The 142,708-nt window shown below is 32.8% G+C and overlaps 13 protein-coding genes across 14 annotated transcripts; 7 read left to right on the top strand and 6 right to left on the bottom strand.

Moving 5' to 3' along the window:
- Positions 1-1,178: 1,178 nt before the first annotated feature.
- Positions 1,179-4,558, bottom strand: LOC133688519 (glycerophosphodiester phosphodiesterase GDPDL6-like). The gene is made up of 9 exons (XM_062108015.1): positions 4,468-4,558; positions 4,080-4,376; positions 3,725-3,834; positions 3,039-3,540; positions 2,813-2,851; positions 2,438-2,719; positions 2,201-2,343; positions 1,612-2,095; positions 1,179-1,465 (listed from the first exon to the last, which is right to left on the bottom strand). The coding sequence occupies exons 1-9, from the start codon at positions 4,556-4,558 to the stop codon at positions 1,179-1,181; spliced, it is 2,235 nt and encodes a 744-aa protein (XP_061963999.1).
- Positions 4,559-6,554: 1,996 nt separating this feature from the next.
- Positions 6,555-10,656, top strand: LOC133690224 (VAMP-like protein YKT61). Its single transcript, XM_062110450.1, has 6 exons — positions 6,555-7,106; positions 7,342-7,439; positions 7,814-7,918; positions 8,082-8,147; positions 9,130-9,216; positions 10,333-10,656. Exons 1-6 carry the CDS (start codon positions 6,914-6,916, stop codon positions 10,381-10,383), a joined length of 600 nt encoding a protein of 199 aa, XP_061966434.1. The 5' UTR covers positions 6,555-6,913; the 3' UTR covers positions 10,384-10,656.
- Positions 10,657-17,274: 6,618 nt separating this feature from the next.
- On the top strand, positions 17,275-20,236 carry LOC133690167 (uncharacterized). Its single transcript, XM_062110383.1, has 3 exons — positions 17,275-17,682; positions 18,725-18,748; positions 19,567-20,236. The coding sequence occupies exons 1-3, from the start codon at positions 17,487-17,489 to the stop codon at positions 19,866-19,868; spliced, it is 522 nt and encodes a 173-aa protein (XP_061966367.1). The 5' UTR covers positions 17,275-17,486; the 3' UTR covers positions 19,869-20,236.
- A 1,310-nt stretch (positions 20,237-21,546) lies between these two features.
- Positions 21,547-26,519, top strand: LOC133689001 (calmodulin-binding protein 60 F-like). Its single transcript, XM_062108695.1, has 7 exons — positions 21,547-22,033; positions 22,720-22,795; positions 23,182-23,240; positions 23,454-23,947; positions 24,612-24,772; positions 24,897-25,100; positions 25,610-26,519. The coding sequence occupies exons 1-7, from the start codon at positions 21,921-21,923 to the stop codon at positions 26,348-26,350; spliced, it is 1,848 nt and encodes a 615-aa protein (XP_061964679.1). The 5' UTR covers positions 21,547-21,920; the 3' UTR covers positions 26,351-26,519.
- A 963-nt stretch (positions 26,520-27,482) lies between these two features.
- Positions 27,483-32,266, bottom strand: LOC133689000 (two-component response regulator ARR12-like). The gene is made up of 6 exons (XM_062108694.1): positions 31,604-32,266; positions 30,888-31,040; positions 30,212-30,613; positions 30,028-30,104; positions 28,458-29,663; positions 27,483-27,757 (listed from the first exon to the last, which is right to left on the bottom strand). The coding sequence occupies exons 1-6, from the start codon at positions 31,743-31,745 to the stop codon at positions 27,686-27,688; spliced, it is 2,052 nt and encodes a 683-aa protein (XP_061964678.1). The 5' UTR covers positions 31,746-32,266; the 3' UTR covers positions 27,483-27,685.
- A 22,498-nt stretch (positions 32,267-54,764) lies between these two features.
- Positions 54,765-60,014, bottom strand: LOC133690071 (uncharacterized). Its single transcript, XM_062110229.1, has 6 exons — positions 59,605-60,014; positions 58,817-59,150; positions 57,722-57,758; positions 57,283-57,519; positions 57,143-57,190; positions 54,765-55,382 (listed from the first exon to the last, which is right to left on the bottom strand). The coding sequence occupies exons 2-6, from the start codon at positions 59,113-59,115 to the stop codon at positions 55,128-55,130; spliced, it is 876 nt and encodes a 291-aa protein (XP_061966213.1). The 5' UTR covers positions 59,116-59,150; positions 59,605-60,014; the 3' UTR covers positions 54,765-55,127.
- A 4,796-nt stretch (positions 60,015-64,810) lies between these two features.
- On the bottom strand, positions 64,811-68,913 carry LOC133690382 (uncharacterized). Its single transcript, XM_062110661.1, has 9 exons — positions 68,713-68,913; positions 68,520-68,570; positions 67,852-67,873; positions 67,571-67,685; positions 67,213-67,245; positions 66,185-66,310; positions 65,593-65,699; positions 65,435-65,506; positions 64,811-65,333 (listed from the first exon to the last, which is right to left on the bottom strand). The coding sequence occupies exons 1-9, from the start codon at positions 68,854-68,856 to the stop codon at positions 64,948-64,950; spliced, it is 1,056 nt and encodes a 351-aa protein (XP_061966645.1). The 5' UTR covers positions 68,857-68,913; the 3' UTR covers positions 64,811-64,947.
- Positions 68,914-74,115: 5,202 nt separating this feature from the next.
- On the top strand, positions 74,116-76,022 carry LOC133688782 (class V chitinase-like). The gene is made up of 2 exons (XM_062108395.1): positions 74,116-75,508; positions 75,703-76,022. The coding sequence occupies exons 1-2, from the start codon at positions 74,419-74,421 to the stop codon at positions 75,723-75,725; spliced, it is 1,113 nt and encodes a 370-aa protein (XP_061964379.1). The 5' UTR covers positions 74,116-74,418; the 3' UTR covers positions 75,726-76,022.
- A 719-nt stretch (positions 76,023-76,741) lies between these two features.
- On the top strand, positions 76,742-78,377 carry LOC133688783 (class V chitinase-like). The gene is made up of 2 exons (XM_062108397.1): positions 76,742-78,107; positions 78,204-78,377. The coding sequence occupies exons 1-2, from the start codon at positions 77,030-77,032 to the stop codon at positions 78,224-78,226; spliced, it is 1,101 nt and encodes a 366-aa protein (XP_061964381.1). The 5' UTR covers positions 76,742-77,029; the 3' UTR covers positions 78,227-78,377.
- A 2,401-nt stretch (positions 78,378-80,778) lies between these two features.
- On the top strand, positions 80,779-81,511 carry LOC133688484 (large ribosomal subunit protein eL39). The gene is made up of 3 exons (XM_062107972.1): positions 80,779-80,938; positions 81,047-81,150; positions 81,274-81,511. Exons 1-3 carry the CDS (start codon positions 80,936-80,938, stop codon positions 81,320-81,322), a joined length of 156 nt encoding a protein of 51 aa, XP_061963956.1. The 5' UTR covers positions 80,779-80,935; the 3' UTR covers positions 81,323-81,511.
- Positions 81,512-81,651: 140 nt separating this feature from the next.
- On the top strand, positions 81,652-88,602 carry LOC133688483 (ATPase 8, plasma membrane-type). The gene is made up of 14 exons (XM_062107971.1): positions 81,652-83,414; positions 83,929-84,091; positions 84,244-84,600; positions 84,697-85,011; positions 85,152-85,478; positions 85,582-85,701; positions 85,822-85,944; positions 86,019-86,123; positions 86,251-86,560; positions 86,677-87,191; positions 87,269-87,442; positions 87,560-87,742; positions 87,844-88,019; positions 88,241-88,602. Exons 2-14 carry the CDS (start codon positions 84,044-84,046, stop codon positions 88,335-88,337), a joined length of 2,850 nt encoding a protein of 949 aa, XP_061963955.1. The 5' UTR covers positions 81,652-83,414; positions 83,929-84,043; the 3' UTR covers positions 88,338-88,602.
- Positions 88,603-93,094: 4,492 nt separating this feature from the next.
- Positions 93,095-98,480, bottom strand: LOC133688933 (DNA replication licensing factor MCM5-like). The gene is made up of 18 exons (XM_062108587.1): positions 98,119-98,480; positions 97,873-98,016; positions 97,487-97,666; positions 97,306-97,404; positions 97,078-97,214; positions 96,872-96,977; positions 96,364-96,498; positions 96,212-96,289; positions 95,862-95,966; positions 95,618-95,709; positions 95,401-95,533; positions 95,213-95,308; positions 94,836-94,927; positions 94,649-94,739; positions 94,232-94,341; positions 93,983-94,100; positions 93,749-93,850; positions 93,095-93,456 (listed from the first exon to the last, which is right to left on the bottom strand). The coding sequence occupies exons 1-18, from the start codon at positions 98,395-98,397 to the stop codon at positions 93,373-93,375; spliced, it is 2,181 nt and encodes a 726-aa protein (XP_061964571.1). The 5' UTR covers positions 98,398-98,480; the 3' UTR covers positions 93,095-93,372.
- A 1,104-nt stretch (positions 98,481-99,584) lies between these two features.
- Positions 99,585-119,643, bottom strand: LOC133689334 (dicer-like protein 4). Of its 2 annotated transcripts, XM_062109156.1 has the most exons (25): positions 119,052-119,642; positions 118,195-118,372; positions 116,926-117,036; positions 116,396-116,536; positions 116,201-116,273; positions 114,388-114,452; positions 113,031-113,174; positions 112,810-112,947; positions 111,958-112,096; positions 110,854-110,950; positions 110,265-110,457; positions 108,790-108,950; positions 108,483-108,689; positions 108,123-108,382; positions 107,756-108,030; positions 107,240-107,673; positions 106,833-106,933; positions 105,260-105,465; positions 104,867-105,076; positions 103,945-104,406; positions 103,512-103,784; positions 102,278-102,604; positions 100,902-101,205; positions 100,715-100,829; positions 99,585-100,154 (listed from the first exon to the last, which is right to left on the bottom strand). In XM_062109156.1, exons 1-25 carry the CDS (start codon positions 119,201-119,203, stop codon positions 100,004-100,006), a joined length of 4,917 nt encoding a protein of 1,638 aa, XP_061965140.1. In that variant the 5' UTR covers positions 119,204-119,642; the 3' UTR covers positions 99,585-100,003. The 2 variants fall into 2 exon arrangements, with proteins under 2 accessions (XP_061965140.1, XP_061965141.1); XM_062109157.1 differs by lacking the exon at positions 104,867-105,076 and having other exon boundaries at positions 119,052-119,643.
- Positions 119,644-142,708: the final 23,065 nt, after the last annotated feature.

The following is a 142,708-nucleotide window of genomic DNA, read 5'->3' as shown; positions in this document are numbered from 1 at the left end:
TACAAAATATTAATAGTCTCTTCCAAAAGTTTTTTTTTTTTGCAAATCTGAATAATTTTCTCAACTCAAAAATAATTTACGACTACCGTGTTCATGTTTAATTCTTGATTTATAGTGGCTAATTAAATATTGATAATGAAGAAAATTAATTCTAATTATTACTAAAATTATTATTTTAATTTTTTAGCTTTCAAAATCCACTATAAAAAGAGATGAAGGAAGAGCATCACTCGTTTTTTTTCTTCAGATTTTTACACTCTCTTCCTCTCTTTATTTTAATGTTTTCCTTCCCTTTTTATGCTTTGTTTTCTCTCTTTTAAATTTAGAGCTTATATTTACTTTATTGAGAGATAATTGAGTCATTTTATTTTGGTTAATTTAAAAATCTTATTTAAAAGTACTTTTAAATTAAAGCGGTGTTGATGGAATCTTTGGTAACTTATAATAAACATCATAGTTTCACTAATTGAGAAGCAATAAAATTTTAAGGACAAATGATTTATTTTTTACAATAGCCAAAAAGTTTAATTGCTTTAAAATGCTTCAATAAATAAGTACTTTTTTTTATTTTAATTTAAATATTGATATTTTTATTATTAATATGCATGCTAAGACTTTAAAATGATATTGATTATAAGTTTTAATATATGTTTAGTATGCATGGTAGAATTTTATTATTATAATTATATTAAAACTATTTTTTTCTCGAACTTTTATCCCGCATGCATATAGATTTAAACTTGCATGAACTCTATGTTTTATTTAAATATTTTTTTTTAAAAAAAATGAAACATAAAGTAAACATCATTTCTTGCCTATTAATTCTATACATTTACATCAAACAAATGAGAATAAAAAAAAGAAGAAGAGGAAGTGTTTTCTCTTGAAGAAATCCAAACGATAATGAACTTGCTAAATCTCGTTTCTATATATGATCAGGTTTGAAACTTGGACATGGATGATGAGAAATGATTTACATTGCATAGTTAATGTTTCTGTTTAGCTGCCTTGCGATTTGAGAGATTGAAGGTCAAAACGTGCATGGCACCTGTAGGCCATCCAACTTGTGTTTTGCGAGTTATAATGCAAACTCGTACACAGATTTGATCAAGTTGCTAGGAGACAGGTAAAAAGAAAAGGTTGAAAATCAGTCACAATCCTTGCCATGTTAACTAATTTTACATCAAAGACAGCGAACTAAACACCACGATTGCTACTAAAGAAAGGCCCACGTTAGCAATGTTTGCTAGGGCACTTGAACGAGGAGAAGTTGCAGGAGGAGGGGAGGCAGGTTTGGTCACTGCAGGGAGTGGTGGGTCGACAATATCTGCAACATCCAAGGCTGGTGTTGGGGAACTTGCTGGGGGCTGTGTTTCTTCAGGAACTGTCTTCAGCAGACTACCAGCTTCAGCTGGAATGATGCTGTATGAGCTCTCGGGCATGGAATCAGAAGAACATGGATTTCCTGCAAGCGATCAATGTAATATGTTAGTGTACAAACTTGTGAACTGAAGACTAGGCATTATTGTTCATTAGTACGAAATAGCGTAAGAATTTATGGTTTTGGCGTACGAAATAGCGTAAGAATTTATGGTTTTGGCGATTCTATACTTAAATATCTGCTTGCAGTTGCTGGGTACTCGGTTATGATTCCATCAACGCCAATCCCAGAAGTGTAAGTTGCAATCTCTATTGTAGGATCCGCAAAGTAATCAAATGCAAGGGTAACAAATTCATTCCTTAGAACTGTGACATATACTGAGATATTCGCAGCATGCATTTCATTTACGACTTTGGTTGTTGCTGTAGTGAAGCCATCAATGGTGGGCACAATGGAGAATCTTGGCAGAGTAACCGCATCTGCATATTTTTTTATCTCACCCACTGGTGTCTTGGGTGCATCACTGATTTCATCTTTAAGATATAGTACTCTACTGTATGCTGGGACATTCTGAAACTTGGACAACACTGAAGTGTCGTCTGATTGGATCAGGACTTTTTGAGTGGATTGCTTGTCAAATGTGGCATTGCTCAAGGCAGTGTTAACAGCAGATACTATGTCAAGACCCTTCTGTGATGCTAGGTAAGCGGCATTCTGAAGACCAGTGATGTGCGTTAGAAATTTGTTTTGTGGATGATTTTGAATATGAAGCTAACACTGCTAGAACATAGTTAAAATTTATGAAAGAGGAAGGCTCACCTCTATGTTGATTAAAATCCCGGTAACTGCCTTTACTTTAGCCAATTCTAGAAATTCAGCAAGAGTTAAAAATTTACCCTTGTTCTTGTTTGCAGGGTTTCTTGGCAAGCCACCCTTATTCTCAAAAGGACTTGTCAATTGAGCTGGAATATGAGAATTTTACTGTCAGGGACTTCAGAAGATTACTTGCAGAAAACTGTTAGCAAATTTATGGAGGGTAGAAGAAGGAAAGTTTACGTTGCAAGGTTTGAATATCGCTCCATGAAAGGTCAAACGAAAAAATTCCAGAAGACTGTTGAATTTCAGGGATAGTGGTAGAAAGAGACATAAAGGTAGCTGCAGCAGTTGTATCTCTGGTAACATCCACCGAATCCAAGCAGAAAGCCACTCCATCCTTCGACATTTGAACAGAGCAATCTATTATGTCAGCTCCATCTTCTAATCCTTGCTGATAAGCAAGATCGGTGCTCCCAGCATAAACTCCACTTGCTCCATTGTGAGTTATGATCAAAGCTTGTCCTGCATATACATTTTTTGTGCATCATTAACCAGTTGCTCTGCTATCTATTTTGCTCTTGTGCAGTGTGCGTAGAATATGAAAATAGCATGTACCTTTTGTAGGTTTGATATCAGGGTACTGAGCAAAACATGCTGCATAAGAAAAATAAAATTTGGAGGGTTAGGTCAGGTTGTATTCCATGCATGTTTATCTTGACAGTAAATTAAGATGCTTCCTAAGAAACCAATGCTTAGATGGCAAAATCCTTTCTTTTAATGTTGTTTTTATCTGGGAGAAAATGAAAAGCGGAGAAGGCATGAGAATATTGTATAGACTTACCAACAGCTTCTGATGCTGTAGGAGGAAAATCTGTAATCAACCCATCAACAGAAAACTGAGAATTATCAATGAATTGCAGATACTCGGCTGATGGATCATAACTATAATTATAACTTGTAGTGAAGTCGTTCGCGAAGCCAGAAGCATATACTTCAAGACCCAGTTTATGAGCATCATTTACTAGACTAGTGGGAGCAGCGAGATAATTAGCCGTATTAACAGGCCATATGTAATCTTTTGGGACAACAATCCCGGAAGCGAATTTCTTGATCGTGGCAAGATTTCCCAATATTGAACCATAAGTTTGACTGCTTGTGGGTTCAGTTGCCTTTTTGTCCAGGAACACAAAGATGAGCTTGGTCTTAGCCTTGTTCACTAATCCATTCATTCTCTTTAAGAAACCAATCTCAGGAGAAGAAATGTAATTTACACCCTGCAGTCTCGTTGCCTTTTGAATGTAATTTGTGACACTCAGTTTGTTTTCCGTATAGAACGCATCGTGCTGCAAACCAAGAGCATATAGAAGGCAAAGGCATTAATTAGTACTGCACATTCTAAAATGTTAACTAGGAATTAATTAGATGCATGTAGATTTCTGGGCATGCACTCGGTGACACTGTAGATCTTGAAATGAGAATTCAAACAAAGTTGTTATCAGAAACATCCACAGAAAGAGAGATGGACACCTGAACATTCAACCAAAATGCTGGGGGATTGGAATTTCTGACATCGTCAACAGTAGACATGGGCAGCATCCCGTCGAATGCACTCGGCCGAGAGAATATATTCTGCACCACTGCATACGAGCCAACGCCGAAGAGGAATTTTAATCATTTCAAGGCACAGAGTAATTTGCAGAAGCTTGTTTACTCTTTAATTTCCATGCCATGAATTCTTTCTTATGCATAATCTTATTCTTTCTTATATGCCTATTTACCATTCCTAACTTTTCTTGTAAGACATGGCATCTGGATTTCAACAAGATTACGAGAACACAAGAATATCTCTCTATAAAACAAAGATTTAGTTTCTGAGACTTACAAGATACATTGGCAAGGAGCTGATCAGCTGTAAAATCTAATGCGAACCACCCAGTAAGATCCTGCCCATTTACCTTGTAGGTTTTTGATCCCTTTTCAAATAACATTGCTATATTTGTTGTGTTGTCAAGCCTGATATCTCCCTGGCAAATCCCAACCCCATCTTTTGTTAGTTGTAAATTGCAGAGCACAACCACATCATGGACGCTTGTCCCAAGCGCCATTTGATTTGCAAAGTCACTGGATTCAGGGAAAAGCCCCGAGAACCCTCCGCGGGCTATCACAGAAGGTCGCTGGCCTGCATACACGATGCACAATTGTGTTGTCTTATATCAGACAGATTCCAGTTGGTTTCTAAAATATATGCAAAAAAAAAAAAATGCAGCTACCATTTAGTGTTAGCCATTTCTTGGAAGCAGATTCCGAATTCGCCAATGTTGCATGGATAACCAAGGAAACTAAAAGCAGATACTTGATCATTGTCTTCTAATCCCGTTAGAATAAGGGTCAAACAAATTCAACGGGCCAAGGTTAATAAAACTTGAAAAGAAAAGGAACTTGATTAGAATCTTTTAGAGATTATGCATAGAACACGAGAAACGTTAACTAGTTCCCTTGCAAGTTCCAGTTAAGAATGAAGCTCTTCAAGGGAATGGAATGGAAAACTCAAAAAGAAAAGGGAAAAAGAAGAGAGGAATTAGGATGACAATTAAAGCAATGACAAGGATTCAATGTTCTTTTTTTAGTTTTGCTAAATTAACTCCAACGCGTTTTAATCGCATTAATGGCTGGTGCGAACAGTTTTGCTGTCTTGTTGTAATGGTTTTATTTATGAACTTGAGAGTTATTTACTATTTTTGATTCCTAGTTTTTAGTTTAGAACCCTTTTGCTGTTGATTTATATCTCTCTTTCGCGGCAGAGATGACAGCTAAAAACTTGAAGACTTGACTGTTTTTTGAGACCCTTTCTGATTTAATGTGTTTATCTCAAGGGCTTGTTCTGTCTTCCATTGAAATTCACGAGTTTGATAGCGACGAGGATCATATAGAACTCCCACAAAAAATGTTCTTGTCAAGGCTAGTTGATAGGTTGGAAGGTTTAGAAGGTAGCACAAAACACTCGCAAAACAAATAATCTGTTGTGTTTAAGGGACATTTCAATATTTAGTTTGCTGGCATAAAAGGAACGAAGGATTGTTTTGAATGTTTTTATTAACTATAATTAAAAGATATAACTGTGTATTTCACTGTATAAATTTACAATTAAATTAAAGGGAATGAATTTTAGTTATAGTTTTTTTTACCATGAAGTTGGTATGCGGTTTACTTCAAAAATCTGATAGCCTGTGGATTCCAGTTCTGCGAAGTAAATATGTTACCATGGGTGAAGGCATTTCTCAATTACAAGCCAGAAGAACAGTAGATATTGTGAAAGAATCATTTTAATTTAATAATTTAAAATCTAATAACTTAAGAATTTAATTATTTAAACTGTTAGGTGAGGTCTCAGAATATGATTTATATTATTCTCTAACATACCTCCTGAAACTTGCACAGATTTATTTTATCTTATGCTTAATTTTTATCAAATAAATAGGGATGCCGAGATTCGAACTCGTGACCGCTTGATCATCAAGGCTCTGATATCATGTCAAAGAAACATCTCAATGCAATAACTTAAGCTGTTAGGTAAGATCCCAGAATATGATTTATATTATTCTCTAATAAAGACATTAAAAAAAAAAAGCAACTTCAACTTACTTTAACTTTGGGTTTTCAAAGTAAATAGTAATAGATCCCACAGTAAATTACATTTAGTAATTAATGAAATGATTTATGTCTGTTTTAAAAATAAAAATAATCATGAAAACAAACACTCTCTTCATTTTTTTATTACTAATATATTATTTCAATTAATGGTTCACAAATCAAAAACCAATATACAATAATGATAATCATATATCCTTACATTATTAAAACATCAAAACTAACATATTTTTATCCAATTTAGTAAAATCCACAATCCCAACCTAATAAAAAAAATTTTGGTAAAAAAAAACAGATTAATAAGTAAAAGAGATATTGATTAAAAAGATATCTTTTCTATCATTGTTTTAATTTATTATAATTTTTTTAGATATTGATTTTAATTTCTTACCATTTATATTATATAAATGGAAAACAAAACTAATCAAATTTATATTTTTTTTGTTGAAAAAATAGTTAATAAAAAATATACTAGCAATTACATTTTTTAAAAAATTTAAAATTTTTATATTTATACGGTTAAAACTCCATTTTTATTTTTATATAATTAAATAAAAGGATTTTTAAAGAACGCCCCGTATTACAAGATAAAAAATCTTTATTTGTATTTATATTTTAATTGTTTTTTTTTTTACTTCAGCCTTTAATTATCATCAACAACACTTTTAAGACTTGTTAATTCACATCCTTTTCACTTTATTTTATTAAATATATGTAACAACTTTTCAATTCTTAATTAAAATTTCTTCTCTAAACTGCAGAAGCGGTACAGATCCATTCCTCGGCGTCAGCAGCTCAAACACTTCATCGCCAGTGAGGCAAGCTCAAATGCCTAAAAGTAAGCTCACCCACATCTAATTAAGATCCCTTTCTTCTCTTTGGCGATCCCGATAGAGAGATCAGAGAAACCTAAATTCGAAAAAAAAAAAAAAGAAGGAAAGAAAAAAAGAAGAAAAGGAGGAACAGAGCAGTCTCTTAACACGAAACCGAACAGAGTTTTAGAAAGATAGAGAGAAATTCAATTTAAAAAAACAAAAAAGAAAGAAAATCGTAGAAAGAGGGAGAGAGATGAAGATCACGGCGCTATTGGTATTGAAGTGCAACCCGGAGGGATCGGATCCGGTTATTTTAGCAAACGCGATGGATGTGAGTCATTTCGGGTATTTCCAACGTTCTAGCGTTAAGGAATTCATATTTTTCGTCGGTCGAACCGTAGCTAAGCGGACCCCACCCGGCCAACGCCAATCAGTCCAGCACGAAGGTCGGTTTCAATATATTCTCTCTCTTATTATAACCTTTTTTTTTAAGATCTCAAATGTTTGTCATCTCCTTTTCTCGTTCAGCTTTTCATCGAATAGGAGGTTTTTTTTTTTAAGAAAAAACAAAATTTAGATTGATGTATGGATCCAGTTTTGATGTCTAATTGTGTAATTTCGTTAGTATCTGTGGTGATTTTTGGGATCTTGTGATCAAGATAATTGAATTGAATTATGTAGAGTACAAAGTGCATACTTATAACCGAAATGGACTATGCGCGTTGGGATTTATGGATGATCATTATCCGGTTCGCAGTGCATTTTCCCTTCTCAATCAGGTAATAATACTTGTTTTTGTGGCTTGGATTTTTTCTTATGTTAGCTTTGAAATGCAGCTGTACTGTGTTTTGTGCCTTATCAAGACTACGAACTTTGCATGTTATCATGTAAATAGATTGATGATGTTGCTAGGTTTCTTTGTGTTTCTATAATGCAATGATTCCGAGTGACCTTCCAGCATGATACTGTAACTCGATAGGCTTTTTTTTTTAAACGCTGAAATCATTAGGTTATGTGATGGATAACATTTGTTTCTGCCTAAAGTTTATTATATAGGCTGTTTTTGTAGTGCTATTGTATTTGGTGGAATAAACTTAACTGCACTTGCTATGTTATAGGTTTCATTTTAAGATGGTATATTGTAATGTTACAGGTGATTGATGAGTATCAAAAGAATTTTGGTGAATCTTGGAGGGCTGCACAAGCGGATAGCACTCAACCTTGGCCGTATTTGAATGAAGCTTTGACCAAGTTCCAAGTAACTTGACATCTTTTTATCCTACGCTCAACACTGGCTGCAATTTATTTACATTTTCTGTTTCATTCTTAATTGAAAAGTATGATGTTGTTTATCATCAAATCTCATGAATCTCGAGGCTTCTTTGTTTTTCATTTTTCCTTCTAATTTTTAAAATTTTCAGGATCCTGCGGAGGCGGACAAATTGTTAAAAATCCAGAGGGAGTTGGATGAGACAAAAATTATCCTTGTGAGTGGCTGTTGATTACATACGTTTTAGTTTTGCAACTCGTTCTTTCCTATTCTCTTTCAGTTAAGATGCCTGGTCAAATCTGTTAACTTTTCTCTTTCCTGTTTCTATTCTTAGCTTTTGGTTGGAGGTATTTTAGTTACATGGTTCTTGCATCTTGGGATTGCTGTTTTGGAACCTTATCAATTAGAAATGAAATACTGCTACAATCAACTTACACAAAAAGCATATTCTTCTTCTCCATGATATATGCTTCTTTTTTCTTCCTTGGGCTCATATGGCAATTGGTTGATTAAATTGTAATCACATTTTCTTTGGATAGACCCAAGTGTGGGAAACTAACCCCTGGAAATCCAAATTTAACAGCTTACAAACTGAAAAGGAGGTGATTAAGTTGCAGTAAAACTAGTAGTAGCCTGAACTCCATCCCTGGAAAATGCTGGTTCTATGTTGAGTCTGTGGATTGTTATCTCACCCGTACTCAGTAGCCTGAATTTGTGATATATCTTAAATCAGTATTACCTTACCATTGAACCAAATGGCAGCTTTAATCTCATGTAGACTTGCATAGCCCTGGTCCCTTTTGCAGAATGTGTTGGTGCAATATGCATAGCATGCACGTTTTGTTTATAAGCCAGGATCTTCCTTGCAGTGTAGCAACTGACATGAGGTTTTCTTGCTGAATACGTCACATATTTAAATGATTTTGACCTCATAGGCTTGGTGATTCTCAATTTTCAGTCTCATTTAGCTTGCATTCTGATTTGCCATTGCTTCCTGACATATGGATGGTAAATGAATTCTTTTTTATTCTTTCACTAGCTGTTGAGACGAACATCATGCCAAAGGACTTAAAAGTTGAAAGTTTAGGCATAGATTACTTTTGGTGATTCATAAGTAATTTACTGAACTTTATCCTTGTAGCTCTTACCTTCCTATATTAGTCTCGCTGTGACATGTTTGTGTTTATTTTTTGGTACAGCATAAGACCATCGATAGTGTGCTTGCACGAGGTGAGAAACTTGACAGTTTAGTTGAGAAGAGTTCTGATCTGAGTGCTGCATCACAGGTACACATACAAATATGTAAATTACCGTTATGCTTTTTTCTAGTGTACAGGTATCTGAAAAATGTACTTGTGCATCTCTTGTATGTGTATTTATTGGTTTTTTCCTCCTAAATCAGGCTATGCAAGTTTAAGAGTCGTCAAATTTGTGTTTTTGTTGCTTCACTGCACCATCATTCCATGTACTAGTATGGTTCACTGTTGAGAAAGTAGTCAGGGTCTCTATAGAGTTTATTGACAAAAAGGTGTACAACTCTACTACATGATTGTTTATGCTGGGCTTTCCGATAACTAAACAGCGTGTTAACTAACATCCTAAAGATATTTGATCATTACATATTTCAAAAGGGCAAAGGACCTTTCGGAGGAAAATTGGATACAATTATTTTTTAGCCTGGGGAATTGCTAGCACTTCCATTAACCACATGCTGCTTGAACTTGCATTTGTCATACTTCTCACATTTTCATTATGGTCTGTGCAGCTGCAGTTAGTTTTGTCTCTTAAAAGAAATTTTATGGTGATTTATGAATGCACCATTTAGTTTTTCTATTGGCTTCTAAAAAATTTGACCTGGTGTTCTGTTGTTTTCACTTCTCAGCAATTTGGATGCTGCATTTTGAAAGTCTACATTATTAGCTTGTCTATTTTTTTTTAATTGGAATCCTATATTCTTCAATGTTGGAAAAATGATTCTGGGATTGAGAGCCTTTATAAAATTGCCCCTTTCCTTCACTTCCTCTGGCAATGAATAGACCTTTGGTAATTAAAAGCAGGAAAACTTAGCCGGCTGAGTCCAGATTATCAAACAGTTCGAAAGGGTGATGTTGTACTTGTTTTAGAAACCTTTGATTTGTGTTTTTCTTCTTCTTAAAAAAACAAAAAACAGGACTGTTTTTGCTTTGACCTTATTTATCTACTTATGCTCTCTATCCATAATCTCTTAATGGCTGATCTACTTCCTATAATCCCAGACTGCAAGGAAATCAAATCTACGAGTTACCGTTTCAAAATGGAACTTTAGCACTTCTGTTAATTTCCAAGTCTTGAATTCAGCAACGTTTTTTTTAATTGCATCTTCTGGAGCTTAATGCATGAACTTTGGTTGATTGTCGAAACAGATGTTCTACAAGCAGGCAAAGAAAACCAATCAATGCTGTACCATACTGTAGGCTTTCAAGGGAAGCAGCCCAACGCAACGGCTTCTCATTTCATTTGTCGTGGTGTTGAAGAAGCGGGTGGATGGCAAAATTGTGATTGTAACATGTCCATATCATTCATCAGTTGTTTGTGGCAGAGTTGTGGAATTTCTCCTTTCTGGATATTTGTCTCTGGAATCAAAAAGAAAGGAAACCAGATATTGACGAATGAGTTTCTTATTAGAGCTTTGTATCCTTCGTGTTGCCTAGCAAATATCAATAGTTCTCTTCGAGTGTTGCATGCAATTCTCTAGCGTTTCTACCATAGAAGTCAATATATAATTTGTTTCAATCGTGGAAGTTAATTTTTTGCTACCGAATGTACCACAATTTATTCGACCGAATTTGACTATGTTGTATTAGAGATGATGCACGAAACATGCGTGATATAAGTTTGCAGTCAACTATGCCACAAACGTTCATTGTCTTTTGCTCGCTATTATAGATTTTGCCTGTCAGTTTTAGAATTAAATTCAGTTTAAAATCCACTAACTAATAAAAATCCAACAAAAATCCACTAACTAATAAAAGCCCAACAAAAGAACATAAATTAAAATCTAATAATAAAACTAAATATAATTCAATAAATTAGGCTTGGTTGTGCCCAATCTCCCAACTAAAGAGTAATGCGTTAGGTTGTCCTCCACCATCTTTGTCTATGTTGCACATCTTTGTCTATGTTGAATGTGTGTAGTGTCACGACGATTATCCTTCTAGATCAAGGTTATTAGGATAGATATGGGTGGAAAGGACAATGAATTCTTGTTCTTTACCAATTAAAAAAAAAAAAGAGTTGTCACTTAGTATTATGGTTACTAGAAAACCTAGACTCCGCAAGAGTCTAGGTAAGGGGACAAGTTGTGCAAGGAAAAGATGTATCACTACTAGTGCACCCTACATATAGTAAGCTGCTTTGTTGTTTGCTCTAAGTTGTGTTTCTATTCATTAGTCTATTTGAGGTTCGAGAAAAGTCCTCCTTGATAAGGATATTCTTATCTCATCAGGTAAAAACCTAGTCATTCTAAAATCTAAAATAGTTCATTCAAGGTTTAAGAAAATTCCTCCTTGATAAAGAAATTTTTATCTTATCGGGTTAAAACCTACTATTCTAAAGGACAAGAAATAAAAAGGTTTTCATTTGAAATTTTGGTCAAATCCCAGTGGATATCGCAAACTTGTTGTGATACTAATTAACTAATTTATTGTATTTTCAAAAGTATGATGAAAACATGATGTTTACTTTTTGTATGAAATAAAAGAGATTATTGTGTTGAGAATTCTGTCCGTAAAATCTAATATAAAAGCTCCACGAGCACAACAGATGATGCTAATTCATTTTGTTCTCTCTAAAATCTCTTGACACAATTTTAAACTGTTATTCTCTTTTCTTCTCTATTATCTTCTCTTCTTTCTGTCTCTCAATCCTTATAGATATCAAGTTTCCTTTCTCTCAACACAATCAACATGTTATGTTATCTTTCTTAATTTTTCTTTTTCTTTTTCTTTGTTTTTTGGTTTTTTGACAATGTTTTTTCATTTATTTTGTTTTTTTTTATCACACCTAGTTCAACTCCGAAATTAAGCATGTCATTAAGGTAATGATTTTCATTCCTTATCCATTATTTGTTTTTGCATTATTTTTTCTTTTTGTGTTTGTTTACGTTCAATTATTTCATCTTAATAATTTTATGAATTAATAATTGTGTTGAATTTTAGTTGTTATTGAAATAATTTTTGCATTACTTTGTTGAATTAGTTTTTTTTTTCAAATTTGTTGTTCAATTTCAATTAAATGTATAGGATTAATTTTAATTATTATTTTGTATTTATTCTATTTAGAATAATATTTTGTGAATTTAGGATCACAAGTATTACCACTTAGAAATAATTGTGTTGAATTGTAGTAGTTATTGAAATAATATTTTCATTTTATTTGTTAAATTTTGTTGTTAATTTTTAATTAAATTTGTAGGATTAATTCTAATTATTATATTGTATTTATTCCATTTAAAATAAATTCTTGTAAATTTAGGATTAAAAATATTATCATGTAGAAAATGAGAATTTTCTACAAAATTGAATTATATAAAATTGTTGGTAGAAATTGAATAAAATCAACTGGTTTGTGGCATATTTGTTGTCTATTTACAAGATTAAAATTTTTGGGTAGCTTCCCATTTAGGGAAGGTGCCGCCAAAACTTTTTTGTAAATAGAAATTATTTATTTTTTTCGTGAATTTATGTAAATACCTAGGGAAAAGTCTATTATACGTCGTGAGGACAAGATAACTGCTAGTTCTTCTAGTAACAATAATGACAACCACAAGTAATTAGGTGCCAATCAAGAAAAGGCACTTGAGGCACCAACATCGACTCATGATGTGGCTTTGTTAAGTGCGATGCCTCAACATCGAGGGGGGTCCTTCATAACGGGATTCATTTACCCGCAAGTAAGAGGTCCAGTGGAAAGATGACATTTCGATATAAGTTTGTTTTGCTTTCACAACAACATGTTTAATAATTTTTTAAAAATAATATTTCATTAAATTTATTTAATTTCAGGTTTACAAGCATTGAGATTGCAAGAACAATAATATTGACATTTAAATCGCCGATGAAAATTTCATTGTTTCATTGGAGCCAGGTTTCCAAGCATTCTGAATGGAAACCGCAGGATGATGCATGGTTTCAAGGTTTAAGGTTAATATTAACTTAATTTTTTTATTATGCTAATTCATTTACTTTATTGAAATTGCTGAAAAAAAAATTTATATAAATTTTTACTACAAGAGAAAATTTGAATGGGATAGAGCTGATGATAATGTTGTAATGAGGGTTTGAGAGAATCACACTGCAACTAGGTAACATCAAAATTAGGATAATTTTTTATTTCAAATATTAAAATTTTATTTTTCATTTATTTATAGATAATTCATTTGTACTATATAGGTTGCATGATTTTTGGTATAAAGCATAAAAAATCCAAAAAATATACGAAAGAAAGCGATCTACCAGGCTGGAATGACATGACAGTTTGGAAGGATTTCAAGCCGCCATACATCTCGGAGACTATATGAGTGGAATACATTCAGCACATGATGTACTTGGGTTTCACGCGATGATCATAGTTTGGAGCGAGGAACCAGAGTCAGCAAATTCACAATTCCATTACCACGCACATTGACAGCTTCATTCCGTTTGTTTTGTATGCGAAGCAGATGGTAAGATTTTTTTTAATTACATCTATTTTTAATTTTTTTTATAAATATATTTAACTGACAATATTTTTATCTTACTAGCTACGGTTCTTGGACATGAGCCAAACCCAATATAGCTTTTTATGGAAACGCACATGCAGAGCGAGGACCGTAAAAAAGGAGTGTAGCAGTTCGTGGATAGTCGAGTTCAACAATTTATGGTATATTGGTTTTCAACCATTTTTTTTCTTAGATTATGATTTACTTGAATTTGATGAATTTATTTATTTTTTATTTTTAGGAGACATATAATAGCCAGTTAAAGAAAAGATACGGGAACAATCCTTTAACCCACACAGATATCAATCTGGATTTGTGGTTAGAGGTGTCCGATAGACCCGATAAGAATTAGGTGTACAAACTCTCTAACACTACGACTGAGAACCTGTGGACAACCCGTAGTATTTCACCCGTTGGATGCTCGCAATCAGTCCTGAGTACTCAATCTTCGAAGTTTGCGGCTTTGTTAGATCAAGGAGTACATGAATGTATGACCTATCTCCATGAAAAATATGAATGACTCTCTGCGGATTATGAAGAATTTTACTGAGTGGTAATGAAGATGAGATTATAGATGGGTGATACATCCCCTTTATTGGCCCCTCAATCCCAGCGCCACCTTTATTAAGACTGGATATTATTAGAGTTGTGGAAACTAATACATATTATGTTATTTTTTTTTTATGAAAAGAAACAATTATTTTCATAAACTGAGGTATGAGGGATACCTAGAACTAATATGTAAGTGCTTGTCAGATGATATGTACACTAAATAGACCCGTATGAGAATTTCATATGTAGAGATCATATATGTTTATGAAAAAAACTCACATGACGGTTGTGTAAGTGATCTTTAAACTTGATCAATAAGTTATCTTATATAGGGAGTGTTATATTTTGATTTTGCTACATGTTGTCCTAATTAAAGGTAACAAATAGATAGATATTGAGTATAACATAAATTATATAGAGGTATTTGAATAATCATGAGAGGATTCATCACCCTTGGTGAATTAAAAAAAATATTCTATTTATTCTCAAATAGTATTGATTATAAATCATTGCACAAGGTGAAATGAGATTTGAAAAGAGTTTCAAATCTTATTTAAAGAATCAATGAATATGGTGTTGAGAACAAACATGATTTGACATAGTAGACACACTTCATGCTATAATATCTAAATTAGAACATTGTTGATAAAGAGATAATAATTACACTGAGAAACTGATCACTGAAGGTTAATTCAAATCACTTATAACTTTCCTAATATTTTGAAGATCATAATAGGTTGCTAGATATTATACTTGATCTTCAAATATAAATCAATTAATTGTTGAATTGATAATAAATTAATTTGTTTAATTTATCTAATCATATTTTTATTTAGAATTGTGATTTATATTTGAGCTAACTTATTAGAAAACTTAATGGGTCATACACATAAGAACCATTGGTTAAAATTAAAATGAGATAATTAATCAAGTGTGACTTGATTGTAAATAAATTTTAGAAATTGAGGACAATAATGTAATTAATATAAGAGGTTACAATTCTAGACCTGAAAACAATCAAGTAAGGACTTGATTGAATAAATTTTTAAAATTAGCCTGAAATAATATAAGTGATATTATTTAAGGGACAAATTGATATTTTGTCTTTTATATGATTTTTAGATTTTTCTATAAATAGAATGTTATGCCTCGTATTTATTATGAGTAATGATATAATTGTGAGTAGAGTACAATACGTAAACACCTAAAACACAAAAGAAAAGAGCTAGTACTCTAATGTATAACAATTCATCTTTCCTAAAAGAGTTTGAAAGATTTCTCACTGGTGGTTCATGTGAATTACCGTTAGAGACCGAGTATTTACACGCCTTGTGATTTGTGACAATCCAGCCTTAAAGTAAATATTCAAATTCAAAAAGAACATTTAGTCCTCAAGTAATCTTCACATAAATTCTAAATAACTCTAGATTGTTTAACAAGATCCTTGAAACTCTTATAAAAAAAAATTAAACTTATAATTTAAGCTGCATCTATATATTTCAGAAAACCTAACACTCGAAAAGTAACCGTCTATTACTCTCAGCAAATATAACAAGTTGGCTATGACCATTATATGACAAAACTGACCGGTTTGGTTTAGTTTTGGTTTTATAAGCAAAAAACTGAAAAAACCAAACTGAACCGAACCGAAACCGAAAAAAAAGGAAAAAAAATTGAGTCAAAACCGAGTCAAACCAGAAAAACCGAGCCAAACTGAAAAAACCGAGCCAAACCAAAAAAATGAGCAAAAACCGAGAAAACCGAGTCAAACCGGTTTGAACCTGGTTTTGCCCTAAAAAACTGAACCGAACCGAAACCAGTTGGTTTGACCCGATTTCGGTTCGGTTTCGGTTTTTTTTTTCTAAATTTCAGTTTTGTTATTTTTTTTTAATAAAAATCAAACCGAATCGAAAATAATCACCCCTAAAATGTGGTACTGAAAATCTAGCAAACATATAATTTGTTTGAAAAAAATTATTTACTGGAAGGTGACTGTGTGTTAAAAAGATTCATTGAGATTTAGAAGTTAGATCTCTATCTGGAATTTTACTTTTAAATTCTCATAATTCGATCTAAATCTTACCATTCATATGGCTCCTTGCATTTCAACATGGAAAATTCAACGGTCAATATGGTCTTAAAATGATGCCAAAGTCAACCTTTTACGGACCCTTCAATGTCATTACCAGCTGGAATTTTGGCACCGACAACAATAAGAAAGCGATGTAACGTTTTATGATGTGGAATATTTCAGCTTTCCCCAGACAAAAGAGGAACTGGTGTCAAGTTTTGACTTCCTTATCTAAATAAACTATGTATTTAAGATTTCTTTTCACACGAAACACCGGTTCCTCTATTTATGATTTGATTTAGTGTTCATGCTATAAATTTAAAAATATTTAAGTTTTTACATTTTAAAAATATTTAATTTTTTTTTGTTTTTTTACTTCAAATTAATATTTATTTAGTATTTTCAAATCATTTTAATTAATTGATACTCTCAAATATCATTTTAACACATTTCAGAGTTAAAAACATTTTGAAAAGTAAACGCAATCGTACTCTCAAATAAACTCTTAATTAATATATATATTTATCATAGTTTTTTACATATATTTCATTAAAAAACTATAACTTGTAGCTAGCTTATTTAATATATATATATATATATAATGTAAAAACTACCATAATACTATAAACAAATATTTTAAAACTGAAAAAAGAAAAAGGAAAGAAGTCCAATTACCATTGACAAAGGCCCACCATGGAGCCCAAGATTTCAAAAGTAAAAAAACCCAGATAGATAAAAATCAAAGCATCAGCCATTTTTCTTTATTTTTATTATTCTTTTCACATGCAAATTTCTTTCGTTTTTTGTAATTTATTGCCACTGATGTGGTGATTTTCAGCTTGCCTCTCCCTCCCTGCCAAATGGTGAAAGTTCCTCTGGGCGCTGACTATTGACTCCCTTGAGTACACGAAATAAAATAAAATTATTTCATTGCATTTTTTATTACATTTTGCAGCTTATTATTAAAAAAAAAAAAAAGAACAGTGACGCAAACTCCCTCAAATAATAAAAAAAAAACAACCCACAGACAAAACAGTAAGGATTAGTAGATTCATTTTCCTTGATTCAGCCTCAGCTATCAATCAATGCATCCACGTTAAATATAGATAGATCATCATTAGATCTCTATCACTTTCTCTCAAGACATAGAAGCTGACAGCACCACGCATACTGTGTACTTGATACGAGAAAGAGAGATGTCAAGGAGATCAGGGACTTGCATGAGGTGTTGTTTGGTCTTTTTTGCAGTTATTTCAGCTTTAGGTGTGTGTGGTCCTGCTTTATATTGGAGATTCAAGAAGACTATTGGATTTCCTGATTCTAAAACCTCTTCTTGTCCTCCTTGCATCTGTGACTGCCCCCCTCCTTTGTCTCTTCTCAAGATTGCTCCTGGTATCAATCGAACTCTCTCTCTTCTTGTTTTTTTTTTGTGTGTGTTTCTGTATCTGGGTTGTCGTCATCCTGATTGAGTTTTATTGAATTTTAGTGGAATTAAGGTTTCATCCATTTGTGGTCTCGATCTATTTCTGTTTCTAATTTTGGATCTTGAATTCTCTTAATTGCTTTATTATTGGATTGTTTGCGTGCTTGGTGAAGTTAAATTTAGGGGATACCAAGTTCATCAACTTCTATGGTTTTGATCTGTGATAATTTCAGGTTTTAGATTTCAATTTCTACTTGCATATAGCTGTAACCTTTATTTTGAGAAGAGAAAATGATGGCAGAGTTATTAGTGATGCATATTAAATGAAGTAAAGCTTGGATGAGCTCACTTTGTTATTGAGGGAAGTTGCAAGATCTGTCTTTGAACTTGCTTTACTTACTGTATATGTACATAACAGTATTGTTTTAATTTTACTGATGCATGATTTTAAGTGCAGATCTTGCATGCTACCCCTCTTATTTTCAGGTGCTTTAATTGCAATTGAATCTGATTTTTTGAACTCTAAGTGACTATGCAGTATGCCCTCAGTTTCTGTAGCCATAAGAAGTTGTGATCTTTTTCAAGGCCCCTATCTGTTTGCAACCAACTGCTTGATTAACCTTGTGGTGAGGATTAGTCCTTGCATGCTGAAAAGATATTTGAATGAGCATCGAAATTTTCCATGAAAACATTTGAATTGCAAAGCTTGTTTGCTAGCAAATATTTGAAAAGGTTTTTACCAGCACAATGCTACCAGCTACAGCATTCATTGTACTCTCTATTAGAATTATTAGAAAAAAAATTCCATTTATTTTTTTTATTTCACATAGTTCCTTGCCTTTCTTGATGCAATCTCATTGAATAATTCTTTGCATTGTACTTGATCTCTTAGTGCTTATGAGCTTATCATTTGTCAAATAGACCATGTTTGGGAGTCAAAAGTTTATTTTTGAGGAAATTATGATCTTATCTACTAATGCTTGTGACTTCTGTTTTGTTTTATGGTTACAGGGTTGGCCAACCTTTCAGTCACAGGTTAGAGCTCATTCTAAAAACCCAATTTGTTGGATCACTTTTATTTGTTATTCTGAGAGCATCACGTATTTTTCATCCTGCACTTTCTGAAAGCCTCTTGTAAAATGAGACTAGGGTGTAGCTACTTTATCAGACTTTAATGATTTCTTGAGCTATATATTCATATATTTTAACCTTGTATATGTTATTTCCGACATCCAACCGCTAAGAACCTTGCATTTTGTTTGATAAAAATGTGGATGTGCCCCATAAATTGTGTTGTCTTTCCTCAGTCTGCAGAATGGGAATTTTGGTTTTTTAAGTTATTGGGTTTCTTCCATTTATGATTTCAGTTTATAAAATGCTTTTTAATTGATCTTAATTGCTCTTTCTTGAATAATCTTATTCATTCAAATTTAGAATATGCAATTTCAATTGACAACCCCAGTGTTGCTATTGACTTCCAAGAGTTAGGGCCTATCTGATTCACTGACAATTTGATGAGTGAAAAAAGCACAATTGCTTGTTAGTCAAATGTCCTCTTTAGTTTGACCTTTGATCCAGCTGCTCCCTTTTCTCTTTTGCTATTTCTTACTATTTCACTTTTTCTGAAAAAATTTAGGCCATGCAACAAAAGAAAAACTCAAAAGAACTGCTTTAACACTCCTGGTGCTTGAACTTATTCCAGTCATTCATTCACTCATTCACTACACATCTTGTTTTATAATGGATAGACAGAAGCTTTTGGCGACTTCTTTTTCTCATTTATGTGCTTCCTTTAATTATGACTTGTGGGATCATGGTCTCGCTGACATGACATAACTTTGGGGTCATCATAGATTGTGGAAGTAATGACCCCGATCTCAAAACGGAGATGGAGAAGCAATTTGTGGACCTTCTAACAGAGGAGTTGAAATTGCAAGAGGCTGTTGCTCAAGAGCATGCTCATCACATGAACATCACGCTTGGTGAAGCAAAAAGGGTGGCATCCCAATACCAGAGGGAGGCAGAAAAATGCAATGCTGCCACTGAAACATGTGAGGAGGCAAGAGAGCGGTCTGAAGCATTCCTGATCAGAGAGAGGAAAGTTACTTCCTTATGGGAGCAACGGGCCCGTCAACTGGGCTATGAAGGAGAGTAATTGTTATACAGTTGATATTTGAGTATTTACATGAATCCTTCTATCATTAGCGTTCTTACTAGCAGGCGCAATCAAATTGACTGGGATCTTCACTTTCTGCGCAATCAAATTGATTGGGATCTTCACTTACTCTGTCACTCGCAAATTGGTTCAGTTTTCTTGTGAAGGCATGCAAATGGTATGTATCTATCGATTTTCACCGGTAATCTTTACCTGCTCTGGATCTACCAGCTCAACCATTATTTCTAGTGCTCTCTTAATGAGTTACTTGATACTGTGCTATACTGCTATGCATGATGTAATGAACATGATTTTACAAGGCTTGTTTTGTTACCCTGATATAAACTTCCTGGACAACTTAATCTCCATCCTTAGTTTTGAGGGAGCTTTGTGGATTGTTTTCATACTGCATCTGCATCTTGGCTATAGAAAGTAACAGCTGTTCGCTTTGCCATATCTCATTTACCTCAGCCATGTCGTTTCCTTGCCTGCAATCCTCCTTCAACATGTCACTTTGGAAGTAGGTTTTGCACCTGATCACATCTTACCGTAACCTTGTCCCAGCTGCATGTATTGATACCACAGCTCGGCTCGGCTTGGCCCAGCTTGGCCAACAACTTTTTATACCAGACTGGACCCGCCACGTCTTTCTAACAATTTGGACAAACATTTGCATTTTTATGACATTGAAAAACCATGTTAATATCGTAAACGCGTCCCTGTTATGATAACTTCCAAGTTTTCATACCGAATGAATGACTTTATCATACCTAGACAACTATGAAGAGATAAAACCAATGAATGCATAGATTTTTCAGATTAAGCGATCACTAATCAAACTTACATTGTATTCCCAAACCCCAAAAGATGGCGACAGTGATCGAACTTCCAATACTCCACCAGCCATGAATATGCAGCCATGAGACTCCAACCACGATGCTTCATTGACATCTATAATCAAAACCTCAGCCTGAATCAAGATTAATATAAAACTAATTTGATATTGGAAATGGAGCAGAAACTGCTTATGGCACTTTGCTTTAAATTAAAGTTCAACTGTAGGTGCCAGGTTCGGCTGCTTCAGGATTTAGATAATGATTCACATTGTCGTCTAATTGTATTTTTTAAAAATTTTAAGGTTTTTTAATTTTAAATAATTTTATATATTTTTTTAATGTGTTTGATGTTAAAAATAAATTTTAAAAATAAAAAATATTTTAATATATTTTTAAACAAAAATAAATCGGTAAACACCTCATGTAAATCATTAAAATAAAAAAAAAAAGAGAAAAAACTGAAATTTTTTTGGAACATCTACCCTGTTGGGATATCTGGGAGGCCCAGTTAAATTTTGTAACGTCTGCAGTTAAATTTTGTAACATCTACTGACAAAATCCATTTCAAGGGACACATGGGAGGTACTGAGCAAAATCAAACAAGAATAGAAGCGACGATTTTGTATCCAAAGTTTGGATTCCAAACAGCACAGAAATGGTCAACTTGTTACGGTGCATCTACAAAAAGTAGATATATATGAGGTAGTTTGCTTCTGTCAGGCCAACTGACCAATCTAGCCATCATCACCAATTTGACTTTCCTCCAAAAATAAGAAAAGAAAATCACAAACAGTCAAAAATCACATGCTTGCCAAGGACACAGACGCGGTTTCAAGACTTTCAAAGTCCATGCACTCACTGTCATGACTGGTCTTAACCTTAATTTTTTATACGTAGAAAGAAATATTTTATTATCTTAGATCATAAATAAAGAAAAGAAATCAACTTGGATCCATCTAAAACTAAACAAAATACATCATCTTTGCAATACCAGATCCGGAAACTGTCTTAAAAAGCTGTTTCTGCTCTTTTTGGGGTCTGAAACATTTATTCCATTTCTCTTCAATTGAACATGGTGATGTGTAATATGCTGTACGATATAGGGTTTTTGTTTGTCTTTCTGTGAAGTTTCTCGGGTCTTCGGACCAATCTTGGGGACCTCTCTACATTTGGAAAGGTAACTGAGATTTTTTTGGGTTCTGTTAAGTTTCTATAAATGGAAAGTTCAAGAGGCAGGAGGGTTGAGAAAAGAGGTTATGATCAGAGTGTTGATGATGAAGCTGACAACCTGCCAGAATCAAAAAAGGCAAAATTGCCTGCTTTAGCAAGGTTGGTCTTTGTAACTACTTCATGAGATTTATTGTTTCCAATTTTGTGTTTTGGTTTTCTTTCATGGCTTTGAAAGATAAGTTAGGACAACTCGAAGAGGATTGAAAGATAATTTTGTTAATTATAGGAGGATTGGCAGATTGGATATATTCCCTATGATCCATTGGATTGAGTTTTAAAATTCAGCACTTGTATCAGTTTTATTCCTTCCAGAGCTAAATTAAGTCTTCTCATTTTAATCTGATGCCTAAACCATACATGGGTGTCACTATTTACAATGATTCTGGTTCCTTGATGATTTGTGGATCTCATGCCAAACCTAGCTATGCCTGGTGAGATCTTATCTTAATTAACAATATCATAAGGTAGGTGATTTGATAGACTTCAAGAATGATTGAAACTGCTTGGGCTGATTTCAGAATCAAAGTCTCCACTGGGTTACTTTACTAAATCGGATCAATGATTAAGAACAAGATCATAATTTTTGAAACATCAAATATGTACTTAAGCTTTTGGATTCAAGTTTCAAACAGCTTAAACTTATGTGTGGAATTGGTTGAATATTCAAGTCAATGTTTGGTGCTGTATTAATTCAGTTTGTCTAATATCTTCTTTGTGCATATGTTCTGCCTTAGCATCAGTTTTTAAGTCCACTCCAACTGATTTATGACTTAATATATCTGCAGTGTAATTGTGGAAGCTTTGAAGGTGGATAGTTTGCAAAGACTTTGCTCATCTTTGGAGCCTTTGTTTCGCAGAATTGTGAGTCATGGATTCTTTCTTTAATTCGTTTGTTCTAATAAAATTTGGGTTGAGTTGTGATATTATTCTAAACCTGTAGAAGATACAATGACACTGCTGCTGTTGTATATTTTTAGCTGATTGTATCTCATGAGAATCATGACTCGGGTCTCCATGTAGGGCTCACTTGTAGACATACTGAAATAATTGCAGAGACTTCTGTGCAGTAAATCTTACATCAATTTACAGAATGTTGATAAAAAGTCAGCAACATTCAAGCATTTTCTTGTCTACTTGTCCCCTAATTTGTCTGCTGTTGGTTTAATTTATCAAAGGCATTGCATATTATGCGATCCTAGGTATCTTCAATTCCTTCGCTGATTTTGGCATTATGAATGAATGATCAGGTCAGTGAAGAAGTGGAACGTGCTTTGACAAGGTTAGGCCCTGCTAAATTGGCTGGAAGGTAGGTTCTTAGGTATTTTTGAATTCTAAAAATTAAAAATTCCTTTCCTATCTGCCTTGGATCTTCATGATGCTGGCAAACAATGTAGAAAAAATCATTGTAAATTTCAGTTATACTCCATGTTCTCCTGGTGGAAATTGGGATGTCATTTGTATAAAAAAAACTGCAATGTATAGGTATTGATACGATGAATTATGATTCTTCCTATGGCAGGTCATCACCACCAAAACTTCCAGGCCCAGAAGGAAACAATCTACAACTTCATTTCAGAACAAGAATGCCTCCTCACCTGTTCACAGGAGGGAAAGTTGAGGGGGAGCAAGGGGCAGCTATCCATGTTGTCCTGTTAGATGCAAGTACTGGAACTGTTGTGCAAACTGGACCAGAATCAGCTGCTAAACTGAATGTTGTGGTTCTTGAAGGTGACTTCAATGAGGAAGCTGATGAAGATTGGGCAATGGAGCATTTTGAAAGCCATGAAGTAAAGGAGCGTGAAGGTAAAAGACCACTGCTGACTGGGGATCTACAGGTCACTCTCAAGGAAGGGGTAGGAACTCTCGGAGAAATTACTTTTACTGACAATTCTAGCTGGATAAGGAGCAGAAAGTTCAGGCTTGGTGTTAAGGTTGCTCCTGGATATTGTGAGGGGTTTCGTGTTCGTGAGGCTAAGACAGAGGCATTTGCTGTTAAAGATCACCGAGGAGAATGTGAGTTTTCAAATGGTTATAACGCATGGTTGCTAGTTTAGAGACCGTGCAGCACACATCTGTTTTGGAGAGTAGAACATTAGAGTATAAACATTAAAATTAGTGCTCAACAATATTAGAATCTAGATGCTCTTACTTGGCTAGATAGATGACTGCCCACTAAGCCTCTCAAACAACACCATCTTCCTGGGTTTCTCTTTTATTTAATTGAGAAACAATGATATCACGCAAATATAGTACAATTATCGGTAAAGCTAGTAGCCTTCCACTGCATAATGTGGTGCATATTGGATGGTGACAGGTTGCCGGAATAGCAGGAGAATAGTAGTTCCTTCTGCATTCTTCCAAGCTGTGAGTCTTAGCATGGGTTAAAGATAACTCGCTATCAGGTTATAAATACTAGTACAGAATGTTTTGACTAGGGACGTCATAGTTCGGTTATTTTCTTGGAACTGAAATGCAAAAACCTTAGAAATCTAATGGTATAAATAGATGCAACAGCCAGTTCTGCAGCTTCGTACAAAGAAACCTCCAATTTTTGGGCTATCTTATAGTTTGGGTAACTGTATTCAGTTGGAATTTGCAGCCTCTTACATTTTATCAAATTTCAGATGAATTATTTCCAACAAGTTGTGGTAACCAAGATTGTTTATATAAATTTCAGTATACAAGAAACACTACCCACCAGCTTTACATGATGAAGTTTGGAGATTGGACAGAATAGCGAAGGATGGAGCATTGCACAAAAAGTTGGTAAAGGCTTATATTACAACAGTTGAAGATTTTCTCCGTGTTCTCATTAGAGATCCACAGAAATTAAGACATGTAAGAATCCTTTTCTTTTTCCCTACATATGTTTGAGAAATCTATTATTCTTTTCAGTTCATATCCCTTGTTTCCATATTGATTGTTCTTCAATTCCCTGTTTTCCACTTTGATGTTCACATAGATCCTTGGAAGTGGAATGTCAAATAAGATGTGGGAGAATACAGTTGAGCATGCAAAGACTTGTGTCTTAGGAGGAAAGCTTTATGTTTATTATGCTGATGGTAATCATAGCACTGGTGTTGTTTTCAATAATATATATGAGCTCAGGGGCCTTATTTCAGATGGGCAGTTCCTCTCATTGGAATCGCTTAACGACAATCAAAAGGTTTGATATTCTCTGCCATTCAGAATCTACTAAAACATTTGCCCGTCATTTTACACTTCAGTTTTGCCCTGATATTCAGCTGAATCCGTCTATACAAAGTGCCATACAAAAATAGTGCAGTAAAACGTGTTGCAATATTACTTAATGATCTAAAGAAAGATGTTTACCAAAATTTGTTGCAAATAATCTTGAAATCAAACATTCAAGAACATTCAAGATGTGATAATTTTCACTGTATGTGGTGTAGAGTCAATACAAATTGTCCTACTGATGTGTTTGACCGATAGACATCAGGATCTTTTACAATGGATTGTTATTCGCTACTCTAGGCATAAGAAATGGTCTTATTCTGACACATTAAATGTGGCAACTTTAGCTGCCCCAACACCATGTTCAGAGTCTTAGATGGCATGCGTCCAAAACCTCTTTTAGAGATTGAAGAATCTGTGTAACTTGACGGTTGTCACTACAAGTAAAGTTTGCTCATTCATGCTAGTGTTTGCTCACAGGTTTCAGTGGATTCCCTGGTGAGACAAGCATATGAGAATTGGCATCAAGTTGTAGAATATGATGGCAAAGTCCTGAACTCCCTAGATAGCAATAACAGAGGCAAAGGAGCCTCCACTGCGCCCCTTGTTGAAAACAGCTACGAGAGAAATGACTACATAACATCTGCTCAAAACAAGCAGCAGTTTGATCCTTCTGAACCAAGTCCACAACACCAAGCCATAAATAACCACCCATCAGTCCCTCAGTTGATTGAATTTCCATTTGTTAGGTCTGATCAGAATGCTGTAATGACCCTAAATAACATAAATAATCCACAAGCAGCATTATCTGGCAGCGTGGATTATATGTCAGTTGGAACTCCTTCTGTTGGGGGTGTTTACTTTCCAGGAGATTGGTCTCGGACAAGGAATGAGAATGGATTGGAAGACTTTTTTGCAGAAGAAATACGGCTAAGGAGTTCAGAGATGTTGGAGAGTGATGACATGCAGAGACTGCTAAAAACATTTGGTGTGGGTGGAGTTGGGATGGGACCTGGTTTTGGCCATTCTGACGAGGCTTGTTACTCTTACAGCATTCAAGCATATGAGCCTCGGATGAATCAAGCATATGCGCAGGAGCGTGGAAAGGGCTCAGGGAAGGCTGTCGTTGGATGGCTTAAGCTGAAAGCAGCTCTACGTTGGGGGATATTTGTAAGGAAGAAAGCTGCAGAGAGAAGAGCTCAGCTTGTTGAGCTTGATTAAGTTGAATATTTAAATCTAATTTAACTCGAGTTCTATCGACATTATATCTGTTTATGTGCCTGTGAATCTTTTAATGGTTTTTTCGATTGTTGAGAGACATAGTGAATACTTGCAAAGTTTAACATATTGGAATTGAAAGGCACGCTGGATTATTCCAGGTTCTGCTCTATTTGCCTATATTCTCATAGGCCAGACAAGGCAAAATTTAAGGTGAGAGGGGGAGAGGGGGAGAGAGAACCGTTTCTAACCCCCATTATCCTTGTTTAAAATTTAGGGCTCTTTTCCTCGTTTTAGCCTGTAAAAACAAGGTATTCATTATCATGTTTAAATGTTACACTACTGTTCTCCTTTCATATGCGCATCACTTTTCCATAACTTTTCTTCACAGTGAATTTGTTAAGTTTCATGCTGTTCTGTAATAATTATCCGCTAGATAGCATCAGACTGGAGAATTCAATCATTGATATTTCCGAAAGCTTTGTCGGATTTGGGTTCATGGAACTAAACTCTTTCGATAAATGCTGGCGTTTTATTATGACAACGTCAAGAAAGCGACACTGTTACTCTCCTCTAGCTTTCTATTCCTTGCATTTGCATATAAATAGGCATCATTCCACCTTTTATAAGTGCAATAAACTAAAACAGAGATTTTCAGAAATTGCTCAAACAGAGATTGAAGATAACAAAAAAAACCAACACAAACCTCTCTTGCTTTCCAGAGTAACAAAAACACTCCTGCTAAGCCCAACTCCACACACAAAACGACAGATATGAGAAAAGTGCTCGTGTGCCCGTGTCTGTCACTACACGAGCACAGATAATTCTTAGTACATCCAAGGATAATGAATCTCTTAAAATCAGCATAAGAAGGGACAATTAATCCCATCTAATGGAGGCTGTTTAAAGCAACCGCGTATCTGTTTTTCTTTTTCTGTAAAAGGTTAGAGCATTTTAAGCAAAAGGTCTACTTCTGATAGCAGATTCACACTCCAAGGCCCAAAAAAAGCATTCTGGAAAACGTTTATTAACTTCCAAGGTAAATTTACAATTAGTAAAAATTAATATTTTAGAAAAGGGTGATGAATTTAACATGTACGATTAATTTATCAATAAGAATTGAGAAGAGGAGAGAGATCAAAAAACAAGGATCAGGCTATAAATGTTAACCGGTAATTAACTCTGGTAACGGAGAATAAGAATAGAAAGAGGAAGATGAGATTACATTGGGAAAACCGAGAAGGGAAAAAACTAAAAAGAAAAGGAGTAATCAATTACAAGATACAATTTTTTCCATGAGAGGAGTGAGAACTCAGATATTCTTCTCCTTTCGAAGACTCACATGCATGATCCAGGTGAGAAAGATCCAAACCTGAATTCTCCATCCATTAAGGAACCATCATTTTGATCCTGCATCAAGTACATTATGAAGTGTCAAAGAATGCAACTTAAATTTTAACTCTCTCAAGAAAAGATTGGAATTTTTCGGAAGAAACAAGCACAAAGAAAATGAAACAAGCAACTACTAATTCAAAACTTTCATAGGAACAGTAATAATAGGGAGTTTGGCTACAGAAATGATTCACCATTCCTTTTATCATTACGCATACAAGTTGGCTTTGAGTTCTATCGATCGAATAGGATATAATGATTGTCGATTATACAAACTTGCATTCTCTCCTCTCTTTCATTCGCCTTTCAGTCACTACAAATGTTTGCAAGGTAGCATGAATTTTTTAAATTTTTTTTTTTTTTTTATAAATGGAGACTAAGAAAAAGCCTACCCATCACATAATTATTATTTATGAAATGGAAGTAGCTAATTGATATGAATAACATAGTCTGTCTATCACAACAAAGAATCCAAACAAGAATGTAAATAGGTGCAACCACAACCAACTCCCATTTTATCAACTAGATAATAAAGGTTATCTATGTTGTCAGTCTTGAGCTTTTATAGTTTTTACCAAAAAGAAGAAAAGGAGTCATTTAAAAAAAGTTTCCTAAACTTCTTTAGAGCACGAAAACTTGAAATGGTGACTGGAAAAGCTGAAAAGAACGCATCTGAAGTGTGTAATTGAGATGGATAAAGCAAAAAATATTCTCGTACCTGTTTGATCATTGCATTCATTATATCATCCATAGACTCATAATTATTTTGAACGAAACCATTCTGGGACTTTGCTTGCTCCAAGATAACATCCTCGTTAGACCTCATTTTTGGGTCCAAAGCAAAATTCTCAACATCAGGATGCTGAAACATGGATAGAGTCCCACTGTTTGATTGACCAATCATAGATGCGCCAAACCTTTTCCTTTGGTCCATACTCTGGTTCAATGCACCAATGGAACCATTGCCAGAAACCAGGGAATTCATGGCACCGAATGAAGCATTTAGACCAGGATTATAGTTTTGGCTATTTTCTTCCCATCTGTTCTTTGAAATGTAATTTGTTGTATTCTGAAAAATATTACCAATAAAGTCTGTTTGTCCTTGCATGTCTACTCTGGAATCTTCTAAAGGTGCTGTGAGAGAACCCGTAGAGGAAAAATCAATGGGGCTATTAACAATGTGAGAGGTAGTGGAAGATATATTGCCTCTCAAGGTACTGGAAGGTGATCGATCATGCCGGAAAGGTTCACCAATTGGCAAAGACGGAAAAGTGGACAACTGAACTGCACCCTGCCAGTTATCATCACATCTACTATGATCCATAAAATTTGAAGAGCCCTGGACACCAACATCAAAAGACTCCTGATTCAACGAAGGCATGCTTAGAGAAGATTGAGTCACCAATGATCCTCTACTCTGATTTTGTTGTGGGTTCACTTGTAATATCGGAGGGCTGCTGGTGGCACTAGATATGGTGTTGCTCAAGCTACCAATAGACACTTTGACATCCGGGAAGCAACTTGCAAGTGTAAAACCTGCTGTATCACCTTTGTGATTAAACTCTCCAATATGGTTAATGGACTTCATTTGTAGTTGCTTGGGCTCCAGTGCTGATGAAATCCCTTGAAATAAATTTGTACCCTGGTTTGTTGGTAAGAGACCTGGCTGGAGCAGCCCAGAAGAAGCTATTCCCTGTAAGGTTAAACCCCCAGGAGAGTTCAATCTACCAAGAAAAGTCCCAGATGGATATGATGAAAGAGAAGTGGTTGAAAGCCTTCCTGGTCCATGCATAGAGCGAAAATCTCCAAATCCATCAACTGAACTCATTCGCAAGTAAGATGAGTCTTTAGCACCGAATGCAGAAACCATGTTGCCTTGCTGGTTTCCTCCACCACTTAGTCTTTTCAGGTAAAGCCTAAATTTCTGTAAGAAAATATAAACAGGAAGCTTCAAAATGACTACAGCAATAAAACTCTTCGAAATTTTAACACGAGTTCAGAATTTCATTAAACACGTCTAACTACTTGTTGCATAAAAAACCAAACCTGGTCACACTCTAACTACCATGTGAAACAATAGTTGAATTAACATTTCTAATTTACAAAGATGGGCCTCGTTATTGTTAAGGATTTGCCGAGTTTTCCACATTAGTGTTGAGTGCACAGTTGCAGAATTCACACCCAATATACATCCCATTATGATGTCACCCCAAGCACAGGTGCAGAATTCACAATCATAGGCATCATTTCTCATGGAAGGTAGGGAAGCAAAAAGGAAATATCACTACCTGCAAGTGACTTGCCACGTTTTCCCTTGTAAGCCCGTCAACATTCATCAGGTCAAGTATTTTCTTTGGAACAGCCTCTGCAAAAGATTTAACAAAAAGAAAATGGTAAATCAAACGGTTTTAGGATTGGTAAGTATGATAACAGAAAAACAAAAAATATTGCTTCTGAGTTGAGGAAACTCACTGTCAAGACCCATTTGATTAACAGCAGAGACAAACTTCTGATGCAAATCAACAGACCAGACAACTCGAGGCTTCTTCTGATTCCCAGATACCTCATTATCATTTCCATCTTCACCCTCTTCTTCATCCTCTTCGTCTTGGTCCTTACGTTTCCTATTTAGTTTTTCATTTTGATCTTCACTACCAGTTGATGTCACTCCTTTTTCCCCTTCTCCAGCTCCGTCATCACCCTTGTCTTGATTTGGGGACCTGTTTTGGTCCTCGGGATACCATTTCTTTCTCCTGATTACATGTTGCCATATGTTTTTGAGCTCCTCCATTCGAACAGGTTTTAGCAAATAGTCAACAGCACCATGTGTAACGCCCTTGTATACGAACTCTTTATCACCATAAGATGATAACACTGCAACAAAGTTCTTGTGAGAAAGAATTATATTCAAATCCAAATTATACAAGGATTTAAGCCAATTTTCATCTATTCCCTATGTGAAGACTACACAGTAATTATAACATACAAATTTCTCAAGACCAACAACATAGCCATTATAAGAAACACAAACAACAACGAAGCCCAATCTAAGTTAACATGCTTAATCAGAGTTCAAGAGATCACGGTAAATTGTGAAAAAAAGAAAGTGAAGATCATTTACCACCTTACAAAAATAGTATTTGCTTACTTATGACAGGTAGGTCCATTTCGAGCCCCACGAGTTCAAGGAGCTTAAAGCCATCCATGTCTGGCATGTTAACGTCACTGATAACCAAGTCATACTTGTTTCTGTTTTCTCTCAACATTTCCAGAGCAGTGACTGCTTGATTGGTAGTTGTAACTGCAAACACCATACGTAAAATGTAAGAAAAGAAATCTGAATTTGAACGAGATTTGACAGTAAAAATTCAAAGTCCCATATACTATAATTTAGATTCAAATTACATGCACTCCAAAATTCAGGAGTATAATTGAGTAAGAGAACCCGATTACTAGCAACAGTCCTATAAATCTGCCAATCACAATTAAACAGAAAATAAAAAATATTTTAGTTCTAATAGAGGGAGTTAATGAACAAACAATTAGAATTAGTCCGAACCCTCTAAAAGGCAAAAAACTGAAACTCGAATGGACAGAAGTAATGAATTACAAATTCAAACTATGCATACAGAGACAATTCAAACATATAATTCCGCAAACTCCAATCAACAGCAAATTAATAAAGCAGAACAACAAAACTTAAGAATACAACATATCAATAGTTAATACCACACTTTCACAAACACATGTAGAATTTGTTAAAAATCAAAACTGTTTACTAACAAAAAAAATATTGATAAATCATGTTCCAAGATCCACACAAGAAGAACGAAAGAGAAGAAAAAATAACAGGTTGAAACATACCCTCATACTGGCATTTACGAAGCAAATTCTCCAAAACTTTGAGGCAAATTGGGTCATCATCAACAGCTAGAATACGCATTCCAACAGGAAACTTTTTTTCATTAACTGAATTACCACCCCTTTGGTCGTCTACAGCCATCATGTACCAAACAAAAAGCACCCAACACAGAGATCACACACAAAAAAGAAGAGAAAGAGCTAAGATTTTATGAGTACTTCAATTAAAAGATGTGTTCTTTAAGCCTTTCAGACAAAACCCAGATGGCTAAACAAAAGAAAGAGAGAGATTCCATGGCGCTGGATCAGAACAAGAATCGGAGAAACGGATAAAGAATGGAAGATAGTAATACCAAAAAGCTGTACAAAATAGGACAATGATGGTGATGGGCCAAAAGAAAGAGAGGGAAGGGTGTTCCTACCCAAAACAAAACAGAAATCTATAACTAGTTTTTCCTCTCTTTTTCCCCCTTTAAGTACACACAAACTCCCCGTCCCTCCCTGCCCTATGTATTTGTCTTTAGCTTTTTCTTCTTCAGTTCTCAACAGAACACAAAAACCTTTTACTTTTTCTTGCATTAAATATTTTTGTCAATATATATGATAATGGGGTTTTGTTTATATGAGCCCCCCTCTCTCTCTCTCAAGCTTTTTTATTTTCTTGATTATTTTATGGTAAACTTCTTTCTTCCTTTGTCAGAGCTGTCACCATATATGGAAGAGGTGCAAGACTTTTGAGGCTTTGATAATGTGAACGTAAATGTCAAAAACATTTGCAAATGGTAACCATGTTTGTTGCTATGTGTGATGTAAGCGTTGATGAATCAAGACCATCCATCGATGATTGTGGGCCATTTGGAGGATCAAAGGATGGGAATTTGGTGGCATTGGTTAAGGTGAGGGGGGAGGGGTCCTACAGAAGGATGAATGGATTAATGATTATTCCTATCATTTAAGATGGTGACTCTTTTGGTAATTAAAATTGTACGGTGATAAAGGGTGCTTTAGGTTCGTTAAGCTTTGATGGACACTAATGGCGATCAATCAATGACTAGATTTTCTTCCTGTAAAATTTAAAATTTGAATGTTTAATTTAGGGAAAGTAGACATAAATGGAAATTAAACAATAACGCCGGATGGAGAATGTGTTTCTTGCACTCTTTTGGTAATGAAAGTTGTTAAGGTGCGGTATTTGGAAGAAGAGAAGTAAAAATATTTTGTGTAAAATTTTAAAAAAATATTTTGTGTAAAATTTTAAAAAAATATTTTGTGTAAAATTTTAAAAAAATATTTATTTAAAATTAATATTTTTAATGTTTTGAAATCTATTTAATGTATTTATATCAAAAATAAATTTAAAAATATATATTATTTTAATGTATTTTCTAATAAAAATCACTTTGAAACGCAATATCTACCTCATTTTTAAATAAATCATAATAACAATCAATGACTTCTTTTTTTTAAGACATTCCATTAATAAATGTTTTCTTAAAAAAAATCAAAATGATATTTTTTTATTTTGTAATCACAAACAAGTAGTATTATTTGTCCGGTTTTCATATATCTAAAAAAAATCATCCTCTTGGCCAAAAGAAAATATCTAATTTAACTCTCGAAGACAAATTATTTACAACAAGGGCTAGGAAAAAAAATTAAACTCTGAATACATAATTAAGTTTTTTTTGTCTTAAATATAAATGTAAAGGGTATTCTCCTCCTAATTTTCACATATAAGAACTAAATTCATTTCCAATTAGGTCTTGATCATGCCATTTATACACAAACTAATACATTCATATAAAAATAATTTTATGGATATTTAGCATTTATTAACATAAAAAAATTCAACACATGAGTAACATCTTTGTATAGTTTTAGTAGAGTTAATGGAAAACATGAGTAGTAACTGAATATGTCACAATCAATAGCGACATGGTCATATCCGAACGGAATCCGGTGATCGGTTGGCCTTTAATTAATTGCTTGAATGATACTGCCTTTTCAAGTCTTCCTGAATTGGAATGTATATATATATATATATATACAGCCTCCGTCAAGAAAATTACTTTTATTGATTTTGAAAGGCATACGATTGGAGAGGCTTATTAGGGGAAATACCCGTATTGGGTAATGATCTTTATAAAGATGATTTAGCCTTTAATTTGTATCCATGTAGGAATAGAATAGCATTATTACCAGCTCTTTGTCGCGGAGCTGGATTATTATTATTTTTATAAAAAATAATATTTAGATGTCAAAATTGAATTAAAAAATATAAAAAAATCAATATTTATCAATCCGAGTTAGCATAACAAACTTGTAACCATGATAATCAAGGTTGAGCCAACCTGGAATATCTCACCAAACTTGCAACCCAAATCATGAGATTGGAATAACCCAATAAAAAAATAAGAAGGATTATAAAGCCCTTAAGAAAAAACAATTTGTGTTAACATTTTAAACCCATAACCTGAGTTATTAGACATGAAGCACTCAATCTAAAAAAACAATGAAATTTAATTTCCAATCAATCAAATATTAAAATATTAAATGATGAAATTAAAAAAAATATTATACAAAAGAATTTAAAAAAAAAACATAGCAATTAAAAGAATGAGGATCAAAATTTAAAAAAAAATAAATTTTATATTTTATTGAAGGGTGAAATTGAAAAGAAAACAAATTTAGTTAAAGAATCAAATAAATTTAGAAAGAATGAGGATCAAAATTGACATAAAAACAATATTTTGATTGAAAGGTGAAATTGAAAGGAATAATAACAACAAAAAGGCCAAGAAAAAAATAAATAATCAAAACAATGAGAATCAAATTGAAAAACATAATATCATCAATATAAATTAAATGATGAAATTGAAAACCAATAAAAGTTTTACAAAAGGACCAAGAAAAAAATTAGAAATTCAAAGAATAGGGATGAAATTGAAGAATCTAATATTTGATAAATTGAGATTGAATGATAAAATTAAAAATAAATAAAATTTATTCAAGGGGCTCAGACTAAAAATTAGAAATCAAAAGAATAAGAATTGAAATTGAAATTAAAAAAAAAAACAAGAGGGCAAAACTATAATTTCAAAGGGTGAGAGAAAAGAAGAAAAAAAAAAGAAAGGTCTACCAGCAATAAACTAGACCACCACCAAAGATACGCACCACACCAATACAAAGAGGACACGATGGTGCTTCCAACGACACATCATAATGGATTTTTTCGGGTGTCAGGAGACATCGAGGCATGGGCGCCTTTCATTCACCCCTAGGTCTGTCATAGGCTCCTATTCTTTTTTCTTATTTAGTTAAATACCAAATTATCCCTCATCTGACAAGTTAATATCGAAAAAATCTTTGGGAAAAGATGAAAAAACCTCTTTAGGTCAGTTTGATTTTTTTTACTTCCAATGACATTATGGTTATTTCATTATGCCTTTTATTAAAAAAAATATTTGTCCAAATACAAAATCTCCTCTCACCTTAAATGATAATCATGGAAAGATCTATTTTGAAAGTACTAAAATTCCACTTGATGCTAGTATTGAAATTTTTGCTTTTAAGGGCTTTCTGGTTTTTCATTGTGCATTGAAATGGAAAGAGACATAATTACCCCTGATCAATTTAGAAATGACTAATGCGCTTCATGAAAAGATCTTAATGTCCACAATAGCTAGTTTTATATATATATATATATATATATATATATATATATATATATTTTTGTGAAGTGTAAAAACATTATTACACTGTTCCAGTGAACATTGCCAACGAGTTTACATCAACAGTAATTTTCCAACCAGTTTTAGCTTTTATGAATAATGACATTTTGAAATATCTATACTTTTTTATGTTTTTTATTTAAGTATTTATATTGATTCTTTTGTTTAAGTATTTGCACACATAAAATTTGATTAATACATGCTTTCATAAAATTTAATTAAGCAAGTACTTTCATGAGCTTTTGTTATAAATAACTTTACACACTACTATAATTTTTAGATTTATCGACGGAATTTCTTGTCGATATTTATACTAACAATTCATCAGCACAAAATTTATCGACGAGCTCACATACAAAAATAATCCATCAGAAAAACTCTCATCTATGATTTATGGTATACTAGTGAGTCCATCGATAATAATTTTACATATGGATTTACTGATGGAGAAAGCGCGCCAAAAAACTTTTACCTGCTTCATTCCATCGATATTTCCATTACTTAATATAACATATCACCAACAGAAAAACTGTATGTCATTTTATCATTGATTTGTTTTTGTCTGTCGATATTTTCATCGGTGAAGTTGACATATAACCATTAAATAAATCGATTGTTATTCCGTCAATAAGTAAACAGTAGCGGTGGCATTTATAGTAATTCTTTTTCAACTCTCAATAATATACCAACAGGCTTAGGCCGTTAGTAACCCTATCAGTAATAATTAAAAAATATCTTTTAATATATATATATATATATATATATATATATATATATATTAAATAGAAATAGAAATAATTAAAAAAAATTAAATTAATATAAAATTCAAATATTTATTACAAATTTAAACATTTATAAGTTCAAATATAATTAATCTAGAATAGAGGCGCTAGAGAAGGAGGAGGTGGGTCTTCGCCTAAATTGTGGGGCGAATAAGAGGGAGCACATGTACCACCCATTTATGATCTCATCTACATTACCGATTGACGAAGTTCAGCCGTCTCAGCACTAAGTCATTCATAAATGTTGAGATCTCTTCAACAATATAAGTCTCGTTTATCGAAGCCACAACATGTGCTTTTTTACTTTTCTTTTAAGGTTGAACAAGTACTTGCATGGAATTAAATGAATGTTTTGAAAAAAATTTAAAAAAAGGACAATATAATTTTAATTACGATGCATGTGTAATATCTTGAATGGATATATTCATCTATATTAGATCGGACCTCCATCTTTTTTCTCAAACGGTAGATGTTGGTAAATTCTCCATTAAGTCGAAGAACGATGGAGAAAATATCATCTCAATTTTCAAGTTCTCATATTGTCTAAACATTATTCGTTCCAAGCCTCTCCATATGTTGTGTCTATAACTTATAGGAGCATATATCTTTTAAAAAGTATCTGATCTTCGTGAATGCATCTCATATCTTTTTTTACAATAAATCTCGATAAACTAGTGGAATGAGTGTTTTCATAAACACGTGGCAGTCATGACTCTTCATTCCATACAATCTGCAATTCTCATAAACCAACATTGATATGTTCGAAGTATATCCATCAGGAAAACACGAACTCTTAAGTCATTGGTAGACAAGATATTTTGCATTCTTGTCAAAGGCAAAGCTGGCTTTGGGCTTTGCGATTTATAACCCATCATAAACCAACTCTATATTTTTACGATGATAATATATATATATATATATATATATATATATATATATATATATATATATATATTAGCTTTGATTTTCCAATAAGAAAGCTCTTAGAAAATACTTTGCTTTACCTAATTGTGAGTCAAACCAAAACCAGAAAACTTCTGCTTACTGGAATGAAAATCAAACACAATGTCACTATACTCTAATACCATATCATACAATTCTTCACCCAACGATAGTGGCGGTATAACATCCCCTTCAACTCTGTCAACAAAGAAGTCTTTTATGTTCTATTTGTACTTGTGATTCATTAGCAAGAACCGTCCATGATAATAAAAGAAAGACACTTTACTATCATTTATTAACATGATGGCCTTGTTATTTTTTATACAGTATGAACATGCTAGTTTTTTATGTGTGCTCCAACCAGAAACCATTCCATACACATGAAAATCATTGATAGTCCTTATCAAAGTTGCCTTTATATGAAAATTTTGTCTCATTACTACATCATATGTCAAAGCCCCGGAAGACCATAACTGCTTCAACTCATCAATCAACGGACAAAGACAAACATCTATATTCCAACCTTGACTATTATGATCGGAAATGACTGTATATAAAAACATGAACTCTAGCCTCTTACACATCCCTGGTGGCAAGTTGTAAATCATGAGTATCATCGGCCAACAAGAATAAGAAGCAGTAAATAACCCGAATAGATTGAATCTGTATGAACATAACTCAAGATGAATGTTCCTTGATTCCACTGAAAATTAAGAATGCACCATATTAAAAATTTTCTAGGCTTTACCATCAAAAGTGTGTATCATCACTTTATCTACAACATCATGTGAATGATGTCATGTGATGTGCTCAGTAGTTTTTTGTGACATGAATAATCTATGAAGCCTAGGTGTGATTGTGAAGTATCTAAGTTTTCTATGTGTAACAAGAGTCATTCCCTTACGGATTTTGGGTTTATAACGAGCATGCTCATATGTTCTGCACTCAATCAACTCTGTATTTTCAAGGTACTATAACATGCAAAAGTTTGGACACATATTAATTTTCTAGTATCCTATACTGAGGGGTTTCATCATGGATTTAGCAGCTTAAAAGTTCTCTTTCAGCTATTCTCTTGGGTAAAATGCTCTTTGCTCATTTAATAATTTTGTTGTAATTGACCTCACTCAACCTATGATCTAACTTGATGGTGAACACTTGTACAACAACCGATAATTTATTGTGACTTGCGCACCCATCTCATAATGGTTCGTTGGAGTCTTCTAAAAAATCAAAAAACCTGGTCGCGACTGCATTAGGTTCTTCATCTATTATTGAGCATTGACCGGTATAACCCTGATTCATTCTCATCGCTTCTATGACCATATTTCTAAAAGGATTATTATTGTCATCTGCAACTTTATGCACGTTGTTAGAACTAGAAATTCACCCAGCCATTTTTTTTTACCATGGTCTCATGAAGAATATATGGTTCTTCATGTGCAAACCAACACAGTTATCTCTCCATGAGTTCTTTTTTGTAGAAGATGCATCGTTATAACATTTAGATCGAGAAACTTTTTATTTTTACACCTCTTATATGAACATCTAATACCGCCTCTACTAATATTTCTCGGATTAGATGGTGCGTAATTAATAAAATCCTAAACCTCATTATAATTATTCATCATACGTAACCCTTCGAGTAAATCTCGATACATCGATGAATGATCATCCATTACTTATATTAATATATAGAATATTGATGACAACATGTGTTAATTAATTACATAAACTAAATAAATAACAGAACATGTATTTGACTCAAACTTATTCAAACTATTTTAATAGCACAACTAATTCATTATCAATTATTTATATAAATTCAATTTTCTATACATTTACCAAATTCCAACTCAACAATAAAATTAACAAAATATAAAACGGACATGTTAAATAAGCCATTATTTATTTCATAAAAAAAACCTAAATCACAAATTCAATTTCAATTTCATCAATTTAAAAACAAATATAATTTTACAAAATCTCAAACAAACCCTAACATGTACACATCATACAACAAATTTTTATGGGAAAAGACTATAAAATAAGTAAACACCCAAACGAAATGCATATACTACAAAAATATACAATAAAAATTAACATTTTAAAATTAAGTTCAAATAAAAAATGAATAGTTTATATTTTTCTTACTAATTAATTAAGTTTATATTTTTCTTACTCATCGGTTAGAGTTTAATTTAGGTAAAGATAAAAAAATTCAGAACTCTAAGTAATGAGTAAATTAAATAAATATTCTAATATAATAAAATATATTAATGATATTGCAATACAAACGGACACCTCAACAAAATATATTCTAATATTTTTAAACTTGACGAGCTATATATGTATACTATATGCTAATATAATGGATACAAGACTAATAATGAAATAGATAGGTAGGCATGGGCCTAGAATTATGTTTGATAATATTGCTTCAATACTCCTCCACAAGTTTAATGGGAAAACACCACATTCAACTTGAATTGTAGAGAAGTGTAAACTAAGATGATGAGAGAGATGTAGTGAGTATATCCCCAATATGATCACAACAAGCAATAAATTGAACTTCATGGGCAAAGTAAAAATTAAAACAATTCTCAACATGTTTCATACTCGCATGAAAATTTGGATTAACGTACAAAAGAGTGGCTCTCAAGTCATTACAATATCATAGAAAAGGGGGAGTTGTTTTGTAGAAATCTAACTCATTTGAGTTCGGCAATGGCGGCATTAGCAACATCTTTATTTTCAGCTTTTGTAAAAGAGAAAGAAATGACATAATATTGTTTACTAAATTTTCAATATATAGATCAAGTTGCAACTGATTAAGGAGGATAGCATATTCTATCCTCAACACTACTAACTCAGTCAGAATCACTAAATTACTCCGACGAGTCAAGTGCGACTCAAAAGATGAATTTAGCAGTATAAAAGTTCTCTTTCGGCTATTCTCTTGTGTAAAATGTTTTTTGCTTATTTAATAATTTTGTTGTATTATTATTATTATTATTTTATAATAACTTTTATACCATTAACATCACCATCGGTACTATTATTTAATTACTATCACATTCTATTTAAAAAAAATGGTTGCTTGAGGCAGGTGATAACTAATGAGTTTATAATATGGTAGTGCATTTCAATTTATCATTATTTTTTCCCCTTCAACCAAGAAAGTAATTGTGCGCATAAAATAAGAAATCATATGTTTTTTTTGCAGCAAATAGAGTACATACCTTGTATCCCTTCACCCTCACAAGTGATATTATTTTGTAGAGCTTAATTCAAATGTATTGATTAATTAAATATTTTTAAAATTATAGCCGAAACAAAATACAGTCTCAACCATATTAACAAATTAATTTTGAAGGTTTATTTGAGAGAGTAGTAAACAATGTTTTTTAAAATATTTTTCGCTCGGAAATGCATTATAATAATATTTTTATTTTTGAAAATTTATTTTTTATATTAACACATTAAAAGCGATCTAAAAATATTAAAATAAATAAAATAAATAAAATAAAATTTTTTAAAATATAGATAAACTTGAATTCATATAGTATTTAAAAGCTTGCGTACATGTCCCTCGTGTATCAAGACTAATTGCGTTTGAGAGGCTAGACGATACAAGGGAGTCTCGCAGCAATACACATCTTCTTTTTCAACGGTAAGGTATTCTCTCAAGTTAACTTTTATATATTATTATCATATTCTAAAAGAATTCACTAAAAATTATTTTATTGTAATATACTTTAGGGCTCGAATCATGAAAGATAACATTAGGAACATATCTAATTACTACTTTCCATTTATATTAAACCTTCAAGAATACCAACTTACCTATCTAATTATGATAATATTATTATTACCAGCATTTTTCTTTTTTGACAGTCAAAATGTTCTCAAGCTAGCTTGTACAGGGATAGTATTTGGGAACGCAATTCAAATGTAATTTAGTAAAAGTTTGTTTTTTCTTGGTTAAAATTAATTTTTTATATATTTTTAGATTATTTTAGTGTGCTGATATTAAAAATAAATTTAAAAAAATATATTAAAAATAATTATTATCACAATACTTAAATTACTCATGTTATTTTTTTTATATGCACCTCAATATATAGTCGGAAAATAACTTCTGTCTTTGTTTCTTATTTTGTTTTTAATTAACATTTTTAATATAAGTTTTACTAAACACTTGCTTTTAAACACATCATCACATAAACAATAATTCAATAATTGTAACCAAACATCCATTAACTTTTATTAATGAAACAGCCTCTTCTCAATCATGTTTGAGAAAGACCATTAACATTTAAATTAATACTAGTGCTAAATATTGTAGAAGAAAATTATAAAAATACTTGAAAAAATTATGAGTCATTAGATCAGTGGTGGAAATAAGGGGGCTGGCAACGATCCCAACCCCTGCAAGGAATTTTTCCCGGCTCTTTCCTTGTATAAAATAATTAAAATTTTAATTTTTTTACAATAATTCTTTTAATTTGCCCTCCTTAAATTTTTTTTTTACATACTCTGCCCCTGCATTAAATCATGATCTTATTATCGGTTCCAATCCCACTAACCAATGACTCATATGTATTCTTAAAGTTTTTTTTTTTTTTTTAAGATTTAAGATTGGCTCACCCGTTGGCAGGGGGTGATTTATTATCATCTCCTTTTTTATTTTAGAATTTTAACTTAATTTATTTGTAGATTCTCAATATATAAGTTCGTCATCTACTTTTAATTTCATAATCAGTTCTACTTATCATTGAAGTTAAAGTCATTGCAAGCACAAAAAGTTATATATCAGTTTTTTTTTTCTAACATTCTTTGAGCTATGTTATTTATCAATATATATTTTTTTTAACGTGGATGTTCGGGTTAACTTACGCGCACTTCGATTAATTCCACGGCACCTGAAGTTAACAACCATGTAAGTTTTCAGTGGTCATCATATTAACAACCACAGGGTTTGAACCTGAAATTACAGGGGAAGCAAACTTCTTGAACCTAAACTCTTATTACTGGCCATCTATTACATGGATTCCTATTACATGGATTATTTAACAATATTCTTGCAATGCTAAGATGTTTCAATTTTGGTAATCTGATTATTTGCAAATCGACTAAAATTTTACCATATTAATATCTTGTACGGTGACCTTGTTGAAACATCATGTTAATCATATAATTATTTTTATTCGTACTACTCTAATGGTATTTAAATAGAAAAGGATGTTTATTGACCCAAATTCTAAAATTTTATATACAGACGTATTAAAAATATAAATTATTTTTTACTATCGCAAACATATTTTATATATATTACACTTATTCAATCCAAACACTTTTATTCATCAATTAGTATTGGTTGAAATGAAATATTCATACAAAAAAACAAGTCATTATAATGGGAAGAAACAAAAAAATCATTTTAGGATGTGTGTATATTAAATATTCTATATTAATTCTAATCTTCATACAATTTTAAGAAACATTACAGAGTTGTATTACATGCACTACCAAGAAATTAACAAATAGCAATGAAAAATATTATATCCGTAATAGAATTACTGACAAAAAAAAAATTAATAAATATTATGTTGGTAATTTCATCGACAATATAACATGTCATTATATTTCGATAAAAGTATTGTAGCATCATTTTCAATCGAGAATTTATTCGGCACTTTAAAAGTGTTATAACCGACAATAGCCTCTCCCCTTTTCCTTTCTTTATTTTCTTCTTCTAATGGAATCCACGATAGTGATAAAAGAATTTATCGATGAATCTATCAAATATATCCAAACCAATTTCATGAAAGAGTTATAGAATGTTTTTTAGTTTCTAGATTGTTCGACGGAATCCGTGATGAAACCTTTTATATGTAATTCCATCAACAATATTTGATTCATGATTTAAAATATCACCGCGACAACATATTCTGTTAATAATTATTATAACAACATATTTTTTGATAAACATCAAAACACGTTGCCATTTTTTTAGCACGAAAAGTCTATTGGTATAATAAATTATTGAGAGTCACCGATAAAAATAAAATCCCAATGAAAAAATAGTCAATGAAATTACTCCATCCAAAATACCGTAGATAACTACAACTAGTAGATGTCAAATAAAAACAATAAAAAATAAACATATTGTAAGAAATTTTAATCTAAAGTTTTAGGTTTAAAAAATCTCTTACTTGCTCTCTTCTCGGAGCTTTATTAATGTTTTATTTTTTAACATGAAAAAATGACAAAAGGAACCATCTTATTTTAAAACTTTCACTCATCACATAATATGATTAACCAATAAATGGGTCCCTGCATACATGGCCATGTACACGTGTTGAAAATCAGTCACTCATCCTATAATTCTTTGTGAATTGCTACATAGATTAATTAATGCATTCATTATAAATTCATTTATTATACTTTCTTCTTATATAAGTATAATAATATAAAAGGCAAACTCAATGCCATCCATGTCAAACCTAAATGTTTGCATTCGCAGTATTCTTCAAAGGAAAATGCCATCTATTTTTTTTTAAATTTATTTTTTTTAATTTGTTGATATTAAAAACTAATATTAAAATAAAAAGTATTATTTTAATATATATTTTTGAAAAAAAACTTTAACGAAATCTTTAGTAAGAGAGAGGAATGGGTACAGAAAACTTGAATATTGAATAAGGTCAGCGTGTCCGATGACCAGAAAAGGTACCGAAAAGGACACCTTTCTATCTCTCTCTCACTTTTGATAAAGATGACAGGCACATGGCCCACATAACCACGTTTCAAATTCTTATGGGTTTTTAACTTGTGAGCCCCCCAAGAACCTCGGGAAAAAGAAGAAATGCAGCAGCTCCCTTTTTGCCTTTTCCGTGTCGGTCGCAGCTATGGTGTCTACGTGCTGCGGGGACCACATGAAATGTTCCGGTGCTCCGCTTCGAGGCTGACGCTACGGCGTGCCCCTGGGTGCCAACCCAGTTTGTGTTTTTGAATCGTTCGTTTGCACAGGGGAGGAGAAAAAATCCCTAATTTGTAAAGATTTCTAGGGTTATAAAGAAATTTGGGGGGAAAGTTGATTGGTGGATGGGTGATTAAATGGACGCGGACAGGGGTATAATGATGATAATTCCAAGAGAAAAATTGAAATAAATCAATGAGTAATTGAGTTATATGCTTGATGAGTGAAATCTAACTGTTTGGAAACGCAGTGCAAACTGATTTTATAAAAGTTAAATTTTATTTTTTTGTTAAAAAATAATTTTTTTATATTTAGGATCATTTTGATGCGCTAATTTTAAAAATAATTTTTTAAAAAAAAATATTATTTTGATGCATTTCAGTAACAAAAACACTTTAAAAAGCAACCGCAACTATACTCCCAAACAGGTATAACAATTTTAAGGAGTTGCCAAATTGACAGAATTATTAATTTAGGGAATTTTAGAAATTTGGGAATTCAATCTTGATTTTTTATTATTCTATGTTTTTCTGATGTTTATGCATGCTGGATAATAATAGTAAATGGACCTACATTAAATTAGTGTGAGAAATGTGAAATTAAAGTATACAAGTTTAGAAAGAATTGGCCAAGTCATTAGTTTTTTTGAGTTCAAATTGGGCCATCAATACTTGTGAATTTTGGTATGAAAGAAAATACAAATGTGTTGTATACTGTGGAAGATATGAAATTAAATGTTAAATACAAATTTGTAAGGGTAAATAAGTAAATAGCAAACTATGGAAATTTAATGTGTTGGAATTAGATGTAGATAATTATGAGTGTGAAAGGCTTAGGTACGGACAAAAGTTTGTTGGCATGAATATGAACTCATGAGTTTTAGTGGTATGCTAGTAAAGATACCTCTTTTAAAATTTGGAGGGGTATACAGAGCAAGATTTTCAATGGAGGGAGCTCGATTGACAGGAGGATCAGTAAGGTACCTGACACTTCATCTTTATAAAATTTTGCAGTGTCGTTTTAGTACTTTTGTTTATTTGAGAAATAAATATTGGAAAGAAATGTAGTAATTAATATTAGAAAGAATTTAGTCATCCCCACGAGTGAGGGATATTGATTTAAAATAGTTTAGCTAGCTGCATAGACGAAGGCTAATAATTAATTATAGGTTAAAGTTTGCTATTTGGACGGGGACCTAATTGACAAATTGAAATGGAAATAAAAACATGACAATTATTTGGATGGGATCTTAATTAAATGAAAACTAAATCAGCCATTTGGGCGCGGACTTGATCGATTAATTAAAAAATAAGTCAGTTGTATTGACGGTGCTTGATTAAATGAAAAATTAGTCAGTTGTTTAGTCATGAATTTGATTTAAATGAAAACTAAGTCAAAAATTTAAACAGGGACTTGACTGACTAATTAAATAATAAGTCAACCATATGGATGAGGACTTGCTTAGATAAAAAATAAGTCAGTTGTTGGATGTGGACTTTATTAAATGAAAACTAAGTCAGTCGTTTGGACGAAGACTTGATTTACTGATTGAATAATAAGTTAGTTGTATGGATAGGGATTTAGTTAAATGAAAAATAAATCAGTTGTTTGGATGAAGACTTGATTTAAATGAAAAATAAATCAACAATTTAGACGGGAACTTTATTGACTAATTGAATAATAAGTCAATGTGGACGATGACTTGGTTAAATGAAAAATAAGTTAATCGTTGGACAGGGATTTAATTTAAATGAAAACTAAGTAAGCCATTTAGACAAGGACTTAATTGATTAATTGAATAACAAGTCAACGGTTAAGATGAGAGCTCCATTAAATAAAAAATAAGTTAGTCATTTGAACAAGCACTTGATTTAAATAAATATTTAAGTTGATTGTTTAGACAGGGACAAGTATAAGGGTTAGAAGCATGTGATAATCAGGTTATAATATAAGACTTCAATGTTGGAATTAATAGATATGATTATCTAATTGGATAAATGAGCACTTAATTACAATTATTAGAAGCAAATAATAAATACATAATAAAAAAATAAGGTATGAGAGGTGATTTAAAAAATGAATAAAAAAAATGTGTTTGATGTAACTCTTAAGTTATGGTCAAGAATGATAAATGTAAATTCAAAGTAATGATTTGATTGGTAAAATGCATTGTTGGCATAAAAGTGTACAATATGGGCACTAAAATAAATTGATGATATTGTGTTGTTATCTAGGGTAATTCTATACAAGTACAACTAATGAGTAAATTGATGTGGTTTTCTTTGTTTACGAGATGTGTGGATGTTTACTTGGTATTTATTGATTACTAACATGTTTATCTTGACAATTGGACAACACTATTTTCATTGTTTTATTAGTCAATTTTGTTGAGAAATAGAAAATTTGACCGTTTGACACAAATATCAATTGTTTTAGTGGCTTAAATCGGTGTTAATGACTCTCTCTACTGCCGGAATCTGATGACCTCTCTCTCTCCTCTTTCAACTAGGGACTAAAAAATAATAAAAATAAACTTTTATACCAAAATTAAATTGGAAAAAAACTGAGGTACAAAAATTATATAATTTACACAATATTTAAAGTTAGAAGACCAAAGTGTAGCTTTTCAAAAACTTTTAACACGCCACCCATGTTTGGCGCCTTTTTCATTTTAGTACCTCGTCTTTCAATTCCACCATTAACTAAGAAATCAAAAGCAAATGGCATTCAATTAAAAGCAAATCACACAAAATAAAACTTTGAGGATCAAAATAAAATATAAAAAATATACAGTGTCATCCACAATGTTTGTGTTTGAGTGAACAATAGTGACGCCTATAGTAAACATCCAACGTGTTTTAGATTTTAGGTAGCTACTCATGCTATGTCGTGGATGTGAGTAAAAATCATTTTAAGTACAAAACAATACCTAGGCATTGGAACGTGTCTTCTAAAAAAAAATAGATTATAACAAAAAAATTAAATGATATTTTTATTTAATATTGAGATGGAAAAACATTTTATCTACTTTAGTTAACTTGGGCTGACTTGCGAAATTAGAGGGGATAATCTTTAAAAAATAAATTTGAAAGTTGTATCCTGAATTAACTCAATGTTAAATGATAAAATTCATAAAAAAATAGCATTTAATTAAAAAAAGAAGTAAAATCGAGTCAATCATACAAACTCGTAACAAAAAGCATACACGTAATTAGATTCAATAGATTATTTATTCTAGAGATTTTTTTTTTGTTTAATCATTTGATAATAAAGCACATGATAATTTTTTTGTATGAAACATACTTTTTAAAATTAAGAAAACAATGATAGGCTCGTGGAGTAGAGATAACAAAAGTAGATCATGACAAAAAAAAATGGTGTACTTGCATTCTTTTAGGTTTGAGTTAAATAAAAAAAATAGATCACCGATAACAAAGGAAACAATTGTATTTTTTTTTTAACTGAGGGAGAGAAAAGGCATTAAAGAAAACAAATAATAGCTCGGATGTTGTAGATTAACCCATTAAACCTGCAACTTGGCTAATAGACTTAATTTGGTTCAATAATTTGTTTTATCATTCTTTTTTAAACCAAATATAAATTAGCAATTAAAAAAAACAAAAAGAGTCATACATGCCATCATTCTAGTGATTCCTTAAGCAATAAAGATATCGAATTTATTGATCAAACAATTTGGATAATCGCAACTTAAACTTAGTAATGTAAATAGGGGCATTATATATAAGTTTCTAAAAACAAATTTTAGCATAAACAATTGGGATATAAAGATTAAAATAAACTTATTTGTATGATACTATTCAACATTGGTGATGAAGAAAGGAATCCAAGGTGAGAAATTTTGATTATTTTAGGGAATTTATTTTATCTAAATTTTCCTATAAAAATGTGTTTTGTGCACATAATAGAAATTAAACCGTATGTTATTACTAAAACATACATATTTTTTTCAGTAATGGTATCTTCATATAAGCTTCCGTGTAATCGAGAATAGTTTTTTTATCAAATCATTTTAAAATGCATCTTTTATAACATACGTTTGATCATAATTCTTAAAAATATATTATGTGTTTGATCAAGCTGCTTAAATGCTTAATAGTTAATTATTGCTCTAGGTTTAATACATGGGCACTTCTTCGACAACTAATTGCCAACCAAATTAACACCTACATTAGCAAATTGTAGAGATTTTAAGCTCATATGATATAGCAAGCATTTTCTTACAGTAGTTACAAAACCGATCATCTTTAGATAATTTTTTCCCTTCAGTCTTCACCATTTATGCATTATTCATGGCCTTATTTAGGTTCTTGCTATTAGTTATCATCATAACAGACCCTTTGGTATTAAAGACATCAAGCATCGTAGTTCTCCTTCCTTCTTCGGCCCTTATCAATGAGAATACCTCATTGAGTGAGGGTAGGGATTCATTTCCAAGTATTTGGATTCATATTTGATCAAACTCTATGTTAAGTCTTGCAAGAAATTCAAAGATACTCTCCATTTCCACATATTTTTTTTTAAACTACAGCATCATGATTACACTGCATCTTAAAATCTTGATAATAATCTAATTCCAACGAGAAATTTTTCATAGTATTGTAATACTCAATAACCATCATAGTACCTTGTTTGGTCATTAAAAGCTTCATTTTAATCTCATAGATTAACACAACATCTTTAACTTTGGAATAGGTTTGTCTCATTGCATCCTAATGTCCTTTGCTGTGATTAGAAACATGTAAGATCTACAAACTTCTGGCATTATAGAGTTCCATAGCTATGATATAATCATGAAGTCTTCTTCATCCCAGAGTATAAACTTTAGGTCTTCTAGACTAAGAGGATTGTCCATCAAATGGTTGGTCTTTCCTTTTTCTTTCAAAAAGGTTTTCACTATCCATGACCACTTCAAATAGTTTCTTTCATTTGGCCAATATGACATCTATAAATTCTGGAGTTCCTTTGTTGATGGATTGATTTGGGTTTCTTTTGTAGTGTTTTCAGGATTGGGCAAGTTTACTAGATTAGGTAACTAGAAAAGTCAAGACAGAGGATGAGAGAAAGTAGGGTTTTTTTCTTTAGATCTTTGAACTTGGCTCTAATACCACGTGGAGAATTATCTATGTATTTCTCACTTTATTTCAGAACAAATTTTTGAATATATACAACATCTATGATTCTATATTAGGACAACTATTAACTACATATAAATATGTATTATTACTTGATTCTGATTTATAGAAAAGAATATCTAACTTTTTGTTATTATTTCCTACAAATTAAGTTCAAATCAGCTTTAATTATTTCAGAATCTTCAACATTTTTCAACCCATTTTGACCCAAAACACTTAGAAAACATCTTAAAAACCTTGATAAATTTATTCATAGCCTAAAAAAGCCCAAAAAAAAAAACAGTTCAAAGAACCTAAAATCAACCCAAACCCAAAAAAAAATGCTTTTTTTTTCATTTGTTGTTGTTACCTTATTTTTTATCTTATTATGAAATTAATTAAGATTTAACTCAGTTATCAAGTTTCTTTTATTTCTTTAAAAACATAATCGTCTACTAAGTTTTTTATTTTTATTTAATTTTTTTTATCCGACCCATAGTATCACGCAGGCTACCATTCTAGTGACTGCTAATCGTTGTTCTTAAACAATAAAGATAATGAATTTATTGATCAAATGATTTGGATAATCACAACTCAAACTTAGTAATCTAAGTAGGGGCATCATAAGTAAGTTCCCAAAAACAAATTTCAACACGAACAATTGAGATTTAAAGATTAAAATAAACTTATTTGTGTGATGCTATTCAACATTGGTTATGAAAAAAGGAATCCAATGTGAGATATTTTGATTATTTTAGGGAATTTATTTAATATAAATCGTCCATATAAAAGTTTGTTTTGTGCACACACTAGAAATTAAACCGTATGTTATTATCAAAACATACATATTTTTTTTAGTAATGGTATCTTTATATAAACTTTTCTATCAAACAAGAATAGTTTTTTATCAAATCATTTTAAAAAGCATCTTTTATACCATGCTAGTAAATTCAAAAATATCATATGTTCTTAAACAAGCATTAAACATGTACCATGTGTTTGATCAAACTGCTTAAATGCTCACTAATTAGTTATTGCTTTAAGTTTAATGCATTGGCCCTTCTTGGACAACTAATTGTCATCCAAATTAACACCTACATTAGCATTTTCTTGTCTTGAAAATCATATGGTCATTGATCAATATTCATCATCATCCACACTAATTTTCTTGTCTTGAAAATCATATGGTCATTGATCAATATTCATCATCATCCACACACCATGAGGAACAACATTAGAAAATGAATTGGTTGGATCATTATGGCAAAAGGTGAAAATATATAGGGATGATGCCATGTAATAATACTTAGTTGAAGGTAATGAGGTCAATGAAGGGACAAGAATGGTTAGTAAGTTTGTAGTTGAACATGACTTGTTGAAAAAATAAAGATGCTTGATTTTTAATAAATTTAATGTTAAATAATGAAATTAAAAAAAAATTCATATCGACTCAGGTTAAAATCTCATACTCATGACCTGAGTCATGAGACCGAGATCATCACACTGAAAAAATTAATGAATCTCAATTCTAAATAAATCAAATATTGAAGGACTAAATTGAAAAAAGAAAATCAATTTCAAAAAAGGAACCAAGGCAAAAAAAAATTAAAAGAATAAGGATCAAATCTATATAAAAATCAAATTAAGCAAATGATAAGGGATGTAATTGAATTTTTTTAAAAAAATAACATTCAAAAGAATGAAGACTAAATTCGATATAAATATCAAATAGGACAAAATGTTAAGGGATGAAATTGAAAAAAAATAATTAAAAAAAAATAAAAATAAAAATAAAGGCCACAAAGACAACTTTTAATTTTGGCTAGTCTAGCATGTTTTATGAGAGTAAGAAAGAGAAAAGAAGGAGACCTCCACCTAATCACGGGAGAAGCCTTACATGCGCCTCCACGTGAACCTTTGGTAAGAGGTGTCGTATGTGCTTTTTAAAGGGTGTAGACGTCTCCCACATATTGGTGTGTACATCGTACTTACTAATAATTTTTGTTTTATTTAATTTATTAAAAGATCTAGATGTTTTTGACTTCACATGGTTTTAACGAAAAAAACATAACAAAAGGGCCGAAAAGGTCCTTGACTGGTCCTTAACTTAAGTTATTGGTTTTTTATTCCTAAAATACCTTAGTAATTACACTATGCTAGGAAAGATTAAAAACGAAAATGCCCTTGTTCAACGAGTTAAAGAAAATTTAACTTTTAAGAGTATTCTAGATATTAGACTGTGTAAATAAAAATTAAAAAACTATTTTATCCCATTAAATTTTGAAATTACAAATGTACCCTATAAAAAAATAATAATTTTAGACATGAAAGCAAGATATATGATTTTCCTTATGTTTCATAGCTTTTGTTGTAATTTTAATTGCAGATGTCTTGAGCAGCCACAGAGAATAATGGAGGAAAGGTAACAATTGGAATCTTTAGCCTTTCTTGCACTTTCTAGCCAATAGGAGCTTGACAACATAAACCTTGAAAACGACATAGAACAGGTTGAAGAGGGACCCATTTACTTGAGCGGTGGGAAGAAAGCTGCTCTTCAGGTGGAGGCCAATCACTGAAATCAAATCGATGGAAAAGCAGCAAGAAAATCATCTTGAGTTTTAATGCCGATTGAAACTTTTAGTAGGATGAACCTTTGCCATGCGCCTTAGAGACTCAATTATTAAAAGGGCTTCATAAAGTTGAGAATTTGGCATCTGAAAAGAGTTTTCGGCAGACTTTCAAGCCCCACTTAGGGTTGGTAATTAATGAAGCTTTAATCAAACTTTATCAACTCATGACATTGAGAGTTCGAATTTTACGAGACAAATTGCCTACCTTTCCATTTTTTTAATTAAAGAATCGGGATAATAATCCTGCAACTGATTAATTTGACAAATGACTTCTGTTCTTTAACGTATACATTTATGGTAAAAAGGCAAAAGAGATGCCAATCCTTGATTTTAATCAAGGTCTTTTTCTTATGTAGGATGATGCTACAGTCCAAAGGGCCTTTCAAACTCTTCTTGTTTATGTTGGGAATCTTGCAAAGAATCCTGAGAGGGAGAAATTCAGGAGAATTCGCATTGGTAATCCATTGTTCCAGATCAGACACTTACCTGATTGATGATGTTGAGACCATTTAAATCCTCCAGAAGAATTTAATTTTTCCATTAATTTGGGCTGAGTCATTGCCCATTGGGGTGGATTGTCACCACAGCTCCCGGCATACTGCATAATCCATCGGCTAACAGCATCAAACACAGTTCGAGCACATCCTCTTGCTCATGACCAAGAACTTTGCCTCTCATGTCATATTCACATTGAGCACTGACTGTGAAGGCATTTAACTGTGTGAAAGAAAGCTCTAATACATCCAAATTTTCTTTCCAGAGTAGATGATTGAACTTGCATGCTGTTCTATAAACACTGCTGTGTGATGAAATGCTCTATTTTTCTATCAGTAACTATGATGTTTTTGGTAAAAACAGATCATGTTCGAAATAAAATCCAGCCTGAGAAAAGTTCTGGGTTGACAGGTTATCGGGTTAACATGCTGCGCTGAATCGAGTTTTAGTGGCAATCAGGATAGTATTTACAGACATGTTTAATGATTCTCAAGATCTTTGAAGGGAACATTGCATGTTAAATATATGCGCACGCATGTCATGGAAAAAACAAATTTATTCGGAGTTAATTTATAGTGTTTTATATAAGCAGTTAAGCCCTCAGTTCGTTTACATTTTTGATCTCTCGTCTAATATTTTCAGTCGACAAAAAAGAGTATAATTAACTCGACGTGCCCTTCATATTATAGCAATATTAAATAAAAAAAAGGTTATTCAATTTAAGAAAAAATATTACTTGTGATACCGTGTATTCTTGTGCATGTTTTTTAAATTAAATGGATGTTTGGTTGGCCGGTGCAACCATTGTTTTATTAATTTTTAATTTTTAATTTTTAAATTATTTATTTTATATTTTATATATATTAATATTAAAAATAATTTTTTAAAAAACAAAAAAATATTTTTTTAATATATTTTTAATAAAAATATATCGTAAAAAACAATCACCTAATATAATTCGTCTGCCATAAAAGCAGGGTACTTCCTTAATTTGTGGAAGTCAGCACCCAAAAATTCTCTCTTTTCCCCCTGAATTGTGAAGGTCAACAATAAACTATTTTGAACCTGCGAAGCAATATACTTAGCAAGCAATGTTTGTTAGGAATTGGTTGTATGGATATGCTTTCTCATACAGCTATTAAGTCAAATACCATAGTTTATAAGTACGGTAAATATTATTTTTAAATTTTTTTTATTTATAAATATATTAAAATATTTTTTATCTTTAAAATTTATTTTTAATATTAGTGTATTAAAATAATTTAAAAATAAAAAAATTAATTTAAAATAAAAAAAAAATCAAAGATTTTCAGTTGAATAATTCATCCCCACTTCTAAACACACCCTAGAAATTAAGCAATGGAAACCTTAATTATGACAAGAAGCAAGTGGGAGTCCCTTAACCATGTGCCTATTGTGATTACTTTTCCAACATTTCACTAGAGATTTTTGTAAGTTGTTGGGAATTGTCTGAGAAATTGCAGCATCATCATACAGCACTCGGATCTATTTACTATTACTATTTGTGATGTAAATATGGGGGCCAATATCCATTTAAAAAAAAAAAAAAAACATTGCAAAATAATTAAAAGCTTCACTACTCTAAGACAAGAGAGGGAAGGGAGCACAATGAAATTTATCACAGTAAGTTTTTGTTTGTTTTTTTCCAGGTTTGTTGAGCTTGAGGCTATTTATTAAAGTTTCCACTTTCCATTTTCTGCATCCTCCACCGTTTCCACTTGCCTGAGGTTTGACAGAGGAGTAGAAGAAAGTCTATTGAGCACTTGGGCTGACAAATTGTTCCCCTGTTTGAGGATGCTCCCTGGAATTTGCTTGTAATTCAGGCAAGAGCCAAAAACGCAAATTGCCTTGTCTGGGTTTCAAAGTAGTTGGTCTAATGAGTTACGGAGGACACTGTTTGTGAGGGCTTGAGCCCTCCTGGAGATTGAGCTTGGGCCATGGATGCTTGTTCCTAGACCAAATATAAAAGGCACAGACAGGACTATTTGTCCCTTGATTTTGATAAGGTTTGTTCCTTGTACCAAAGACCACTCGACTAGATTTTTATTTTATTTTTTTGTAGCAGTCAAGGGTTAGATTTGCTTGTAATGATAAAAATGATATTACGTGGTCCTCTAGTGTTAAATATTAAATGTATCAGCTGTTCTGTTCTTGAGAGCCAGCCACCTAGAGCGCCATGCATTTCAGGTCCTTCCAACTTGTGCCGTCGTGTTCCATGGAACCAGTTAGAGCCCCGACTTTGCTAGATTTCATGACTTCAGCGATGTATGTCAAAGCTTTTACTTCTCCATGTTCCTAACCTGTGCCATAATCACCAGCACTAGCGATGGCAAAATACTACAAACTCAAGGATATCGAGGCTTAGTTCATTGCCTTTGCACTTGACTGCAAGAATGTTTGTCCAAGACATTTTGCAGGGACAGTTATCAGTTGTACACAAGGAAGATGCTACAAAATCACCGCCGACAGGTGCAAGTGCTTGCAATTGAAGACAGATAGATGGGATAGTTTTTACAAAGAGCCACTCAGTTCTATTTTACAAGAAAACCCAGATCGGGCATATTTTCTGACAGGACACTTTGACATCACTAACGAATAGTTACATGAACTTGATTCCTGAAAATGCCTACCTGAACAGGATCTGGAACAAACAAGTATACTTCCTATAAATCCCTGATCCTTAGAAACATACTGAGCAATAACATGCTTGGCCACCAACTGCAAGTCCTTCAAGCAAGCATATTCAATCTTGGTACGGGTTCATCTTTCAAAACAAACTACCTCTTTTGACGAACTAAAATTCAACTGGCTAAGTTTTACCAAATCTTAAGCATTTGTTGTGTTTGACTTCAATACTCTGGTTCTGAGTGAGTTTCTTTGATGGTTTCACCATGGAGATTTTCTCCATGGAATTTATGAACTTTCGCAAGTGCTTGATGTACTCTGGATAAGTTTCCAGGTTGCAATGACCACCACCTTTGACCCACAAGGGATCATATTTTTCCTTGGCAAGTTCCCACAGGCGCTTTCCATGGGACAGATCAACAATATCATCATTTGTTCCCTGTAGAGTTTCAACAACAAGTGTCATCCATGACCACAGCAAAAAATGTACTAATTTAAGCTGAAACCAATAATAAAAATCAACAGTATATAGAAATAATCACAGATGATTCAATCATATCTTCAGCAAGAAGGGGTATCTGATATAACCACAATAAAGAACGTGGCTTCGCAGCAATTCTTCTAAACTTAGCAGATGAAGTTGTTATGGTACTAGCTAATGAAAGAAAATGAGAGATGGCATTCTTGTTCTTCCAATTTCGATTGATTTGAACCAAGTGCAAGCAGGGTTTCACTCATCACTATTTCCTTCTGAGCAGTATCATTCCAAAGAAAGTCATCGATTGTTTATAAGATTAAGCTCCATGGTTGCCTTGCTTCGTTTACAAGCCAACTCAACCAGCTTCATCATCTAACAAGTCCATTGCATCTGACTGAGGCACCTAGGAAGTAAGAGAGATCTTAGGAAAAAGTCATAGGAACCCTCATGTATCTTGGGTTGGGTTCATCTGATGTCCCTGGATAGGAATATTCAGGTGTCTTCCACAAAAATGTTTTCACATCAAATGTAGATTTAGGCCCCTTTTGTTTCATAGAAAGTGGTTTTCTAGAAACCACTTTCTAAACTTTCTTGTGTTTGTTCGTCATTAGAAAAATTAATCAACGGAAAATTTGGCTTAGTTTCCAGGAAAGTGTTTTCTTTTTGTTTTGGACAGAAAACACTTTTCAGAAGTTGTGAAAAATTTAGAAATATCATATTATTTTCTGGTTACATCAAATTTGATCCTCAAACTTTTGATTGTTATATATTTTGTTTTGAATCTTTTTTTTTCAAATTCATCCTTTAAAATTTGATTTAATTTGATTTTTATATTAATTTTGATCCTCATTTTTATGATTGTTATTTGCTTTTCTCTTATCATTTTTTTAATTGAAATTTTTTATCTATCAAATTTGATCCTCATTCTTTTTATTGTTATTTATTTTTTATATTTTAGATTTGATCTCCATTATTTTGATTATTATTTATTTTATTTGAAATAATTTATGAAATTAGATTTTTTGTAATTTCATTTTCATTCAATTTTTTAATTTGTAAGATTTGTTCCTCACTATTTAATAAACTTGAAATAAAAAATAAAACATTAATATGTTATTTTTCAACTCATTTTTCATGACATAACCAAACACTGGAAAGTATTTTCCAACTTATTTTACATGATACTATCAAACATCGGAAAATAATTCACTTTCCAGAAATCCACTTTCAGAGGAAACCACTTTCCAACAAACAAACAGGGTGCTAATTTACCCAATCATTAGCAATAATATATAGTCATCCATTAAAAATATGCAAGTTACTAGTTGCTTTGACAAACCTAGGTGTGACACTCAATTCCATTAAACAATTTGCAAAACCTTTCTCTGCTACTGGAAGGAAACTAGAAAGATGGACAACACTTCTCAACAATTCTAAAGGAAAATGAAACGAAGTCCAAAAAATTCCCAGTTTTTCTCTACAATTTTCAACCGAACACATCTCTAAATGGTCAAACTTGCAAAATAAGATGCACTTAAGTAAATACAATAAATATCTTTAGCAATGGCATGCAGTCACATCATGAGAAGCAAAGAAATGGAGAACCCAACGTCTAAGTGTTTGCATGATTGGAATTACATGCAAATAGAAAAAGAAAATTCGATGGAAACAAAATGAAGAAGCTGGACAGGGTGGCCAATTAATAAAAGAGAGGGACTTACATGGATAACCAGAACAGGGCAGCTGACAAGTCGTATTTTGTCTATATTCTGTCATGTTAGATACAGCACGTTCAGTGCAAAACTAACTTAATTTATATCCAAAGAACAGGAGATGTAATGATATCAGCTGCTAAACTTACCTTGAAAATGTCAAACCAAAATGTCATCTTGACAGGATACAAGACCCTTATGCCTGAAAGAATTGCACTGTGAAGAACAACACCTCTCAACCTCTGTAAGCGAGAAGCCAAGTGCAGGGTAGGACCACTTCCAACTGATTGACCATACACGATCAAGTCTTCCTGCTTTATCCCATAATCCTTCTTCAAACAATTGTATGTAGCCTCAATGTCGTGGTATGTGTTGAACTCAGATGGCTGTTACAGATACAGATGAAACAATTAATTAGGTATAGCATTGCATTAGCCAGGTAGCAGAATAGACAGATCGAAAAGGGCTGGACAATTAAGATTAGATACTGTTTTCTTGTTACTACGAGCCTTTTCAGTAAAATTTTGGGCAATTCGACATTTAATTCAAAGAAAAAAAATGCATATTGATCTTATAGATTTTCTTTACCTTGCCAGAAGATGCTCCATATCCAGAATAATCATAGCTGCAAAACAGCAAAACACAAACTAAGTAACAAAGTTATAACCACGATTATTGTAAGCATACAATTGGCATAGCTGCTTCATAGAAAAGCATTTGTATCCTGAACAAATTTTTCAGCTGAATCTTAACATTAGCATACCAATTGATACTGCGAGTAAAAATTATTTTCCTATCAAAAACATCCCTCACGAAACGCACCCAAAAGTAAATACAAAAAACAAAATCAAGAAAATTTCAAGTAAAATTTTAATAAGTTAATGCAAGAAAAGTCCATGTTAATGTGAATTGAGGCCGACAGTGACAAATCAAGCCCTGCAAAATCCAGCAGGATCATGACAAAAATATGAAATATCTTTTTGGGCATCATGTATTTAAATCAGAACACTAGGGATATATTTTCTTATTTCTCTATGTCAAGTCCATTTAGACTTATTGTAAGGTCACAATAGAGAAAATGAATATACATTCGATGATTACAAAGCCAGCACAGATTGACAGATGAGTTTATCCTTAATAAAATTCACAGATGATATAGCTCCAAACATGCAAAGACAAGAAACACCTCAGAAGAAGATGAGAGAAATGGTCCATCCGGCAAATCCACAATTCAGTGACTTGCTTCTTTTTCAACACCAAAGGAAAATAAATAAAAAATGGAAAGAAATCACAATTAAGAAACAGGAGTTAAAGTAATTGTACAAGCAGAACAAAAAGGGAAACTAGAGTCAGAAGGCAGCAAGATAAAGAAAAAACATAAGCAAACCCCTTAAACCACAAAATGCTCTTAATCAATCACCAATGAGAGAAACCATAAAGTTAGAACATTCATAAATAACCAATCACCAAAAAGGAACATGTATAGATACAGAAAGAAACATTAGCACCAAATTCCACCATGAACAAATAAGAGCTAATTTCATGAAATTCAAAAGCAAAATCATGGAACCCAGAAAAAAAAAGATATTGAATTAATTTCCAAAAGAGCCAAAAAATAGAAGAAATTAGACAAGCCTAACAAAATATCCAAAAAGGAAAAAAAGCCATACCCAGCAAAAATACCTCATAATATTGACTCTCAAATGAGCTCTAAGTTCAATGAAAAGCTCATGCATTTGTCCAAGGTCTGCAGCATTTCCATGAGAGTACAAAACTGTGAATCTTGCAAAAGGGTGTTTCCAAAACGTAGCCACAATCTTGTTTCCAACTTTAGTTTCCAACAAGTGAACATCCATGTTCTTGTCTGCAGTTACACCTGGTAACGCCAGCCTCCCATCTCGCTCTCTAAACACATCATACGTTGGGGGGTCTGGCGGGAAGAACGCAAATTTTGCTGCCACACTTGACGTTACATTTCCCATTTATGTCAACGCAAACGTTGTATCCTCTTTGTACTCTAATATTTAAGACAAGAAAGTATAAAAACAAATTAAGCAGAGGAGAAGAAAACAAAAAAAAACCCAGTTGAGATTTTATGATGACAAAAAATGGGCGTGAGTTAACATCGTCATTTGGTGATAGAAAGAGGTTAAAGTTCGAAATTTTTTTGTTATTTGGTTATGGTGTTTATAGGTTAATGTGAAGGGATCCGATCTAAGAGGATGGGCTGGAATTGGTGGTGGTGGAGGAGGAGGAGGAGCGAACAGAAACCCAGAGAATGAATAATAAGGATTTTTAGGGAACAAAACATGAGAGAGGGAGAGAGAGAGAGAGCTATTTGCTTGTTTAATGTAGTTTAGCCATTGATGATGAAGCGATGATCTGTTTAAGACCTTTCTTCTCTTTCTATTTTTGACTGGATGACACCCCTTGTTTTGAGATGGATGATTATATAGATGGACATTTCTGACCTTCCGTTATCTTCAGGTGAATATTTATTTATGATTGCCGTCTTGATCAATGGATAATGGGAGCCTGGTTGCTGTTCATGGAAGGCTCAGATGATCTTGACTGTGTTCACTCGAACTACGTCTGAAAGGAGGAATACTCTCAAGAATCTGAAATGGTCTTAGGATTTCATGTAGGGGCATAGAAGCTCTCTTGATTTCGGCAGAGGCAGGCTGTCATCACTCCTTGCATACCACTCGTGAATTCAATTTTCAACTCTGGGTTTTGAAAGGTGATCTTGCTGAGAATAGCAGTAATAATTTGGTCCCTTTTAGAAGGACAGTTTGGTCTTTTAAAGCAGATCCCTGTATAAGCCCACCTGATCTACAGAAAGGTCACCTAAAACAGGTGCCCTCGCAAAGATCAGGAGCTCAAAATGAGAGTGGAAGCTGTATAAAAAATAAAAAATAAAAAGGTTGAAATGAGAGGGTAAAAAAGAAAATCTAAAGCGGAGCTGATGGACGGCTAAGATTTGGTCAAAGGCTGCTGGGGATCTTAGAAGAAAGAGAGAGATCGAGCGTCATAAATTGTCAGAGACGGACATTCCCTCATTTGATTTGCTCACCCTCTGTATGTGTATCTTATATGTGCTTACCACATTCTGACATTTACTTTCTCTCTCTTGGGTCTTTTATGATTTAACCGTTGTCCGAATTGGAAAAAATATTAAATTAATAATTTTTTAAATAATTTTTATTAAATAATAATAAAAATAAAATATTATTTTAATATATTTTCAAATAAACATATTTTAAAAAAATAACTGCATCACCACAAAAACTTGCTTAGTATTGTTTTTTATTTTTTTTATTTTTCACTTTGAATTATTTTTATATTTTTAGATTATTCTAATGAGTTGATATAAAAATAAATTTAAAAAATATTATTTTAATATACCTCCAAGAAAAAGTATTTTGAAATGTAACATCTACCGCACTAGTGTTTATGAGTGTGGTTCAAAGTGTTTTCTATTTAAAAATAAATTAAAAAAAATATATTTTATTTAAAAAATATTTTTGATATCAACGAATTAAAATAATCTAAAAATATATATAAAAAAATAATATTAAATAAAAAAATTTAATTTTTTTTAAAACACACTACGAGCACTAAACACACCCTACACTTACCATCCATACTTTATCCTCTCTAACGCCTCCTTTAAGCTGGAATGAAGCTTTCAATATCGAAAAGCTTCTTTTTGCAAGGGGAAATTAGAAGGAGTAGGAAATGGTGAAAATGCCCCCTTTTGTGAGGACAATTGGGTAGCAGGTGGTATATCTACCTCATACCTTCTTCTTTATCAGTAATTACATTTATTTTTTAAAATAATTTTTATTTAAAAATATATTAAAATAATATTTTTTTATTTTTTTAAATTTTTTTTAATAACAACATATCAAAATAATCTAAAAATATAAAATTTAAAGTTCGAAACCATTTTCAATAGCTTAAATCTTTATTGGCGAACAACACATGATATACTTTTTTATCCTTTAAAAAAAAAAGATTATGTCGTAGGCATTGTCTGTGGGTATTAATTGTAAAAGAACTTAATAAAAATAAATTACTAATTGTATTCTTAATGTTCTTTTCTAGATTTAATCCAAATATGATAATATGAAATGATATGGAGAGCAAATCTAATTGCCATTTGACCAATTTTTAAAACTATTTCTATCTAATTTGTGGAGAAATTACTTGTTTGTTGTCATCTAAATTAACAAAAAAAAGGAAAAATGGTAATTCACGAATCAGAAAAAAAAAACAATTTTTCTTAAAAAAAATTGAATTTTTGTTTACCCTTTAATTGTTACCAAATAAAAACTCTAATTTTATTTTTTAGCATAGTTGTTAGAATATTAAAATAAGTGTTTTATTATTATACAAACTCTACAAGTAAAAAGAGAGTTATGATTGAATTAAAATTATTTTGAAGAAAAAAAACAAAACTTGAGATAAAATCACACGATTCCATCTGTTTCAAAAAAAAAAACATTTTACTAATAATAAATAAAATATTATTAAATTTTCTCTCCATGTACATTTTTTCTTTTAAAACATATTTTATTTGTTATTAATAGATATTTTATGATTAAACAGATATATTTACATGAATTTATCTCAATTAAATATTCTTACATAAACTCCATATTACAAGAATCAATATTGTATTCTATGCAAGCTCTATAAGTAAAAAGCGTTATGTTTGACATAAAATAGAATTAAAATTGTTTTGAAAGAAAAAGATTATAACAATTTAATTAAGATAAATTCATGTGAATCTACCTGTTCAATAAAAAAATTGATTAATAATAAATAAAATATTTTCTTCAAAGAAAAATGAGTATGATTGAAATGAAAAAAAATCAGTATGAAGAGAAATAAAAAAAGGTATACTCGATAATAAAGATAAAAATAAAAAAATTAAATTCAGTATCCTATAATTAGGTTATTTTTTCAATTACCTATTATAGTTTAAAAAATTACAATTTATATCTTAGGTTAACATAAATTCTCAAATCTAAAGAAATGATCAAATAACTATTTTACATGGGTTATAATGACAATCTTGGAAATGAATAGATTTTTTTATTAATTTCTTTTTAAAAAAATTGTTAAGTGTTATCTTGCTTATAAAGTTTAGAAAATAAAATGTGATTTTTCAAACTATAACAAATAATAGTAATTTCAACCAAATAATATGATACTAAGGGTAATTAAAAGAAAAACTAAAAGAGATGGTGAATTCACTATTAATCTAGACACAATTTATTATGAACAAGAATAATTAATTTATAATCTTACCCTTATAAAAAAAAAAGAGTGTAAGCTAATGATTGGAGGTATGATTGTCTTTGTAATATAATTATTTTGGCATTTTAAAATTGATCAAGGACAAGATAAAATTTTTTATTTTTTTTCATAATTAAATTACAATGATGTCTTTGGAAGAGAGAGTTTGTTTGCTTGCTATAGAGGAGTATTTATGTTTTTTTCTTTGTTGTGTATATTTAAATTATCATATTACCCTTGAATTTTAAAAAAACAATTAACCAATAATGAAAGCTTTTTTTGTCTTTTTATTTCTAGAAGTACAATTAAGAGACCAACTTACCCTTTGAGCTTATTTTCTTAAGCTTAGGGTCAAATAGTGCTTTAGTTATTTCATAACTAGTTTTTTTGTTGTTTTTTTGGGGGTGGGGTAGGGGCAGGGGCAAGGGCAAGGGCATTCTAGTCTTTTAAAAATTTAAAAATAAAATAAAAATATTGACATGTGCTGAGAATGCGTCAGCATGGCAGTTGTTTTTGAATGACGCATGTTGTTGATTCTAGCGATCAAAAAGGCTATTCTGAGGTTGCTTTAGCTTTGTCTCGGTGTTTTTTCCATGGATATGTGGATCATGCACTGATAAGAACTATGGTTTGTTACCAGAGACCATTTTTTTCTTCTTCTTCTTTCTTTCCTCGTATTTCCTCAATCTTTCATGCCTTGCCACCTGATTTTTCAAGTTAGCCCCTAAACTTCTATTTCTTTTTTATTTAGTCCCTGTTCTTTTGGTTATGATTTTTTTCTTAGAAATAATTCATTGACATGGATTTTTTTTATATCATCTTGATTCAATTTTTTGCTTTGTCAAATTTGATCCTTATTCTTTTAATTGCTATTTTTTATAATCCGAGATAATTTTTAGAGTCGTATTTTTTTGGCGATTCCACCCTCCATAAAAATTGTTTTCCTAATAGATTTCATTCTCATTCTTTTAATTATTGTTTTTTTTTTGCTTTGTAAAATTTTCAAAATTTGTATTTTTTTAGCTGATTTAATTCTTCAATATTTAATTGGTTTGGATTTGAACTTCTTGGTTAAACTCGTGTCTGAGATCTCATGGGTTACAAGCTTTGGAAATTAACCCAGCTTCATGAGATTTGCTTAAGATTGCTTTGGTTTTTTTTTTATATGATTTTTTTATTTCATCTTTCAATATTTATTTAATTGGAGATTGAGCTCTATTTTTTTTTATTTAATTAGGTTACCTTAGGTCTTTTTATTTGTTATTTTTTAAAATTTATTTCTTAAAATAAATTTTATTCTTGGATTAAATAGAATTGATTTATTGAATATAGATAGATTTTCACTTCATTTTGATTTGTTCGATTTGCTTTTTCAAGACGTTTCTCTAACGATCCATGCAGTTTCTTCTTATGTTGTTGTCTAGAATGTTGTAGATAGGTTTGAATTGTCTTAATAAGTTTGTTTGTTTTTTTTATGATGGACGATATTTATAATGGAATGACAGTGAGTTTTTAACAATATTTTCTTTTCTTTTCCTTTCAGGTATAATATCAGTGGCTCATTTATTTAGATTGATTATTGTCAAATGTTTTTTTTACAGTTTATTTGTTATCATTGTTTATAATTTAAATCAGATTATTAAATTATCCAATGTTACTGGATCTAGTAGAGTTAAAAATTCAAGTATGAAGTTTTTCTTGCTTCATTGAAAACATTGTTGTCTAAATACCCTTTTTGTATACACAAAAAAATTTTAATTGAGCAAATTTTAATTGGCTCAACATCATAGCACAGCGTGGGTCACTGATATAGTTTTTTGTCTAAAAATAATTGGAGTATCTCCCTGAAGAAAGAAAGGTTGGTGGCATCCAGACTGAAGACATTAAAAAGACTGGGCGACCTCATGGACCACAGACAAGGAAAACTCTGGCTATGTGTATCATTTTAGGACCAGATGCTATGTAAGGCATTTCGGCCCCGACAAGATCCGACCCATCAGGATCCATGCAAGGAAGTTCAATATCAATACAGCTGGAGGAATGATAGGGTCAGAAATATTAGCGAGAGAAGGGGGACATTTTTTGAAAGGTGTACTGGACGCCAAGCCCAGTTGATAGCTGGATAGTAATGGGCCCATTTAGCTGCCAAAATGTCCACAGAGAGAGAGCGAGAGAGATGATTAAAGACAGCCATTCTTTGCATTTTTCGTTTCTTTTCGTTAAATTGAGATGCCACAGAGAATAAAAAGTAAAAGGAAATTGTGAAATTGTCGAAGGCAATACATCCAAGTTATAGCATTTAAAGTTGAGCCATACTGTCTGGTTGCTGCTTCAAGCTGTGGGAGAGGAACAAGTCAGTGTCAAAGCCAGTACTGCAGAAATACATTTACTCCATCAGATTATTCAGAGTGTCAGTGACAAAAGGCATTATCTATCTTGCCAGGGAGCAACAGACAACAATTCACAAGCGCTAAGTGGAACTATTTTGTAACATTCAATTACGGACAAAGCTAATTGCCACGTTGAAATAATACATGCTCCTCTCCGATAGCAGTCTCATCTTCAATAACAGAAACCCAGGTCTCTGCAATTTTATCCACTCTCCCTTCCAGAATCTCCACTAAAGTGAATGCTCGCATTGTGCCTCTAGACCCTGGGGAAAACACTGAAGTTTCGTTATTCATAAAGTTTGTGTTGTCAGTTCCTCGTTCAGCAACTAATCTTCGAACTCGAGGAACGATGGCCCCATTCAGGTATATAGTCTTGTCAGCACCAACCACAATCATTTTCCGAAGACCATTTCCATATGCTAGCTCTTTATGCATGTGACCAAACACAACCAGGGGAATACTGATCTTGGTAGTCTCTTTTAGATGGGATATGGCTTGTGCTAGATCTGTACATGGTGGAGTGAAATAGTTTTCCATAATACAGGACAAATAAATAGCATGTTGTGTCTGTAACAGAAGATACTCATGACCACAAGCAGCTCAGTACCTGGATCACCATGGTCACCACCTCCAAATACCCAATCTTTCCCGCATATGTCATTCAAGTTAGAACCAAGGCCTGAAAAGAAAGACCAAAATGTGTCATTAAAAATAACCATTTCTTTCTAAATAACTAGTCTGGAAGTAACTTTGCCGGTTATACACCTGTTGGTCCATTATGTGCAAGAAATATAACCATATGGTCTTCTGGAGTGCCCAAAGCAGCATTGTAGATTCTATCAGCACTTCCATCCATGTCTTGGACTCCATATCTGAAAGAAAATCTTTTGAACTTAATTTTTTGCTATATGGGCCACAATAAGGTCAAGGGAGAGACTCAGGTTTTTCTGAATCCAAGACAGGAAGAAAAGAAAATTAAAAAAAGAAGAAGAGAAGAAGAAGAAGAATGAGGCTCCACACCACAATCTCATCCACACGGTACAGAAAGTTGACTCTTTTGGTTATATGCTTGTACAGTTTTTCATGATTACATCAGCAAAGCAGAGACAACAAAGGAAGAGGATTAGGGGTTATAGAAGAGTGAGGCACAGTTGAATATATTCGTGTGAAAAAATCAACACTGTACCTTACAAGAAACAGTTGAGAATGTAATGAGCTCGATACATTTATGTCCCCAAACCTTATAAGTGTTATTTTGGATTTCATTTTTTAATAATTAGAGATGCATGTAACAAAATGAAGAATATAAAAAGGTTACAAGAATGCATATTCCTGTCACAGAGATAGCAATACAAACCTTGCAGAGAGAAGACTTCTCCGGAATATCTGCTCACCACCGCAAGAAAATGGCCGTCCACCAACTACACTGAGTTTTAGTGTAGGGAAATCTAATCTCTTGTAAGCTACATGCTCTTCGCCAAGACTGCTTGTTGCAGACAGAACATTTCACAACTGAATTTCATTTCAGTTTTGCGTGCATGATGTGTAATGTGCTAAAGGAGAAACATTTTCTATATTTTGTTGTCCCCATTACATGCTAGTTACCATAATGTGAGATTATATAAGTGACGGGACATAAATAAGTTAGCTGCCAGCAGGAAAAATGTGTATATTCTCATATTTACAGGCTAAAAAATTCCAACATTCCTATGAAAGTGATAATGATAGATCCAAGATAATTAAAACATTTCCAAGTATATTGTAGAACATCCTGGATCACATAGTAGATTCAATAGCCTGAGATGCATTGATTGCATGGTTATCCAAGCATAATGTCATTTTGATTAAATATTTAATGCTGCTGTCCTGTCCCTCAATTTCCCCACCACACCAGTATAGTTAATGACTGATGAACTTTTTACCAAGAACCAAAAACCTGAAAGTTATCTTGAAAATGGTGGCTCATACAGCCACATTTATATCTATTTCATTTTCCTTTTGTTGTAAAAGATCGACCAAGTAACTAATCCAATCTCTTATTTCAAAGAAAATTGCAGCCATTACATAAGACCATTTATTCTCTTTTACTCTGTCAACATAAACAGAGTTTACTATTGACCTTTATCATCAAAGGCTTCCTGTATTAGCCAGTCTAACTTTCAAGATTCAATCTCTCGTATTATGTCTACCAGTCAAATAGGATACATTGAATCAAATACAGAAATAATTGAAATGGATACAGCCACATGCGTTCTAACCATGAAATATTTTAGAGAACAGTGCGACAAAATAATTAAAAACCAAATATAAGCAATTAGAAGGAACAACAAGATAAAAAACATGACATCCTGTAATTTAGCATGCTTGCAGATAAGTTATGCTCACCATTCCAGCTGACGTTGAACACCATCCTTCCTCCTAATATTCAAATCAAGGAAACCAATTACAAATTTATGAAGGATTAGAAACTGCACTTGTATTATTATTTACACAACACAGTTGGTGATGACAAATCCTATGGCTTGCCTAAACAACAGGACTGCTAGTCCCAACAAATCACATAGCGTAAAATCACCAGCATGAATGCATGTGGATGTAAACAAGCACACACACCAATGCAAATAAATCTTTTACAGATGAATATTCTGCAAAGTATATGACAATTCTTGAAACATTACTAATGTATAGAATCCACCCAACATGGATACTGTTTAAGCATAAGGCAACAGCAGAGTTAACTCACTTTCCCGAAAAATGTTGAGTCTTCCATGAATCGTGGTTTCCTAAGATAACTACTTTAGGTAAATTAAGATCTGCAATGCTTTGGACGAGTTCCACATTCTCATTACCAAAGTCACCTGAAAATAATCAAAGAAACATGTTCAAACAAAGTGAAAAAGATGACCGAAGGACAATCACTAAGAATAGAGTTTCCAGTTATGTTGCATATGTGCAGTCAGAATGGCAAGACCACACTGAATGAGTGAAACAGATAATGAAACAACGAGGGAGAAGAAAACCTGCCTGTGAAGAGCACCAGATCTGGCTGTATTGGACATGCAAACACATGTTAGATTGACTGAGAAAATCCATGAGCGAAACGATGAGTTCAGAAAGCTTAAACAATTAAAGCAACCACCCCCCCCCCCCCCAAAATAAATAAATAAATAAATAAATAAATCAGGACACAACTAAAAGTAAAGTGCACATACATATATAGATACATACATATCAGCGACCTACTGTTCTCTCTCACAACCGAAAGCTCCTTTTATCCATTGAGGGTCGGTCCTTTACCAAATATGATAAAATTCACAAATACTAGCATCAACTGTCCGCTTTAGAAACTCCAAATTTCACTCTGAATAATTACACTGAAAACCATTTTTAAGCAAAACACATCGCCGCGACAAAACCCACTTTTTCAGTTTTAATTACCCCTAATTTCCAAAACCGCTGGCATAATATTATGTTAACCAGAAGCAGATTGAGCTTCAATCATATCAGAAAAACCCATTTAAGCACTTCCATTTTCTTATAAACAAGATTAAGAAAACAACATTAATTTGTTTGATATTTTACACTTAATTAAGCACCATGAGCAACTCGATTTTTCTTTTCCAAATCAGTAAGCGATGAAGTAAAAAAAATGCTTTAATGAAGACAAAAAAAAAGGAGGAAAAAGAAAGTACCTGCAAAAGTTGAAGTGCTTTTGAATCTTCTTCAAGATTCCAATCATCATGCTTCGATTACCCAACAACAACAACAAAAAAATTTAACACTGCATTAATTTGGCATGTAAATAAGTGAAACTAATTAAAAAGTTAGGGTTCCTAAGGCTAAAATCCAAATAAAAAATGCAAGCTTTAAGGAACCGAAACCCACGACGTCTCCAACGACTGCTATTCGGGCGGAGGCTGCCATCGAGGAGGAGCGTACGGTGGTCGGGTCGGGGGACGAAGTGGAGCGTTGAGTAGTGGAGATAAAACAGGGAGCTGGCGCGTGTATTAACGCGCTTAAGCTTATCATAACCTTTGCTCTGTTTTCGCGCGCTAATATACCGGTAAAAAGAGCTGACTAAATTTTTCTTAACTGCTGTTATTGGATTATTGAATAGCGAGCGAGTAATTAACGAACTCGATGGTCTCCACGTCATGAGGAGATGCTTTATGCCTTTTTGAACCGTTAGATTAGATAAAAAGGATTAGTTTTATATATTTGGAATTAAGTTCCCCGTTACGATTATGAAGACTTTATACAATTAGTTTGACTTTTGCTTAAATTTTCTTCTCCTCTCTTACATCAAAATTAGTGTAAGACTTTGAAATACATTTAGTTTTATATATTTGGTATCAAGTTCCCCGTTACAATTACCGAATGCTCCCAGCTGATAGCAACCATATTAAAATAATATTTAAAAGTGTAATAATAATTATTTTTTTATTTAAAAATATATTAAAATAATATTTTTTTATTTTTTAAAAATTATTTTTTACATCAATACATCAAAACGATATAAAAATATTAAAAATATTAAACAAAAAACATTTAAATTTTTATGAAACACGGTTTGCATCGCATTCCCAAATGATCTCCTCTATTTCTACACAAATAAACATATGTTTTTCAAAGATTTAATAATAATAGACTAGTGGGTAATGACAAATAATTTATCGTAATAATAACATTCAAAATGTAATAGATATTAAAGGAAAATCTAGAGTTTATATAAGTTTAAATCTACAAGTATATAAAAATAAAAATTTATAGCAAACATGTTTTCAACACAAATATATTAATAGAATTCTAGCATACATACTAAGAATATATTCAAACTTGCAATTGTTATTAATTCAAAGTTATAGTATGCATATTAATAATAATAAAAATATATGTTTAAATTAAAAAAATAAGAGTACTTACTTGTTAATGCACTTTAAAATAATGCAACTTTTGTTGTTGTGAAGGATAAATCATTTCTCCCTAAGATTTTATTACTCTTCACTTTGTGCAACTATGATGTTTAAAATATTTCTTTCAGGATTTCAACACCACCATCTTAGTTTAGATGCATTTTTTTTTAACAAGATCTTTGAACCAATATAAAATGACTCAATTATCTATCAACAAAGTGAACCTGAGCTTAAGATTTGGGAGGAAACACAATGCATAAAAAGTTGAGAAAAACATTAAAAATGAGGTAAGGAAGAGTGTGTAAAAGTTTGAAAAAAAAATTTGTAGGAAACTCTTCATTCACCTCTTTTTTATAGTTAATTTTGAAAGTTAAAATGTTAGAGAATTAATTATGGTAATAATCAATATTGATTCACAATATTATCAACTTTTAACTAGCCATCATTAATCAAGGATTAAATCTGAACATAGTGGCCACAAATATGAATTTTTAAGCTGAAGAAACTGTTTAAATTTGCAGAAAATACTTCTGGAAGAGGCTAATAACATTCATGGGCTCAAGTCCAAGTTTCAGGTGGTAAAAAATAATCTTTTATGGCTTCAAATATTATTTTACAATAAACTCAAAACTAGGTCTCGGTTTGGCTCGAAGCATGAGTATGAGTAGGGACGGTATGCACGCGTGTAGGTTTAAGCCCAAACTCCACTTTGTTTAGGATATTTCCCTTCTAAAAGTTTGCGTGCTTTTTGGGTCCAATTTCAACTATCCAATTTCTTACTTTATAAATATCAAGAAAGTTTTGTTTCTTTCTTATATGAGATATAGTTTTTTTAGAGGATTTTGAGTTTCACTAAAATAAGTCAACCAAGGGTTCCTTGAGACTAATTACTCATTCATCTATAATTTATTTAAATCATGTTAATGTTCCGTGTTAAAAAACCTATGTTGGATATTAAATTTCAATAAATTTTTAACCTAGAAATTAAATGGATCCTATTTTTAATTTAGCTTCAAATATGCTCATTGATCATATTTTAACAAATTTTCCAACAATCCCACGCATTAATGGAAATTTTCTAACCAATTTGAAAATAACTTAAAGATTTATTGGGATATACTGATTTTGTAGATTACTATATAAGGATAAGTAACTTTTGATTTTGAACTTTCCTTAGTGAAATATTATTAAATTTACTCGGCTAAATAGTAAACACGATGTCTTGAACTATTCAGCCTTTTATGTAAATCAAGACAATAGTACTTACATAATTCTTTGCCTAGATGTTCCTTGTAGTTCTCATTATTGTGTTCATTTTAACTTTGAACAACTTCTAGATTCATGAGTGCTTTAGAGAATTCAACTTTTATCAAACTTCTTAAATAAATGACCATGTTTCTCACTTACAAATGTGATCTTTTATTAAAAGTATTACGTTATACTTCATTTGGTGTACTAAGATATAGAAATTATTAAGAGCACAATTCACTTTTCATCACACTACAACTAACCTTATTTCATTTTAGGAGTAAATAAGAAATAATATGTTTCTACTGCTATTGAGAATGTTACATGATTTAATTTTCTATTTGAATATAGATTTTGGAATCTCCAATCAATAGGTATGATTACCATCATTATACTCTTTCATCTTTAAAGGCTTTAATCACATTCCCCTCAATGAATTATACATAAGCTCTCTCGACAAAACTTTAGTTAAAAAATCCATAATATTTTCCTTTGATTACATAGTCAATAGAAATAATTTCAATCAAGAGCAAGTATTTAACAATATTATATCTACGATGTATATGTCTATACTTGTCATTATACATGCTAATTTATGCCTTTTCAATTATTGACCGACTATCATAATAGACATAAATAGTTGCATTGGTTTTGGCCGGCATAAAATATCCTGTAAGAAATTCTAAATCAATTTGGTTTCCTTTCCAACTTTATCAAAAGTAATAAACTTAGATACCATTATGGATCTTACAATACATGTTTATTTAGAGAATTTACATGACATAGCTACTCCAAAAAGTATGAAGATATATCCACTTGTGGATTTTAAATCTTTAGTGTCAGATATCAAATTAGCATCATTATACTTTTTTAATATCATTAGGTAACTAATATATTATAACCTATAGTCAAAGGTGTATCTCAAATATTTGAATGCCCTTTTTATTATCTTTTAATGACCCTTACTTAGATTACTTGTAAATTTACTTAGATTCTAACAAAGTAAGCAATATCAGAGATTATGCAATTCATGATGTGCATTAGGCTTCTAATTATTCAAGAACATTCCAGCTGATTTATTTTCTTACCTTTATTCTTGGACATATGTATACTTATATCAATTGGTGTTTTGATAGTACTATTATTACCTCTAAAAAATTTATCAAAAATTTTCTCAATGTAATGAGATTAAGACAATATCAATCCATCAGATATACTAGAAATTTTTATTCCTCATATGACATTTATAACACCTAAGTCTTTCATGTCAAACTTGTTAATTAACATTTTCTTAGTAGACTTGATCACGTGATCATTATTTTCTAAAATTAATATATCATCCATATAAAGACATAAAATGACATAACCTTTATATGTATTTTTTACATAAATACATTTATTAACTTTGTTTATTTTGAACTTATTTGACAACATAACCCTGTCAATTTTTTTTTCATGTTATTGCTTAAGTGCTTATTTTAAATCGTATAATGATTTGTCAAGTTTATAGACTTTTTTTTTCTTGTCCATTGATAACAAACCCCTTAGGTTGTTCTATGTAAACCTCCTTATCAAGGTCACCATTTAAAGAATTTATTTTTACATCTATTTGATGTATTTCAAGTTTGTTAATAGTTATAATAACTATTAATGTTTGTATAGAAATTATTCTTGATATATGTTAATATGTGTCAAAATGCTCCACCTATCTTGTTGTCTAAATTCTTTGATAACAAGTCTTACTTTATATTTATCAATAATACCATAAACTTTCATCTTTTTTTTGAAGATACACTTATAGCCTAATAATTTACTTATGAGAGGAATATCTACTAGTTCTTATATATAATTATTCACAAAACATTCAGTTTTATTATTGTCTGTTTCCTTCCAATAAAAAGTTTTCGAATAGGATATTCCTTCATAGTAGATTTAAGGTTTATTTTCTAACAAGTATATTAAAAAATTAGGATCAGATGAAGGGGGAGAATTGTTAATGTGGGATTTTGTTTGGAATGTGTTAGGTTGACCATTTGATAAATGGGAAAAGGATTAATGAGAAAAAATCCGAAAGAAAACATATCCTTTTTTTTTTTGATATTTTTGTCTAAAAGATAAAGGAATTATATTGTAATAATAATTATTTATGTATTAACTTGATTGCGTAAAATGAAGTTAATGCAAGGGTAAGAAATGTTTAATATTGAGTTGTTAAAATTACACAAAAAATTATTTCAGGGTATCGGGATAAGATAATAATATTAACATTTAACTTGTTGTATGAATAATTCAATTAAACTATAATATTATAAAACTTGAAGGGCTGCAAAAAGAAAAAAAAGGTATTTACTAAAAAAAAAAAAAACTGCCATGAACTAGTCATAAGTGTGTCGGTACAAAATAGAAATTTAAAGTTGGAACTGGTTCATTTTTGTTTTAGGGTTTTAGCTATATGTTGCTGCTGCTGATGTGGTTCGGATTTAGATGGTTACAAGCTAGTAGTTTTTATTGTAAATCAATCTTTCCAGTTATTTAGTTAACAAAAATGGGTCCATCTCTGCTGCCTCGTCTGTCTTTCTTTCTTCCTTTCTGTCTGTAATATCTTAATCTATGCAAATTCTTCTTCTATTTTCTCATTCAAATCATGCGGTTAAGAAGACATGGGTCACTCTGTCTTTTGTATTTTCTCTTTCAAATTACTTCCGGAAAGAATCTGAATATACTTGGAATTGTATTTTCCCTCTGTCAAGTTTTGTAGCATGAAAAGGAGAATAGCGTAGCAAGCATGACCCGCCTCTCTGTGTTTCCAGTATTAACATTACATGTATAGAAAACAGAAGGTGTGGAGTCCTAAATGCAGAGCAATGATAGAAGCCTAGAAAGAAAGAAAGATGAAATAGTGTAAAAACAAAGTCAACGAAAATACAAGTAAAGACCTCAAACCTTCTGCAGAAAGAAAAACAAAGAGACCTAAAGATCAGTTCAGTAAAGGCTGCGTTTGAATAAAACGAAATTAAAGGCTGCATTTGACTTTGAAATTCTGCCATTTGCAAGTCTCTCTCTCTCCCACACACACACTGACACACATTTATATATTTTCAATGCACTAGAATAGGAAAGCACCCCTAAACCGTCTCTGAGAGGTAGAATAGTACTGGATCCACTAACATCAACTTGCTATGCCACTATCGTGTGCCAGCTACTGTCCACATGCCTTTGATCCTGCCTATTGTATTGTGGAAGCATTATGGGAGTAGCACCGCCCCTTTGAATTGTAGCCATAGGCTGGCTAACTGCATTCAACAAAATCATGGCGGATGTGTTTTTTTTTAACTGTCTACAAGTTGATCATCCATATGAAATACTCTATAAATTGTTAGTTTCCTAGCAACTTCTCATCAGCTATCAAGGGATATTCCTCATCTTCAATATGGCAATCAACATCATTCCTCTTTTCTTCTCCATCTTCCTTGTTTCATTTCAGCCCTACTTCTCCGTCGGCCAAACTGTCGTCAAAGGTGGTTACTGGTTTCCTGGTAGCGGCTTTGCAGTTTCTGACATAAATTCTACTCTTTTCACTCACCTTTTCTGTGCATTTGCCGATGTCAATAACCAAACATATCAAGTTACAATCTCATCTTCAAACCAAGCTCAATTCCAAACCTTCACCAAGACGGTCCAACAAAAAAACCCTTCAGTGAAAACCCTTTTATCAATTGGTGGAGGTGGCTCCGATGTAAACACATTTGCTTCAATGGCTAGCCAGTCAAGTTCTCGTAAATCATTTATTGATTCCTCCATCAAGTTAGCAAGGTCTAACAATTTTCTTGGCCTCGACCTTGACTGGGAGTACCCTTCTGATTCTACACAAATGAACAATTTTGGCACCCTTCTTACTGAGTGGAGGGCTGCTGTGGTCACTGAGGCCAAAAGTTCTGGCAAGACACCATTGATGTTATCTGCAGCAGTTCTTTACTTATCATATTACTACTCATCCTCGGTGACGTACCCTATCCAGGCTATATCAAACAGCCTGGATTGGATTAATCTAATGGCATATGATTTTTATGGCCCAGGATGGTCTCCATCAAGCACGGGACCTCCTGCTGCTTTATACAATTCTGGGAATCTAGAAAGCGGAGACAATGGGGTCAGGTCCTGGATTCAGGCTGGCATGTCTGCAAAGAAACTAGTACTTGGCCTTCCCTTTTATGGCTGGTCATGGCGTCTGACAAATTCGAATAACAATGGCCTTTTTGCACCGGCCAATGGACAAGGCCTAGCAGGAGATGGATCAATAGGTTACAATCAGATCAAGCAGTACATAACCCAAAATAGAGCTACTAAAGTGTTCAATGTCACTGTTGTTACAGACTATTGTTACAGTGGAACTACATGGATTGGCTACGATGATACTCAGAGTATCTCCACCAAGGTTGCATATGCTAAAGGGAAAGGCTTGTTAGGTTACTTTGCCTGGCATGTAGGTGCCGATGACAATTGGGCCCTTTCTTCTAAAGGTTAGTGTGGATTAGACTTGTGTACGTTGAAAGGGTAGTAGCTCTACCAAAAAACTTCATTGTTACAACAACACTAAGAAACAGCTATAGATGTAACTGCTGAAATTAAAGACTTTACACAGCACCATAATTTGTCCTTTGATTATCTGTCTAGTTCATGTCTTTCTGATATGAGATTCTTACTGTTTTGGCAGCATTGCAGACATGGGGAACATAGACAAGAGCTTGTTCCTGATCAAATAATAACCAAGAGACAGAAACACAGAATGTTTCTTCGATCAAATATATATCCTCCGGCTTGTCCTTTACGGCAAAGTTAAAGAATTAAACATATGTACTCCTATCATGCTTAAATTGTCTTATAAGCCTAAGTTAATAAATGAAACGGTAGGGAAACTTTTCTCTATTAATTAAAAAAAATTGCATATATTTTTCTAACATTTAAATTTATTATATACCCTTGTATATTATATTATTACCCCACTATACTAAATGACTTGAAAAACTTAAAAGAGCTGCTGCTGGTATTGCTGTTCTTCATTTTCTTCTTCTACGGTCTCATCAGATAGTGAACTGAGAATTGATGATTTTATTTGGCTCAAATTGTTAACATATGTAACTAATTTTGAGAAAAAGAAAACTAAATTTTTATACCTATCATTTTTGAAAAGGAAGAGATAATTAATTTCTGTGACTTTATTGGTTATGGATTTTTCTAAAGAGCGTGAGAAAAGATTAGGTGGCTGAGAAGCACACAGAAAACAAGATAGTTAAGAAAATTACAAAGAAACCACAGCATAGTGAATCCACAATAACTAGACAGTAGGTAAACAAGACTTCTACAATACCATGTTGTTTAGTGTGTTTTGTTTTTAAGGCTAAGCCAAATGAGCATGTATTTATACATGTCGTGTTGAATTTTGCCTAAAATTTGAAAAGTCTTCAAAAGTTCGTCACAGGGAAGATCAGCAGAATTATCCAGTTGTTCCTGATTCATGCGGTTACCTGAATTAACTTTGACCAAGACGTTATCTAGATTTTTCAAGAATCACTCTTCTAGATTTGTTTCAGACTTTCAGCTGATTCATTTGACCATGGCATCAATCACTGTTGTATCTTATTTAGATGTTTCGTGTGAAACTTCAACTTGTATGACTCAGCCACGTTATTTAATGGAAATCAGGAAAAGCTTCTCCAATCTCCAGATTTCCATTATTTAAGGTTATCCTGCTTCAAAACAATGATAGATTGATCTATCATTCGTCAATCACGGAATTGACTACTGGATCCATGAGAGCATAAGCTAGCTAGTTACGCAGTTGAAAGTTCACACAGCTTGTAATATCAAGCAAGATACGACAAAGAGTTTTTCTCTATTTTAGTTAATAAGATCATGGACGCAACTGGATCATGGAATGCTTTTACAGAAAATGTCAAAGTTGGCTATATAAGAGGACATTATGTAATTTGTAGAACCAGCTTTACATATCAAGCAAGACAGCTTAGCACCTCTGATCAAATATGGCTGCCAGAACACTTCCATTCTTCTTAACTCTCCTATTTCTGCTTCAACTCCACTCCTCAGCTGGACAAAATGCAGTTAGAGCTGGATACTGGTTTCCTGGTAGTGGATTTCCAGTTTCCAGCATCGATTCCACCCTTTTCACTCACCTTTTTTGTGCATTTGCTGATCTTGATCCCCAAACTAATCGGGTTATCATCTCGTCTGCAAACCAGGCTCAATTCTCTACCTTCACGCGAACTGTCCAACAAAAGAATCCTTCTGTCAAGACCCTCCTATCTATCGGTGGAGGAGCTGCAGATGAGACGGCCTTCGCTGGAATGGCAAGCCAAGCCGGTTCACGCAAATCATTTATTGACTCTTCAATCAATTTAGCAAGGTCTAATAACTTCCACGGCTTGGATCTTGATTGGGAGTATCCATCCACCACTACTCAGATGACCAGCTTGGGTCTACTTCTTGCTGAATGGAGAGTCGCCGTGGCCAATGAGTCTAGAAGTACAGGCAACACTCCATTGCTTCTATCGGCAGCAGTTTTCCGCTCATCAGATTATTACACCATCAACTATCCAATCAGAGCCATATCAAACAGCTTGGACTGGATCAATGTAATGGCCTATGACTTCTACGGTCCTGGTTGGTCAAATGTGACAGGACCACCTGCTGCATTATACAACCCTGGGACTACAATGAGCGGGGATTATGGAATCACAACTTGGATCCAGGCTGGTGTGGCAGCTAATAAAATAGTTCTTGGATTTCCCTTCTATGGCTGGGCTTGGACGCTTGCAAATGCTAATAACAATGGCTTTTTCGCACCAACTGTTGGACCCGCTATATCGAACGATGGCGACATAGGCTATGCACAGATCAACAATTTCATCGCTCAAAATGGTGCAAGCGCACTTTACAATTCAACTTTCGTTTCCAATTTTTGCTACTCTGGCACAACCTGGATTGGATACGATGATAAGGAGAGTATTTCGACTAAAGTCACCTATGCCAAGAACAGAGGATTGCTCGGTTATTTTGCCTGGCATGTTGGTGCTGATGACAACTGGGCTCTTTCTCAACAAGGTTAGTATGGATTTATCGGTAATTCAATTTTGTCCCATCCCTTTAATTTACCTGTAGGGTTCTTCTAACAATGCATTAACACCATTGTTGTGGCAGCGGCATCTACATGGGGAGCATAGACACAAAATGCTGACAGGATAAGCATATAGGTATCAGTATCTGTATACACCATCTTAATAAGACGAATAAGCCATATTAAATAATCAATATGTTTCCTCGATATCCTAATATTTACCTATGGAATTATAAATTACATATTTTTCCCAATTAGATTATCAGTTTCTACTTACTGAGGCAGAGTCGGCTGCCCGCAGCTCCCAAGACTTCCATGCTTTGAACTGGATTTCTGTGATGATTTATAGCTTACCTCCAAAAATCTAGAGGTGTGCTTTTTTGTGGTTGAAAAGAACTATTAATTAAAAACAAATTAATAAAATTACATAATGGGGTCCAAAGCCTGAAAGGAAAGAACCTACACATGTGATTGATACGAGGAGTCACATCCCCCATCATGTCACCATACGATAATCAGATAAACCCTACATGTGATTTTTTTTTATCGAGTTCTTTTATAGTTAAATTGATGGCCAATCGCATGTTGTTTGTTAAGAATACTCTCATGGACTTAAAGAGACGGGAGATCAAAGATGAAAAGGCTGAGAAATTAGGTGATGATTTAGAAGTTTTTGCAAAATGTTTAGGTTGGTCCTTATATTTTTCACTTTCTAATTTTTCAGTCCCTTTGGTTTTGAAAAATTTAATTTTGATGCAAAACTTTATATATTTTTTAATTTTTAGTCATGGTTTGAGAAAGGAGAGAGAGAGAGAATCGTCATGTTTTAATGAAAAAAAGAGAAAAAAATTGATTGGTGTTGATTTCAACCACGTTAAAAGCCATTCATAGTATCAACGATATATTCAATGAGAAAAGTTCTCCTAAGGTCTTACTTACCCTTCGTCTTGCTTGAGATGGTAGATCTGGGCTCGATAAAGTTTTTAGTTTTCGGGTTAAGTTTTGTTTTTTGAATAGACGATTTGCTAATTTGAACTCATATATGGATTTATTTAGATCTTTATGGTGACTTTTTGGCTATCTAAAGTGGTCTGCGACCGAATAAGAAGTGATGCGTTATCTTTTTGTTTGTAAAAAAACCTAGGTTGGACAAACAATATGTCATATACCCAAACAAGAAAAAAGTTTAATGAGCAAGCATGTGAGCTTGCTCTTTATTTTAGGTCTAAGAGCTGGTCAATTAGGCATAAAATCCTTTTAAAAAGAACTTTACTCGGATAAAATCAATGAAATTGTTTTATTTTTAGTCATGAACTAAAAAATTATTTTTTATTTTGAACCCAAGAGCTGGTCCATCAGGATATTAGTTTTATTGATTGATTTAAAAAAATATATATCATCCAATTCTAATATGTCACGGCCTTATTAATTTAAAAGTGTGTTGTCAAGTATGAATCAAATTTTAGATATATGATTTATTTTTTTAAAAAATATGTTAATAATACTCTTATATATTTTTATAGCTAGAGAAAATGATCTGACTTGCGACATGGCTGAGACAGTAAATTAAGTTCATGATTGAGATTAGCCAACCAATTATAAATAATAGATTGCTTGTTAATTTTTAAAGTATTACTACTTATATTGTTCATTTTTTGTACTAGAAGACTTATAAATTTGAAAGTATATATTCCAAAAAAAAGAGAAGGGTAGTTAACAATTTAAGCATAAGATCTCTAAATGAAATACAAAATTTAATTCTTTGGGTCGCGTTTAGAGACAATATTAGATCATTAACCCATTTTGTGCTCCAGGTCAGATTAATTTTTTAATATAAAAATATATTTAGACATTATTAATGTTTTTTTCTAATGGAAAAAAATTAAATTATAAAGGGATTGATCAGATATAACCCAGTTCACTTGACGAATCTAAAGATAACATAGAAGATCGATAAAAATCTAGTTTGACTGAGCAAAATTTCAAGATGACATAGTTTTTTAATATTAAAATAAAAACATATTGGATTGACTTGATTCAACCCAAATTAACATGTCAAATCTACATCCTTTATTATGAGATTATAATAACTCCATAAAAAGCAAATCAAAACAAATTATGAAATCAATTCTTAATAAACTCAATGTTGAAAGATGAAATTGAAAAAAAAATCAATTATAAAAAAGATATAAAAAATGAGTTGGGTTAACCTACTAAATCCACAACTTAGATCATAAGATCGAAATAACCATATAGAAAGCAAATGAAAATAAATTACAAACTTTAATTCCCAATCAGATCAATGTTAAAGGATGAGATTAAAAAAGTAAATCAATTAAAAAAATATAAAAGAACAACCTAAGTCAATCTATCAAATTCATAACCCAGATCATGAGACCGAGATAACCTTATAGAAAAAAAATAAAAAAAAGAGCTAGTTTATCCTGAGTTAACTTGTCAAACCAGTGATCTTGGTTATGAAACCGAAATAACTCTATGAAAAACAAATCAAAAACTTATGTTTATTTTAATCATAGAGCTTATGTTTATTTTTTTATTTAAATTTGTTTTAACTAATTGCTTTTTTTTTTTTATATAACTAATACCCATAGAACATTTCCGCGGGCCCCTCTTTCCTCCCCTTAGCCCAACACTAACTCAAACACCACCCGACCCAATATGTAAATCATATAAACGACGACGTTAACTCCTCTCTACTATAAAACATCCAAGCACTGCAATTTAGGGTTTCTATCAGCGAGGGTTTCATATCGGCTGCTTCAGTCTCTTGCCTCCAAGCCCCCAACTCGGGAAAATGGTTCTTTCCTTCTCTCCCCTCTCTCTGTTTCTCGATGTTTCCGTGTCTGTGTTTATGATAACGGGCCTTACGTAAGTACTGATGTTTGATTCCATGTTTGTTTTGTAGCCGTCACACAAGACCTTCAGGATCAAGAAGAAGCTGGCGAAGAAGATGAGGCAGAACAGGCCTATCCCTCACTGGATCCGTATGAGAACTGATAACACCATCAGGTACTAAATCCTTCAATACTTTTTTTTTCTTCTTTTATTTATTTACTCATGTTATCCCTTTTTTATCGTTCAAGAGATAAAGATTTTTGTGTTTTCGTTGTTGTTGTTGTTGTTGTTGTGAAGGTACAATGCGAAGCGCAGGCACTGGCGACGTACCAAACTAGGGTTTTGAGCTGGAATAAATGATTTGAAGTTCGAACAATTTAAGTGCTATGTAGTTTTTAATTTTGTCAGACTTGAATATCCAGAGGAATTGTTTTGTTGTGATTTTGAAGGGATTGCTGTTTATTTTTGAGCTTGATTTTATATTTGAAGAAATGTTTTAGACCAGTTCAAGCTTAATGTGATGACCAGTTATTTATTTTGTGTTGTTTGCTTGTTGAGTTTGTTCATGTCGTAATTGCCCTGATCTCCATTATATTATCGTCTCAAGCAGGTTTTGATATCAATTAGTTTTCGGGTTTGTGATGTTTTCTAGTATTTATTTGATGGTCAATTCTACCAGTGGAGGCTAGAATAAGCTGTTAATATGCTGGTGAAGTCTTTTATAGAAGGAAGCAATGGGTTAGATAGTGGTTTAACAGAGGGTCCCAGATGATGAAGAAAGTTGTTAGATTATTTGTCAATAGGAAAATACAGAAGTTTGAATAGCCTTAAAAGCTGAATAAGGGGTATTTGGAAATGAGGTCATTGTGCCTGTCAAAAGAATTCCGTTGTTGTTGAAGTAGGAACTGTTGAAATAGATGTGATGCTCATTGTTACTGCTTTGAATTCATCTTGAGGTTGCAGGACTTGGAGCAAGAGTTTAACGTTGTAATTATGCTATATTGTGGCTAGCCTCAATGGTTTTATTTGCAACTCCTGTCATATGTTTTATTTCATCCTTTAAGTTTTGGGTGAAGTACATATAGAATGGATTAAGTTATCCCAAGATTGTTCCTTTTTTGGTGTTATAGTATAAAGAATTAGAAAGTAGTTAAGTCAACTGGTAGAAAGTTGAAGGAGTTTGTGCTTTGGATTGATGAATTTCAGTTGGACTGTTGGATCAGAATTTTTTCTGAATCAGCTGTCAAGAGTTATTCATTTGGGTGAGGCATAACATTTTTGTGCTTGGCTTAGTTAGAAGCAAGATTAAACTTGCTCATGTAATTAGGAATCTAGTCTCAAGGTTGAGAAATAGGCGAAGGATGGTATGAAATGCTACTGCATAAAACCAGAAATTAGTGCTAAGTCCTTTTTGTGAAATGTAATTGTACAATCATATGATATCAGGTTGATTGGTTGTAATAGCGTCAGAGTACTTATGGTAGTTGTACACTGTCTACATGGTGTTAGAAAATATGGAGGAAAGATTAATGGCTTAGTGAGGGCACTGCAAGAGCAATAAACTTGTATTCTGTTGTGGAATAATAAGATTTTGTCTGTAAAAGAGGAATAAAAGAGTCCTCATCTTCTTTAAGTTGGAGATATGATTTTTGGGATTGGAAGTTTAATGACCGAATGCTTGTTAATTGTTTTGATATTGTAGTCTCTATCAAGGAGCAGTTATCTGTCAAGACTGTTGCCTGCCGTATGCGTGTTTTCTTATTGAAAATTTTCGCCTTTAGGGTTGATTGTTCCTGGAAATGGTGGAAGTCCACTTCCTTGGATTTGGGACCCGTGCTCAGCAATGACCTCTTTAACTTGCAAGGGGATAGAGTTTGTGTACTTGTGAATTGTTCTAATCCTTGATCTGCGTCTTACAGGGTATGGGAATTAAAATACAGAGAGTGAGTTCTTCTCTCATGCAAGTTTTGCCTAAATGCGAGTGCTAAACCTGTGCTCGTTGTCTACAAAGAACAGCCTTTTTTAATTTCATTTTCTGTTCTGAATTCTCATTTTCTGTCGTTATGGCATTCTTATCTTAGCAAGAGCACAAGCCCTGTTCGATTGATGCAAGCCTGTATCGGTGGAAAGGAAACATTATTCTGGCGATTTAGATTCTGCCCAGTTCATAATGCTTCATTCTGATTGCGTAATTATGGATCATTGGGAAATTTGCGTACAATTGGGAAATTGCATAATTATGTTGGCTGCTGGGTGGAAGCTTAACAGCCAAAACAGTATATTCACAAAATTTCTTCCAGAGGCCGAGTATTGATGCATGCATGTGTCCAAAAACCCGCATGGATGTTGCCAAAATAGCAATGATAACAGAAATCTGGTGCCGAACCATTAGATTGGATAACAAATGTTATTGAAGGGATAGGACGATGCAAACCCCTGTAAGTTTGAATACAACTGTAGTTTTCCATAATTTGAATGGCTGTCATTTGTATTTTATTTGCAGCCAAATAATCCATTTTTTGATGACTTCTAATCAATAATTTGCTTATGTATGCATGCATTTCCCCCTTTTATTGGGTTTAAAATCCACGAGGATGGTTTATGGCCCTGAATAATGACAGTTCCTTACTATTCATCCCGTGAAACTCTGAACCTCGTTCTGTCAAATCTTGACATGACAGTAGAGTGATAATATTGACAACACTGTTTTTAAGAATTCTAATTTGTGGTATTATTGTTACCACCAAAAAAAGTGGAAACTTTGGCATGCAAAAACCACAAAGGCAAAACAAAGAAAGCCGAATTACTCGAGCTTTCACTCCTTCCATGCAACAAGTTGGTTATAAAACTTAACTACCTTCAACAAAACAAAAAACCAAATGCTTGCTGTCTTCTTAAGGATAACAAACACATCTGATTTCTCTCCTTCTCTGTCATTTGTCTCCTTGATAGGCCAATGAAGGGTATATTTTCAGGCCTATTGAAGGAGACTCTCTGACCCCAAGAAATTGAAGTGGAGGTTGACATTTTCTTGTTTTGATCTTCTTGTTCGGTTTCATCTTTCATCATGGGCGACGTTTCTTTGGAACAGATAAAGAATGAGAATATTGATCTTGTAAGCATTTCTCTTCTGCACACACACATACACATACATGACACATGTTTTTTATGTTGTTGTTGCTTCTCATTTCGATTTGACATGTCAATGTTTCTAAAATCACGGAAAACAAAAATGTTTATCATAATGCTGTGTTTATGTTTGTGTAGGAGAGAATTCCTGTTGAAGAGGTATTTCAGCAGCTAAGATGTACAAAAGAAGGATTGAGCACCGCACAAGGTGAGGAGAGGCTTAAGATCTTTGGCCCAAACAAGCTTGAGGAGAAAAGAGAGAGCAAATTCCTCAAGTTTTTGGGTTTCATGTGGAACCCTTTATCATGGGTCATGGAAGCAGCTGCCATAATGGCCATTGCTTTGGCTAATGGAGGAGGCAAGCCTCCGGATTGGCAGGATTTTGTTGGTATCGTTGTATTGCTTATCATCAACTCCACCATCAGCTTCATCGAGGAAAACAATGCAGGCAACGCAGCTGCCGCTTTGATGGCTGGTCTTGCCCCCAAAACCAAGGTACTTTTAGTCTAATCCTTGTTCATGCCTCCCGCTTTCATCAGCAGCTCATGTAGCATAGAAGATAACTCATTGTTTCTAAAATTAAATTTGCAGGTTTTGAGGGATGGAAAATGGATGGAGGAAGATGCATCAATTCTGGTACCAGGAGATATGATCAGCATCAAGTTGGGAGATATCGTCCCAGCTGATGCTCGTCTCATGAAAGGAGATCCGCTCAAGATTGATCAGTCTGCACTGACTGGTGAATCCCTTCCAGTTACAAAGCATCCCGGCGAAGGGGTTTTCTCTGGCTCAACCTGCAAGCAAGGTGAGATTGAGGCTGTTGTTATTGCTACTGGTGTTCACACCTTCTTCGGCAAGGCAGCTCACCTTGTTGACAGCACCAATAACGTTGGCCATTTCCAAAAGGTATTGTTTGCTTTCATTTTGTTACATAGGATAATACAAGTTGATCGTTACTTCTAATTTATCACACAAGATATAAATTGGTCTTGGTCATATAGATCTCTTATATAATTCTTGCGTTTTACTGGCACTCTTTTTATCAGGTGTTGACAGCTATTGGTAACTTCTGTATCTGCTCAATCGCTATCGGTATGCTGGTTGAGATTATAGTGATGTACCCAATCCAGCACAGGAGGTACAGAGAGGGTATTGATAACCTCTTGGTGCTTCTCATTGGAGGTATCCCAATTGCTATGCCTACAGTCTTGTCAGTGACAATGGCTATTGGGTCTCACCGTCTATCACAGCAAGGTGCCATCACCAAGAGAATGACCGCTATTGAAGAAATGGCTGGAATGGATGTCTTGTGTAGTGACAAGACCGGAACTCTAACCCTCAACAAGCTTACCGTGGACAAGAGCCTTATTGAGGTTAGTGAGCTAAGCCAAATCATATAATTCTCAAGGAGATCTGGGTCACATGATTCTGGAAGTCTTAAGGTTCTGCACTCACTATCTATATTGGTAATTATAGGTGTTTATAAAGGATATGGACAAGGATACCCTTGTATTACTTGCTGCTAGGGCTTCCAGAATTGAGAATCAGGATGCCATTGATGCTTCAATTGTTGGGATGTTGGGCGACCCCAAGGAGGTAAACAATTCAATCCCCTTTCTTGTGAACACTTGCGGTTCCTGTCATTCCACTTTAGATATAAATTTCATGGATTCAATGAAATGGGAACTTTATTTTGCTTTCTTGTGATCTTTGCAGGCAAGAGCAGAAATCACCGAGGTGCATTTCTTACCCTTCAACCCTGTGGAAAAGCGCACTGCAATCACTTACTATGACAACAACGGTGATTGGTACAGAAGCAGCAAGGGAGCTCCTGAGCAGGTATGCATTGATTGGATGTTTTATCTGAAACTAGCCCTTATGTTGCGAGTTCTAACTTCCTATTTATATGCCAGATTATCGAACTCTGCAACCTAAAAGGGGAGACGAAGAAAAAGGCCCATGAAATCATTGACAACTTTGCCGAGCGTGGCCTTCGTTCCCTAGGAGTTGCTCGCCAGGTAGATTAATCCACTAATTTTCTTGCTACTCATCTCATATGATTCCTCAGAATATAGAAAGCTAGATGGACTTTCTATCTGAAACATTATTTATTCGATGGCATGTGTATTTTCTCCCTGTTTATAGAGAATTCCAGAGAAGACCAAGGAAAGTGAAGGAGCACCGTGGGAGTTTGTGGGTCTCTTGCCTCTTTTCGACCCTCCAAGGCATGATAGTGCTGAGACTATCCGTCGAGCCCTTGACCTTGGTGTCAATGTTAAGATGATCACTGGTGACCAACTTGCTATTGGCAAAGAGACTGGCCGCAGGCTTGGGATGGGCACGAACATGTATCCTTCATCATCTCTCCTTGGTAATAGCAAGGATGAGAGCATTTCTGGCATTCCAGTTGATGAGCTCATCGAGAAAGCTGATGGATTTGCTGGAGTCTTCCCTGGTAATGGAAATTCTCATTTTAGCTTAATATATATATGTATGTGTGTATGTCTGAGTAGTCTCTAGAAGAACTGCTGCTAATTTAAATATTTAACTTATGTGAAACATTGAATGCAGAACACAAGTATGAGATTGTGAAGAAGCTACAAGAGAGGAAGCATATCTGTGGTATGACAGGAGATGGTGTTAATGATGCCCCGGCATTGAAGAAGGCAGACATTGGAATTGCTGTGGCAGACGCAACTGATGCTGCCAGGAGTGCTTCAGATATTGTCTTGACAGAACCAGGATTGAGTGTTATTATTAGCGCTGTATTGACAAGCAGAGCCATCTTTCAGAGGATGAAGAACTACACAATCTATGCTGTTTCCATCACAATTCGTATTGTGCTGGGATTCTTGCTTGTTGCACTTATTTGGAAGTTCGACTTCTCGCCATTCATGGTTCTGATCATTGCTATTCTCAATGACGGAACCATCATGACCATCTCCAAAGATAGAGTCAAGCCATCTCCTGTGCCCGACTCATGGAAGCTCAAGGAAATTTTCGCCACAGGCGTTGTCCTTGGAACTTACATGGCAATCATGACTGTGCTGTTCTTCTGGCTTGCTCATGACACTGATTTTTTCCCCGTAAGTCAATCACTCTAAATGTCTCGTATCAATGATGTTTAGTTGAATTTTTTTTTAAAACGTTTTAATGTCTGCAGGAGAAGTTTGGCGTGAGGACAATCAGAGGTAAACCAGATGAGCTTACAGCAGCTCTTTACCTTCAAGTGAGCATCATCAGTCAAGCACTCATCTTTGTAACCAGGTCAAGGAGCTGGTCCTTTGTTGAATGCCCTGGTCTCTTGCTTGTCAGTGCTTTCATTGCAGCACAGTTGGTCAGTATTTGTTCTATTCTCTTCTTATCTCAACTTCTATTTATCTACAGTAAAATCTTTTTTATGAGTTGAATGATGATGGTATGTTGCATTAACTTCCAATACTTTTCAATGAAGGTGGCGACTCTCATTGCTGTGTATGCAAGCTGGTCCTTTGCAAGAATCGAAGGCATTGGTTGGGGATGGGCAGGAATCATCTGGCTTTTTAGCATTATCACCTACATCCCTCTTGATATCATAAAGTTCATTATCCGCTATGCATTGACTGGGAAGGCCTGGGATAATATGCTACAAAACAAGGTTTCTAAACAATGAAAACATCAACTCTTTGTTGAATTCTTCTCATTTCTTTCTTTTGAGTGATTGCATCACCTTTCTGCTCCTTTTATAAATCAATTCAGACTGCTTTCACAAACAAGAAGGACTATGGAAAGGGTGAGAGGGAGGCTCAATGGGCTACTGCTCAACGTACTCTTCACGGTCTTCAACCTCCAGAAACCATGTTCAATGACAAGACCACCTACAGAGACTTGAGTGAGCTTGCAGAGCAGGCTAAGAAGCGTGCCGAAGTAGCAAGGTAAAGTATTTAGCTTACACATACAACGACAGAGGTCCCTTTCATAGACACATGCAAATACTAGAAATTAACCTTCTAAAAGGGCAGGCTACCTTGAACTTGCTATAACAACATGACATCCACTAAGATTTAAGCTAGCTGATGACATTCCATTTCTTCACTTGTCTCCAATTTCTTTCCTTGAAGGATACAGTGCTTATGAATCGGGGTTCATTTTGCAGGCTCAGAGAGCTTCACACGTTGAAGGGACATGTTGACTCAGTGGTTAAGATGAAGGGACTTGACATTGAGACCATCCAACAACACTACACAGTCTAAGGAAATAAAAGAGATGTAGAAAGAAGCACATGCAAGTAAGATAGAGACAGAGTTCATAGAGAACAAACAAGAAAACTAATGTCAGAGCTGTTTTTTCCTGTTCAACATTTCATTTATTATTTATTTAAATTATAGGAGGGGATCTTCATAAGGGAGATTTGCTGTAGCTCCTTTGGAGAATGGAAGAATTCTAGTGGGAAATTTGAAAGCAGTGAAGAACTCAAGGGGCTACATATATAATATATACAATATCTGTTTGTTCTTAGTTTCCTTCCCTTCACAAGTTTTGGTTAGCCACTTTGAATAAAAGATTGATGGGCTTCAAACCCTAACAACCATCTTAGTTTCCTTTAGCCACGCCTGATCTATCACTCCTTTTGGTCTTATAGACTGTTTTTGCTTTCGGTGTCCTTTCTTTTCTTTGCTGTTGTCAAACACACTGCGCGGGGGTGTTCTAATTAACAAAATAATATATATATATATATATATATATATATATATATATATATATATATATATATATATTTTTCCCACCTCTTGCATGTTTAATTCGCACATGCAGCAAACAAGCAAATTTTCCCACCACTAGTATGCCATAAATTCAACACATTTTTGTTCCTTTTTTTTTTTTAAAAAAAAAAAAACAGTCAGGGTATTTCAAACCAACTTTTATACTAGATTATTTTCCCCTGAAATAGTTCATCAAATAGTTACATACTAGCCAACTTATATGCTGAGGATAGGATAGAAGTGTAAAAAACAATATATAGATTTTGCTAACAAAAAAAAGTATACACGACAATAAATATTAAAAAAATTGTTAATACTAACTAAAAATTAAATTGAAAAGATGAGAAATAGATATAAATTAAAATATATAATATAAAAGATAGATATAAATTAATTAAGATATATGATCTAGTAGTGCATGAGGAGCAATTCAAATTTTTTTTATTTAATTACATGACAATATTATTTTTGGATAAAAACTAAAAGCAATTAGAATAAATGTATATATATATATAAAAACTTGAATGATTTGAAATAAATATGGGTGTTTAGAAAATCGGCTCATCTATAGTATTTACATTATCTGACCCGACCTAATCCGTTAAAGTTGGATAATGTGAATATTACAGGTAATAGTGGGTCAAAAAAAATATAATAAATGGATATTACAGGTCAGGTGTAGGTTAAGATTTTTAAAACTCAATCAACCCAACCTAACTCGTATAACTCAATATAAATGACCTTATTCCTTGATATAAATAATATTTCTTTCTCTCTCGCCTTCAAGCTCACAATCGCCTCTATTCGCTTTATCTCTTTCTCTTCAATTCTCTCCTTCAAACTTCATCTTCTTAATTATTTATCAATTATTTATCTCTTCCTGTATAATTAATTCTCTTTTGTAACCCAATATTTTTTTAGATCATCAAAGAATAATAAAATTAATATGCTCAACCCATAAATATCTTTAATATCCATAAAATTTTTAATCAACTTGGTATATCCAACTCGCTCGGGTAAAAAAAACAGGGTCAGGTTTATATTATATATAATATCAAAAGTTGAGTTAAATACAATTATGGATCAAAACCTGACCTAGTATATCCATGAACAACCTTAGAAAAAGGATAAAAAAATATCTCTTTAATTAAAACCACTTTATCTTATTACTACTTTTTTTTTACATTTTTTACCCAAATATTTTTTTTTAAATAACAACTTACTAGAACTATAAAAGCAAGTTTAAGAAATTTTTTTTTTTCATAACTTTGATGTTCATCCCATCCTTGAAAAATTGTGTAATCACACTAGAAAGATCATGTTAATCCCTTTCAAGGTAAACTGTGCAATCACATTAAGGAGACTAGTTTGATCTTTTCCAAGTAAGGGCAAGCAAAAAACTTGAAAAACCGATTAAATCAAAAAAAATAATCGAAAAAGCTAAACTATGAAAAAAAACTGATTAAAATATTTAAAAAAATATTCGTTTTGGTTCTGTTTCGGTTTCATAAGTCTGAAACTGAAAAATAAAAAACCGAACTGAAAAATACTGAATCAAACTAAAACCAAGCCCATTAAAAAAGTAAAAAAAAACCCCAAAAAACAATATAGTTTCTGGTTTTTATTATAAAATAATCGGACCAAACCGCACCAAAACTGAATCAAACCGAAATCGGTCGGTTTGAACTGATTTCGATTTTTTTTTTGTATTTTACAAAATTTTAGTTTGATTGTTTTTATAGGTAAAAACCAAACCGAACCGAAAATTATCACCCCTACTTCCAAGATAAATTGTGCAATTGCAATAGAAAGAATGAGTTCATCCCATCCTTAGAAGACTATGGGCTGTTTCCCTGGAGCATCACTTGAAGAAAAATAAAAACATCATTATTTTGAATAAGTTAATTAATACACAAGAAACTTATATTCTTAATCATTAACTATAGTGTATTTTATTGCCTTTTAAGATCATAATCAACTCGATGAATTGGACATCTTCTTTCTACTAAGATCATGGTCTTAGTTCTAAAGGTGAGGAGAGAATAAAGTTTCTCTAGTAGATTCTTTTAGGTAGTTGACTCACTTTATCTTAGATAGTTGTCTAAAAGACTTCACATGTTTTATGGTTGAACCAACTCTCTATTTTCACTTGTGGAAAGGTTTTAAGCTCTCAAGGTTCCGATAACATTTATGAAGTAGATAAAAATATATAACTTGAATTTACTTTTCTCACCAAAGTTCCTAGGTGAAATAGGAGAGATTATGTTCTGACTTAAGAAACAAAAATGCTACATAACCTTCCGATTCTCTTGCAAACAATACACATCCAATATTCATTGTAGATCATGTCTCTCAAACTGATTTGGAACATTCTTGATCATTAAAGTAGTCTCTTCTACTAATAAACTTTATTGATACCATCAACAAGATCATAAGAATGAACATCATCATTTAGATGAGTGATGTTGTAGCTTTGTGCAGCTTCTCTTAACTAGTATGCCAGTGCTTAAAAATGATACAAATTTAACATAAAGGGCACTAAAATCCATATTAGAGGCCAGTTCTCGGTTATTGTATTGGGCTCATCGAGCCTGACGATTTCCTTAACTGACTAGCACCTCAATAAAGAATCAGACTTGATTGATAAGTTGTTGATGCTCTGATAAAGTAGTTGTGCCAACAATCGCAGGGAGGTCCATGACACATTTTATTCAAAGTGTGTCTTGATTATCTGCTATTAATATCGATAAAGGATGTCAAAAACTAATTGTTGGCTTTTTTATCAGTTTCCCACAAACATTGCCATTGATGACGTCTTAAAAAATCTAAGTAGCTTAAGAACAAGACTTAAGTGTTGGATAATTAGATAATCTCTTGGTTTTAGCAATTTGATCTATTCTTCCTAACTACGATGGTTAGTGCCTGATGCTTGGTATCTGATAAGACAAGATGACTGATGGCCGATAACTACAAAAGATCTTTTTTGGTAGATTTGAAGACTCTCCAATATTTAAGTGTTGTTTTGACAGAAAAGACAATGATAATTTAAAGAGAGATTACAAAAATAAATATGTAATAAAAAGTTGAGATTGTGAACCTTATTTCCTTGAAGGATTCATAAGGTCTTCAAAGCCCATAAATTTTGTTCTTTTATGGAGAAGATGGTTAGAGTGTTATTTTACCCTGATATCATTACTAAGGGAGAATATCTCTGACACATGCATTAAAAAGAGATAAATATCTTTTACATATTATTAATAAGAAATAAATGACATGTCTTTTTGAAAACTTTTATATACTTAAGGGTGTAGATAGATGAATACCCTTGACCTTAACATTTTATATTAAGGGTCATGAAAAAAAAAAAAAACAAATGGAGTCTTATGGCCGATAGAGAGCCTAAAAAGATAATTGGTTTTATATTTTTCTAGGCTTAGTGAGATGTTAAACCTAGGGATATTAGTCTGGTAGGCTGCCAGACCCATAGATTCTCAAGCTCAGTACATAGTTTGATTTCAAGGATATTAAGTCTAGTAATTTCCTAGATCCATATGTACAAGGCCTCAATATATAATCTGAGTTCAAGAAAGTTAGGTATACCAGCTTGTCAGACTCACATATACATGAACTCAGTGCGTCGCTAAGTTAGAGATGTTGAGTTTAACGGCTCTCTACGTCCATTTTTCCTTTGATTTTTTTTAACATGTATAAAACACGCTAATCTATCATAATAATAATAATAATAATAATAATTAAAAAAAATATAAAAGCGAGAGAAGCGAAGCGTTTACCTTCAAAAAAAAAAGAAAAAGAAAGAGAATAGAGGTGAAGAAGACCGTCTCATCATAGGTGTCCTTCTCTTATGTCCTTAACATCGTTTGGTAAAAACTTAAATTTATTTTGCTTGAAATTAATTTGTTTTAAAATTAGCTTTTCTATCGAGCTTTGTAAAAAAACTTGTTTTGCTTCCCTCCCTTGTCTACATCGAACGAAGTTTGCAATTTGTTGTCATTTATATCTGGAATTGCAACATAGAAGATTCATTATCACCCTCAACTAGAATGATTAGGAGAAGTTATTCCCATTAATCTTTTAGTACACTTGTTGATTCGGTCTCTTCTGTACAATTTATTGCCTTGTACTTGATCTGTTCAAGCTCATTAGCTTATTAGTATTCTGTTAAATATAGTGGAAGGGTTGGCTACTGGGCAAAATATAATTTAACTCTAGTGTCAGAAAATTCTAGATGGAAAAGGAAAGTCCCTAATTCAATTTAATGCGCACTATTGTTAGAAAGGAAGAAGCATTGTTCCCGGACCTTCAAAAAATAATTTACAGAAATACACACAGCCTCCTATCACTTCTGCAGCCCTGCCAATTCTACATTTGCATATGCATATCTTGAGGAGTACACCTTTTAACCATACTGTTGCCATCAAAATGCATGAATCATGCTTTAGCTGTTAACTTCCCATCACTGAACAGCGGCTTCTCATAATTTGCTTCCAATCATGAACAGCACAGATTATACTTTCCGGACAATAACACGCCTTTCATGCTTATATTCTATTTCATCCCTTTGGTGCATTACTATTAGGGCTCGTCTCACCTGCCAAATGCAATCATAATAACAATGAAAACACTAATATGTATAGTATCTATGATCTCAGATCTCAGAGAGAGAAAGCTGCTACTTGCTAGGCTTAACCAGTAGAGGCCTAATCCATGGAGATCATAACAATGTGAGTCTATTATAAAAAAGGACAGCAGTCAGGCTAATAGGTGTTTTCAGGCATCAGGCTTTGAGAACTTCAATGGGTTACAGTATGATTTTCAGTAAATCACATTAACAGATATGTAAAGTAAGAAGCAACTAAATGGTATTGAAATTAAATGCTTACAATTGATTCATTCATTCCCATTCTGGCAAGTTCATCAATCAGCTTTCTTTCTGATATGCGCATACCAATTCCCAGTCTTCTCTTTATCTGAGTTTCTGCTTGCTGTTTGTTAAGAAAAAGAAATCATTAAGCAGGTGAGTGACAGACAACAAACCAAGGAATATCAGAACAGGTTGTTGAGAAACTCATGACTGACAGAAAACAGAACAAAGGGTAGCAATGTCATTGACAAACCTTTATCTCAGGAGTAAGAGTTACTTGTTGATTTATTCCCGACTGTGCTGCTTCGACAGTAGACACCTTAAAAAGATTTACTGCTTCAATAACATCCGCCTCAGTGGCAACATGGGACCTAATTAAAAGTTCATGAATGAGTGGCAAATCAATATACCAAAATAGAGACAAAGGGAAAATAGTAAAAGAAGCACGCAAATCTGTTTCAGCATGCTCTCAAACTTGTCAACTTTAATAAACTATACTTACAATTTCATTTTTGCAAGAGCCTCACTCAATCTTATGATAGCTTCCAGCTGCCTTACAGTAATGGGTACAGCAGATGCCTCCCCAGTTTCATTTGCCTGCTTTCTCATATCCTAATCAAATTTCCAGATTGATAACTATCAGACTAGCAGCCTACAGCGTTCTTACCAAATACACATGGTGATAATGCATAAATAATTTAAAACAAATTTTCAAAAGAATTGCTTTGCAGTGTTGGGCTGGCCAATAATCAAGTCAATTTGAGTAATTAGATCTGGGCAGTCAAAACTAAATCTTGGAAGAGCACGTGGACTGGAACAAGTGTGAACACCGAGTTTCACAGAAAATGCATCCAATTTTATCCTAAGACAATCAAATAAATGGCAGCCTTTTCTAGAAAAGAATTAAAAAAACAAATACCTGTCTGAATCTGACGTACTCATTTTGCAATCTACTGGATGCGGACTCTGACAGCCGGGGATGGCATTCAGTTCGACAGTATTGTATGTACCTGTGAGAGCCAAAACCTACATCGTTTAGCTTCTCATGGTTTCCTCACCAAAGAAGGATTGTGAAGAGCATATTCTTGAGTTTGACAAAAACATACCTTTTCAGCCAATTCTCTTCTTTAGCAGTTCTGCTATCACCCGAGGTTTTATTAGCAGAAGCATGAACCTTAATGATATGGCTAGCTATAATCTGTAACAGAAGATTTTTGGTTCAACCATTACATGGACTCACAGGAGTTTGGAATCGACAATAATGCATGTGATACGTTAGCTGTTCTTTTTCAAATCCATCAAAATGAGCCTTCTTGATTGGTGAGAAACAATCATATTTAGTTTTCAACATATAAACACGTAATTTTATGATTATATGGTCTCGTCTTTAAATCCATCAAGAAACATAATGGAATCAATACATTTCCTTGAAAAGCAAAATATCAACTCACGTGAAAATGCTTCAGATGAGTATGCAAATTACCTTATCTCGACCATAGTCTCTTTTATCCTTCACAATGAAGATTAAGTCAAATCTAGAAAGAATTGTTGTCTGTAAATCGATATTCTCTTGTGCAGTCTGGAAGGAGAGCAATAGTAATATTATCTTATGCCATCAAAATTTTGCTGTGAGAAATTGGCAAAAATGAACGAGAAACCATAGCTACTAACCTTGAGATCATCATAACGACCTGATGGAGGGTTGGCAGCTGCAAGCACTGATGTCCTAGAATTGAGTACGGTTGTTATTCCTGCTTTTGCAATGGATATTGTTTGCTGCTCCATGGCTTCGTGAATAGCCACTCTGATCCACACAGACAAAATCTTAAGCATCCCCCAGGAAACACAATTGGCAAGGTGCGGCATTATCTACTTTGAGTTCAATTACCTATCCTCTGGCCTCATTTTGTCAAACTCATCAATACAGACAACACCTCCATCGGCCAAAACCATGGCTCCTCCTTCAAGATAAAATTCACGCTGAAATCCACATATTTATGATTTAAGTTAGAAGACTTTCATAGTGATATGAAGGAACAATATTGACTATCTAAAAAAATACACTACATCTAAAGCAATGGGTGAAAAACAAATCCCACTTCTATACGTGCCAAAGAAGATTGAGAACTTACTGAGCTGCTATCTCGTATAACAGAAGCTGTAAGACCAGCAGCTGATGAGCCTTTTCCAGAAGTATATACTGCTACAGGAGCGGTCTTCTCAACAAACTTAAGAAACTTTACAAGCAAAGAAATTCTAAATCAGAACCTCACTTCATACACACACAAAAACAAACACGCAACACACAAAGCTGAACTTTTAATATAATTAAGATTTTCCATGCTAGACAAAATAAAACAGTGGAGATTGGAGAAATCCTTTCAGTAGAAACATGTAGAGATGCATAAATGAGATCACAACGCCACATCCCACAACTTCTAAAGAGCTCTTAACTCAAAACTCAACCACATATAGAACTAACCTGTGATTTTGCAGTAGATGGGTCACCCAAAAGTAACACATTAATATCACCTCTCAACTTCACCCCATCTGGCAAATTCTGCACTTACAACGCAATTGTTCAAACATCAATAAGCAACATACAATCAACTGATTGAGTTTCAAGATATGTACCTTTCTCGATCCTCCAAATAAAAGACAAGCCACAGCTTTCTTCACATTCTCTTCTCCAAATATAGAGGGAGCAATCTTGGAGCATATGACTTCATATGCATCTGTTCTCGAGGCAAATTTTTTGAATTCTTCTACCTGCTCATGGTACATAGAGTCACTTGTCCACCAGAATCAGCGCCCAAAACACAAGCAAGAGGTTTCCTAGCAGCAAGGAAATTGGTTGCCGCAAGGCAGCATAGAGTTTAAGCCAGAAAAAAGCAATAAGAAGGGCATGCCCTAGTGATAGAAATTTTGCTAGGTAAATTTAACTTCCTATCTATTCTCAAAATAAGCAGCAGCAGATAAAAACTTCTGCCACGCATGTCATACTCTAACCAAGTTAAATAACATGTCTCTAGAAACCAGTCATGCATGAAAAAAAAGTAGTGCTGTAATCTATCAAGAAAGACAAAAAAAGTGGGCGCTGAAAGTTGTTCAAGCAGTTTTAAACGGTGATTTCTAATTCTACCTCTTCTTTTGTGAAAGCTGCATGACCTCGAGAACTGGCCTCGTTTACTTCTTCTATTCCAACTACCCTGATATAAGGTTGTCTCACTGCAACTGCTCCTCTATGGCTGCACGGAGTTGAACCATTAACAACAATTCAATTACCATCAACCAATACGCATAAACATGGAGCTTCAAAACGTTCATATGAAGTATAATCATTCTTACGAGGCTGATGAATTGGCTGCTTGAAAGATACTATAAATCCCTATGATGGTCAATCGCGTGCCAGGTACAATTCTTTGAACAAGATGCCGATCCACGGAGAGAAGCATGTTTCTTGGAAGCTCTCCAGTAGGGACATCCTTTAACATCAACATAAACACAAACCAGTCAAAAAAAAGAAGTTGTTTAACTCAACACCACCATTCAGTTTACTCAAATCAAGATTATTACCTCTGGATTTTCCTGCAATTTCAAGGTTTGCTGATCAACATACTTGCTCTTGTCAGGAACCACAATCCAAGGATCAATGGGGCATGGTTCTTCACCAGCCTGCACAAAATCCCTTTAAAAATGAACTTTGAATCATAAACCCAAGAAATGCAAGGAGTCTAAGCAAAGGGTTGAGATAAACCTGAGGAACATGGTCGCACGAACGAGGCACCATTGCCCCACCAAGGCCTGGACGACATGGAACTTCCCTTGTACTTTGACAATTCTTACACACTAGACTCACATAAGTTGCCTTTGCCTTAACCCTTGAAGCAGCTATGGTAATCCCAGCTATCTTGATCAGCTTAGAAATATATTGAGCCTATACACAGAAGACGGGAATTAAAACAAGGAGTATAATACACATGTTTCCAAATCCATAAATATTTTAATCTAAAAATTAATAGTGATAAAAAATAAGAACCATACAAGCTAAACTGTTCAACGTATTGGAAATGAAAAACAATTTCTTTCCTAAAAAATCAAACACAATATATTTATTTATACATCAAGATTTTAACTGCTAACCCCAAGCATTCGCATTGAAACAGGATCCTCCTTAGAACTCAACAAAATCTGCACTTCTTTTGTCTCCGGTTCCTTCATTTCCCCACTCTCTCCTTGTTCCTTCAACCTCAAACTCTGCAACACCTCCGCTGCCGCCGTCTCAAACTACAAAGATACCCAGAAAAAAAATTAGACAGAAAATAACACTTCATAGATCTCACAGATGCAACAGCGCGTGTTTTCCACGTAATTCATAAACGCGCCTACCAAGGGCAAGTAATCGGAGGGAGAGGAGCGGAGGAGGGAAGGAAGCTCAGCATCGAAAGCGAGGAGATCTTCAAGGTGGACAAGGAGAGATTTAGGATTGTTAATGAGACTTTCACGGTATGGGAAAACATTTTTATCAGTCTCCAAGTTTCGTATGAATTCCTTGAATTTGCGGAGGATGGTGTGGCGGCTTGGAGTTGCAGCCGCCGCATCGGTTCCGGATTCAGGGAACTGCGCCTGGTCGCTGTAGTACACCGCTCCTTCGTCCCACCCTGACATCTTCTTGATTTTTCTCTAACTCAAACAGTCTCCCTCTTTCTCTTCTTTACTCTGCATGTGTGTGTGAATGCAAAGAGGAGGGTAGGGGTTAATTCGGGGAATTTAAGAAGGGATGTTTTGGCGCGAGTATTTGGCGGGAAATTGGCGTGTGACACGTGCCTGCAGCGCACGACTAATCTCTGACTTAGGAGGGTTTTGAGACGTGTCGTTCTGTTGTTAGACGACTTATTGGCTTTCAACAGCACTCAGAACACATGCCGTTCGTTAGTGTTTGATTCATAGTTTTGAAATGGGGCTCGGCAGGTCGACCCGAGATCCAGTCGATCCGAATCTAAAATTAAACCGAGTCTAAGTAAAAACCAACGGGAAATTTGATTCAGCAAAACCTGATCGACTTGGTAAACCCTACTAAGACCCGATCTAAGAAGTGTGCTAGCACCATCAGTAGTCAAGACGAAGAAGTCGAGCTAAGGACTCTTTTCCCTCGATTCTTAGCATCTCAAGGAGACATCCTCTAGAGAAGAACATCTGAAACTCTATCTCTTGAAATGAATGTCTCTTCCTTGGCTTATGCCATTAACATGAACAAGCAAAGAAAAACTTCAAAAAAGGTAGGAACTTACTCCTTTTCTCCTATGATATGTGCCTGCTACTGCAGCAGCTAGAGAGGTACGGATTCGGACATAGGAGCATTAAGAAGATTCTTTCTAACTTATGTGATTTACTCCTTAAATTAAATAAGATAGTTGGCTTACTTGCTTTTGAGTGGACATGTTGTTTACGAAGAGAAAAGAAAAAAAAACAGACACAAGACTCATCCCGATAGATGCGAGATAATAGAGGATGTCGGAGCTACGAGTGCTGTGGTTGGGCACAAAAAACTAGAAAAGAGAGAGAGAGAGAGAGAGAGAGAGAGAGAGAAGTCGTGCAATTTTAGAATGAGAGTGATTTTTTTTTGGGTTGACTCGGATCTATTTATTTGACCCGTGACCCGATTATTATACCAGATCAATTACCGGATCGGATTTAAAAACTATGATTTAATTTGTTTATCATGGCAAGAAAATAGCATAAATTCGTAAAATTAATGCAGGCTTATAGAGAAAATTGCTAAAAGAAAAGGAGAATAAAAAATTTTATTTTCTAGCTTTAAATAAAGAATGAAGCGCATTTTAAGCTTCAACACATTCAGCACAAGATTACTTAACAATAATATTCAATCCAAAAATACATAAAATGTATTTTACATTGAGGATCATGCATGGATGTTTTCTGTTGCATGGAATTATAAATCTCTGGAGGGGGAGGACATGGCATCCCTTTTCTGTGGTTTGGTTGAGGCGTGAATACACAACACATCGCCTAGTAGAAACCCTACTGGTTTTTACATTATACACTAGGAATGGCTGACCAACCTCCACTGGATCAGTCAAGGTAGCAGCATTATTCTACCCTCTACACTTAGAATATCCAGATTCTATGTACATCATATATTGCATCTCTGTCAGTTTCCTGCATTGATCTCCTCGGCAAACATGGAAATGGTCTCTTCGGGAAAGATTACTCTTAACCTTCAGGTTAAATTCAATCCTTAAGTCATTTCATTTCAAGACAAGTAGCGTTGATGTTTCAAGTACCAGAGTGCCCCTTCTGCTGCATCCTCTGCTGCAGCTTTCTTTTTCATCTGAGGAGACCCAACACATTCAAAATTCATTTCTGGTGCTTCTTCTATTTCCACAACCACCTTGTAAGTGAAGCTGCAAGTGCATGAATTCAGCATGTTAAGACAAGGTCCACTTAATTCAGGAAAAAAGAGGTCGTGCCTCTACAAAGAATAGCAAGCTACGGGACATGACACACAGGACTGATGAATTTCCATGATAGATATTTCGCTGCCAACAAACAGTGAAACAGCAGGAGAAGGAAGGGGAGAGAAGAAGAGACTGTGGTTGGGGGTCATGTAATTTGAATGAGATTCCAAGGCGGGGAGCATTCCATGAGATGCTTCGAACTTAAAAACAGCCCACGAGAATTTCCCAATGTTGGGTACCACTTGTTCGTGAAGGGCAATTTAAACTGACCTCGATCATCTCATGTCATGCACAAACTGTCTGATTCAGCAGAAAGGGAACAAACTCCTCCAATGAATTCTCATTTATGACATACATGTAGCCTAATAGTAACTAAGTTGCAGAAAAAAACTCGGACTTTAAAGTCTAAACCTATAACACTAATTATTCAATGACATAAAAGTTCTCAGTGCAAACAGTTTTCAAGATATAAAGGTCAACATTCACCAAAAAAAGATCAGACTTACGACTTTAAGTGACTTGGTCCTTCTTCAGTGCAGCATTCAAACGAAGGAGGTTTCCAACTGTTAGCCGCACAGATTTCACGCAAACGAGATCTGGCTGTTCCAAGGTCTACTTTACCTGAAAAACAATTGCAAATGTCAGAATCTCTGTACTTATTGGCATCCTGCAAGTATTATAAGCATGACAAACCTGTGATATGCACATCTCTGTCACATCTAAGATCTCCAGTAGCCTCACTGGGCTGCCCTTCAGTGAAATCTAATGGAGATAGAGACCAAGCATCAACAGCTTCAAAGCGGGGTGGACAAGAATCTCTCACTTCATAGCTGCAATTGATGCCAAAAGGTTCCTGTATCTTCGAGTTTTCAAACCCATGGGCATCAAGAGCTACATCTATAGGGGTCTCATCATATCCTATCAATTTGGCTTCCATCTTCTGGCTATTCCTTAAAACCTCCTCCAAAGAATTAGTCATTGGTATGAGGCCTTGATCCTGCATATATCAGAGGTAATGACCTTCAGAAAATGAAGTTGGATACAGGACACATTAAGAATATCAAATAACCCCTTCGTGCATAGTGGCGTAGGTATCAGGTGAAGCATAGTAATGGTTCAATTAAAAGCAGCAATAGATTCATGTGTGCGCGTGTCCATGTATTTAGCACCAACTTGTTTCTTATTTTAAGAAATCACATATCAAATTTTCTTAGATCTACACCATTATATTACAATTTCGAGGTGCAATTCCTCGATCTCTGGTGATTTCAAAAGCAAAGCAAGCATGTGTTAGGTGACACTCCGGAATATGGTTTTATATTACTCTCTAACAGTTTTCCTAGAAGCCTCTCATCTTTACATGAGTCATAAATTTATGTGCTACTGTGCTAAATGCTCATAAGCAATATTTAGAAAACAAATGCAAAACAAAAGCTCATTTATACAGCAAACGTGCATATTCCAATGCTAAGTACTGCTTCTTAAATTGGATTTGCAGACAAGTGAGTGATTCTGGAAGTGGACTCTGTTGTTGAAAACGTGGATCACACAGAGCATGCAACAACAATTAGCAATCTGCTACATATTTTTTTCACAGCTAAACTCCAACAGCGTGCAACATAATGTTGACTTAAAGAGTAACGGGTTTCTTAATTTGGGGTTCCATAATTAAATAGCCTAAAAGCTTCCAAACATTCAATCAGTTGAACAAAAGAATACTCAGGACTTAAAATTAAAAAAAAAAAGAGAGAGTTTTCCTATTGTCCATCGTATCTCCCACTCCCAACACCTCAGTTTCCAAATATTCGTTAGTTTAAACATTTTTGGCAGCTTTAAAAAAAATAGTCAGAAGAACTGACATTACTTGTTAGCATTTTGATGGAAAAACATGATTTTACATTAATGATTTAACTTTACTATAAATGGAGTCCAGGTGCCAGGAAATTGTTCTTCAAGAAAAATTTATAACTAAAAGTATCTGATTCAGTTGATAATCTCATAGTAAGAATCAGTAATTTCACAAGGTGATGAGCAGGTAAAAAAGATCCACACAAGTATACAGGTTTTACCTTCAGCCTAGCATATATTTTTTCTGAAGCCATTCTAATAGCCTCTTTTTTATTTGAGTTGCTCGCAGAAGCAGATATGTTCATATCTTTACCATTCAGTGTCACATCAACTGAAAAAGTCCTGCCCTTCTTCGATGCAGGAACCTCAAATTCCCAATTATGAGACTGGCAAAGTTCTTTTAATTCCCTCACAGGATTTATCTGCAAATTGGAAAAGCTTGTGATTGGATCCAAGAAGGATAGCATTATCTTCCAGATGTGGTTCAAATCAAATCCTGTGTCAAGAAGAATGGCACCCACAGAAGACTCTACCAAATCACCAAGAACCTGTATTGGTAGCAAGATTATACAAAATTCAGAACTCCACTAGAATTGTAAAATGAAAATCCATATCAATAAAACATGCAGTATTAACAGAGCTCTAGTTGCTCTCACTAGGCACCACTAATATTCCTAACTTCAGAAATCTTCCATCAAATAATATTGAACCTCAATATTCAAATGTTTTTGCCAAAATTACCATTTCATAATAAGCATATTACATGATAACTTAAATAACAACAAAAATCTTGTCATCAGATCCCAGTCCCACAAAGTGGAGTAGATGATAAGCATGGAAGAGCAAAGCACTACCCTCTAAGAAAATGTGACACATTTTCCAATTATAACAACCACCACCAAACACATTTGAAAGCAGCAAAGCCAAAGAACCAAAAGCATAGCAGTTCCATAGAAACTCCTTTTCCATCACTGGGACCTTACTCTAAAAATTTTCAGTCCCTTTTATCTAGACACCTTAATTCATGCTTGACAATTCTCTTAGAAGAGTTGATTTCCAAACCCAACCAAGGATTTGAAGAAGGAAATTAGTCAGACGGCAAGCAAAGGTTTTTTCCTATCCAACCTAACCTGAACTCAGGTAAAAAACACTTGTTCCTCTGTCTTCTTACATTGCTGTTTTTCAATCATGATTCGGAGATTTGAATGTTTTCTGCAGTGAAAACTGGGAAAATATTCAAAGGGAAGAAGTTCCATCAGGTTGCCAGCATATGATGTGTTACTGAGGCCTCTTATCTTGTTGATGATGCATGACACAAAGTCTTTAAAAGGCACATCTTGCCTCTTGTAACAGACATCCCAATTTCACTTATTTGATTAAAAAAAAATGATAATTTAACTGGCAAACCCCAGAAAGTGGAGTGGGCACTAGCCCCGTAAAGTTAATGATGTTTACCTTTGGGCATTTTGGTCCTTCCAGCAGACGCCTTTCTGATTTAGGTGTTCTAACAAAGTCCACAAATTTTTTTATGGCCGCAGAAAGGGCATCGGAATCACAGATAAGATATTCATGGAAAGATCGATCAACAGCTACACTGGCAAAGGCCATGTTGTTCACCAACACTGATCTCAGATCTGTCAAGTGACCTGGTTTCATTTTTGGATAAACTGAAAATAGATATGAAGTGATCAAGTAATCCAAGACAGCATCTCCAAGGAACTCCAATCTCTGGCGGAAACATCAAAGTCATAGCAAATTGCAGTATCATAACACCAAATTCTCCAAATTAGTTAGTTTGGAAAAAATTGTGAAGGACAGAAGACCATTTCTAGCCAGTTTCTCAATTGAAATAAGACCTAGTTACTCAATTGAAAATAAGATTTCATACCTGATAGCAACCCCCCCCATTCTTGTGGGAAGGATGTACAAATGCCTGTAGAAGAAGACCTTTATACAGGAACTGATGCCCCAGCAAATTTTCAAGGGTAGCAAGGTCCATGGAAGGATTAAGCATTGCATAGGTCCTGCTTGCTTGGCAAATATTGATAACTTGTGAATCATCAAAATCCACTTTAATACCTATCCATCTAAGAAATGCAATTGCGGCTTTAAAGCCACTGTCAACTAGAAATGCTCCTATGAGAGCTTCAACCACATCAGAAACTGTTTTCTTATGTAGCCAATGGTGACCTTTGCTGCATCTGACTTCACTACCCTTTGCTTGGCCAGTCACATGGCTTCCACATTGAGAATGAATAGTTCCTTCTGATTCCTTGGTGCAAATTCTAGGGCAAGGACGACCCAAAGCAAAAAATTGGCAGGGATCAAATGGTTGATCACGAATAAATACCTAAAAAGGGCTGAAACATATCACTTAGATGTTGAAACAAAAGAAAAACTATTCAATATCAGAGCATGAATTTTCTTTGCAGAAATTGTTCTGTGTGACAGTAATGAATATGTACTGTTGGTCTATGGAAACATATTTTCCTAACGTTTCAACATAAAGAGCAGGTGGCCGATGCATTAAACACGTGGAAGAGAGAGGAAAAAAAAGCAAACAAGACTCCTTTCCAGTATGACTGTCTAGGATAGTCACTTGCCTGCAGTTTTCATTAGTTAACATCAAATTTTACCCTTTCAGCCTTTTTGGAGGTCAATCCAACAACTTATAAATGCTAGATATGAGAACTCATTTTTTGCAATTTTTTAGGTAATGTCAAGTATCAAAAACACAAAGATAACTATTTGATAGATGAAAGACTATAGATGACTAATTATACAGATCATTTTCAAAAATATTATCATACCTGTAAATTGTTCCTACTTGCTAGCTTGAATAAATTGGAATTGTTAACAGCATTTGATCGTTTCCTAGTTAGCTCCCCTTCATCAAGGGTATCATGCAAAAGAAAAAAATGCCGACCGACAGCAAATTTGAGGAAAGCATCACCAAGAGTTTCAAGTCTTTCAAGAGAAAGACGCTCCTGACACTTCTCTGTGGTGAGAGCTTCTAAAACCTATAAATTAAGGAGCAGGTGTTAGCGGCAAAGGCAGTTCACCTATATGTGGATAACTTAGCAAATTGCCAGCAGAATTCTACTGGCACAACTACCCGATGCATTGCTTATCTTGTTTTACATAAGATAAGCAACTGCTTCTCAAGACCAGTACTCAAATTATTTTATACAGGGAGAGCTTACTCTATGGGCGGTAACTTTATCTCCTTCAGAGAATGAAGCAGATAATATGCATTTCAATTCAATGGCGACAAGCAAGTTTTCCAATCGGTGCATAACTGATGGAAGTAGAGAAATAGAACTCCCAATGTCTTTAGAGAATCCTATTATCTTCAACTCACAAAGCTCAGGAGCCAAATCAACGAAGTGCTCATCCAGTTCTTGCAATTCTGTTTTAGACAAAAACTAATTACAAGAAAAAACAAACAATCACAGAGAGAGAGAGAGAGAGAGAGAGAGAGAGAGAGAGAGAGAGAGAGAAGTAAATATCAGTAAATAAATTTGACAGAGTATCCAGAGGAGGAGAGATCAATGAAAGACAGGAAACAAAAACAGTGCAAGGCAGATGACTATAGGCATTTGCTCCAATGGTTAGGGAGGTGGGCTTGGCTTGATAGATCCTAGGTATGTTTCTTGAAAAAAGAAAAGCTGATAGGGCAACAACAAGAACACACACCAAAGAAAAGTTCCTTGGACATAATATAGTTACTCAGCCAACTACTAATAAGACATCATTCTTCAACCCATGCATGGTCTTAGTTGCACTCTTAATTTAATGGAGCAATTGTGAAAAAGTTTATAGCTCATCCATACCAGTTCAGCATGCAGCCTATATTTTACCACTGCTTATATTTCAAGTTATTTTTGTAGTTCAAGTGCTGAAACAGTATAATGCCATGAACAGGGATGATTTCAAGTTATTAACGCTATATTAATAAGACAGTTATTGATTCAGTCACTGACACGTCAAATTCACAACTACTGATTAGACCAACAGCATTCAGTACTTTTCTTTCATATGAAACCAAATTTCAGTTCATTATCCACCTATGCATTGCATGAATGATCCCATCCTACCATTACAGATGCTTTTGACTGTCTTCATGATGCTCAAAATTCTGCCTTCAGAAGAACACTAAAATTAACTGCACAAATAAATAAGCAAATGAACACTCCCAATCCCTAATGAAACTAAGTTTGTTGATGCCCAAGTTCTTCATGTTGTCCACAGCAACTTATTTTTTCATACCTTTTCTTTGTTTATCATACTTTAATTGCATCTGAAAAGGTAAGCCACATTTGCAGACCAAATTTAGTTACTAAAATCACTAGTTGATGCTAGTTCCCTTCTCAATTCGGATGCATCATACTTTAACTTCATTCCACTAATTTCAGAAGCCCTAACCAAAGCAGTAAGATGGCCACCTGTCATTTAGACTGCACTAGACAGGCAGATAACCCCTATCTCAACTATAATGTTCAAGCTAGATATGAAAGAGGCCAATATTACAACTTCAAATTTAGTGCACAGTCAAACTTATTGTGTTTTCTCATGAAAGAGATATGTTTTTGGTCCCTTTTCCATTAACCGGGTCAATGAAATTAGAAGTTGGAACCAAAAAAGAAAAAAAATTTGAAGTTTCTTCTCTGCATAATTGCTCCAAGTGAATAGATAATTGCAGATTCCATACAACTTCAGGCAACATGCATAACAAAAATGAAAAGCAAAAGGAGAAAAATAGGAGTGAAAGTTTACCTGAATCCTCTTTCTTTCGGTTGCATAGCAAGTTGCGCAAACAAAAGAGTTGTTTTGCACGCAAAAGAGGTTGTTCTGGATATCTAAGATGAATGCCAAACCTAATAACAGGGAGTTTTTAGTTTAAATTTTCATCAAATTTCCCTGACATTAATGCTGAAACTATCCTTGGCATAAGAAGAAATAAGGACAATATAACACATAATGTTTCAGGAGGAAACTATAATGAAAGAGGTTGTGCTGCATATCTAAGAATGAATGCAAAACCTAATACCAGGGAATTTTTAGTTTAAAGGTTCATCAATAGCATAATAAGAAAGTAAAGACAATATAAAACATAATATTTCAGGAGGAAACTATAATGGTTTAAACATCTGAGGTGATATTTAGGAAACCAAGCCACATACGTTGTTGTTAAGTGATCCTTATGACTCCGAGTTTTTGAACCTTTGCATGGACTATCACCATTCTTTTCAGGAACAATGTTAGCAATGAAGTAAAATTTTTTCTGGTGTGGAGTGTACACCAAACTATTCTCAACATCACGGATACTACTGCAGCCATTAGCAAGTTGCAAGCAATCATTTGAAGGAAGAATTCCCTTGTCCACAGCATTGGCTGGATTCTTGAAAACAGGAGATGATAAACATCGTCTGATAATCTCCCAATCTACAGTCACTCTCCTTTCAGAGACATGAAAAATAACAGGAAGCAATAGGTAGAAGGTTGGGCATGATTTAGATAATGCATCCTTTCCCAAGGGAACATATTCATGAACAAATTCTGATCGATCGAGAATGGCCTTTAGAAACAACTCTTGAAAGTTTGTTGCATATGTGATCTGTACATATACAACCAGTAAATAGTTGGAACTATGTTAAGCATGACATTTAGTGACATTTAGTGGCAAAACTGTGGTTTACCTCATCTGTACTGAATTTTGAGAGTCCTGATGGGACAAGCTTTGTCATCACAGATCTACCACGAGCCAGGTGAAGTTCAAGACTCATTTTATCAGCCTCGAGTGGGAGTGGTGCCTTCAGAAAAAGACCAAACTGCTTATAGATCCTGTCTTCAGGAACAGGACAAAATTCAATATAGTAAGAGTTAAGGTGGATAGGCTTCTCCAATTCAGTCCACGATTCCTTCAGAACAGCAGGAACTAGCATCTCACGTAGTTCTCCTCGTGAATCCTTGTCTGCCAACAAACAAAAACATTATTGATCCAACAAACTGAGAATAAATCACAAATGAAGAAAAAGAATTTTTAAGTGAGTTGTTAGATTCAACCTTCACAGTTATCTGAATCAGATGACACCAACTCCAACTCATTTGTGTCTTCTTGTTGTGGCAAAAGAAACTCACTCAATGCACCCAGTTTATGCAATTGTTCAATGGCTTTCAGACAAGCATCTTTTTTAGCAACTTCTATTGATGATTGAGGTGTACCGACTATTTTGTGTGTGGGAGCATTGGAGGGTAATATTATGTGGCAAACAGTTCCTTCAGAATCATCAAAATAAAAGAATTTTGGCTTGGGGTCGAAATACCTGCAAAAGAAGTATCAATGATCTCAATAAATATTTGTTAGAACAGCTGGAAATATTTCAACAAAATATAGTCAAATCACAATTTCGAACAAGAGCATACTCGTCATGTGGGAGTTTTGAACAATACTGCTGCAGTAATGAGATGCTTAATCCAGAAGTTATGGAAGCGCCAGTTGCGTGAACTTTATATATTTTTTCCTCAATACTATCAAATGTCTCCCTCGATGTACGGTCACATATTTCAATATTCATCCGAGCTTCATCTATTTTAAATTTCTCTATCAAATCTCTCTCCTTTTGGTTTCCACTGCATTACTAAGAAAATTATTCTACAAAAAAATAAAGTAAAACTAAAACAGCACATGGAAGGGCTTATATTATATACATGATATGCTTTAGAAGAGCACCTGTCCACCAAAAAAACATATTCAGATTGAGGCATTCGTGCACGACCCCTTGATTGTATAAAGCTGGCAACAGTTTCTGGAAGATCAAATCGAATCACAAGACAGCATGTCTGAATATCAAGTCCTTCTTCACCAACTTTAGTTGCAAGCAGTAAGTTCAACTGCCAAACCAACAAAGCCATGAGAATTAATAACCAGTCTAAGAGTATTTTGGGGGGGGGGGGGGGGGGGACAGCATTAACGCATACCACAAACTCTAATCAGATAGATATATATTGCACTCCAAATCTATTCAAAATGTGAACAGATATGATACATGGCTATCCAGTATACTATTCCTAGCAGGAACCCCTAATCAACTGGACCCTGGAGTGCATCATAAAAGAATTGCTTCCTAGATGTTTTTCCTTTTTTCTTTCATGATTTCTCGAGTCAGCTTTCTGTGTAGGCATTATTACCACAATATGGCATAATGACAAAGCACGTTCTCAAGAGATTCAAATCCGAGTAGTGGGCAGACGACAGTAAAACTCAACTGACCACAGCATATCCAACACTTTGCTACTTGCTCTCGTACTCGATAGGTTAGCATACTCTGTTCTGTTTCCCTCTTATTCCTGTTTCTTTAGTGCAAGACTAAAGAGATCAATAGCTCTACTACTCTCATTGTGATCCTATTTCCTACTAACAATCAAAAACCCAAAATCTAGGAGTTTCAATGCCACAAAAGCTTAAATCAAAATATTTAAGTGGCCAGGAGATTTTTTTTTTCAATTCCCAATGAGTTAATTAGTACTTCAAGAAGGATCCTAATCCTTTCATAACAAAAATGTATAGTGATCAACTCAGTTAAGCCTCAATACCAAACTAGTTGAGATTGCTTACATGGCTCCTTTTCTTTTGATCACTTTAATTTGGAGCCAAACTTTCTTACCTTGTGATGCTAAATTAATTTCTAACAGTTCAGTCCACATTACTTTTACTCAACTCAGCTAAGCCTCAATACCAAACTAGTAGAGATTGCTTACATGGATCCTTTTCTTTTGATCAGTTTAATTTGGAGCCAAACTTTCTTACCTTGTGATGCTAAATTAATTTCTACCAGTTCAGTCCACATTACTTTTAATCCAACACTCCCCTTCCTCAATCCCACATTTCCATCATGGCACTCTTCCTTGCTGATGCATCCATAAAAGTTTGCACAAGACATGGTCAAACCATCCCAGTTGACCATAAAGTCTGCACACAATTCAACTACTGACACTCCTTGAATAAGTTCACAATGTAACTTTTCACCCATCAAGAAGTAGCCTCGTAGGATGATGTGCAACCAAAGACTCATATTGCATATCGTATGGTTTCCCACAAAACAGAAGTAATTTTCTTTTTAAGTGCCCAGTCAACCCCATCAGCTAATATGTAAGATGACAACAGAAATGACCAAGGCTGAAACATTACAGGCAATAAAGCAGTACCTTTCCAGTCCGGAACCTCTCAAGAATGACATTCATTGTCTTTCGTGACATACTCTTCAGTCCAGAGTGAACCCCAACAAGAAAATCACACTTCCAAGATGTTAAAAACTTCAGATTTTGTAGGATGTGTGATAGTGATCTTGCAGTAACAATCCTATTGACAAAAACTATACATTTCATATCTGGTTGTAACCTGAAAAGGGAAATGAATATCTTTCAAAAACCTGGTCATTTGTATTGATTGTTGATCGACTTAATGTACAAAAGGTCAATAACTTCCATGAAACACCAAGAGGAAAGCTTAGTTGAGTTCCATTAAAACACAGACAAATAACAAATGAAACTAAATCAGATAAGAGTCTTGCCATCATCAAAACCTTTTGGTTTGATTATGGTCCATAATCATTTTAGTTACTGCTGCTGGAATCATAGTAACAATAAAAAGAGAGAGAACCTGGGGAAATTGTTATTGCAAATTACCCTTCAAATTAATCAAAGGATATATGTAGGTCAAAAGCTGTTATCCGCATATTATTCAAGTATAACACATACATGTCATTTTGAAAAAGACCAACATATAATTACCAACCTGAAGTTGGAAAGAATTTCAATTAGGCATAAAAGCTTTCTTGAGAAAAATGGCTCCTTTAAAACCTCCACCTGTGATACATTGGATGTGACACCATCTACAAGAACAGAAGAAACAAGATGCTGATAAAAAGCAACAAAAGTAGCAGTTGAATTTCATACTTAATTCATTTGAACACCAATCATAACAGATTTTCAATTCAAAATTTCAAATAAGTGGGAATGACCATGCATGATTAGAAGCACAAAATAGGGTTATATATTTCCAATACTGCACAACTAGGATGGAGTGCATAGCCAAGTTGGAAAGCTGGGACCAGAAAGTGTTTCTAGTTCGGCTCAGTTTGAACTGCCTGATCCAAGTTCCAACTGGAACTGCTAATCTTACCACCTGGGACCAATCACGGAGGTGCTAACTATATGCATTTAAGACTAATACACAGTAAAGAAATTCATCATTGCTCAAGTTGTTATGCCTACAAACCAGGACCATACTAAATTAGAGAGCATCTTTATGGAAAAAGCAATTGATTATCAATTGATATATTGAAAACATGAAACTTCTACCTAGTTAACAAATTGTTTTATTTCTGACTACGTATTTGTTTCCATAAACAATAGTTCTCAGCCCCAATGTGCTTGTCCATTTTGAGGAAACCCACACTTCAACTAAACAATAATTAGGGCCAGATATAATAAAGCAACAAATTCATGGGAAATAACAGAACATTGATTTTTCAAATAAACAATAATTATATGCCATATCAAAACAGAAAGGAAAACATGCATAGTACTCCAATAAAAACTGGCCCATACTCTCATTTTCATTTTTATTTATTTGAGCAAAATCTCAAATTTGACTATTATTATCTAGAAATATGTTACAGATAACAATGGAAGAAAACAAAATATGAAATACTTATGATGTCACTTCAAGGCCTCAAACTCTATGGTAGGACCATTAATGATTGGCCATCCACTGTAAGTTAGAAGCCAACTGAAGGTCAGTAAGACATCAACTTGAAGCAGTTAGACTCCTATGTATGATCATGATGGGTAGAAGATATTAATGGCAGCAGTTAAAAATAATCGAACATCAAAATACCTCTTGTACAATCAGCGGCAAAGACATTTGCAGCTTGATTTAGGTATCTATCACACACGGAGACATCACTAGTATTCCCTTCTGCTTCTATCAATGCATTCCACTCAGAGTGATCACCACTCAAAAGAATACGACAAGCCTTCAGAAAAATTGCAGGGGGGAAGAAAGGAGATATATTAAAACTTATCAAATACTTCCCATAGAAGATCAGACAAGCGACAGATATTGAAATCTACTTAACACAAACAAGTTTCAGCAGATTGATGAAATAATTATCCCAACCAAGATAGTTCTCCTACGCCCCCAAATCACCAATCAGTTGCTACGTCTTGGTAAGTAAACACCTCACTTTTCAAGGATTATAAATGTTTCATTTGAAAAATATGTCCAGACAGATAAGATTTTAGTTCTACATCCTTTGCTTGTCCCACCTCAAATACCAATAGCAACAATCTCCCAAAAATTACATTCTCCAACTCCCTTCACAAAACTGATCATCAAATCAACCCCTCTTTCATAACCAGATTAATCACTGTGTTCACATGCAAATGTATAAGGATTATGCTTCATTGCAATTTGTTGCTATTATCTGTATTTCAAAAAATTTGCATTCCTATACGTAAGCAACTATTTCAAATAGGAAATTACGTATCAAATGTGCAAAAGATCATTGCTGCATAACTATGCTGAGCTCTATGTTACAGAATTGAATAACAAATTCATGCAGAAACCAAACTACAGCACATCTCAGACAAAACAAATATAGATTAGCATGCAGGGAAAAGAAGTAAAGGACTAGAGCAAGCTAAACTTTGAAAGGAAACTTATTGGTTGAATGTTACGTGAACTTACCTGCAATGCTCCCCAAAGGCCAAGATTTTCCAAACAAAATATGATATTTTCATGCATTCTGATGAGCATTCTTTTTGTGCTTCGAAGACTTTCAAGACTTTGGTTTCCATCTGTTTTCTTGCCAATTTCCACTATGCACTGTTCTTATCACAAAGAAACAGCAAGCAATTCAGGGTGAAACAAATTTATAATTGACAAAAACACAGTTACCTATAACACACCTGGCGCTTGACCCCCTCAAGTATATTATAGTAAGCCTCATAGGAGCTAGAAGTGCCATTTGTAACAGGACCATACAGATATACTCTAATTACAGGAGATGCTACAAAGCATTCCAACTCTTCCTTGTCTTCAACTGAATACACCTGCAAAATGGAAGTGAAACACAGGACATCAACTATAGATAATGTGGAACACCATGGTCAGCACCACAAAACAACCAGCCACCATCGAAACAAACTTTGGCGCAGACTTGTACACAAAATTTGGATCAAATATTTCCAACTCAATCCTTTATCCATTTTATATAGTTTGTGGACTCAACACATCTGATAACCGAGGGTGTCATATATGAAGAGCTTTAGGATTTAGGACCAAGCTTTACTTTCAAAAGGTATTTTCTTTTATTAATAGTTAAAAGGTTAACAAGCCATATGCTCTGCAACTTTAAGAACTTTCAATGAGGTCATCACACTTCAACAAATTCAAAATGCACTTTTGAAAGTTGCAAAACAACCTATTTTAAGCTCAGATATCAGAAAAAAGTTTTGACCTATGCAAGCTTAACTAGGGAAGTGTCTATGCATACATACCCTGAATCACTGGTATTTTCTTTTATTAATAGTTAAAAGGTTAACAAGCCATATGCTCTGCAACTTTAAGAACTTTCAATGAGGTCATCACACTTCAACAAATTCAAAATGCACTTTTGAAAGTTGCAAAACAACCTATTTTAAGCTCAGATATCAGAAAAAAGTTTTGACCTATGCAAGCTTAACTAGGGAAGTGTCTATGCATACATACCCTGAATCACTCTCTAAGCAGCACAGGATCAAAACAAGGAAGAAAAAAGTTTAAACATGCACTTTATTTTTCTCTTAATGAGGAGACTGCAACTTCCAACAGAATTTACAACAGATTGATGAGCCACAAATGCTTTCCATCTTTCATTTTCTGAATTACCTTGTAATGTTACAGTAGGAAAGAATCAGAAGCAGAATAAAACTCTCTAATAACAACTGAATATGACTAAAAACAGAACTGCTCATGCGTTTAATACAGTGGCAAAACACTCGTGAAATAACAGAATATCTTGCAGTATAATATTTTATAACTAAATGCAATCTCTGATAACATATCTCCCAGCAGAAGCCCAGACCAAAAACCAGCATGCAGTTTAAAGCACACACATCTACCACATACAAGGCATGGATATTCCACACAAGGCCAGAGCTCATCTTTAAATGAGCATATATAGTTAACAGGCCTTTGAAAATGACTACTTTGAAGAAAAGGAAAAGCAAACATTCCACATATCTTATCCAAATAATTTTAAAGTTGCCAGTTTTCATCGCCTACCTTAGCGTCAAGTAAATTTTCAAGACTATTGATGCTTCTTGGTAAATTTTCTCGACTAGAAGCACCTGGAAGATAACACATACACAAGAATTTAGAAACCAACAAGTTGAAGGAGGCTAACATCAAATGCCTGAACCACACAGCAAAAAGCAAATTGTTAAACAATAGAATACGAGTATTTTTGCAAGCAAAGAAAGGATCCGAACATAAAAGTGCTAAGAAGAGTAGAAAGAAACTTTGAGATTGTAAAGTAGTTTGCTAGTCAAACACTTTGCACTAGAATTTTGGAATTCCTGAAAAGTCCTTTTCAGCCGTGTTTTTTTCTTCTATCCTTGACATCAAGCCACACAGTGGGGCATACCCTCCTATGAAACTCAAATTCTAATGAAGACTATAACTGACCCAACTCTCAGGTCCAGCCCTGGAAATTTTAGAGCAAGTATTTGAAACCATGGCACAGGTAACATCCCACTTCATAAATATGTTTCCCACATGAGAAACTAAAGGTACACTCCAACTAGGAAAATTCTAACAAAAAAAAAAGGTGCTAAAATTCACACCACTGAAATTTATACGTGTATTTACATTTATTGCATGCTCACGTGCACATAGATGTAATTACATTTTCTTTAAAATGGATATAACTCTTGCTTTAGTAACTATGATGATAGAGTAAAGCTAATTTTACCAAATACTCTTCCTAGTGTCTCATCTGAATGATCTTGCACATTGAATGAGTGGATCTCATAAATCCAGTGGTTGAAAGTTTTTCCAGAAGTGATATCAGTAAATATCTTTCAGTAGGATTAGCATTACGCATTCTGAAATATTTGATCTGCCACGTATATAATTAATGCACATTGTATTTGGACTTGATTTGGCAGATTACATTAATTGGATTGAACCACAGCCATCAGAGAAAGTAAGACAGAAACTGAAAAATCATTCCAGGCTACCAAGTACATTTAAGTCCCAATGCATAGTTATCACATGGATGGTCAAGACAAAAGCGAACACAATAGCTGCAAAAGCAATATCAGAATAAATTCTCTGCTAGAAAAATATGTCGGATAAAAATGAAAAAATGGATAAAAAAATACTAAATGATACATTGAGTGCACATTAGGAGTGGTAATTCAAATGCATCAACCTTCTATATGTCCAATCACTCTCCTTTTCTTCATCTGCAGAATCTTACTAAGAACATGAGGTGATGGAGTAAGATTTCAAGGGAAGTTTATCTAGGCTATTTGAGAAGAAAATATTTAATGACTAATATCTGCAAAAGGATGTGGGAACCACCATTTGCATATGGTTGCATCCATAACCCATGTTTGTCTCAATATTTATTGGTAAAGATTTACTCTGATATCGAAGGGATATTTGGCATGTGTGTGCTACGCACTTCTCAATTGCCAAGGAGTCTAATCCTTTCTGTTTTTCCTTCTATCTTTCTATCTTTCTATCTTTGCATTTTAAACTGTTCCAACAAATAACTATGCAAAAACAGTTGTCTTTTTACTTTAGTGTTAAATTGAAATAGAAGAAAAAAATATTTGTATGTCACTCAATCTTTTTACAAGGGAGACCTGCACAAAGAACCCCTATATTCAATTAAGAAAAATAAAATGTTGCGACCAAACAAAGTAAAATCAGCATTTTCCTTTTACTTTTCTGTGCCGAAAATTTACATCAGTGATACAGTAACCAGGATAAGATTCATATCCCCACGATATAAGCATTTAAATATTCTCAACACTTTGATGTGAAGAAGAAACCAGACACCTTGATACAAAATGCAGGAATGCAGTACCTTTCCCCACAACTGGAGATGCGGTCATGCCAAAGATACGGGGAAGTTTTCCATCATTATTTTTGTAGAAGACCTATACAATCATTAAGATACCAAGTTAAACAAACTAATAACATAAGGACATATATTTACATGCACATGCCTCTGTGTCTATGTGTGTTCGCACGTATAAACACAAATTCATGTAGCCCTTACTTTCATGATTTGTGCATAAGGATGACCGCTTTTGACTTGAGCATGATGACACTCGTCAAATATCAAAAGGGCAATTAAGTCCATCTTGATGAAGCTGTGACTTAAGTTATACAGTAGTATCTGAGGTGTCATGACAAGAACCTGCATAGATCAGTCAGAAAAAAAATAAACTATTATCCCTGGATGATACTGAGCTATGAGAAACTGCTACTTCAATTCAAAGAAAAGAGTGACATCTTTTCAAAGTGGCTGAAAAGGTAGAACAACAGATATAAATGGTCTGCATCTTTTCTTACTTGAGATAAGAAAAATCAAAATTTAGCAAATGCCAATGAAGCGCATTAAATTTATCTAGGACAAATCAGAGTTGTCTCCGTCAGAGTACTCTAGTTGTTTATAAAAATCTGATCTCATAGAAAGCAACATGCTTGTCGAAGGTAAATTGAAGATTAAATATAAGGAGCAAGAAATTTTGGGTCTGAAATAAATGAACAAACTTAGTAATGAAATTAATTAACTAGTAAAACTACCTCATATTGTTCAATCTCTCTTTCCCAGCTAGAGTGGGTCTTCAATCGATTGGATTTTCCGCAATAGATCCCAACCTTGAAATCAGTAGAGTCCTCTATAACCTTGGCTTGCTGCAGAAACAATATCCATTCAATTCAAAACCAGTCTGTAGGGTGAGAATATTTAGCCTTGGCATTGATATATCAAACAGAGTTGCAAAATTCAGCATAAAAAAAGAGAACAAAAAATTTGCATGAATATGCTCACATAGCTATTCCTTTCACATAAATTGAATTGTATCTACAGAACTGGCACTCTCAGCATTAAGAGGTTTTTTACCTGAGAACTGAAAGACTAGGGTGGTATAGATTCATATGAAAACAGATGGTTTACACATTACTATAGAAAGTCTTAACAAATGCTGGGACATGGAATAATCATTTTGAAGGCATTATAACCATAGTGAATGACGCACAGTTAGAAAATGCATTTTTAAGTGTCACATGGAAGGAAAGAAACCAGGCTAACAGTATAGATCATCTGGTTATCAAGGATCATCTAGCTAATTTATTATATGGCTCAATACAGCTTCAGAGCATCAATGAGGCAATTATAGAAGTTTTCTTTTTCACTGATGTTCTTGATGAGCCCTGCCTTGGAGCTGCTTCTGAAAAGGTAAAATCCAGTAAACAAGGCTTTGTGCTTCATTGTAAGTGATAACAAGCAACCCACAATGTATTTTTCATTGACACATGTACTTTATGAAGGCAGCAGCTCTTGAGTTAGTCTAGTATTAAGAGCTAGTCTAGTATTGAATCGGTACAATATAAAATAGTGACTGCCTAGTTCGGATTCAATTCATCTACTTGTAAGCCCGCTTGAACCAGAGCTAGATCCATTGAAGAACTGGACTACAGGATGAAAGACTACGGTAGTGACACAAATAAAAGACCATGAGACACAAGCACTAAGCCTGCACTTCATTTTTCATTTATCACTCTCCTAAAACAAGATTCAAACCATAGAACCACTCAGTCCCAACCCTGCCTCTTTACCACTATAAGTGCCTGTTTGGGAAAGCGGGTGTGGTGCGGCTGCGGTTGCAGTTGCACCAACGCCAGCGCTCCCAAAAGGAGCCTAAATCCCAGTTCCAAGACACATTGCCACTGAATACTGCATAGCATACCAGTCGATAACATTTAAGCTGCAACATTTATCTTGAAAGTATACATCATCCAAAAATCAAAGAGTAAATCAAGAAAAAAGATCTTTAGACAAGATAACCTCACCTGATGAACAAGGGCAACAGTGGGTGCAAGGAAGACACAAGCACTCTTCTGAGGTTGCCTTATCAAGTGACCCATTTCGTATATAAGGAGGACAGCAATGTGAGTCTTGCCACAACCTGTCCCCAAATACACAATTATATTCTCTTCCAGAGCTTTCTTGCATAATTCCAACTGATACCTGAAAGTTCCAAAAACCAAAATACAAGAAGAAAAAAAAAAAGGAAAATTAGCCGCATTTGCAACTGAAAATGCAAAACCCCCCTTTTAGAGATTCAAAAGGATTAGCAAACAAGGTCTACATAAGATCATCAAACCACAGAATGGGCTTCTCTCAATTAACTTTTCAGTTTCTACTTTCTAGCCTTTTATTTTATTTTTTAAAAGAAAAAAAAAAAAAGCACCCTCTCGGTCGTTACTTCACTCACGCACACAATTAACATAATATTGATCCAACGTAACCATTTGGTATCCAACAAAAGCCAAATACGTTAAAAGAAGAAGAAGAACCCATCCTTTTTTTTTCCTCCATTTTCTCACCAGCCAAACAGAAAGTAACGAGCTTTGATCACTTCAAACACAAAAATTTAACCAAAAAACCATGACCCGAATAATTCAATGAAATAGCAACAAAGAACCAGTTCTCTTAAAGAAAAAGAAGTCATCTTTCGTTGTCGTCCGTTTTCTCAACAACCAAACAAGAGAATAACCAACTTTGATCACTTGAAACACAAGAACTTACAAAACCCAACAAGAAACACGCCAAGAAACCGGAAGAAAAAGAAAAGAAACAACAGGACAACCAAAACCCACCAACAAAAACAAATAAAGAAAAGAAAAACAAAATTAAATGACATTACTTTCTTGCCATTTTTCTTGGGTCTTTCTCAGTCTTTTGAAGTCCAGAACCGGATTCCTCTCCATCACCAACAATCGAAGACGACACAACACGAGCATTTGTACCACCAACGGAGAGAGAACTATGTTCACCAGTAACATGACCGCCAGACATGGCTGGATGAGTGTACTCGGTGGCACCGTGTGAATTCTGAGTTTCTGTCTCCTTCTCTATCTCTCTCTTGTTTTCTATAACCAGACTAATGTGTCTGTGCCAGCGTTATATCCACGGGGACAGAGAAAGAGAGAGGGGGAGAGATTCTCTGCTTTTGTAAGAGGTAGTGGGAGAAGGAAAGAATTTATGATGTAATTGCCGGGCGTTCAAGGCAAGCAAGAGGTCAGAAAGCACTTGGGGAAATATTTTTAAAAACAATTGACTTTATGCGAAAGAAGGGAGAAAATGTGTAGTGGGTGGAGAAGAAATTGTTGGAAAGAAATCTGTATACAATAAGGTATGGAATTATTTGGTGAATTTCCCAAAGTTTTGTCCTTTGGTAGATTGATTGAGGGGTGCATTTCGTATGTCAAAGTGTTGAAAAACTGGACTGTGATTAGTCCAACAAATACATCATGGGAGGGTTCTCGGAAATCCATTGTTGGTCTTCAAGTGTGATAACATGACATGCATGTCGATGTTAGTTAACAAAACAACTGAAGATCGGAGGCAGTTTGTCCGTAGTAGAAGACATGTTTTTCCATTCGTGTAATGACGTTTTGATTCGCGCTCAAAATCCAGAAGTCTTGGTTTTGGTTACGGTTTCTTTACACGATAAATTAATTATTAAAGTATTGATAGAGGATATAAATGTTTTCGTTGCTTAATTTGTCTGTGGAGTGTTTTTTTTCTTTTGTATTTTTTATAATTATCATATTTATTGTGCACTTTAATCTTTTAAAACCGATTGATTATTATTTTAACTAAAAAAAATAGATGGTGTGGGCAACAAACGTACCCGCGTACTTCATGTAGTTCCTCCTGGTGGTGAAAAAAGTCTTTTTATTGTGTTGTTAAATGTGTCATTATATTTTTTTTTTTTGTTGATGCCACTAGTGTTAATAAAATTATTTTTTTTTAATTTTATTTTTCAATTAAAAATTTAAAATTACCCTCTAATTTATTTAATTTTTATTTTTATTATTATTTTTTTAATTGTTATTTTTTATTTTGGATCATTTTGTGTAATTGTTTGTTTCTCCGATTTTATCCTTCAACATTTTATTTATTAGGCGTTGGGCTTTGTAGTTTTTCCACGTATAGTGCTTTCGGTCTAATGAAAATCATGTGTTTTAAAAAATTAGGGGTTAACATCTTCTTCTTTTTTTTGCTTTTTTTTATTTCATTGTTTGACATTAATTTTTTTAAAAAAATAGCTTTGTGGTTTTATTTGATTTTTTTTCTGTCGGGTTATCCCGAAATCATGAACTATGATGCGAGTTTGGTAGATTAACCTGAGCTGGGTTGCCTCTAATTTCTCAAGTTACTTATCTATCATGCTAGCTCAGGTTAACTTGCACCGATTTTTTATACTTTTTTTTACCAAATTTTGCCCTTCCATATTTAATTGGATAAAAAATAAATAACATTATTTTCCTGCTCTTGGAAAAAGGTTTTTTTCCTAAGTTATTGTAGGTTTTTTTTTATTTGTTTACTATTAATGTCTTTTTTATCTGGTTAAAATAAAATCAACTTATTTAACTAGGTAAAGCTATAACCATAGTTATTGATTTTTATTTTCTTAAAAACGCACTTGCAACATCTAAACCATGGAAAGAAAACTAACACGGACATGCAGCATAGCATGAGCCCACTTCTAGTATATAAATATTTCGTATGAAGTATTTAGTCAATTCACATTTATTTTATTTATAATACATATAGATGGGTGTATAAATTATGTCTTTTATAATTTCTACATGCATTTAAATTTAAAAGAGATCTCAACAAATTCATAGTAAGATAAGATTTAATTTATGATACATGTATGAATTAGACATGGTCCATATTTATTATCATTTTGCCAAAATTAGGAATGCAGTAATGGTTGTTCTTTGTAGGGCATCCATGCATTGTCTTTTAGCTAGAGAATATTAAAAAAAGATAGAAATTAATGGGTGCAGAGTATATGGTTCAAAATAGTAGCACATGATTTTATTCAAGGGTTGATGATTGCTAGTAAGCACAAAGTTTTTTTTGTTGTTGTATGGATACATACATATTGATCCATGACGTCAGTAAATGCATGATTATATCACAAATTGTATAATTAATGTGTTAAAATAAAACACAATAAAATTTAGTATAGTAACCATTTATTTAAATATAGTTTTTACATATTGGAATATTGAGTTCTTACCTACTAGAGGGACACAAACCATTGTACAACAAATAAAAAGTGAGCATAACAAATAAAAAGTGAACATGAAGCATGGTTGTAATTGGAATTTTTTTCAAAACTATTATGGATTGCGTTTAATCATATGTTTATAAGTGTTTTAAGACTTTAATAAATTTGAGAATTGAGCTAAAAGTAAATTTAGATCAGGAAATCATCAAGTCAATCATAGATTATTAGGTTTACACAAATCAACTAATTTTATTAAAACAATAGCGTTTCATTTTTTTTATGTTAGCCCAATTAGGTTTAGATTAGGTTTTGCTAAGTCAATGTTTTATTTGATTCAACTAAAAACTCCACTTAGATTAAGTTTTAGATTTTAAGTCTTGAATTTCTCGATTCTCAAATCAACTTGTCGAGTAAAAAATATTTAAAAACTATTATTTAAACCATCAAGCTCCTGACTCATTCATGTCATGCTACTCTTTTGAAAAGATTTTTATATATATATATATATAAGAGGATAATTTATTGAAGAATAGAGCTAAAACTTACAGCACTCCAAATATAACATATTACATAGCTAACAAGGAAGGTGGGAAAGGGGAACCCATAAAGTATTAACATGCTTAATGACGAGCCTGGGACTTACACTCACGAGCCCAGGCTTGAGACACAGAACATGAGGTAAGGATCAAACCCAAAAATAATAGGATATAGGGTGAACTCGGGGGCTCGAAATCTGAGCGCGAACCATATTTCTTTATGCTCGTCCATGGTGTGTGCTCCAATTATTATTATTATAAATAACTAAAAAACATCAGTGTTCTACTGTGGGTTGTACTGTACAGTCCATAGTAAAACACTGATTTATTGTCCCTGCTGCTTTACGGTTTTTTTTAGTTGTTTTTTTGCTGTTTTTTTATGCCTTTTGAAAAATTATTTTTTGCTTTTTTTTTTTGTTTTTTTAGCAAATTTTTTTTCTTTAATTTAGTTTATTAATGTTTTAACCTAGTTAATTCTGGGTTGACCCGTCAATTTTTTTATTTATTTTTATTTTTATAATTTTTTTTGTTTAATTTAGTTTGTTAATGTCAAATTTTTTTTATTTAGTTATCAGACTTTCATGATACAAATCCTGCATTTAACAGGTTAACATGATTTGACAAGTTAACCCGGATTTGTTTTTTGATTTTTTCTTTTTAATTAATTTTTTTCGTTTAGTTCAGTTTGTTAATGTTCACTTTTTTTTATTTAGTTGCCAGACATTCATAACACGGATCCGAGGTTTAACGGGTTAACTTGGTTTGACGAGTTAACCTGAATTTTTTTTTTGCTTTTTTTTCTTTTAAATTAATTTTTTTTGTTTAATTTAAATTGTTGATGTTAAATTTTTTTTCTGTTTAGTTATCAAACTTTTATGATACGGGTTCCGGGTTTGATAGGTTAACCTGGTTTAACGAGTTAGCTCAGTTAATTCTGGGTTAACCCATTAATTTGTTTTTTCATTTTTTAATTATCAAACTTTCACGATGCGAATTCAAGGTATGACAGGTTAACCCAATTAATTCATATTTTTTTTTCTTTTTCTTCATTAGTTTTTTTCTTCCTGTTGGTTTTTTTTCTTTGTTTTTTTCTTTTTAACTAATCTATTTAATTATCACACTTTTATAACACGATCTTGCAGTCAAACCCACGTCCAATGCTATTGGGTCTGGTATTGCAGTCCAGACACTTTTATGCTAAGGGTTAACCCAAGTTTAATGTTATTATTAATATTATAAATATTACTCTTGGATCAGGCGTTGCAACCAAACCTAAGATTTTTAGGTATAACTTTGCAAAAAAACCTAATATTTTTAGATCTTAGCTTTTTTTTAAATATAAAAAATAATTGACCTGTGGCATCGCGCGGGGCATTTAACTAGTGCTCATCTAAACCTAGGATGGACAACATGATTTTTAACAAGCCTAATTGATCTAAAAATAGATAGAAAAAGCTCGGCCTTAATTATCTCTACCTACTCTCTGTATAATTAATACTTAGCATCAAATGCTTCCTCGTCCTTCTATCATAATTAGGCCAATAAAACAGCATTAGGAATGTTCATGTCTAGCGCACCACTAGCCATTATGGGTTGTTATCCTAAATGATTTGTATTAAATTAAGTATTATAGTATTCCCCCGCTCTACCTTTATCTCCATGCAAGTTAACATACTTCATAGCTATATAAATATTTATAAACCACGAGATAAGGTAAATTCTAACTTTATAATTTTTAGCATTCTATTTTCATCTTTTTCATTGTATTTTTATAATATAGAAATATTAAATAACCGCGTTTGGTATTGTATTTTTGAAAAAAATTGAATTTTTTTTGTTTTAAATTAATATATTTTTGATGTTTTCAAATTATTTTGATGTGCTGATCTCAAAAATAATTTTTAAAAAATAAAAAAATATTATTGATATATTTTTCTGAATAAAAAATATTTTGAAAAACAACCGGAACCACACTCCCTTATTTTTAAATGCTTTCACATATGAAGATATGGAACCGCCCAAGGCTGATGATCAGCTGCACACCATTTTTCTCCCCACATAACCAGACAACCCAGTAGCGGAACTAGGTATAAAGTTAAGGGTGCGATATATGGAAACCCTAGATTTTGAGAAAGTTTACAGTTTAGTCCTAAACAACGAGAATTTAAATTTAAAATCATTATTAAGAAATATGTATTTTGCATAGCTCAAAAACTATGTACTACCACTACAGCTTATCCTATGAAACCAGTGGCTGGCTCGTTGCAAGAATTGGTTGATGAAAAGGAAGGGCATTGAGAGGGGGCATAGAATCTGATGCCTGGGAATTGATTAGTGGTTGCACGGATCACCTCTACTTAGAATTCTCTTCTCCAACATATTCGTTGTCTTCATAATTAACAAGATGATTCCAGGCCAAAAAACTAACAAACTACGTTTTGGGTCGTCATCACAGTTAAGTCTATGTCGAACACCAACGATACCAGTCAAGGCAGGCAGTGGTTTTTTAGCAGGAGGAATCTTACTAGGGAACAGAAATAAAGTTCTGGAAATGTCGTGTGTAATGAACCTCAATTTTAATATCTTATTTCTGAATGTATTGGAAAATTTGATGTGAATTTTTTATTTATATTTTATTTAAATTTTTACGGAGTCTTCTTTGTTTAAAATCTATACCAAGTTATCGAATACACTATTATAATACCATTCGGTTATCAATACATCTTAATATATCATTTTAATCCTTAGTGTTTTTATACTGTTTTGTGGCTGAATATTTAACATTTCTGAGCTAACTTTAAGAGCAAATATTATATTATTTATTTTTATTTATTCAATAACCACAAGTATTTTTTCACTTTAATTTGTATAACGAAATCTCTATACATCAAAATTTTCATCATGTTTTTTAATATCCACGTTATAATAATTATAATAGGTCAGGTTTATCATCATCTATCTATATATATATATATACTAAGTAATAAGCTAAATGATGTGAGAAATTTACTGTTTACCCACACCCAATGCATTGTGGATTACAATAGTAATCCATAGTTCATTTCTTTTTTTTTTTACTTTTTTATTTTTTTCACCTTTTTTTCATTTTTTCATTTTTTTTTCTAACTTTCCTCTTTTTTTCTTTTTTTGTTCATTTTTTTTTTCCAAAATTACTTTCCTTTTTTTTCCAACTTTCCCTTTTTTTTTCTAAAATTATCTGTCAATTTTACTTTTTTAATATTGAGCTGGTTAATAATTTTGCTTTGTAATTTTTTTAAAAAAAATACTGTGGATTACTACGGTGTTTTCTCACATGGTTTTTCTATTTTATTTTTTAAAATTATATTTGTTGATTTTATTTTTTTAATATTGACCTAATTGAGAATTAAGTAATAAGCTAAAGGATGTGGGGAATTCACTATTCACCCACACCCAATGCACTGTGGATTTCTTTCTTTTTTTCACTTTTTTTTCCAACTTTCCCCTTTTTTTCTGTTTATTTTTTCTTTTTTTTTACCAAAATTACTTTCTTTTTTTTTCAACTTTCCTTCTTTTTTTTGTTTGTTTTTTTTCCAAAATTATTTTTGTCGATTTTGTTTTTAATATTGAGCTGGTTAAATATTTCACTTTGTAATGTTTTTTCTTTTAAAATACTGTGGATTGCTACTGTGTTTTCCTACATGATTTTTCTATTTTATTTTTTTATTTTTTAAAATTATAGTTGTTGATTTTATTTTTTTAATATTGAGCTGATTGAGAATTAAGTAATAAGCTAAAGGATGTGGGGAATTCAATGTTTACCCATATCCAATGCACTGTGGATTATAATAGTAATCCATAGTGCATTCCTTTTTTTTTGTTTATTTATTTATTTTTTTAAAATTACTTTTCTTTTTTTCCAACTTTCCCCCTTTTTTTGTTTATTTTTTTTCTAAAATTATCTTTATCGATTTTACTTTTTTAATATTGAGCTAGTTAAAAATTTCGCTATGTAATGTTTTTCATTTAAAATACTATGGATTGCTACGGTGTTTTCCCATATGGTTTTTCTATTTTATTTTTTTATTTTTTAAAATTATATTTGTTGATTTTATTTTTTTAATATTAAGCTGATTGAGAATTTCGTTTTGTAATTTTTTTTATTTAAAACATTGTTGATTGCTACAGTGTTTTTCCACATGTTTTGTTGTTTTTGTTTTTTGATGATTTTCTCCGAAATTATCTTTCTAATTTCAAACTTTGCTTAATTCTTTCTACTGCAACCACCACATCTATGAAATAGGTTGAGGAATTACCAATCAAATATTCAAATTATAGAGATTTAACGGTGTTAATGAAAATGGATATGGGTTCTTTTCTCAAATATAGGAGGGAGAATTTACGCCGTCATTTCATGCCATCTTAAAGCATATTCTTTAACTGACTCATCATTTTCTTTCTCCATACTTTGAATGTCAAACTTGTTTTGGGACATTTCCTTATTAAAATTATACTAGCACATGAATGTTTCAGCTAGAATTCTCTATTTTGTTTTATCTTATTGCTATCTAAGCTCATATGCCAAGCTAAGACATTACCACTTAGACTTTCTTAGAAGAAATGGATAATAAACTTGTCATCCCTTATCACTTTTTTCATTTTATTACAGTAAATCTTCAAGTGTATCTTAGGGCATTTAACTCTTGTATACTTAACAAACTCAAGCACCTTGAATTCTCATGGTATAACTACATCCAATACTAGGCACATTTCAAATGCCTTCATAACATCATATAAATTCATACCCTCAATTACCTTTAAACAATATTTAATTTCAAAGAGCTTATCAATCTTTGATTCTTCTTTATATTTCTTATTCAAGATTTTATTTATAGTAGGTTTTAGAGTATAGACAAACCTTGCTTGTAGGTGGGGCGATAACACTATAAGAGGATAAAGAGCCTTTAAAAACTGAGAATTAGATGCCACCGTTGGGAATCTTATAACTTCCAGTTGAGTAAGTCTTGTTAGATATGAATGAAAATCATATGGTATGTCTAAAGTTTCAGGAGATATAAAGATTTGTTATGGGGTGTGTATTTTTAAAGCATTCTCTTTATTAAAGAACCTTTCACCAGATGGTCAAGTATGGAGGATTTGTTCAAGCAAACCAGTGAGCATAACTATCTCACTTCTCATTAATGCCATATCTTTCTATTGGTATATCCAAGAAGTACCTTTTATTTTATTTTTCTGTGACTTTAGAAAGATTAAGCTTTCAAAACCTTATTTGTGTTTGTTTCCTTTTTCATTACAAAAATATTAAAAGACATAAGTGATTTACTATGCTCCTAGACACATGTTTCTATTAATTGGAGCAGTGTTTTTATGGTTTTACTTTTATGGAAAAAAATAGTTATGCTTGCAATTGAGGATACAATTATCTTTTCTAAATGGTGCATTAGTTATTGCAAAGTTGATTAAGGGCAATTTGGTCTAGACACCTTCTTTTTTATAACAGTTAAATTATTGTTTTACCCGTAAGAGCAAAAAATATAAAGCTTTTGTAGGGGGACTTTTCAGTCTCTTTCAAGACTTTTACACAGTCAAGTTACAGTCATACCTCTTGAGAGAAAAATAAAATGAACATGTAAGGGGGGCTTCTAAGTCTTTTTCTTTTTGAAAAAATGAAATTTCAAAACTATCCTTAGAATCAAAGAAAAATAAAGTTAGTTTCAAGGGTATCTTGATCTTTTTCTTCTAGCTTTGTTGTTATTTTTTAGTCCAGATAGGGATTGTTTGGTAATTTTACACTATTAAATATTATTTAAAAAAATTTACCGCACGCGTCAATGTGTGATGGCCTTTGTGCAATTCAGGTGGTACATATGGTCCCTTCTGGTTATCGAAAACCTACTTTCATGTCGGTGTTGGCAATAGTGAGTTGTCCTCTATCCCATGATGTGGTGCATGTTAATTGAGGAGTTAGGTTGTGGTGGATGTTTTTTCTCTCTCTCTTCTTTTCTCTTTCTCATTATATAGAAATTCGTGCCTGACCTTCAAAAAAACAATTGTGTCCTTTGGTTTGTGATTTGATCGATTTTGTTCGTTCTTCTTTTGATCAATGTTTTTTGATTTTTTTTAATTTTGTCCTTGGGCATTTTATTCAATTTGATTTTATAATTCGATTTAGTCCTTCTATTTTTTATTACTCTATTTTCTATATTTTATACTTTTCTTTATTAATTTTGTCTTTTACAATGTCCCTTCCAATTTTATTGCATTTGTTTTCTTAATCTGTTTTTGGTCCTCATTCTTTTGATTGATATATTCTTATTCTTTTCTTGATTTATTTTTTTCTCAATTTTGCCCCTAAATATTTAATTTCATTTGCTTTTTTATATCCAATTTTAATCATCATTCATTTGATTATTTTTTTTAATCCTTTTCAAAGTTTTTTTTTGTTTTTCAATTTAGCCCTTGATTATATACTTTCATTTTATTTATATATCATATTTGATCTCTGATGTTTGGGTTTTTAATTGTTTTATGGTTAAATGTTTTACTTTGTTATTTTTGTTGTGGTTGTTTTCCAACATGGCAATCCTTTATTGAAATTTGAATTTATTTTTTGAATTCATAATTTGATATTTTATTATTAAGCCTTTAGCTTCATTGTTTGTTGTACTTTTCTTTTTTGTTGCATTATTCCAATATCATATCTCGGGTAATAGGTTAGTTAAGTTAATCATGGTTTACCCAAAGTTTTTTCATCAACTTTTTAACAATTTGTTTTTCATAATTTCATCTTTGATGTTAAATTATTGGTCCTTGAGCTATGTAATTTTTTCACTCTTTTTTTTTCCTGTTGGGTTATCTGAGTGCTGGTTAGTCAAGTTAACCCGGGTTAACTTGCATTTCCTTCCTTAATTTTTTATATTTAACTTTGGTAATTTTTGTAGGTGATTCTTTTGGAAGTCTAATTTTCTTTTTAATCCTGGTCTCATGCTGCAAGTTGTGGGTTGGTCGAGTTAACCCGGGTGGACTTGGTTTTTTTTCCTTAATTTTTTAATGAATTTTTTTTCAATTTCATCATTTTGCATTAAGTTATTTGAACTTGAGCTTTGTCATTTTTTTGCATCTCTTATTGTTTGGTTATTTTGAAAGAGAGTTGGTCAAGTTAACCCGAGTCAATTTGTATTTTATTTCTCAATGTTTTTTCTTTATTTAACTTTGGTCTTTTATGTTACGTCCTTTTTTTGTAATTCTATTTTTTTATCATGATTTCATGTCGCGAATGGTGGGTTCATCGAGTTAACTTGGGTTGGCTCAAATTTGTTTTTCCTTGATTTTTTTATGAGTTTTTTTATTTCAATTTTATCATTTTGCATTAAATAATGTTCCCTTTAACTTTGTTATTTTTTTCACTTTTCTTTTTGTTTGGTTATTCCGGGAGCGGGTTGGTAAAATTAACTTGGGTTAGCTTGGTTTTTTTTTACGTTTTTTTATTGAACTTTGGTTTTTTTATTAGATCTTTTTCAAATTCTTTTTTTTTAATCCCGATTTCATATTGTGGGTTATGAGTTCGTAAGGTTAGCCCGAGTTGACTCGAGTTTTCTTCTTCGGCGTTATATTTTTTTTGTTTTCATTTGACATTAGGTTATTAGGTCTTAAACTTTATGATTTCTTTTTGCTTTCATTTCTACGGTTTGTTTTTGTCTCATATCTCAGGTTGTGTTTTAGTAGATTTAACTTGATTTGTCTCAGATTATCATCGCCTTAATATCATTTTTAATGTAAAAAAAATTGGTTTGGTCTATGGCATAGCGCGGGCCATCTATCTAGTATGAAAACTAAAATATAACCTATATAAAGATAAACATTTACATAAAAATAAAACATCGATTGGATATGATAATCTATAAAGAAACTCTAAGAGAAGGTTATAGCCATTATATATGGATAGATTTACTAACTAAACTTGTCTCAAAAGATTTCCTCAATGCTCGGTTAACATGCCTTAATAAGCTGAACCAAAGCCTATAAGGTGTAAGAGTATTGACCAGAGTAAAGCCCTATCAATTTACTAATCACGACCAAGTAAACTATCTATGAGAGCTTAGTGATTTCACTAGTAATACATGAGTTAATGACTTATAGAGACACTGTTTGTTCCCTAGCCCAACCTAATACAATATATGTGCAAACGAAAAATGTTGTGGGTACGTAAGCATAAACCCATATGTAATCCAGGAAAAAATGATAAAAAGGTATGACACATGATATGTAGGTACACATAAACAATTATATAAAATCAAACAATAAGCATATATTGATTAGTTCAGACAAATAACCATAAAAAAGACATTCAGAGTATGTATCAAAGCACAACATTATATATTATTATAAAATGAAACAAATAAAGCTTAGCCCTAAAAAGAATCCCTAGTGGATTCATTATTTTATCGCAAGGGACGTCTCAACGAACTATACATAAAAGGGTAAAAATAGAAAAAGGATTCGCCACCTGGTTTTATGGTAACTAGAAACCCTAATTAGTCTTCAAAGCGAGGTAATGAACTAGTTATGTTAAAATAAAGATTAAAATCACCATTACCTAAGGTAAATTTCTTTGTGTTTGTTTTTAATAATAAAAAAGTATCTATTGTGCATGGATGCTTAGATTTTGCCTAAACTACTATATGTACACACACACACACACCCCCTCCCCCTTAGTTATTGAAGGTTTGAGACTACTAAGACTTAAGGTAGTGATTTGGAACCTAAAACTAGAAAAAAATGAAACGATCCATGCAAAGATAAAATAAATAAACTTAGATTTTTATGTAATTGTACCTTCTATCTAATTTTATGCTAATAAACATAACTCTCAATTAGACGATTGGATTAATCTGTAGTTTTATAAGGAGTCTTCTAACTTAATATTCTTTATGGGGTTAAAACTTTAGGTTAATTAGAGATCAAAAAAATCATGTGATACAGGTCAACAAATGCAATACAAGTTTTTGTTATTTGTTGCATTTTGATTTGTGGACTTTCTATTTGTGGACTTTCTATTTGGAAAGAATTATTTTTCTAAAGGATTAAGGATATTTTTGTAGCAAAAGTGAAAGTATCCTAGTCTTATAAGAAGAATATATGGACAAATACTCCATTTTCTTTCTTGAAGAGGATTATCTAAGTCTACAATTAATTATCCTACCATAACAAGGAAATAAGTGATGAAAGCACAATCGGATCAAAATCTTCTAATTTATATGGGGTTTTTAAGGGCGCTAACTACTATCCTAGTCTCTCTAGGATATTATTTTCAGCCATAACATATTTAAGTTAGAAGATTTAGTCTATCTTAGGTTAATTTATTTACTTTATATGTAGCAATAATTTTCATATCAAACTTTAATTTTAATTAGTTATTTTTGGATTTTTGGGTTTAACTAATATATTCGAGTTATTTTTATAAGTGAGTCCAATTCAACCTACATGTTTTGGGTCTACTAGGGTTTAGTCTTTAGTTCTTAGTATAAATATTCTATATGTAAGAACGTGTAAGAGTTCTTGAATAATACATTGATTTTGCTACATATTATTTAGAGTGTGTGAGGTGTTCTTGCATTCCTTGGTTATTTAGATAATTGAATCCAGCTTATCAAAGAACAACTATCTCCGTGACATATTTCTTATACTTTCCATTCGAGAATTGGTATTTGTTGGGTGAGATTCATTCTAATAGTGTCGGTGCTTTAGTTCAAGTTATCTTTGCATCACACTCCTATCAAATTAGCTTATTTGACTTTCCAGGATTTGTCTTTCTTGCAAGTGGGTTACGTGACCATAGGGTTCGCATAAGTTGGTATTAGAGGTAGGCTCTAAAAATCAGGTTATACCTTTCTAAAAATTCATTTTTTATGTCCTTTGCATATATCTCTCGTGTCTTTATTTTGTTCTTTTCGAGTCAACTTGCTTAAGTTTCAGTTTTGGAGTTTTTTGTTTTGCTTCTTACACACTTGTTGTCACTAGTGTTATTTAGGGTCTTTAATAAAAAAAGTGTCAAAACATTTTATGATGCCTAAATTATCTATTTAGAGTAAAAAAAAAAAAGAAGAAAAAATGTCGTAAAATATAAGCTTCAGAACTACAGTGAAAACACTATTATATAACGAATTGAATGAATCCATATTGGAATCGCTTTAAAATTGATATTCTAGGTTTTTAGGGGTACCATAATATCAAATATCATATTTGAGGACATTTGAATATTGTTTGGTTTAGGTTTTAAATTCAGTTTAATTCTTTGTTTTCCATATCACAAACTCAGTTTTTATAACATCTCTATCCCGTTGTTTATGTATCTCAATTTTTATAAGGAAACACCATCATTAAAAACCTACAACATCTAAATATAATTTTTACTTGAAGGTTTTGAGTGAAAACTAGAAAGGAGTGTAAACATGTGAGGGAACGAGTGAGGAAACATAATCTTCTTTATTACTAACTAGTTGTGCATATTAAAAAAATGTCGAACAATACAACAAAATGATTAATGGAGAGGCTGAATGTGATGTTTGGGAATTTAGAGGAGAGGAGGAAGAGGATGGTAAGATGTTATGCTAAAATTAATGGTTTGCGTATAGAGCTAATAAGAGGGAAAACATTATTAAAAGGGCAAGAAAGGAGAAACAACACCTAAAAGATAAAAAATGAAAAAATAGGAATGCTACTTTTATAGAATGTTGCTAGAGACGAGTTTAGTAAGAAAAGAACTTCAAAAGCTTTTAAAAAAAGAGCAACAATGCCTAAAGGATGAAAGACAAAAGAATAGGGCTGCTATTGCCATTCAATCTTGTTAGAGGCAAGTTTTAGCTAAAAAAGAATTCTAAAAGCTTAAAAAAAAAGGCCTATGAAATAACAATTATACCTATGAAAGATTTGAGGATGAATATTTTTGAATAAAAAGGGAATGATATGATCGATGCAAGGATTAAACAAACAAATTCAAATTTTAGCGTAATTATATCTACTATTCAATTTTATGCTAATGAATATAACTTTCAATCTTACCATTGGATTAAGCTAAAATTTTATGAGGAGTCTCCTAACATAATATTCTATCTTAAGTTAAAAGTTTAAGCCAATTTAAGTTCAGAAGGGTCATTCGATAAAGGTCAGTAGATATAATATATATATTTTTTATTTATTGTCATTTGACTTCTAGACTTTCTATTGGAAAGAATTCTTTTCTTAAAGGATTAAGGATATTTTGACAATAAAAGTGTAAGTTTTCTAGTCCTATAAGAAGAATATATGGACAACTACACCTTTTTCTTTCTTGAAGAGGATTATCTAAATCTATAATTAATTATCCAGGTATAACAAGGAAATAAGTGATGAAGCACAATCAAATCAGAATCTCTTAATTTATATGGGGTTTCTAATAGGGGTGATAATTTTTTGTTAGATTTTTATTAAAAAAAAAAAGTAACCAAATTGAATTTTTTTAAAAAAAACTGAAATTGGTTCAAACCGATCGGTTTTGGTTCGGTTCAGTTCGGTTTTTTATGATAAAAACCGGTTCAAATTGGTTTAGCTCGGTTTTTTTGGTTTTGGCTCGGCTTTTCGGTTTTGGCTTGGTTTTTTTGCTCGGTTTGGGTTCGGTTTGGTTTTTTTGGTTTTAGGCTTATAAAATTAAAACCGAACCGGCCAGTTTTTTCAAAATTTTAATCAGTTTAATTGGTTTTTTTTTCACGGTTCAATTTTTTTGGTTATTTTGTTTTCCGGTTTTCTCGATTTTTCAGGTTTTTTGCTCACCCCTAGTTTCTAAGGGTGGCAACTATTATCCTAGTCTCTCTAGAATATTATTTCCAATCATAACATATTTAAGTTAGAAGATTTAGTCTATCTTAGGTTAATTTACGAACTCTCCATGTAGCAATAATTTTCATATCAGATTTTATTTTTAATTAGTTATTTTTATATTTTTAAGTTTAACTAATATATTTGAGTTATTTTTATAAGTGAGTCTAATTTAGCCCACATGTTTTGGGTTTACTAGGGTTTACTCTTTAGCTCTTAGTATAAATATTCTATATGTAAGAACGTTTAAGGGTTCTTGAATAATACATTGATTTTGCTACATATTGCTTAGTGTGTGTTAGGTGTTCTTGTATTTTTTGGTTCTCTAAAAAAATAATTTTGACTTATCAAAGGACAACTATCTTCATGTCGTCTTCTTTACACTTTCCATTCGCAAATTATTATTGTTGGGTGGGGGTTCATTCCAGTAGTGTTGGTGCTTTGGTTTTGATAATCTCTTGTGAATATTTATTTTTAGTTTCAGATAATTAAATGAAAGATTACAAAAAATTCATGACTTGAGTCATAGATTTCGTGTGTTCACTAGGTTGAACCATTTCAATAAAAAAACATGATTGTCTTGATATTTTTTAAAAGTAATGTGAAACAATGTTGTAAACCCCCAATAAAAAAAAATTAAGGATTTGGTATTTTAATTTAGTTTACTATGGTATGGACTGTAAATCTCGGGTAGAGTTTTATTATGTTAGTAATGATATCATAAATTAAACTTAATGAAAAAATGAGTCAATTAAATACTTAAAATTAAAGGAATAACAAATCATTGAAAAGAAATTTTCCAATGAATGGAAATTTAGGTATGCTATTTTAAAATGGGGCGAGACAAGATTCCAATTAAATAGAAACCATATGAAATAGGCATAAGGGAACTGTGGTCTTTGACACACACACACACATACACATAGAAAGCTTTTTAAAGAAGCTTCCGGCGGATAACACTTTAGAGAGAAAAAAGAGAGGATTTTTTTATTTCTCTACTAAATTATTAAAGGGGAAACAAAAAAAAAAGTAGATTTAAAGGGTTGAAAGAGATTTTGGGTGGATTAAAAGAGAAAAACCTAAGAATTATAGGGTTTTAAAGGGTATAAAGTAAGGGTTTTGAAATGTAAAAAGGGGGAGTGAAGAGCGAAGAGTGAAGAAGAAACTTGAGTTTTCTTTGTAATTTCCCCATTGATTTTTTATCATTGAGAGGTAAAGAACCTTATTTATGAACTAATTGAAGTTTTGATGTGTTTATGAGCATATTAAGTTATGTATATATCATGGAAAGTTGAGTTTAATATGATGAGTTGTTTGGAATGATATTTTTAAATTAGAATTATATTTTTGGACAAGAATAAAGGTTTGGTCAAGTGAGAATTATGAAAAAATAGAAAGAAAACATGTCTCTTTTTTATGGGTGAATTTTAGCCTAGACAAATAGGGAAATGAATTTAATTATTTTAATTTTTATGTAAGTTGGATTGAGTTGTGTTAGTATGTGTATAAAAAATGAAAAGATAAGAAGTAAATGGTATAAAAGCTTGAAGAAAGACTTGTGTATTCCTTGGTAGCATAGGTTTAACCATGGAATCCTTAAAAGGAAGGATGGAGTTGATTTAAATGTTGCATGGAATTGTGTATTGGATGAGGTAAATTGATTTATATGTAAAAAAGAAGTTGAAAAAAACTAAAAGGAACATATGGTTTCTTAAAAATAGGAGAGGTGCATTTGGTCAAGGACTTCCATGATGAATTCATTTTGTGATGGTCAAAAGCTCCCATTTAATTATGAATGTGTCGTGCGATGTGTTAAATTAGTTGGAAATTTAAATGGAATTGGCAAAGGGATATTTATTCCATGTATTATTAAAAAAATAATGAGGATTATTATTTTGGAACCTAGATATGGTTCCTAGTTTTAAGGAAAAATAGTATTAGAATTAGTCTTGTGTTGACAAAAGGTATTCCAGCATCTATACTGTAGGACAAAGGAGGTGCAAGATCATCAAATACGATAGATAAGTGTCTAACACCTATCTTTAATTAATTATTATGTCAATAGAATTGTTAATTTTACTTATTTATGATTTTAAAATTGATATTGAAAAATAAAGAAAAAAAATAAAAGAAGAATTGAGATTTGATTAGTCAACCACAAGGTGGAGACTAATGATATCAGTTGGTTTGATATTGGCATTGACTTTAAAAAAGAAATAAATAGATGGAAAACTTGATAATCCGTACAAAAAATGAAGGCTAATGATGTCAATAGGTTTTTTGACATCAACATTATCCAATAAAAAATTAAAAGTATTGTAAAGAACTTGATTAGTCATTCCTAGTACGAGAGACTAATGATACCAATAGATTATTTTAATATCAACATTTACCTAAATTTGATTAGTAGTTTCCAGTATAGGAGACTAATGATATTGGTATTGGCATTTACCTGAACTTGATTCGTCGTTTCCAGTATGGAAGATTAATGATACTATTAAATTATATTGGTATCAATATTTACCTAAACTTAATTAGTCGTTCCTAGTATGGAAGACTAATGATACCAACGAGGTTCTTTGGTATCAGCATGAACATGAAGGGAATATATGAAAATAAACTTGATTGGCCTATCCTAAAAAATAAGAAAGGCTAATGATATCAATGTGTATTGGCATCGACATGTATTTGAAAATTTGATTAGTTATCCAATAGAATAGAAGATAATGATACCAAGTGAATTGATATTGATATACCATTGATTAACCATGCTCGAGGTGATGGTTAATGATATATAATTGGAATTGATATTGATATTGATTAATTGACCTAGGTTATGGGTGGCTAATGGAAATATGATGTTAATATTGGTAAATAGAGTAAGAAAGAAAATGAAACGTTAAGGAAAGCATGATAAAACACCTTACTTTTTAGTTAGAAATGAAAATAAAATAGGAATTTAGTTATATTTTCTAATATAATAATTGTTTATTAACTTTTTTCACTAGTTTATGTTTTGTTTGGTGTACATTTTAGAGCCATTGGAGTAGATTTATCTTATCTTTTTTTGTTAACATAGACTAGATATATTATGTTTATTTAGGTTGTAATATATTTTGCTTTAGGTATGTAAATATGAATTCTTAACTTTTGTTTATAGACATATGAAATCATATGTCCCTTTATACTTATCCATTTTTATTATGCATGATAGATTCCATATAAATTCTCCAACCATATAATTAAAATTTTATATAATTAATTGGATGTGTATATTGGATGAATTGAAATTAACAGTAATTGATTGATGTGGATTATGATCTAAAATGATTGGATCAAGGAATTGAAAACATGTATAGAAGTGAAATAAGTTTAAGTCGATAATTTGAGATATTTTATTATAGGGGAAACCCTGTTAGAATTTCGGTAAAAACTGTGGTGGGAACATATAAAAAAGGAAATTCTAGCATTTTCAAAATTAAGAATGTGTTTGTCCCGAGTATTGAGGCTGTTACAATGTCGTTTTTAAATATTTTTTCTCTCTCTCTATTTTAATTCAAACCGGGTCTTGGAAATTTTCAATTGAAATTAATAAATTAAAAATATATTTGGGATGTTATTTAATAGAGTATAATTCAATTTTAATTTCTTCTAAACATGATTATAACATATGTTTTTAAATATTAACAAGTGCTCTTATTGTACAGCCTTTCATGACATTTCTTTTATTTTTTTCTTAAATTTTATTTAATTGCTTTGTTTGATGTATTTATTTTTTTATTGCATAATAAAATAAAAAACTTAATTTTAAAAAACAAAGTTATTTAACTTAACTAGATCCATGACTTGTGTGGAAGATTTGATAGGTTAATCTAAATTGATTAAAAACATTGTTGTTCAAAATGTTTTTCTTTTTTAAATTGAAATGATAGAGGCTTAAAAATTTGTTTGAGTTAAATTAGATTTTGAACATCATCACTCGATCATGTTTGGACATGATAGGTTCAATGATTCACTTTAAACAACATTGTTTAATTTGAAACACAGGTCATGCACGAGGCTTTGTCATCGGAACAAGTCAAGTTAATGAGAATAAAAAGAACTATATTAGCAAACTATTTTGTTTTAGTTAAATTTTAATCTTATTTTTTTAAATATTAACATATAATTAAATAAAAAAACTAAATAGCTTGACTCATAATGAGATTATACTAGTTATTTGACCTGCGCGATGTCACGGGTCAATTTGTTTTCATAAAAAAATATCAAAAAAAATTAAAATTTAAAAATGTTAGGTCTTTCTGTAAAATTATACCTAATAGTCTTTGCTTTGGCTGCAACGCTTGATCTAAAAGTAATATTTATAATATTAATAACAACATTAGACTTGCATGACCTAAGTTTAAGCGGGTTTGACTGCAATAGCCTTGGATATAGGTCTGACTGCAAGGTTTTGTCATAAAAGTGTGATAATTAAATAGATTAATTAAAAAGAAAAAAAATAACAGAAAGAAAAAAACTAATGAAGAAAAAGAAAAAAAATAAGAATTAAGTGGGTTAACTCTTCAAAACAGATTAACATGTCAAACCTTGGATTCGTGTCATGAAAGTTTGATAACTAAATAGAAAAAAAAATTGACGGGTTTACCCAGAATTAACTGGGTTTACCCGTCAAGCCCGGGATACATGTCATAGAAGTCTGATAACTAAATAGAAAAAAATTGAACATTAACAAACTAAACTAAACAAAAAAAATTAATTAAATAGAAAAAAAATCCGGGTTTACTCGTCAAACTAGGTTAACTTATCAAACCCAGGATCCGTGTCATGAAAGTATAATAACTAAATAAAAAAATTTGAAATTAACAAACTAAATTAAACAAAAAAAATTCATTAAAAAAATTCATTAAAAACAAAATAAAAAAGTTCAGCGTTTCATTTACTTTTTAGTATATGTTATAATATAATAATAATAATTATAATAATATAATATATTAATAATGGGGAAAGTGTAAAAGGCGTGGAGAAAGCTTACATGACCCGCGCGATGCCGCGAGTCAATTTTTTCCATAAAAAATATTAAAAAAAGTTAAGATTTAAAAGTGTTAGGTTTTTCTGTAAAATTATACCTAAGAGTTTTTGGTTTGGCTGCAACACTTGACCTAAAAGTAATATTTATAATATTAATAATAACATTAAACTTGCATGACCTAAGTTTAAGTGGGTTTGACAGCAATACCAAACCTAATAGCATTGGATATGGATTTGGCTGCAAGATTGTGTCATAAAAGTGTGATAATTAAATAGATTAATTAAAAAGAAAAAAATTAACAGAAAGAGAAAAACTAATGAAGAAAAAGAAAAAAAATAAGAATTAATTGAGTTAACCCTTCAAAGCAGGTTAACTTGTCAAACCTTGAATTCGTGTCGTGAAAGTTTGATAACTAAATAGAAAAACAAATTGACGGGTTACCCAGAATTAATTGGGCTAACCCATCAGACCCGGAATCCGTATCATAGAAGTTTGATAATTAAATAGAAAAAATTAAACATTAACAAACGAAATTAAACAAAAAAATTAATTAAAATGAAAAAAAACCAAGATAAATAAAAGGTATCAGCCTTTTCACTGTGGATTGCATTGTGCAATCCATAGTCAAAAACATAAAAACAACAAAGAAACAAAAAGAAAATTTTTCTTTTCTAATTAGCCAAACCTAAGATAACTAAATAGAAAAAAGGCATCAACCAAAAACTAAAAAGAAAAAAATTTCATATTAATGAACTACATTAATAAAAAAATATTAATTCAAAAGAAAAAAATAACAGAAAAAAAACTTATAAGAAGAAAAAAACTAATGAAGAAAAAGAAAAAAAAATCTAAATTAACTGAGTTAACCCGTCAAACCTAAGATCCGTGTCATGAAAGTTTCAAAACTAAATAGAAAAACATTTAATATCAACAAACTAAATAAAAAAAATTAATTAAAATGAAAAAAAGAAGACATCAGCCTTTTCACCGTGGATTACATCGTGCAGTCTATAGTGAAAGGCATAGAAAGAAAAAAAAGCAAAAAAAAAAAAAACTAAAGGCATCAGCCTTTTTACTTTGGACTGTATACAATATTAAAAGATAAAATCGGAAGAAAAAAACTAATGAGAAAAAAGAAAAAAAAATTGAATCAACTGGGTAAACCCGCCAAAACAGGTTAACTCGTCAAACCTGGGATCCGTGTTATGAAAGTGTGATAACTAAATAGAAAAAAGATTTAATATTAATGAACTAAATTAAAAAAAGATTAATTAAAAAGAAAAAAAGTAAAGAGAAAAAAACCTACAGGAAAAAAAAACTAATGAAGAAAGAGAAAAAAATCTGAATCAACAGGGTTAAACCATCAAACCTGAGATCCGTGTCATGAAAGCCTGATAATTAAACAGAAAAAATTTAATATTAAGAAACTATAGACCAAAAAAAAAACTAAAAACATAAGCTTTTTCACTGTGAACTGCACCGTGCAGTCCACAATAAAAAGCTTAAAAAGGAAAAGAAAAATGAAAAAAAAAGGCATACAACACGGGTTAATTTTTTTTTTCTTGTATAAAAAATATCAAAAAATACTAAGATCGAAGAGTGTTAAGTCTTTCTGCAAAGATATACATATACCCAAAAGCCTTGGGTTTAGCTGCAATGCTTGACCCAAGAATAATATTTATAATATTATTAATAATATTAAACTTACATGACTTAAGTTTAGGTGAGTATGGCTGCAATACCAGACCTAATAGCCTTGGATATGGGTCTTGGCTGCAAGGTTGTGTCATAAAAGTGTAATAATTAAATATATTAATTAAAAAAAACAAAGAAAAAAAATTAACAAAAAGAAAAAAACTAATGAAGAAAAAGAAAAAAAAAAGAATTAAGTGGGTTAACCCTTCAAAACAGGTTAACCCGTCAAATCTTAAATTCGTGTCGTGAAAGTTTGATAACTAAATAAAAAACAAAATTGACGGGTTTACCCATAATTAACTGAATTTACCCGTCAAGCCCGGGATACAAGTCATGAAAGTCTGATAATTAAATAGAAAGAAATTTAACATTAATAAACTAAATTAAACAAAAAAAATTAATTACATAGAAAAAAAATCCAGGTTAACTTGTCAAATCAGGTTAACTCATCAAACCTGGAGATCTGTATCATGAAAGTCTGAATCAGGTTAACTCATCAAACCCGGGATCTGTATCATGAAAATCTGATAAATAAATAAAAAAATTTAACATTAACAAACTAAATTAAACAAAAAAAATTCATTAAAAAAAAATAAAAAAAAATCAGCATTTCATTTACTTTTTAGTAAATGTTACAATATAATAATAATAATAATAATAATTAATATATTAATAATGGGGAAAGTGTAAAAGGCGTGGGGAAAGCTAGAATGCTTTCTCCATTTCTTTTAGAGTATTACGTAATTTTTTGGGATCATTTGGAAATATGATTGAAATTATGTTTTTTAAATATTTGAATTTGTTTCCTTAAAATTAATAAATTTTTTTAATATTTTTAAATTATTTAATGTAATAATATCAAAATTAATTTTTAAAAAATAAAAAATATTATTTTAATATATTTCTAAATAAAAATAAGAATTATTATATTCTCATCCATTATAATTATTATCAGTCGTAAACATTGTAATCTTTTCCTCAAAATTTATTCGAAGAAAGAGACAACTTTACTTGGCAACGGGAGCAAGAGTAGCGGTGCCATGCTGCTACCAAACTATTCGATAGGCCCATGAAATAAGGCTTGGCCCAATACTTTAAGCTATCATATTGGACCACAGAGTTGCATATAAAGCCCACCAGCCCTTCCTGTAAAAGTCTGATTTACACACACATATTTTTGTATATTTTTTTGGGTTCTCCCGAAAGTGGCGGCCCAATCTCCTTTTATTATTAGTTTATTTTTTTAATCCTTTTAAATGAAATGAAGTGCCTGTTTGAGCAGTAGTGTTACCCAAGTTCTATGAAGTTTTAATTTTTTTAAAAAATTATATTTTTATGTGATTTTTGAATTTTTTTAATGTGTTAATTTTAATAATAAATTTTAAAAAATAAAAAATATATTATTTTAATATATTTTCAAGAAAAAAAAACATTTTTAAAAAAACTTCTACTATATTCCCAAACAAGCTAAAATCATCTTGTTCATTTATTTATTTAAATAAAAAATTTATTTGTTCAAATCATTCTGCACTTACTTATTTGAAAAGTATTTTAAAAAATAAATTATAATACAAAAACAAACACTAACTAATACACATCCATTTATTTTTTTCATTTTTAGTACTATATTATTAATTATGGCATCAATTTATATTATTTTTTATATTTATATTTTTAAAAACTAGATTTGAAAATAGTTAGTTTTTTTTTCTAAAAATAAAAATTTAAAAAACAATCAAGTTTTATTTTTCAACCTTCAAAAACTTGAAAATAAAAACAAAAACCACAAGCAATGCAAAAACACTCCTATTAGATGATAAACTCCGTCACTAAACCAACGACCACGTTAAAAAAAGAAAAAGAAAAAGAAAAAGAAAAAGAAAAAAAGGGTTTGTTTTTTCATGCTTGAGTGAGAGTGGAGGAAATGACCATCATCTTCTCCCCACAAGTCCAAACTACAAACACAAGCACTTTCAGCCCACGTTATCAACCAACGACCACCATGCACAACCTCATGATCTCCGTCACTAAACCCTCCATAGCCTTCACTAAGCCACCAGACTTTTCTACCTCCTCACTCTCAAATCCTTTATTCCTTTCTGGTGGCCCCACAAACTCTACCCTCTCTACCCCTCCACTCCACCTCTCCCCTCACCCCC

The sequence above is a fragment of the Populus nigra genome, chromosome 3 (genome assembly GCF_951802175.1).
Source record: "Populus nigra chromosome 3, ddPopNigr1.1, whole genome shotgun sequence".
NCBI lineage: Eukaryota > Viridiplantae > Streptophyta > Magnoliopsida > Malpighiales > Salicaceae > Populus > Populus nigra.
This window is presented reverse-complemented; position numbering and strand designations above follow the sequence as displayed.

Excerpts from the sequence above, each read along its gene's own strand:
- LOC133688519 (XM_062108015.1), bottom strand. The coding sequence starts at position 4,558 with ATGATCAAGTATCTGCTTTTAGTTTCCTTGGTTATCCATGCAACATTG. Across the intron at positions 3,541-3,724 it reads CATTTTGGTTGAATGTTCAG|CACGATGCGTTCTATACGGA; the intron begins GTGTCCATCTCT and ends CTTGGTTTGCAG. Across the intron at positions 2,720-2,812 it reads TGATATCAAACCTACAAAAG|GACAAGCTTTGATCATAACT; the intron begins GTACATGCTATT and ends ATGTATATGCAG.
- LOC133690224 (XM_062110450.1), top strand. The coding sequence starts at position 6,914 with ATGAAGATCACGGCGCTATTGGTATTGAAGTGCAACCCGGAGGGATCG. Across the intron at positions 7,107-7,341 it reads CCAATCAGTCCAGCACGAAG|AGTACAAAGTGCATACTTAT; the intron begins GTCGGTTTCAAT and ends TGAATTATGTAG. Across the intron at positions 9,217-10,332 it reads ATCTGAGTGCTGCATCACAG|ATGTTCTACAAGCAGGCAAA; the intron begins GTACACATACAA and ends TTGTCGAAACAG.
- LOC133690167 (XM_062110383.1), top strand. The coding sequence starts at position 17,487 with ATGTCAAGGAGATCAGGGACTTGCATGAGGTGTTGTTTGGTCTTTTTT. Across the intron at positions 17,683-18,724 it reads TCTTCTCAAGATTGCTCCTG|GGTTGGCCAACCTTTCAGTC; the intron begins GTATCAATCGAA and ends TTATGGTTACAG. Across the intron at positions 18,749-19,566 it reads GGCCAACCTTTCAGTCACAG|ATTGTGGAAGTAATGACCCC; the intron begins GTTAGAGCTCAT and ends GGGTCATCATAG.
- LOC133689001 (XM_062108695.1), top strand. The coding sequence starts at position 21,921 with ATGGAAAGTTCAAGAGGCAGGAGGGTTGAGAAAAGAGGTTATGATCAG. Across the intron at positions 23,241-23,453 it reads CCTGCTAAATTGGCTGGAAG|GTCATCACCACCAAAACTTC; the intron begins GTAGGTTCTTAG and ends TTCCTATGGCAG. Across the intron at positions 24,773-24,896 it reads ATCCACAGAAATTAAGACAT|ATCCTTGGAAGTGGAATGTC; the intron begins GTAAGAATCCTT and ends ATGTTCACATAG.
- LOC133689000 (XM_062108694.1), bottom strand. The coding sequence starts at position 31,745 with ATGATGGCTGTAGACGACCAAAGGGGTGGTAATTCAGTTAATGAAAAA. Across the intron at positions 31,041-31,603 it reads TCGTAAATGCCAGTATGAGG|TTACAACTACCAATCAAGCA; the intron begins GTATGTTTCAAC and ends TGGTGTTTGCAG. Across the intron at positions 29,664-30,027 it reads ACGTGGCAAGTCACTTGCAG|AAATTTAGGCTTTACCTGAA; the intron begins GTAGTGATATTT and ends ATTTTCTTACAG.
- LOC133690071 (XM_062110229.1), bottom strand. The coding sequence starts at position 59,115 with ATGGGAAATGTAACGTCAAGTGTGGCAGCAAAATTTGCGTTCTTCCCG. Across the intron at positions 57,759-58,816 it reads TTGAGAGTCAATATTATGAG|CTATGATTATTCTGGATATG; the intron begins GTATTTTTGCTG and ends GCTGTTTTGCAG. Across the intron at positions 57,191-57,282 it reads TTTGGTTTGACATTTTCAAG|AATATAGACAAAATACGACT; the intron begins GTAAGTTTAGCA and ends CTAACATGACAG.
- LOC133690382 (XM_062110661.1), bottom strand. The coding sequence starts at position 68,856 with ATGATAAGCTTAAGCGCGTTAATACACGCGCCAGCTCCCTGTTTTATC. Across the intron at positions 67,874-68,519 it reads AAGCACTTCAACTTTTGCAG|CCAGATCTGGTGCTCTTCAC; the intron begins GTACTTTCTTTT and ends TGTCCAATACAG. Across the intron at positions 65,334-65,434 it reads TGGTGACCATGGTGATCCAG|ATCTAGCACAAGCCATATCC; the intron begins GTACTGAGCTGC and ends CACCATGTACAG.
- LOC133688782 (XM_062108395.1), top strand. The coding sequence starts at position 74,419 with ATGGCAATCAACATCATTCCTCTTTTCTTCTCCATCTTCCTTGTTTCA. Across the intron at positions 75,509-75,702 it reads TTGGGCCCTTTCTTCTAAAG|CATTGCAGACATGGGGAACA; the intron begins GTTAGTGTGGAT and ends CTGTTTTGGCAG.
- LOC133688783 (XM_062108397.1), top strand. The coding sequence starts at position 77,030 with ATGGCTGCCAGAACACTTCCATTCTTCTTAACTCTCCTATTTCTGCTT. Across the intron at positions 78,108-78,203 it reads CTGGGCTCTTTCTCAACAAG|CGGCATCTACATGGGGAGCA; the intron begins GTTAGTATGGAT and ends TTGTTGTGGCAG.
- LOC133688484 (XM_062107972.1), top strand. Across the intron at positions 81,151-81,273 it reads AGAACTGATAACACCATCAG|GTACAATGCGAAGCGCAGGC; the intron begins GTACTAAATCCT and ends GTTGTTGTGAAG.
- LOC133688483 (XM_062107971.1), top strand. The coding sequence starts at position 84,044 with ATGGGCGACGTTTCTTTGGAACAGATAAAGAATGAGAATATTGATCTT. Across the intron at positions 84,601-84,696 it reads GTCTTGCCCCCAAAACCAAG|GTTTTGAGGGATGGAAAATG; the intron begins GTACTTTTAGTC and ends TTAAATTTGCAG. Across the intron at positions 86,124-86,250 it reads CCCTAGGAGTTGCTCGCCAG|AGAATTCCAGAGAAGACCAA; the intron begins GTAGATTAATCC and ends CCCTGTTTATAG.
- LOC133688933 (XM_062108587.1), bottom strand. The coding sequence starts at position 98,397 with ATGTCAGGGTGGGACGAAGGAGCGGTGTACTACAGCGACCAGGCGCAG. Across the intron at positions 96,290-96,363 it reads TATTTGGAGGATCGAGAAAG|AATTTGCCAGATGGGGTGAA; the intron begins GTACATATCTTG and ends TTGTAAGTGCAG. Across the intron at positions 95,309-95,400 it reads GTCGTTATGATGATCTCAAG|ACTGCACAAGAGAATATCGA; the intron begins GTTAGTAGCTAT and ends CTCTCCTTCCAG.
- LOC133689334 (XM_062109156.1), bottom strand. The coding sequence starts at position 119,203 with ATGTCTGGCGGTCATGTTACTGGTGAACATAGTTCTCTCTCCGTTGGT. Across the intron at positions 118,373-119,051 it reads CCAAGAAAAATGGCAAGAAA|GTATCAGTTGGAATTATGCA; the intron begins GTAATGTCATTT and ends TGGAACTTTCAG. Across the intron at positions 110,951-111,957 it reads TGCCGCTGATTGTACAAGAG|ATGGTGTCACATCCAATGTA; the intron begins GTATTTTGATGT and ends CTGTTCTTGTAG.